The following is a 141,198-nucleotide window of genomic DNA, read 5'->3' on the forward strand; positions in this document are numbered from 1 at the left end:
TACCCAGTAGTCATTCAGGAGCAGGTTGTTCAGTTTCCATGTAGTTGTGTGGTTTTCAGTGAGTTTCTTAATCCTGAGTTCTAATTTGATTTCACTGTGGTCTGAGAGACAGTTTGTTGTGGTCTTTTACATTTGCTGAGGAGTGCTTTACTTCCAACTATGTGGTCAATTTTGGAATAAGTGCAATGTGGTGCTGAGAAGAATGTATATTCTGTTGATTTGAGGTGGAGAGTTCTGTAGATGTCTATTAGGTCTGCTTGGTGCAGAGCTGAGTTCAAGTCCTGGATATCCTTGTTAACCTTCTGTCTCATTGATCTCTCTAATGTTGACAGTGGGGTGTTAAAGTCTCCCATTATTATTGTGTGGGAGTCTAAGTCTCTTTGTAGGTCTCTAAGGACTTGCTTTATGAATCTGGGTGCTCCTGTATTGGGTGCACAAATATTTAGGGTAGTTAGCTCCTCTTGTTGAATTGATCCCTTTACCATTATGTAATGGCCTTCTTTGTCTCTTTTGATCTTTGTTGGTTTAAAGTCTGTTTTATCAGAGACTAGGATTGCAACCTCTGCTTTTTTTTGCTTTCCATTTGCTTGGCAGATCTTCCTCCATCCCTTTATTTTGAGCCTGTGTGTGTCTCTGCATGTGAGATGGGTCTCCTGAATACAGCACACTGATGGGTCTTTACTCTTTATCCAATTTGCTAGTCTGTGTCTTTTAATTGGGCATTTATCCCATTTACATTTAAGGTTAATATTGTTATGTGTGAATTTGATCCTGTCATTATGATGTTAGCTGGTTATTTTGCCCATTAGTTGATGCAGTTTCTTCCTAGCATCAATGGTCTTTACAATTTGTCATGTTTTTGCGGTGGCTGGTACCAGTTGTTCCTTTCCATGTTTAGTGCTTCCTTCAGGAGCTCTTGTAAGGCAGGCCTGGTGGTGACAAAATCTCTCAGCATTTGCTTGTCTGTAAAGGATTTTATTTCTCCTTCACTTATGAAGCTTAGTTTGGCTGGATATGAAATTCTGGGTTGAAAATTCCTTTCTTGAAGAATGTTGAATATTGGCCCCCACTCTCTTCTGGCTTGTAGAGTTTCTGCTGAGAAATCCACTGTTAGTCCGATGGGCTTCCCTTTGTGGGTAACCTGACCTTTCCCTCTGGCTGCCTTTAACATTTTTTCCTTCATTTCAACCTTGGTGAATCTGACAATTCTGTGTCTTGGGGTTGCTCTTCTTGAGGAGTATCTTTGTAGTGTTCTCTGTATTTCCTGAATTTGAATGTTGGCCTGCCTTGCTAGGTTGGAGAAGTTCTCCTGGATAATATCCTGAAGAGTGTTTTCCAACTTGGCTTCATTCTCCCTATCACTTTCAAGTACACCAATCAAACGTAGATTTGGTCTTTTCACATAGTCCCATATTTCTTGGAGGCTTTGTTTGTTTCTTTTTACTCTTTTTTCTCTAAACTTCTCTTCTCACTTTATTTCATTAATTTGATCTTCAATCACTGATACCCTTTCTTCCACTTCATCGAATCAGCTACTGAAGCTTGTGCACACATCACGTAGTTCTCGAGCCATGGTTTTCAGCTCCATCAGGTCATTTAAGGTCTTCTCTACACTGTTTATTCTAGTTAGCCATTCGTCTAATCTTTTTTCAAGGTTTTTAGCTTCCTTGCAATGGGTTCGAACATCCTCCTTTAGCTCAGAGAAGTTTGTCATTACCGACCTTCTGAAGCCTACTTCTGTCAACTCATCAAAGTCATTCTCCGTCCAGCTTTTTTCCATTGCTGGCGAGGAGCTGCAATCCTTTGGAAGAGAAGAGGCACTCTGGTTTTTAGAATTTTCAGCTTTTCTGCTCTGTTTTCTCCCCATCTTTGTGGTTTTATCTACCTTTGGTCTTTGATGTTGGTGACCTATGGATGGGGTTTTGGTGTGGATATCCTTTTTGTAATGTTGATGTTATTCCTTTCTGTTTGTTAGTTGTCCTTCTAACAGTCAGGTCCCTCAGCTGCTGGTCTGTTGGAGTTTGCTGGAGGTCCACTCCAGACCCTGTTTGCCTGGGTATCACCAGCAGAGGCTGCAGAACAGCAAATATTGCAGAACAGCAAATATTGCTGCCTGATCCTTCCTCTGGAAGCTTCATCCCAGAGGAGCACCCGCCTGTATGAGGTGTCAGTCAGCCCCTACTGGGAGGTGCTCCCAGTTAGGCTACACAGGGGTCAGGGACCCACTTGAGGAGGCAGTCTGTCTGTTCACAGAGCTCAAATGCCATGCTGGGAGAACCACTGCTCTTAAGAGCTGTCAGACAGCGACTTTTAAGTCTGCAGAAGTTTCTGCCTACTTTTATTCAGCTATGCCCTGCCCCTAGAGGTAGAGTCAACAGAGGCAGCAGGCTTTGCTGAGCTGCAGTGGACTCCACCCAGTTCAAGCTTCCCTGGCTGCTTTGGTTACCTACTCAAGCCTCAGCAATGGCAGATGCCCCTCCCACTGCCAGGCTGTTGCCTCACACATCAATCTCAGACTGCTGTGCTAGCAGTGAGCAAGGCTCCATGGGCGTGGGACCCTCCGAACCAGGCATGGGATATAATCTCCTGGTGTGCGGTTTACTAAGACCATTGGAAAAGCGCAGTATTTAGGCGGGAGTGTCCTGTTTTTCCAGGTACAGTCTGTCTCGGCTTCCTTTGGCTAGGAAAGGGAAATCCCCCAACCCCTTGTGCTTCCCGTGTGAAGCAATGCCCTGCCCTGCTTTGGCTCGCCCTCCGTGGGCTGCACCCACTGTCCAACCAGTCCCAGTGAGATGAACCAGGTACCTCAGTTGGAAATGCAGAAATCACCCATCTTCTGTGTTGATCATGCTGGGAGCTGCAGACTGGAGCTGTTCCTATTCAGCCATCCACTCATTTTTGTATTTTTAGTAGAGATGGGATTTTGCCATGTTGGCCAGGCTGGTCTCGAACTCCTGACCTCAAGTGATCTGTCTGCCTCAGCCTCCCAAAATGCTGGGATTACAGGCGTGAGCCACCATACCTGGCCAAATTTGTGATTTTTTTTTTTTTTTTTTTTTTTTTTGAGATGGAGTCTTGCTCTGTCACCCAGGCTGGAGTGCAGTGGTGCGATCTTGGCTCACTGCAAGCTCTGCCTCCTGGGTTCACCCCATTCTCCTGCCTCAGCCTCCCAAGTAGCTGGGACTACAGCCCACCACCACGCCCAGCTAATTTTTTGTATTTTTAGTAGAGACAGGGTTTCACTGTGTTAGCCAGGATGGTCTCGATCTCCTGACCTCGTGATCCGCCCACCTCAACCTCCCAAAGTGCTGGGATTACAGGCATAAGCCACCGTGCCTGGCCCAAATTTGTGATTTTTAAGTTAACATTCCTAATAGAGACAGTTTGGATCACCAGGTCAGGAGATTGAAACCATCCTGGCTAACACAGTGAAACCCTGTCTCTATTAAAAAGTACAAAAAATTAGCCAGACATGGTGGCACATGCCTGTAATCCCAACTACTCAGGAGGCTGAAGCAGGAGAATCACTTGAACCTGGAAGGTGGAGGTTGCAGTGAGCAAAGATCGTGCCATTGCACTCCAGCCTGGGTGACAGAGCAAGACTGTCTCAAAAAAACAAAAAGACAGTTCCTCTCCTAAAAGAAATTCAAGGAGCACTGCTAAGTTATTCTATTTTTCACTTCATTTTTATATTAAAAATATATGAAATTTAATATAATATATCTAATAAATACCTATCTCTATATTTATTATTTAGAACCCACAATTCTACCTTGGATAGTCTGTCTTGAGGAAATAATCCTAAATACATAAAAGGCTTTGTACACAAAAATGCTCATTCAGTATTATTTAAACCAACAAAAAAATAGAGATAACCTAAATGTCCAACAACAGAGAAATGTTTAGGTAAATCATGCTGTATCTTTCTGATGGAATATTATGCAGCCATTAAAAATGATGTTTAAAAAGAGTTGGTAATATGATCTGAGAGACCAAAACACACACCCCTTTATCACTAAGACAGAACCTAAGGTTAAGGAAACAAAGGTTAATTACACGGTTCAACGCAGCTGGCATGGCAACTCCCTAAATTCCTGTGGTTACAGGAAAAACCACATTCTGGTTAAACTCTCTTAATAACAGGAGGTATCAGGCAAATGATCAGACCTCTCCTAGCTAATTTACAAGCCAGACCTCTACAACTCTGATTGGACAGAGGACTGGCCTTACATTATTTTCTTTCTTTCTTTCTTTCTTTCTTTCTTTCTTTCTTTCTTTCTTTCTTTCTTTCTTTTTTTTTTTTTTGAGACCGAGTTTCGCTCTTGTTGCCCAGGCTGGAGTGCAATGGCACGATCTCAGCTCACCACAACTTCCGCCTCTGGGGATTCTCCTGCCTCAGCCTCCTGAGTAGCTGGGATTACAGGCATGTGCCACCACGCCCAGCTAATTTTGTATTTTTAGTAGAGATGGGGTTTCTCCATGTTGGTCAGGCTGGTCTCAAACTCCTAACCTCAGGTGATCTGCCTGCCTCAGCCTCCCAAAGTGCTGGGATTACACGTGTGAGCCACCGCGCCCAGCCCTTTTATTTATTTTTTTAACATTTTTTACTTTTTATAATTGAGATGGGAGCTCCCCATGTTGCCCAGGCTTGTCTCGAACTCCTGAGCACAAGCAATCCACCCACCTTGGCCTCCCAAAGTGCTGGGATTACAGGCATGAGCCACTGGCCTACAAACATTCTTTTTTGATAAGCAGCTGCAGACCTTCAACCAGTTTCAGCCAGTTTATAGAGGCTCCACACAAACCGTCTTTGTGTTCTATAATTCACCTTTGATGTAAAGAGCCAAATTCCACCTCATTTTAATGCTAAAACCTGCCCCAAAGTGAACATGGGATGTATGTTACATATATGTTTGCCCATTGTGCATGTACTTGGCTCCCCTCATAAATATGTATAGTTTTTCCCCCAAACCCGCTAAATATGTATGACTATTGTGTAGTACAGACCCTGTGAGGCTTAAAACCCAACCTGCCCTTTCCCTCTTTGAAGAGAATAGAGAGCACCTTTGGTCCATGTCTGAGACTATCTCTTCCTGGTTTGCAAACTGATATCACTTAGTAAAGTTCTCCTATCTACTATTTAACCATCATAGTGGTCTTCTGGACAGTAATAAAGTGGAAAAAATGTTATAATCTGATATTAAGTGGAAAAGGATATGATGATACGTACGGAGTGAAATCACACTTTTTTGAAAACTAAAAATTAGCATGGAAAAAAACTGAAAGGAGCTGGGCATGGTGGCATGTGCCTATAGTACCTGCTACTCAGTAGGCTGAGGCACAAGGATCGCTTGAACCTGGGAGGTGGAGGTTGCAGTGAGCTGAGATTGCTCTGCTGCACTCCAGCCTGGGCGTCAGAGTGAGACCCTGTCTCAAAAAAAAAAAAAAAAAAAAATTCCGGGCTCAGTGGCTCACACCTATAATCCCAGCACTTTGGGAGGCCGAGGCGGGTGGATCACTTAATATCAGGAGTTCGAGACCAGCCTGGTCAACATGGTGAAACCCCATCTCTACTAAAAATACAAAAAAAATTAGCCGGGTGTGGTGGCAGGCACTTGTAGTCCCAGCTACTCAGGAGGCTGAGGCAGGAGAACCGCGTGATCCCGGGAGGTGGAGGTTGCAGTGAGCCAAGATCATGCCACTGCACTCCAGCCTGGACAACAAAGCAAGACTCTGTCTCCAAAAACAAAAACAAACAAACAAAACAAAACAAACAAAAAAACTGAAAGGAAACACACAAAAATCTTACCAGTAACTGTCTTTGGATTGTGGTTCTGCAAGTTATTGTTTTTCTATGTTTTTTTCTGAGCATGCTTTTTTTTTTCCATAATAGAAATATTGTTTTGTTTTCCTCTTATTTTTTTTTATTTTTATTTTTTTTGAGATGGAGTCTCGCTCTGTCGCCCAGACTGGAGTGCAGTGGCGTGATCTAGGCACAATGCAACCTCCACCTCCCGGGTTCAAGCGATTCTCATGCCTCAGCCTCCCAAGTAGCTGGGATTACAGGTGCCCTCCACCACACTGGCTAATTTTTGTATTTTTAGTAGAGACAGGTTTCAACATGTTGACCATGCTAGCCTGGAACTCCTGACCTCAGGTGATCCACTCACCTTGGCCTCCCAAAGTGCTGGTGTAATTACAGGCATGAGCCACCTCGCCTGGCTATTTTCTAAGAACAACAAAAATCTTCTTTATATTAAGAAAAAACATATATCCTCTGATGCTCTTACCCAATAATCTTAGTTCTACCCATTGGAGGTAAACTAAGTCAAAATTATTTTCCATGTAAGAGCTTTTCTGATGTTTGACATTTGACTTCATTCCCCTATATATTTTCTTTCTTTCCTTCCTTCCTTCCTCCCTTCCTTCCTTCCTTCCTTCCTTCCTTCCTTCCTTCCTTCCTCTCTCTCTCTACATCCCTCCTTTCTTTCTCCTCCCTCTTTCTCCCTCTCTCTCTTTCTTTTTGAGACAGGGTCTTGCTCTGTCGCCCAGGTTGGAGTGCAGTGGAGCTATCTCGGCAATCTCTGCTTCCTGGGCTGAAGCGGCAATCTTCCCACCTCAGCCTCCAGAATGGCTGGAACTACAGGCATTTTCTTCCAGCCTCCTGTGCAGCTAGGACATAGTCACATGACCAAGGCACAGCAATCAGATGCATTGAAAGGTGGGAAGATGAAGAACCAGGAAGCAAGCATAATTGATTCAGGTGAGTGGCAGCAGCAGTTCCACCCAATTTCCAGAGACAGCCAGGGCAGCAGTTGTAAGAGCAGCATCCAGCATTTGGTAGGATTAGCCAAGGAAGCAGCAGCTTCTGTACCCAGAGGTGGCAGCTGGAGTGTGTTCACAAGAACACACTGTTGTGTGGCTTGATTTGGGTACGGTTTCTGACTACACAGACTCCAAGACCTCCCAATTATTTAAGGTACTCCCTTATATTCTACTAATAAATTTCTTTTCTGGAAAGTCAGTTAAGTCAGCTTAAATCAGTCAGTTTCTGTTACTTGAATCACAAACCTAGACTAAAATAACTTCCCTGAATCTTCATTTTGACTAGATTTGCCCTGGGGGACAGCTCAGAGTGGGAAAAGTTGATTCCTGCCAAGCATCTACAGCCCGTTCCAGACCAGACAGGGATTTCAGCTACCAAAACCTGCTCTGATGCCTGATTACTGTGTAACTCAACAACTTAAAGCTGAACAACTCACAGTGCAGAGTGGGAAGGCTGGATCGCCTCTGAATTTGATTCTCCATAGCCATTTCAGCCTCTAGCCAGCAGGTGGGGGCCTCCTCAGTCTTCTGAAATCAGCCTGCCAGGCATTGCCCTCTCCTTCCCCTCTCACTGCTGCAGGAACTAGAGAGGCGACTCAGTAGGCACCCCTTGGGCCAGGTGGACCCCGGCAATAGTTGCTAATACGCCTCTTGTACTCCAGCCCCACTTCCCCATCCCTCCTCACATACTAGCCACAGAAAAAGAGAAGACGTGGGACCACAAATGCTGTGCATTCCATGTGGCCCCTAAGGTTTATGAGTATCTGTGAAGGCATCAGAGACAGGACACACTTTCCTTTGTCCAGGGTGATGGAAAGGACACAGGAGTTATTTTCTAACCCTGGAATTAAAAGACTAGAAAATACATTCTCCTTACACATAGAAATGTCCCCCAAGGTTGACGGCTTCTCATGCCAGTCCCATCATGGCTTGCATTCAGGTGTCTGAAGTGATCTTCCTTTCATTACATCACTATATCACGCCTCCACTGTCAATCCATCCCTATGTCCCACCATAGAATATTTAAAAGCCTGGAATGGACCCCATTTACAAGTGAGGAAACTGAGGCTCAGAGTTTGGCTTGCCACCTCAAATCTAAACTCTGCATAGCTTCCAAGAATCTCTATAACCAGGTCTCACTCATGGGTTCTCCATAGCAAAATTGCCCTTCCAATCCTGAGAGAATATATAAGAACCATACAGTCCCTTGCATATTTTTTATTTTATTTTATTTTATTTTATTTTATTTTATTTTATTTATTTTCTTGAGACGGAGTCTCACTCTGTCACCCAGGCTGGAGTGCAGTGGTGCGATCTCGGCTCACTGAAAGCTCTGCCTCCCGAGTTCACGCCATTCTCCTGCCATAGCCTCCCGAGTAGCTGGGACTATAGGAGCCCGCCACCACGCCCGGCTAATTTTTTTGTATTTTTAGTAGAGACGGGGTTTCACTGTGTTAGCCAGGATGGTCTCGATCTCCTGACCTTGTGATCCGCCCACCTCAGCCTCCCAAAGTGCTAGGATTACAGGCGTGAGCCAGCCGCGCCCGGCCGCCCCTTGCATATTTTTTAAGATAGTAATTCCAAGCTTTATCTAAGATGAAGCATTTTTTAGCCAATCAATTTTTTAAATTCTTTTTTTTTTTTTGGAAAGAGTCTCACTCTGTCACCCAAGCTGGAGTGAAGTGGCACTATCATGGCCCACTACAACCTCTGCCTCCTGGACTCAAGCAATCCTCCCACCTCAGCCTCCAGAGTAGTTGGGAATACAGGTGCACACCACCACGCCCAGTCTAATTTTTTTTTTTTTTTTGAGATGGAGTCTCACTCTGTTGCCCAGGCTGGAGTGCAGTGGCGTGATAGCTCACTGCAGCCTCCGCCTCCCAGGTTCAAGCGATTCTCCTGCCTCAGCCTCCCGACTAGCTGGGACTACAGGCACACGCCACCATGCCTGGCTAATTTTTGTATTTTTAGTAGAGACGGGGTTTCACCATGTTGGCCAGGCTAGTCTCGAACTCCTGACCTTGTGATCCACCCATCTTGGCCTTCCAAAGTGCTGGGATTACAGGTATGAGCCACTGCGCCTGGCCCTACCCAGCCTAATTTTTTTTTTTTTTTTTTTTTGAGACAGAGTCTTGCTCTGTCACCCAGGCTGGAGTGCAGTAGCATGATTTCGGCTCACTGCAACCTCTGTCTCCTGGGTTCAAGCAATTCTTCTGCCTCAGCCTCCCGAGTAGCTGGGACTACAGGCATGCACCACCATGCCCAGCTAATTTTTGTATTTTTAGTAGAGACAGGGTTTCATCATGTTGGCCAGGCTGGTCTTGAACTCCTGACCTCATGATCCACCTGCCTTGGCCTCCCAAAATGCGGGGATTATAGGCATGAGGCACCATGCCCAGCCCTGGGCCTTTTTTTTTTTTTTTTTTTTTTTTTTTATAGCTATCTTTTTCCTGCAGTAATTTTTTAAATTTTTAAATTCTTGACATCATAGAACTAAACTGAAATTTATTAACATTCCAGTCTTACATTTCTTATTGACAAACAGAAATAATATTCCTGCGTCAAAAAACTCCAAACAAAGCTAAAACCAGGGAAAAGCTTGTAATACGAAATATGGGTTTCAACATTGACAGCTGAACAGAGAATATTATTTTAAAATTCTTAGCAGATGATAAAGTTGTGTAGAAACTGAATACTTACAAATTATTTACAATGTGGAATCAGGCCGGGTGTGGTGGCTCAACGCCTGTAATCCTAGCACTTTGGGAGGCTGAGGCGGGCACATCACCTGAGGGCAAGAGTTCAAGACCAGCCTGGCAACATGGTGAAATCCCATCTCTACTAATAATCCAAAAAGTTAGCCAGGTGTGGTGGTGCACACCTGTAATCCCAGCTACTCGGGAGGCTGAGGCAGGAGAATTGCTTGAACCTGGGAGGCGGAGGTTGCAGTGAGCCAAGATTGCGCCATTGCACTCCAGCCTGGGCAACAAGAGTGAAACTCTGTCTCAAAAACAAACAAACAAACAACAACGACAAAAAAAAACCTGGAATCACTGACCCTAAAAATTCCACAATTAGATCACAAGAAAACAGCAGAAAGGGGTTATAAGGGAATCTACACTGCTATAGCCATACCCCATTCCCTTCTCAGAGAAAAGCCTGGCATTGATTAGATACCAGGCCTGACTAATACTGGCAGCAGAACTAGTGATAGTAACTTGCCTGACAGAGGAACCTTCTGGATTGGCAATTTTGATCTGGGCCCTGGACCTCTTGCACATTTTTTTCTTTTTTTTTTTTTTAAAAAAAGATGGATTCTCACTCTGTAGTCTTGGCTGAAGTGCAGTGGCGTGACCTCCGCATGCACCACACCTGGGTAATTAAAAAAAATTGTTTTTAAATTTTTTGTAGATATGGGGTCTCACTATGTTGCCGAGGCTGGTCTCCAACTCCTGGCCTCAAGGGATCCTCCCACCTTGGCCTCCCCAGTAGCTGGGACTCTAGGCACATGTCTCCACACCTAATTTTTTTTACTTTTTGTAGAGACATGAGCTCACTATTTTGCCCAGGCTGGCTTTGAACTCCTGGCCTCAAATGATCCTCCCACCTTGGCCCCCCAAAGCGCTGGGATTACAGCCATGAGCCACTGCATCCAGCCACCTTGCACATTTTTAAGATGACATATAGTATTTTTCATCATTAGTTTGAAACATAATAGCTACCGGCCAGGTGCGGTGGCTCATGCTTGTAATCCCAACACTTTGGGAGGCCGAGGTCGGTGGATCACTTAAGCCCAGGAGTTTGAGATTAGCCTGGGCAACATGGTGAAACCTTGTCTCTACAAAAATACAAAAATTAGCCAGTCTCATAACCCAGTCTCAAAATAAATAAATAGATTAAAATTTAAAATAAAATTAAATAAAAAAATTTAAAAAAACAAAAAGCAATAGTTACAGAGGATGCATACAATTTCTGTCTTTTTTTTTTTTTTTTTTTTTGAGACAGGGTCTCACTCTATCACCCAGTCTGGAGTGCAGTGGCAAGATCACAGCTCACTGCAGCCTCAACCCCCTGGGCTCAGGTGATCCTCCCACCTGAGCCTCCCAAGTAGCTGGGACTACAGGTGCCTGCTACCACACCCGGCTAACTTTTTTTGTATTTTTTGTAGAGATGGGTTTTCACCATGTTGCCCAGCCTGGTCTCAAACTCTTGAGCTCAAACAATCCACCCACCTTGGCCTCCCAAAGTGCTAGGATTACAGGTGTGAGCCACCACACCCAGCTGCCTTTATTAAAAAATAAAGGCCATCCCAAATCCCAGCTTCTACCTAAAACTTCCCTTTTCTCTGAATTCCTACAGCACTTAGAGTTTGAGCTTCACTGCTCGTCCTGGAAATCTGCCTCATTATATTAGCAGCTTTGTTTCACGACACTTTAAATAGACTGTAATGAAGTTCCTTGCAATCAGGTTTAGTGTGCTTGCAAAGTCAGGCGCAGTGGCTCACACCTGGAATCCTAGCACTTTGGGAGGCTGAGGCGGGCAGATCACTTGAGGCCAAGATTTTGAGACTAGCTGACCAATGCAGTGAAACCGCGTCTCTACTAAAAGTACAAAACAACAAAAAAATGCCAGATGTGGTGGCACACGCCTGTAATCCCAGCTACTCCAGAGGTCGAGACAGGAGAATCATCTGAACCTGGGAGGTGGAGGTTGCAGTGAACCAAGATCAGGCACGGCGCTCCAGCCTGGAGACTGATGAGGCAGTCTCCAGCCTGGAGACTTGGTTGCAAAAAATCAGATACCACATAAACTCCAGGAAAGCAGGGACTCTGTTTTTGTTCTGTACAATATAGCCAGAAGCTGGCATATAATAAGAGCTTAATAAACATTTGTTGAATGAGGGCAGAGTGCATTGGCTCCTGCCTATAATCCCAGCACTTTGGGAAGCTGAGGCGGGAAAACTGCTTGAGCCCGGGAGTTGGAGGCCAGCCGAGTTTTGTAGAGACCCTTTCTCTTGTAGGGACCTGGAAAACGAATGAACTTGAATTTCAGCTACTCCATAACTTTTTAGCTTTGTGACACCTGAATTATTCACTTCAGAATTTATTCATTCATATATGTATTTGACAAATATTTGTTGCATGCCTTCTAAGAGCCAATCACCATGGCTCTTAGTTCAAGAAGATATGTCCCTGCCCTTGAGGAGCTCAAGCATTTAGTTATGAAGGCTGTTACAAGGATGGGGGAAAGGAAGTCAGTGTGAGGCCTAGAGGGAGCTGCAAGTAGCTCTATAAGGCAGAGGCATAGGAGGCCCTCCTGGGACAGATTGCCATGGGCCTCATCTGCCACATATGGGAATGTGAATTTAAATATCAAAACTCTAGGATACTACCAAGGGACTGGAATTTGGGAAGAGTGAAGGACAGATCTGCATTTTAGAAATCCTATCCAGGTGGCAATGGGGAAAGGGGTTGATAAGGAGACTTGGTTACTGCTCTTATCTAGTTGAGAAGTGACAAGAGCCAGAATAAGGCAGTAGCCATGACAGACATGGCCTCAAAAGTGTGGATCTGAGAGTAACCAAGGAAGTCCAATCAGTTGGACTTGGTGAGATGGGCAAGAGGGAGGAGGAGTTAAAGGTTAACAACCAGGTAGAAAGCACAAAGGCCTCAGCCATGGCAGTAGCCATGGGGATGGAAAAGGAGGGACAGATAGGAGAGTAGGAAGGAGAGTGTCTATTGGATTTGATGATGGGGTTTGGATGAGGGGGCTGAGAGAGAGGACATGAATCTTCCTAAATACCCAGATCTCTGTCTTGGTTAACAAGGTCAGCGAGTCAGAGATGATGGGAAGAGAAACAAATCTGAAAGGCTTTGGGAAAGTTACCAAATCTCCCTGAACCTCAATTCATCCATTTGTAAAATGCCAATGGTGATTTCCAGCTCTAAGAGTTGTCATGAGAATTAAATAACCTGGAAAACTGCAGTAGACACTCAATAAACACTTTTGGCTGATACTAATAATGGTGCTCGCTCATGTGCCAAACACTTAATCCTCATATAACCCTATATGGTAAGTACAGTCATTATCTTTATTTTACCAACCTGGGAACTGAAACGCAGAGATATAAAGAAAATTGACCAAAGTCAATCAGTTAGTAAATAGCAAAGCCAGGTTCAGAACCCAGGCAGTCTAGCTGCAGGGTCTTTCTTAACCACTTTATTATACTTTTACTGCTCTTTGGAACCTATAACTGGGCTTGAGGGAGGAAGGGAGGAAATGGCAGGAGAGATGGACAGACCTGAGCCAATAATTCATTCTAAGAGCAGTTTTTATTTAGAAATGTACTTCCACAACTTGGTGGCCACCTGGGGGCAGGTAGCCCCGGCTTGCTTGTTCACTCTTTCCCAGCCCAGGGACTGGGTCCTTGGGTCTAAAGCACAGGGCCAAGTTCTCAAGGATCAACATCCCAGACAGCCCCCATGGTCTGGGGCTTGGAGCTGGTATGAAGGGTGAACCAGTTTCCATACTGGACTGTTTATGGTTGAAGGGCCTGGGCCCCTGGCACCAGGACCTCAGCTCCCTCTCCTAGTAAGAGCTGGGATCACCCACAGGCCAGCTGTGGCCAGGTCCTGGTGGATATGACATTGGGAAGAACAAGTGGCTAGGAGAGGCTAATTTTCTGGTGCTGGATCCAGTTTATCTTCCTGAGGGGTGGAAGCCGGGGCAGAAGCCTCATCCCCACCATTGAGGGACTTCTGCTGCTCATTGCTGTTGGGCGAAGGGGTCCTGTTGCCCTGGGATCCCCAGCGGGTCAGGCGCTTTAGGGAGGAGTCACGGCGGGCAAGCAGAGGGGGCTGGAAGCCTGTGAAGGAGCTGCTGGTGACCGGACGCTTATCTGGCAGAGAGAAGGCAGGCAAGTAAGGAGAAAGGCATGCAAAGGTGAGAGGAGAGGGGCCTTGCCTCAGCCCTCAGAGGAGAGGGGAGCCTCCTGACTGCCAGTCCTGCCTTTGCTGGCCCTGGGGGATCTGGAGGTATCCCTTTCTCCCTCCTTTCTCCCTCCCAGCTCCAGGGAAAGCTCCAGAGTCTATTCCTTCTCACCTCCAGGCTCAATTGGATGCATGAGCCGGTTCATCTGGACATTCCAGTGTTTCACGTTGGTGCTGGCCTGGCGCAGTTTTCTCTGGGCAGCCTGTGGGGGCAGGGCCAGTGGGGAGTGATCAGAACCATCATCCATGGCATGGAGTCTTGATCTTTTCAGGTTCGCAGCCTGCTTAAAATCTGACCAAGACTACTGATCATCTCCCCAGAGAAAAACCATGTATGCTCATAGAGTTATTAATATATACATGAATAGAGTTTGCCTCCAATTTCATGGGACTCATGGACTTCCAAAAGGTAAAATGTAACCATAATAATAGTTTCCGTTTATTGAGCAGCTAAGATGTGCTAAGCATATTTATTATCTTATTTAACTTCCAGAGCAGAAGTTAACAACAAAAAAGTTCAAAAGAGCTTAAGTGACTTCCCAGGGATACACTTGAGCTCTAAGCCACTGCACTACACCACCTTTCCAGGACCTAATCCAAGAACCTCTGTTCAACATTTCACAGAGCCATTAGCAGTGGTTGTGAGGTGGGGGGGATCATGGAGGAACTTTACCTTTCTATGTTACATATTTCTGTGTTTGAATTTATGGAGATTCAGGCTCCAAGGAGTAGAGCCAAAGTACAAGGATAGCAAGACAGGGGCTTGGAAGGGTAGAAGGAAAAATTTTTGCCCAGGTTAATGATAATGTGAACAAAGATAGCAGCAAATATTTCTTCAGCACTTACTACGTACTAAATATCATGTATCATCTCATTTAATCTTCATAACAACGCTATAACCAGTTTCCTTTCCCAGGTGAGAGACTAACTCCAAGAAGTTTGGGAATTTGTCCAAAGTCACACAGCCAGCAGCTGCTAGGGCCAGGGTTTGAGGGAAGGCAGCCTGGCTCCAGAGCCTGTGTCCTAATGAGCTTATCCTGCCAGCCTCCACCCCATCCCACCCCAGGCCTCACCTCCACATCCTCGTCAGCCCTCTGCCGGTTCTGCCGCACCTCCTCCAGCTGCTGCTGGGCCTGCTGCAGGGAGCGGCTCTGCTGTGCCATCTCCTGCTGCAGCTCTTCCTTCTCCTGCTGCGCCCGTTCGATGTAGCGCTCCTGCTCCTCCTTCAGCTGCATCAACTGCTTCAGCTTCTCTTCCTCCTCTTCCAGCAGTCTGCCGGTTGAGTGTGTACTGTGTAGTCTCTAGTGCCAAGGCACCTTGCAGGTGCGCAGCAAGCAGGAAAACTGGGGTGGGTTCCAGGAGGGGTGGTGAGAGAACCAGAAGAGGTTCCTCAGGCCTACCTGGTCTGAGCGAGTCGCACAGATTCCTCATCTCGCCGAGCTTTCACCTCTAGTTGCAGGGCCTCCTGCAACCGCTGCTGCATCTCCTCCAGCTCCTTGATGCGCTGCCGCTGCCGGGCAGCCTCCTCCTCCTTCAGCTCCATCTCAGCCTGCATGGAGGCCCGGGCCTGTGGAGGGGGGAGGTGGTGGACCAAGAGCCAGGTCAAAAGGGGCACGTGGGGGCGGAGGAGGAGGGGGTGGGCATGTTGCTAAGCTCCCTAGGGGTGAGGGTCTGGGGAACTCCTTCATGTTGGGGTTTCCTGATCTGACCCCTGAGAGCCTGACTGGAACAGATAATGGTCGGTGAACAGATGCCACGTGGGGGAAACGGGCTCAAGTTATTCCCTTCCTAGTACCAACCTTAATCATAATTATATAACACGTAATTAAACAACATTATATAATTAAATAAGATATAAAAATATGGTCATCTCCTTCCTAGCACTAACTTAATAATTATTATATAATATGTTATAATCATGGCTGATGCTAGGAAGGAGGTGACGATAACTACAATTATTACAACAAAAAGTTACTGGACACTACAAGTGTTTCCTCATTTAACCCTCACTGTACCTCTGTGAGCAAAGTTCTATTAGTATTAGTATTTTACTGATAAGGCTCAGTAAAATGAGCTTGCCTGGGATCACGGGGCTCGTAAGAAGCAGAGCTAGGATTGAATCTACGTGTTTCTGACTCCAGATCCAGGTTTCTTAAATCCTAAATCTAATTGCCTCTGCACGCCTAGTCCGCCTCCATACGCGTCCCGCTTGCCTCTCAAACTGGTTTCACTGTAAACTCAGTTCAAGTGTAGTCCAAACTTGGTCCAATCTAATCCCCAATCACACGGTCTTCAACGGCTCCTTCTGCCCAAGCCTCAACCCACAGCCAAGGTCTCCGAACCAGGCCCCATCCATCCATGGGCTCGGATCTCGCCCCACACCGCTTTCTTAGCCCCAGGTTCTGCCCCTGGCGGAAGCCCCATCCCAAATCTCTCTTTCAAACCCGCGGACTCTGTCCCAACAATCCTTCATTCCAAGCTCCACCCTAGTGCGCGCCCCTCAACCCAGGAGCTCCGCCCTCTGCCCAGGCCCCGCCCCCGGCGCTCCGCCCCTGGCCAGCCTCCCACCCCACCGGTCCCGTCCCCGGCGCCGGGAGCTAACCCCACCTGCTCCGCCTCGCGCAGTTGGCCCTCGAGCGCCTGCTGCAGCTCCCGGTGCTGGCTGCGGCGCCGTTCCTCCTCCTCCTGCAGCAGCCGCTCAGCCTGCCGCTGCGCCTCCTGCAGCAGCTCCAGCTCCTGCAGCTTCCGCTCCTTCTCCTCCTGCAGCTGCTGCAGCCGCAGCAGCTCCTCCTCCTTGGCCGCCCGGCGCCGCTCCCGCTGCTCCCGCTGCTCCCGCCGTTTCTGCTTCAGGTCCTTGTGCAGGGACGTCTTCCCCTCGGCCTGCAGCCGGATCGCCATCTGGATGGCTGCCGAAGAGCGGGAGCGGGTCGGTCGGATCCTCGCACACAGCCCGAAAGGGGCCTTAGGAGTTTCCCGAGTCCACTCTCCAACCTCCCGCTGGACAAAGTATTATCACCCCCTTTTCACAGATGAGACGCCTAAGGACCAGCTAGACCCAAGCCACCTAGCGAGCACTCACCAGCTGTCCACTCCTGGCGCTGGCGCGTGTCTGAGGCGCTCATCTCATACGTGCGGGTGGCTGTCTTCACACAGAACATGCAGCGCTTTCCGTCGCGATCTGGCAGCACCTGGGACAGGGTAGGTGGCCGCAGCCAGGCTGGCCTCACCGTCAGGGCCTCACCTCAAGTCGGGGCCACACCTGCCCCAAGGGTGCTCCAGCTCAAGCCCCTAGCCCTCCTGGCTATCTTCCCTGGGGACCCCACTCTGCCAGGAGCCTGCATGGTTTGTATCATAAGTTATGGGGGACTTATGTCCCCACAACTCTGTAGCCTTTGCTCTTTGAAGGCTAGGTGGGTGTGTTTCCATCTTATTATTCCACGGGGTCCAGTACATAATGGCCACTCAGTGTTTATGCAGATCATGCTTGAACACTGCCAGTAACAGGGTCCTCACTATCCATGACAACTCACTTCCACATAGCCCTGCTTGTTGAGTTCATTCATTCGTTCCGCAGATATTTTTGGAGTGCCTACTGAGCACCACTCACTGCTCCTGGAGTTGGGATACTAAGGTGTGCCTAACAGACCAAATCTCTGCCTCCATTAAGTTTACATTCTGTGGAAAATAATAGCTACCACATTCTAGAGTCTGTACTAGTGTTTTATATGCATCATTATCTTCACTCCACCTATACAGCTTTGCCAGGCAGGCATTATTAGCTCCACTTTACAGAGAAAGAAACTGAGGCACTAAGAGCTCCAGGATTGTTCACCTCACACTGTTAGTCTGTTAGTGATGAGGCTTGGACTTCTGCGTAGATCCGTGCTCCTTTCCACAGTAACACTTTATGTGACAAAATTAGACAGATCCTAGGATGGCTATGATAATTTTTTAAAAGGAAAAACAACAACTGTTGGTAAGGAAATGGAGAAATTGGGATCCTCACACACTGCTAGGGATATTATCCAGCCTTAAAAAGGAATGAAAATCTGATATATTTGACAACATAGATGAAGCCTGAAAACATTTCTAAGTGAAAGAAACCAGACACAAAGGGACAAATATTGTATGATTCTATTTATGTAAGATACCTAGAAAAGGCAAATTCATGGAGACAGAAAGCAGAATAGAGGATACTAGGAGCTGGGGTCAGGGAGTATGAGGAGTTATTTCTTGGTGGGTACAAAGTTTCTGTTTGGTGTGATGAAAAGTGTTGGAAATAGATAGTGGTGGTGGTTGTACAATATTGTGAGTATAGATCCTTCACCATGATCAGATGGGATTCATCCCAGGGATGTAAGGATGGTTCAACATGCACAAATCAATATGCATGACACATCATAGTAACAGAACCAAGAGCAAAAACCATATGATCATTGCAACAGACCCTGAAAAAGCTTTCTAAAAAAATTCAACATCGAGTTATGATAAAAGCCCTAAAAAAATTGGGTATAGAAGGAACATACCTTAAAATAATAAAAGCTATCTATGACAAACTCACAGCTAACATTGTAATAAATGGAGAAAAATTGAAAGCCTTTCCTCTAAGATCTGGAACAAGACAAGGATGCCCACTTTTACCACTTTTATTCAATGTAATATTGGGAGTTCTGGCCAGAGCAATTAGGCAAGAGAAGGAAATGAAGGGCATCCAAACTGGAAATGAAGAAGTCAAATTAGCCTTGTTTGCAGATGGCATGGTCTTATACTTAGAAAAATCTAAAGACTCCATGGGGCGTGGTGGCTTACACTTGTAATCCTAACACTTTGGGAAACTGAGGTGGTTGGATTACTTGAGGCCAGGAGTTCGACACCAGCCTGGGCAATACAGTGAGATCCTGTCTCTCTCTTAAAAAAAAAAAAAAAAAAAAAAAGGCCAGGCGCAGTGGCTTATACCTGTAATCCCAGCACTTTGGGAGGCCGAGGTGGGTGGATCATCTGAGGTCAGGAGTTTGAGACCAGCCTGGCCAACATGGTGAAACGCTGTCTCTACTAAAAATACAAAAAAAAAAAAAAAAAATTAGCCGGGTGTGGTGGCGGGTGCCTGTAATCCCAGCTAACTCGGGAGGCTGAGGCAGGAGAATCACTTGAACCCGGGAGGCGGAGGTTGCAGTGAGCTGAGATCGTGCCATTGCACTCCAGCCTGGGTAATAAAAGCAAGACTCCTCCTCCTAAAAAAAAAAAAAAAAAGGGACTCCAACAAAAAACCGTTAGAGTTGATGAATGAATTCAGTAAAGTTGCAGGATAATTCAACATACAAAACCCAGTAGCATTTGTATATGCTAACAGCAAACAATCTGAAAAAGAAGTCAAGCGCAATCCCATTTCCAATAGCTACAAAGAATGTAAAATACCTAAGAATCAATGTAACCAAAGTGAAAGATCTATACAAGAAAAACTATAAAACTGATGAAATGAAGAGGATGCAAAAAATGGAAAGATATCCCATGCTCATGTATTGGAAGAATTAATATTGTTAAAATAACAATATTACCCAAAGCAATTTATAGATTTGGTGCAATCTCTATCAAAATAGATATAGAAAAAAAATCCTAAAATTTATATGGAACTACAAAAGACCTCAAATAGCCAAAGTAAGCCTGAGTAAAAAGAACAAAGCTGGAGGCATCACATTTCCTGACTTCAAAATACACTACAAACTGGCCACAGTGGTACACACCTATAGCCCCAGCTATTCAGGAGGCTGAAGCAGGAGGATCCCATGAGCCCAAGGAGATTGAGGCTGCAGTGACCTATGATCATACCACTGCACTCCAGCCTGGACACCAGAGAAAGACCCTGTCTCTAAAATAAAACAAAAAAACAAAATGTAGTACAAAGCTATAGTAACCAAATCAGCATAGTACTGGCATAAAAAGAGACACAAAGACCAATGGAACAGAATAGATAACCTAGATATAAATCCATACATTTACAGAGAACTCATTTTTGACAAAGGCGCCAAGAACACACAATGGGGAAAGAACAGTACTTTCAATAAATGGTTCTGGGAAAACTAAATAACTATATGCAGACGAATGAAACTAGACCCCTATCTCTCACCATATAAAAAAATCAAACAAAGATGGATTAAATATTTAAACGTAAGACCTGAAACTATGAAACTACTAGAAGAAAACATTGGAGAAATATTCCAGGACATTGGTCTGGGCAAAGAGATTTTTTGTGGAAGATCTCAAAAGCACAGGCAACCAAACCAAAAATAGAAAAATGGGATTATGTCAAGCTAAAAAGCTCCAGGACAGCCATGGAAACAATCAACAAAGTGAAGAGACAACCCACAGAATAGAAGAAAATATTTGCAAACTATCAGTCTGACAAGGGATTAATAACCAGAATATATAAGGAGCTCAAACAACTCTATAACAAAAAACCAAATAACCCAGTTTAAAAATGGGCAAAAGATCTCAATAGATATTTCTCAAAAGAAGACATACAAATGGCCAACAGAGATATGAGAAAATGCTCAATGTCACTAATCATCACAGAAAAGCAAATCAAAATTAAATGAGATATCATTTCACCCCAGTTAAAATGGCTTTTTACAAAAAAAAATAGAGAACATCTTTTTTTTTTTTTTTTTTTTGAGATAGAGTTTCACTCCTATCGCCCAGGCTGAAGTGCAGTGGTGCAATCTTGACTCACTGCAACCTCCATCTCCAGGTTCAAGCGATTCTTCTGCCTCAGCCTCCCGAGTAGCTGGATTACAGGCGCCCACCACGATGCCCGGCTGATTTTTATATTTTTAGTAGAGATGGGGTTTCACCATGTTGGCCAGGCTGGTCCCAAACTCCCAACCTCAGGTAATCCACCTGCCTCGGCCTCCCAAAGTGTTGGGATTATAGGCATGAGCCACTGCGCCTGGCCAAGAATATATTTTCTGTAAAAAGATGCTGGAGAAGATGTGGAGAAAGGGGAACCCTGATAAACTGTTAGTGGGAATGTAAATTAGCACAGCCACTATGGAAAACTGTATGAAGGTTCCTCAAAAACTAAAAATAGAACTAGCATATGATCTAGAAGTTCCACTGCTGGGTATATATCTAAAAGAAAGTAAATCAATATATTGAAGAGATATCTGCCTTCCCATGTTTACTGCAGAGCTATTCATAATGGCCAAAATATGAAATCAACCTAAGTGCCCAGAAGTGGATAAATAGATTAAGAAAATGTGACATATATAATGGAATATTATTCAGCCATAAAAAGAATGAAATCTTGTCATTTGCAGCAACATAGATGGCACCATATGTCATTTTGTTAAGCGAATAAGCCAAGCACAGAAAAACAACTATCGCATGTTCTCACATATATGTGGGAGCTAAAAAAGTGGATCACATGGACATAGAGAGTATATTAGTGGTTACCAGAGGCCAGGAAGTGTGAGGGGAGGATAAAGAGAGGTTGATGAATGGGTATAAACACACAGTTTGATAGGGAAAATAGGACCTAGGATTCAATAGATCAGTAGGGTGGCTACAGTTTACAATAATCTATTGTATATTTCAAAATAGAAGAGAATAATTTGAATGTTTCTAGCATAAAGAAATATTTAAGGTAAAGGATACCCAATGACATGATTTGATTTTTATAAAATATATGAATGTATTAGATTATCACATGTACCCTGAAAATATGTACATGTTATATATCAAAAGAATTTTTTAACTTCATGAATGTATTTAATGCCACTGAACTGTACACTTAAAATAGTTAAAATGGCAAGTTTCATGTCACACACACATATATACATATTATTTAAAATAGTAAAGACGCTTGTGTTTTAAGCCTCTAAAATAGTAATGAACACAAGGGAGGAAACAGAAGGGGAAGACAGAGGAGAGGGGTGTGGAGGGAGAATAGGGAAGTATAGAGTTGCTAAAGGGAATGGAATATGGGTGAAGAAGAAAAACCTTTAAAAGGGATTTTTAGAAAGATTTGCTGTGTAGTATAGATATAAGCCACTTCCTCTGAAATCTTGAGCAAATTCCATGTTATTCACCAATTACTTTGGTGTTTGAGTTGCAGTTTTAGTTTTAAGTGCTGACATGGATGAGAATGGCCTTGAGGCATCCAGACATATTTGGGTCACACTAATCTAAGCAGGAATTTGTGTCACTGTGGCTTTTCTCCATTTGCCCCTCTCCTGACCCCCTTGTCTTCTCATGCCCTGAGGACACTCTGGGCCCTGAGGTGTCTTCCACCCCCATCCTGCCCCTCACCTCCACGCAGCAGTGTGCATCCAGCGGGATAATGCCCCTTTTCTCTTTGCACTCTTCACTCCCAAAGTAGCAGAGGCAGCTGGGCTGCAGCTGGAACCAGCGTTCGGCCCAGTTCCTTCTCAGGTGCCCTCGCTTCCACAGGTAGCCCTGCCAGCCAGAGTTATGTCAGAGGCTTCCCAGGCCCCCCTTCGCCCTGCACCTTGTGCACTTCCCCTAGTTCCCAGCTTGGCTGACCTGCTTCAGGACATCTTGGATGAGCTCCTGGTAGACCTCATGGATGGCCATGCTGAGGGTGTCCCGGCCCACGCCCCGCAGGCAGCGGCCCGAATTGAAGAGCTCCAGGAACTGCCAGACGCTGAGCCCCCCGGTGGTCTGGGCCACCTGGGCCTCCTGGGCCAGAAGCTCCTCCAGCTCACCCAAGCTCACCTCCAAGCTCATGCTGCTGAGTACCTTTTTCAGCAGGTATTCCACCTGGAGCAGGAGAAGGAAGGCCTGGTAGCTGCAGCAGGCGGTGTTGCCAGCACCAACACCAGGGAGTGCTCTATCTGGCTCCCAGAGCCTGGGCAGAGGGAAACAGGGGACACAGCGTTGAGGGGGCCAGAGGACCGAATGCTATGGAGACCAGGGAAAAGACCTGGGAGAGGATCCTGGAGCCCCAACCCCAACTCAGGTTTTCTCTCCCCCTCCACAACCTCCAGTCCCACTCCTTCCTGTCTTAAGGGCAAGGTGAAGGGGACCTGAGATCTGGGGTCCAGGAAGAGGCAATAAATCACAGAAAGTGTCAAGGGAGTGCAAAGGCCCTCTCATCCACTCACTCATTTTGCAGATGACCAAAAAAAAGCCCAAAGGGGGAAGTGACTGGCTCTAAGTCACACAGCAAACTGGGGGCAGCCAGAACCTGATTCTGATCCCCTGAATCCCATTCAGGTCCTTATTCCAAGCCCCAACCCCCAACCCTGGGAATCCTTCCCTTGTGGGAGGGGAAGGGGATCTGGGGTAGGGGTAGGCGTTGGGGAGTGGGGAGTAGAGGTAAGCTGGGCAGGGACAGGAAACCTGTTACAGAGGAACCGGAAGTGGTGGCTGGGGTACATCCTGCTGCAGTTGTTAACTCTGTATGTTGGTCACAGAAGCAAGCAACCTCCTGGCCTCCAAGAGGCCACCTTGCCCTGACTGGCAGGGGTCTAACAAGGGCAGCCAGCCAAGTGTACGTGCAGATGGACACATGTCCCTCACCTGCCCCAGCAGCTTTTTGGGACACTCTGTTTAGGACTTTCTGGGGACTCCTGGGTCTTGTTTGGGCATTTAGTAGAGGGCACTGGTTCAGGGCTCGGGTGGTTCCCTTCATCACCCTTCCCACAAACAGAAGCCAGGACAAATGTGAGTGGAGCTTGACATGCTAGGGCTTCTTGTAAGTACAGAGGCCCCCTCTCCTGTAAACCCCACTCTAAAGACCTAAAGTCACCCAGGCATCTCCACAGCCACCAAGAGGACTAAAGGGTCACAAGGCCAAATGGGCAGGGGAGGGAAGTGAGGATGAGGGATGGTACAGGTGAATGGGAAAATGCCTTCCCTGGCTTCACCCAGGAGTGAGGAGGTAGGGACCAGATTCCTGGCCTTTTCTCCCAGGATGCCCTATCCCTGGGCTTAGCTGAGTCTGTCCTGGCTTTCCAGAAGAAAGGCAGAAAGGGAAAATCTGGAACCAGATTAACCTCCTGACTCAGAAAGGTCTCCCTTTGCCTTGTAAAGCATCCTTCCTGTCCTGGAAGAAGTGGCAAAAGGTAAAGGAAAAAAAAGCACCCTTCCTAGATTGCCAGTAATGCTCAGTAATGTATCTGGCATTTAGACCTCTGTGCAAACAGAATTTGCAGATCATTTTCCTACAGTGAGGACCAGCAGAACCCTCATGAAAGTGTAATTTCAGTTTTCCTGGAAGAAGGCACAATTACTCGGACACAGGCAGTTCCAGGCATCTGGAGACAGCTGGGTGAGGACAGATACCAGCATGGGAAGACAGTGAAGAAAGAAAGGGGATATGGGAAGGTACCAAAGGTGGTTTGGTCTCATTCATGGTTTTGCTTAGGTCTGGTCCCAAGTGATTCGGTCCCTGGGGCTGCCATCACCCTCACCTCATCAGGAACCATGATCAGAGGGTACTTGTCCTCAGACAGGAAGTTGAAGAGGCACCAGAGGCGGAAGGCATCCTGATTGGAGAGCATACTGTTCCCGTTGCTATCTGCCCGATAGTTCTTCTTGGCCGTCAGGGTCCAGCACAGCTCATCAAAGTGCTCTTTAACAAAAGCCCCCTCCTCCACCTGCCACCAGGGCTGCAAATCAGCTGGCTGCATATCCCAGCTCTACCACAACACTAGGCTCCAGCTGGGTTTCTTGGGTTCATCTATGCCCCTGCTCCCCACCTGGCCAAGTCCAGGGCCGTAACTCAAGGGATCCCTGAGCTGATTACCAGGTAACTAGCTGGTTCCAACCACTCCACCCCCGACAACATACCCACACCCACCCAGGCCCCCTGACAATAGAGTAACTCTAGTCTTTCAGCCCAGAGGAGAAAGGAGGAGAAACCCAGCAGGAAGCTAACAGCCAAGAACCTGGAAAGACAGTGACAGATTGGAGGAGTGCGGGGGGTTCAGGGTGACAGTCTGGGAAGGGTGGTTCCCTGGAAGCTGGAGGAGGGCCGGGCAGGGATTCGGTGGAAGGTTATGGGTAGGGTGGGGCCCATCTCATTAGAGATGAGGGACATTGAAGGTGAATTGAGGGGGACAGGTGGCTGGGATGTGAGGGATGTGATGGGACAGCAGGCACGGACAGAGCAGGCAGAAGTAGGAGTTTATGGCAGGCACGAAGAGCTGGAGTGGCAAGGTATTAGGCTGCTGGCCAGGCTGGAGAAGTGGGGAGAGGTTACAGATGCTCCCTACAAGCTGGGCCCCACCTTGTCCAGGATGTACTTGTTGAGGTAGGGCATGTATCCCTGGCTGGACACAGGGCCGTCATCATCATCTCGGAAGTGTTCCTCCAGGGCCACGGGGTCATGGGGGATGTGCAGGACCGTGTACAGGTTGTGGGACAGCACCTGGGATAGAGTAGAGTGGCAGTGTGTCTTTCTGCACCCCAACCAAAACTGGGCCAGAGGGCTGCTCCCCACCTCTCTGCTGGTCCTCACCCCATCCTGGCTGAGTTTACACACACTGTTCAGTTCAGTAATAACTAAAACTTATATACTATGTGCCAAGCACTGAGCTAAAGTACTTTACATGTCATTTGCTTAACCACCATAACAACTACTCATATCCCCATTTTACAGATGAAAACTCCTGCAGTCCTGAGATATTTCTCACCCAAGGTCACAGCTGGCAGAACTGGAATTCAAACCCATGCAGTTATACTCTTAGCCACTTCATTAGGTATTGGTGTCCTCTTTCTACAGACAGGGAGACTGAGGCTCAAGGGATTCAGTAACTTGCCAAAAGACCCACACTGAACAAGAGCTTGGAGTTCAAATCCATCTCCATCAGATTCCAAAGCCCAAGTGCTTCCCACAATGCTGGACAGTTTGCAGGGACTTAGTCTGCCACTCCAGGGCAGAAGCTGCCAATTTATCATGGTTTCCATCAAAGACTCAGTGTCCTGGCTGCAGTGTGCCTATCACCTAAGCGTGTCTGCTCTGGGAGAGGAGAGGGCTCAAAGAAGGGTCATGAAAAATGGTCCGTGACATGGAGAGAGCAAGGCTTAGAAGGGATAGTGGTCATAATGGTTGCAGGGGAAATGTGGGTTTGTTGAACAAATCCATGATATTAGAATAAAGGGGTTGAAATCTGAAATCTGGTGAAAATAAAATCACCTTGGGGTAATTCTATTATAGCATTTGTCACAAGCAGTGTGAATGATTAAAAAGTCACTAGTTACTATTGCACACTTACCATATGCCGGTCACTGTAGGAGGTGGTTAATTAAAACTTTTATTTTATTATTATTATTTTTTGAGACGGAGTCTCACTCTGTCACCCAGGCTGGAGTACAGTGGCATGATCTCGACTCACTACAACCTCCACCTCCTGGGTTCAAGCGATTCCCCTGCCTCAGCATCCTAAGTAGCTGGGATTACAGGCACCCACCATCACATTCAGCTAATTTTTGTATTTTTAGTAGAGACAGGGTTTCACCATGTTGGCCAGGCTGGCCTGGAAGTCCTGACCTCAGGCGATCCGCCCACCTCAGCCTCCCAAAGTGCTGGGATTACAGGTCTGAGGCACCATGCCCGGCCAAAACTTTTTTTTTTTTTGGTAGAGACAGAGGTCTGGATATGTTGCCCAGGCTGGCCTTGAACTGCTGGCCTCAAGTGATCCTCACACCTGGACCTTCCAAAATGCTGGGATTTCAGGCATGAGCCACTACACCCAGTCAAAGCGCTTTTTATACCCCATTTCTAGTCTTCACAAACACCTATATACACAAATATTATTAAGCCTGTTTTTCAGGTGAAGACACAGAGGTTTGGAAATTTTAAGAGTAAATGGCAGAGCTGAGTTTGAAACGAAATGTGCCTGGTTCACAGGTTGCCCTCCTACTAGAATATTGATGTCAAGCCTCCCTCCTCCGTTGGATTGTGAACTCTGGAGACAAGGTCTCTGTTCATCTTTATGTCCCTCAGCATCTATGTCCTCTTCTGTACATCAAGTGCAATCAATACATGCTATATTGAAGGGCTTCTTCCACCACTAGCAGTTCACCTTGGAATCAGTTCCTCGGAGGCAGGAGCAGGCACTGTCTCAGAGATGGTGTGTGTGCCAAGCCTTCATTTTATTCTCTTTTCAGAGAGGCGGGGGAGAAAGTATTGAGACTTTGCCTCAGTGTTCTCCTGGGGCTCCGTTTTCCTTGGCAAACTGGGAAGTGGGAGATCCCAGGAAGGGAGTATTTCCTTTTTTTCCCTCATTTCCCTCTGGGCAGCTATCCCTGGAGTTTTTGGTTATGTGAGCCAATAAATCCCCTCTCCCTTAAGCCATTTGAGTTTGGTTTTATCACTAATTCCAGGAAAGTCTTGCCTAACACATCTGTGGTCATAGGATACCAATCTCCACTCTAAGGGGTGCCACTGGCTCAATGCCTAGCACTTAAAACCCAGGGTGACCCCCTCAAGAGAATAATGCCAACATCCACTGACCAATTCTGAAGTGACAAGTGTTCAAGTTTTATATATTCTCATCTGCTGTCTCTTGGCCCCTTTTGAAACTACCCATGTCCTTATCTTTTTTTTTTTTTTTGAGACGCAGTCTCAATCTGCCGCCCAGGCTAGAGTGCAGTGGCACAGTCTTGGCTCACTGCAACCTCCACCTCCCAGGTTCACGTGATTCTCCTGCCTCAGCCTCCTGAGTAGCTGGGATTACGGACGTGTGCCACCATGCTCAGCTAATTTTTGTATTTTTAGTAGAGACGGAATTTCACTATGTTGGCCAGGCTGGTCTCAAACTCCTGACCTCAGGAGATCTGCCCGCCTCGGCCTCCCAAAGTGCTGGGATTACAAGGCGTGAGCCACTGCACCCGGCCACCCCAGCATTTCTAATCATCCAACCTACAGACACTCATGGGAGAGACACATTACAAGAATGCTCATTAAGCATTGTTTATAATATGAAAAACTGGAGACAAACTGAGGCTCCTCCAGTAGGAAACAGGTATACCACGTCAGGAACCACTGTATGTAGTTGAAAAGATTTCACTTTTCCCACTTGTGTGCTGGTGGGCAAATGTTTAACTCTCCAACACCTTAGTCTCCTCCTCTGTGAGGATAATGATAGGGTCTGCTCCAAAGGCTGTTTTGAGTGAAGACTACCTGGTGCATAGTGCACTGCTTAATAAAAGTTGTGGGTGATCTTTATTATGTTTGTATGAACAGACATCGAAAGATACGCATACTACACTGGCATGTAAAAAAAGCAAGCTACAGAATGAAATGTTTGTCAAATACGCGTGCAAAGATTAGGTCGAATTATATGAAACTAGTATTTTAGTAGGTCAAAACAATCAAGTGTCAGAAATTTCATACAGTTCAACCTGTTTATTTGTATACAGAAAGAATCTAGAAGACTCGCAAGCTGTTAACAGTGATCACCCCTCCAGAGTGAACTTTTATCTTTTTTTTTTTAAGACGGAATTTCGCTCTTGTTGCCCAGGCTGGAGTGCAATGGCATGATCTCAGCTCACCGCAACCTCCGCCTCTCGGGTTCAGGCCATTCTCCAGCCTCAGCCTCCCGAGGAGCTGAGATTACAGGCGCCCACCACCATGCCTGGCTAATTTTTGTACTTTTAGTAGAGATGGGGTTTTGCCATGTTGACCAGGCTGGTCTCAAACTCCTGACCTCAGGTGTTCTGCCCACCTCGGCCTCCCAAAGTGCTGGGGTTACAGGCATGAGCCACCGTGCCCGGCCAACATATTCTTCTTTACTTCAAAAATTTTTTGGGCCAGGTGCAGTGGCTCATGCCTGTAATCCCAGCACTTTGGGAGGCCAAGGCAGGTGGATCACCTGAGGTCAGGAGTTCCAGACCCATCTGGGCAACATGTTGAAACCCCATCTCTACTAAAAATACAAAAAATTGGCCGGGCACGGTGGCTCACGCTTGTAATCACAGCACTTTGGGAGGCCGAGGCGGGCGGATCACGAGGTCAGGAGATCGAGACCACGGTGAAACCCCGTCTCTACTAAAAATACAAAAAATTAGCCGGGCGTGGTGGCGGGCGCCTGTAGTCCCAGCTACTCGGAGAGGCTGAGGCAGGAGAATGGCGTGAACCCGGGAGGCGGAGCTTGCAGTGAGCCGAGATTGCGCCACTGCACTCCAGCCTGGGCGACAGAGCGAGACTCCGCCTCAAAAAAAAAAAAAAAAAAAAAAAAAAAAAAAAAAAAAAAAAAATTTGGCCAGGAGTGGTGGCTCACACCTGTAATCCCAGCACTTTGGGAGGCCCAGGCGGGGGGGATCACTTGAGGTCAGGAGTTCGAGACCAGCCTGGCCAGCAAGGCGAAACCTCATCTCTACTAAAAATACAAAAATTAGCCGGGTGTGATGGCAGGCGGCTGTAATCCCAGTTATAGGGAGGCTGAGGCAGAATAATTGCTTGAACCTGGGAGGTGGAGGTTGCAGTGAGCCAGGAAGGATAGTGCCACTGCACTCCAGCCTGGGTGGCAGAGTGAGACTCTGTCACACACACACATACACACACACACCCTCACAAAAAAAAATTACCACTAACGTGTTTTAATTTTACAATAAATTTATTTTTATTTTTGTTTATTTATTTAGAGACGGGGTCTCGCTCTGTTGCCTAAGCTGGGGTGCAGTGTCACGATTTCTGCTCACTGCAGCTTCCGCCTCCCAGGCTCAAGCCATCCTCCCACTTCAACCTCCTGATTAACTGGGACTACAGGCGTGCATCACCATGCTCAACTAAGTTAAAAATTTTTTTTTGTAATACCAAAATTAACCGGGTGTGGTGGCACACTCCTGTAGTCCCAGCTACTCAGGAGGCTGAGGTGGGAGGATTGCTTGAGCCCAGGAAGTCAAGGCTGCAGTGAGTTGAGATCGTGCCACTGCACTCCAGCCTGAGTGACAGATCCAGACCCTGTCTGAAAAAAAAAACAAAACCTTTTTTTTTCGTAGAGATGAGTTCTCATTATATTGCCCAGGCCATGGTGGCTCATACCTGTAATCCCAACGCTTTAGGAGGCCGAGGCAGGAGAAGCCCTCCTTTAGGAGGCCGAGGCAGGATCCTCAAGCGATCCTCCTGCCTCAGCCTCCTAAAGTGTTGGGATTACAGGTATGAGCTACCACAGCCCAGCCCTGAATTTCTTCTTTGACATTATATTCTTCTGTGTGTGTTCTTTTTTTAAACCAGGAGCATATATTGTCTTTAGGATAAAATTTAAAACAATAGGGATGAAAAAGGGTGCCATTAACCACAGTTATTAATTTGCCCTATTAAGTTGCTCTATAATAATATTCTTTTGCTGTTCACTGTTTGTGTGAGCATTTCTGGGTATTCTACATTCCTTGAGGGCAGCAATGACTCTAATCTCACCTTGACTCCAAAGATAGTATAATGTCCCCCATTCACTGAATGTTTCTGACTGACTCCTAAAGTCTAACTGAAATGCTCCAATGGTTTCCCATAATTTTCAGAGTAAAAGTTTGAGTCCTTCCACAGGCCTCCAGGCCCCATGTGACCTGGCCTGCTGCACCTTCTCTGACCTCATCCCTCTTGTTTACTTGCTTCCAGCCACTCTGCCTCCTTAATGTTCCTCCAGCAGGTCAGGCATATTCTTGCCCAAGGGCCTTTGCACTTACTGTTCCTGCAGCCTGGAATATTTCTCTCCAGGTCACTGCATGGCTCAAATCCTTTCCTCCTCCCTGTTTTCACTTAGATGTCACCTTCTTAGGGAATATATATTCCCTGACCAGGTGGAATATCCTCTGATCACCTTATTTTTTGAGACTGGGTCTTGCTCTGTTGCCCAGGCTGGAGTGTAGTGGCACAATCACAGCTCACTGCAGCCTCAACTGCCCTGGGCTCAGGTGATCTTCTCACCTCAGCCTCCTGAGTAGCTGGAACTGTAGGCGTGCGCCATCACACCCAGCTGATTTTTGTGTGTATGTATGTGTGTGTGTTTTCTTTTTTTTGCGATGGAGTTTTGCTCTTGTGCCCAGGCTGGAGTGCAATGGTGTGATCTCAGTTCACTGCAACCTCTGCCTCCCGGGTTCAAGCGATTCTCCTCCCTCAGCCTCCTGAGTAGCTGGGATTACAGGTGCCCGCCACCAACGTCCAGCTAATTTTTTTATTTTTAGTAGAGACAGAGTTTCAACATGTTGGCCAGGCTGGTCTCAAACTCCTGACTCAGGTGATCCACTCACCTCGGCCTCCCAAAGTACTGGGATTACAGGCAAGAGCCACCGTGCTGGGCCTAATTTTTGTATCTTTTGTAGGGACAGGCTTTCACCATGTTGCCCAGGTTGGTCTTGAATTCCTGGGCCGAAGCAATCCACCTGCCTCAGCCTCCCAAAGTGCTGAGATTACGGGTGTGAGATATCCTGCCCGGCCTGATCATCACCTTATTTAAACCTGTAACCCAATCCTGCCTGACCTCCATGATCCCTACCCGTTTCTGCTTTATTTTCTTCCATGTCATGTATCATCTTTCATCATACTGTACATTTCATTTAGTTTATTATCTGCCTCCTCTGACTAGAATGTCAGCACCATGAGGGTAGAAACGTTTGCGTTTTTTTCACTGTGGTATCACGGGGCCTGGCACCTAATGGATGCTCAATAAGTATCTCTTGAATGAACTTAAACACTTCATGGGAAGAAGCAGACAAAATACAAAAGCCAGACAGAGATTGACTAAATCCCACTGAGCGTATTAACCTTACTGGGCTTCAGTTTTCATCTCTCTGAAAAGAGAGTCCTAGGAGAGGACCTACGAATGCCCTCCCCCTCCCAGGACAGAACCTGCCACATAACAGCACAGTTATTTGAGCTTAGTTCTGTCACCCTGTACTGTCCCTAAGACCTGCACCTCACCTGCACTTTTGCCATTGGATTCTGAAGAACCCAGGGCAGAGACTCTGACCTCCACGAGCTGTCAGATATTAGGACAAGGAAGAATTAAATGCCTAGACACTCAGGGCCCCTCTCCAGAGAGCTGGGCCGACCTCAGACTGTCAGCTTCCTGCTCCTGGGTGCGGTAGGGGTTGGGGGTGGAGAGAGGGTGTGACTAGGGGAGGGGTCATGCTGGGAAGGAAATGGCAGTGACGGAGGAGTTGTAAGCAGGAGCTCACTTGCAGATCTCCATCAATCCTCAGCCCTGGATCAAGGCACTCTCATTATCCTCATTTGACAGATGAGGAAATCAAGGCTCAGAGAGAGGAAGCGTCTTGCCCAAGGTCTGACTCCAAAGCCCTGCTCTTGATCTCTACAGTACACTGGCCCTGGCTGAGCACCACAATCACCCAGGGAGCTGGTGAAACTGAAACATGCCCGCCCAGCCCAGACCTATTGACTCAGAGTTTCCAGGGGTGGGGTCCAGGTGTATTTTTCACAAGCTGCCATTTGGGTTTCCTCAGAGAGGACTCCCACAGTCTCCACAAACCCAGGGAGCCCCTGGCCTCTGAGTTGGCAGTCACTGACCTTTGAGATGCTTCATCTATTCACTCTTTCCTCTGGAGGCATGTAGGGGAGTAGTTCTCCTCTCAGGACTTGGGGGATCCTCTAAAACTCAAGTGTGGGTGTCAGGTCCATGTTGGCAACAGTCAGCAAGAACTGATTCTGTAGTTTCCAGCCTTCAGGATCCCCAGGGTTTGGGAATCCATAAAAGCACCCAGCAATGATTTCAGAAAGAATTCTCTCCTAAATTGATTTTTTTTTTTTTTAAGAAAGAATCTCACTCTATTGCCCAGGCTGGAATGCGGTGGTATAACCATGGCTCACTGCAGCTTGACCTCTCGGGCTCAAGTGATCCTTCCACCTCAGCCTCCAGAGTAGCAGGGACTATAGGCATGCACCATCATGCCTAATTTTTTCATTTTTTGTAGAGTTGTGGTCTTGCTATGTTGCCAGGGCTGGTCTCAAACTCCTGGACTCAACTGATTCTTTTGCCATGGCCTCCCAAAGTGCTGAGATTACAGGTGTGAGCCAACCTTGCCCAGCAAGGTCTTTAAATGAATCTAGGTTCCAAGTGATCCTTTTAAAAGACACAGATCCAGCCAGGTGCGGTAACTCACACCTGTAATCCCAGCACTTTGGGAGGCTAAGGCAGGCGGATCACCTGAGGCCAGGAGTTCAAGACCAGCCTGGCCAACATGGCGAAACCCTGGCTCTACTAAAAATACAAACATTAGCTGGGCGTGGTGGTGGGCACCTGTGATTCCAGCTACTTGGGAGGCTGAGGCAGGAGAATCATTGAACCTGGGAGGTGGAGGTTGTATTCTAGTGGGTTACTAGAAAAGCATAACTATTATCATGGAGGAACACTGGAAATTTTAAAAGGTGGGAATATTTGGATTCACTGTGTCACCTGCTGAGAGCAGGTGTAGGGGTTAGGTGTTGACATCAAAGGAGACAGACGCCTAGTTAAGGGAAAGGAGAGGCTGCATCACAGACCAATTTTACCTACTTGAGGTACAGAATTTATTCTTTAGTTTTGTAGGCTGGCTGGATGGCTTGGTGATCAACCCCCTGGTTTACAGATGAGAAAATGAAGATGGACAGTGACTTGCTTAAAGTCATCGAGATGGGGAGCAGTACGGATCCAAGCCTGTGTGGTTCTGAGTCAAGTGCTCTGCACATCATTAAATCATCCTCACCTCCCTACCCACAAATCCTAGCCTGGGGAGACCAGTAGCACACAGGAGTCAGGACAAAGCTGATGATCCTAGCCAGCAGGTTTTTGGACTGGAGCTGTTCTTAACTTTTCCTCCACTAAGGAGAAGGTGGTTGTCTCTCTCCAGAGGAGGCAAAACCTGAAGCTTATTGATTATCAGTGGGCAAGAATCTCACTCTGGGCTCCAGGACTGCCCTGAATGTCAGCTGGAGGTGCAGGAAACTGGAAGGCCCCCATTTACCCTCCCTCCCTTCCCCCAGCTCCTGCCAGTCAAGGAGGAAGTGGTAGGCCTGGTGCCTCCTAAAGATCCTCATCAAACCAGAGACACACTGCTCCATCTATATACCCCTTCACTCCACTGCCTGATAGTCAGGGGGGAAGGAGGCCAAATTATCAGCTGATCCTCCACTAGTCCTAAAATCAAAACTGCTCCCCTGGGGAAGAGGGTGTGGTCAGTAGGACACACATCATTCCCAGTGGCTCCCCTCTCTACAGCCCTCTGTCAGGATGGCTACCTTCTAAAGGTTTTTAGAGGTGGTTCTGGGAACCTTGCAAAAACTCACAGCCCTCAACTCCTGGGAAGTTTTGTGTTCAACCTAAATCCATCCTGGGCAGGAGTGCCGTTCCTATTGGTTTACTTTCTCTGTTCTCAACCCAACTGGACAAAGCTATTGTACTTTCTACAAGAATTCAAAGACAGGAAGAAATATCTGGTTTTTCCCTCAAGCCTTCTCTTCTCCAGGAGAAACAACCCTACTCCTTGGGCTTTTCTCAGAGGACGTGCTGTTCTTCCTCCTATCCTCTGGCCTCATCATGGGTTTGCCCAGGATAGCCACTGGGAGCCCCTCTACCAACATATTAGGGGAGAAGTGGCAAATGTCATGCACCAACACATCTTGCCCTGCGCTGGTGCAGGTCTCCCGCCAGGTCCCAACCCAGGACCCTAAGGCTAGGGATGGTTTTAGTAACCAGCCCAGTGAGGTGGCTCAAGACTATAATTTCAGCTACTCAGGAGGCAGAAGCCAGAGGATCACTTGAGGCCAGAGGTCTGAAACCAGCCGGGGCAACATAATGAGACTCAGGCTCTAAGAAATACAAAAATAAAAAAATTAGCCAGGCGTGGTGGCACGTGCCTGTAGTCCCAGCTACTCAAGAGGCTGAAGTAGGAATATCGCTTGAACCCAGGAGTTTGAGGCTGTAGTGAGCTATGATTGCACCACTGCACTCCAGCATGAGTAACAGAGCAAGATCTCATCTCTAAAACAAAAACAAAGAACCAGATTGACTCCATGGTCTTTTCCCTCATCCCCAAGTCTTTTCAGGGGAGAGGTGGGCCCTGCTTGTATAACTCTCTTGTCTGCTTCCTCCTTTGCCTTTTGACCACTTCTCTATTACTCCTTTGCTTTGCTGGAATCCCCGCCCCCCGACACTATCACTACTTCCTCTCCTTCCAATATTCACTATTATGGGCTTGAAAGGAGCCCTGCCATTTCTGCCCCACCCCCACTTGGCCCCTGAGACTCCCACTGTTAGCCCAGGTTTCCAGAGTGGACAAGTTTTCTGTCAAGTAGGAGTGAACTCTGTCACTGATCCTGTGTGACCAGCGATGTTGCTGGCAGTAGGTTCAATACGAGCTGTGATGAGGTACAGACAGTGGATAGTTCAAGCATGCAAGCTGTCCATGGAGTATTTCTCCAAAAACATGCAACCTGTGGGGGTGAGGGCGTGGGTATTGGCCCTTTTAGAGGGCAAGACAGAGGCTCAAGCTAGGAGGCTTTACTGGCTGATGGCACCAGGAAAAGAGGAGCCACTTAAAGGCGTACCTTCCATGTGAAGGGCAGAGAGAGCCTGGAGAGGTCTCAGGAGCCACAGGTAATACAGAGGTGGAAAATGTTACCCTGGAAGCAAAAAGCCACGGGGGCTGGTATTGTCTGGCAAGATATTAAAGGGACAGGGTGGGAGGTAGGGGTGGGACACAGAGTTTGCAGAAATGGATTTTGGATGTTCGACTTTTTTCCATTTATGCTGAGGACCCAACCAAATGACATGATCTGAAATATAAGAGATTTAAATAGGATGTAAGGAAGAATCTGCCTGTTAGGAGGTTCTCCCCAGGTGACAAAAGATGGTAGTGGGCTCTCCTTCCTGCGGGAGTGAAATCATCTATTAGATGCTCACAAATCCAGGTAAGGAGTTGTAACATAGCACCAGTTTGGGATATTCAAGTTCCTTGCGTCCAAGTTCAGTAAAGTGGGGGGTTGGAACGGTCATGGGGCACAGTAACTATTCTGTCCCATTCATCTCTCAGGTATCCAGGCACCCTCTACCTCAGTCATTAAGAATGGAGGTTTCCTTGAGACCACTGTCTCCTTTGGAGGATGGGGCAGGGAGACACCAGGAATTCAGTGCCTAGCCACATGCCAGGCACAGAGCCTCACGAGGGGCACTCAAGTACTTGCAGAGTGAATGAACGCACCCCTATGGCAGGTCCTAGAGAGCTGAGGCCTACCTTGCTCCTTTCCCCCAGCATTGGCTGATTCTAGTGGCTGAGGGCCTTGCTTCCTCCCCACTAACTAGGGTAGGGAAGGCAGCACTAATGGAGGACTAGAGGAAGAGAGAGAAAAACTTCTTGGCCTCCCAGAAATTGTCTAGGCCAGATGACTGACTTCAGCATGATCATTGACTGGGATTTTCCTGGGCTTAGATTCCACCCCTTCCCTACCTGAGGTCTCAAGGCCTAAGGTAAGTTTCCCAACCTGATATGTGTGGTGGATAGTGGGGTGAGCTGCGTAGCAGTATAATAGGGTCCTCAGTCCTCACCCACTCTACAGCTCTGTCCCACCTGGGGGGCAGGGTTAGGCAGGCCAGACTGGTTTGGGACTGGGGGCGGCCCCTTTATGCCTCTCTCAGCTCCAGAGGAAATGACTGCCAAGTACTGGCTAACTGTTTCTCTTGAAAGTCAGGAGGAAGCAGCAAGAAAGAGCAGACTGCATGCCCAAGCATGACTCTGTGGAGATGTGTGTGCTCATCACACGGAGTCTGGGATGTGGCCTGGCTCCTGGCCCTCAGAACCCCATAATGGCCCTCAGAACCTCCTGGCCTCCAGTTGTGGGGCCCAGTTCTGCGCAAGGTTTTTGCACACACTTCACTAGGTCTCTGGAGGGTGGGCAGCGGCATCTACCAGGCTATGTTGGCCCAGTTACTCAGGACCAGCCCCCCGACCCCAGGCCCGGGACGCTGGATCGCTGGGTGCCCCTGGAGTGGCAGTGTCCACACCTGGCTCCCAGGCGGCAGGGGCTGATGTGGTGCATCTGCCGTCCTCCCCTGGGCCCCAGGTGCCCCTCACCTTGAGCTGGGACTTGGAGACTTTGCCGCTCTTCTCCACGTCCAGTGCGGTAAAGGCGTACCAGATGGACTTGAGCAGTTCCTTGCGCAGGGCCATGGCTGAGGCGCCCGCCCGGCTGGGGGCGGCTCTGACACCAAGATCCGGTTTCAGGAAATGCAAACGGCTGCAGAGACCGCAGAGGTGCCATGGTGGAGCGAGAGCTCCACCTGCCTGCGCACTCCGTGAGGCTTCGTGCTGGCGAGAACCCTGCCTGTTGCTCTGGCAGTGCTCAGAGGCTCCACTCCCTGCATGGGAACTGAGGACCAACTCTCTGAGAGTGGGAACCCTCGTTCTGTATCCACGTGGCTCCCGGGGCATGTGAGGCCCTTTTAGAAGCCTCCTCAGCCCTGGAGCCTTCTGGAGCCTTCCGGGGCTCCCAGAGGCAGCTTGCTGAGGGAAAAAGCAAGCTCATCCTGATGTTGGAGTCAAACAGATTAAAGGTCCAGTCCTAGTTCCACATAGGAGGCCTTGGGTAAGTTACTTAACCTCCTTGAGCAGTTTCCTTGTTGGTAAAGCAGGAAAAATGCCTCCGTGTTATAAGAATGTCTGAGAATGGACGTAAAGCATATAGCAGGCTCTGGGTAGAGCTTTTGGTGCTACTTAACATTACCATGGTGGTGGGACTCCATCCAAGTGGAGGGAAACAAAGACAACATCACAAAGCTGGAGAGGGAAATGGGCCAGGGCACCTCTCCAGGTCAGGATGTGGCATCTGACTTGCTGGCTCCCTATCCCCTCATCATTGGCTCTAAACGGTACTCAGAGCACTGCCTACGCTAGCCCCAGTGGCCCTGAAGACACTGGAAACTTTCTGAAATACATGCGGGTGAGCCTTGTGGTGCACCTCAACCTTAAGGGTCCCAGCAGCAGCAGGCTTGGGATTCAGGGCCCTCCACATTAGTGCTTCCATTTCTTCAGATCCAGTGTCCAAAAGGACTGGGACACACCCACACCAGGAGTGGTGGTCACAGATGTTGAAGACATCTGCTCAGGCCAATTCTGAGACACCTCCCCCTACCCCCCAATCCAAATAAAAATCCCTCCAAGTAAGGTGTTGGGAATACCTCCTGCCTGGAGGCATGCCCCTGCCCCTCTCTTCCCAAGGAGCTGGTGGCAAGAGTAAATGGGAGCTTCCTAGGCATCCTAGGAGAGGATGCCTGGATCAGAGGAGGGGATTCCAATCCTAGGAGGCAGGAAGGGGTTGGGGCATATCCATCACAGCAGAGAGAGGAAAAGAGGCACCTCCAATCCCTGCAATGTTCCTGTCTAGGCAGAGTTAAACCCAGAGCTTCTTCCCATCAAGTGCCTTCCCTTGTATCCCTTCCTCCCGCCACAGCTGATCTGATCTCACCAACTCACTTTTCAGTGGGGTCTGATTGTGGCTTTGAAATCCCACAGCACAGTTCTAGACACCTAGGTGGGCACCCCCAGAGCTGGGTAATAGAGCCAAGACTTCAGCTCCAGAGGCATCAGACTCTGCTCCTTGAATCTCAGTAACCTTGGCAAAGGTGCCCCCCAGCCTCACTCTAACCTGGGGCTTTGTCCTCTTGGAGAAGCTGACTGTGTGATTTGGGGCTGGCTGGGTTGGAGGGGCTCTGACTACGTTCTACAAGAAAAGGCAGGAAAAGAGTTCCCCCAGCTCAATCACCTGAGGCCCGAGATTCAGCCAGAGCCTGGAAGCAGCGGTCACCCTTGTCCTGTTTGGCTACCCTGGAGCCCACCTGCTCTGCTGTGGGCAAGAAGCCACCAGCAGCTCCTCAAGGCTTTATCTTATACTGGGCTTCCTTCCCACCTGTGTCCCTGGCAGGCCAGCCCCACCACTCTGGCACCAAGGCTGAGTGGAGTTTGTGCCAGGGAGACAGGGCTGAGAGCCTGACTTGACCAACCCTGCCACCCAGGCCTATAGCTGAAAGGATGGAGGGACCCAGGTGGAAATTTGGAACTTTTATTAAATACTCATTCATCCATGTGCCACCACCACCCAGAGCACGAAAAAAATTATCAAAATGGAATTAAAAAAAAACAAAACAAATCAAACCCAATCCCCAGCAGTCTATGTACAGGGCCACTCCCTGCCTCTCTGCCATAGAGAGGTTGGGGGGCAGCTGAGGAGTGGCGGGGGCTGGGCACCTTTTCTCCAGCCACAGGCCCCTGAGGAATTAATTGACTGTGGTGTCAGGAAGTCCCTGGTGCCAAGTAGCCAGGCATCTCAGCTGGCCTCCAGGGCGGTGGTTATTGCTGGGAGGGCAGGACAGGGCCTGCTCCGCTGCTACTGGGCTGAAGAGCTATCTGTGGCTCTCCCCTAGAGGACCAGTCCCCATAGCAGCCCCAATCTCCACCTGAGAAGGGCAGCAGACTGAGGGCCAGAAGGGTGTTCTTTAGGAGGACAGCGGGCACCCTGCTGATTTTGAGAGGAGGGTGCCCTGGTGTAGCCTGGCTTGTCGTCAGCTCCCGAGGATGATGCACTCCCCTGATTCCAGCTGCCTGGCACCCCTCTTGGGCAGGGCCCCCATTCCCTTCAGGTAGGCAGTTTTCTTGCTGTCTTCTCAACCCAGAGACCTATGTGGCCACCTTCCATGTGTCAGCCACAGCCTGGGCCCTTGGGGGCAAGAATGGCCATGCAGCATGGCACTTCCTCCAGCATGGTGTGGGATCCAGCCCTCTTGGACTCAGCAGCCACTCTCCGACACTGTTGTCTCCAGGGTCACGGCCCCTTGCTGCATGGCCGCAGTGGCCACACTGATGGCCTCCTCTAAGGTCTGCTGTTCCTCCAGCTGTGGGGAAGGGCGTGCAGAAGGAAGGAGAGAGTGAGACCCTCCCTGCTAGACTCCAGTGTTAGTAGTATGTGGCCTACTTCTTTTTTTACTCTCCCCCATCTACCCAGTGCCACACGCTGAACACTTAGTAGGACTCCAATAAACATGAAGTTCACGGATGAAGAGTCCTACTAGGCTAGGCACGGCCAGGGGGCCCTGGAATAGCCAGGGTCAGAGAGACCAGCTTGCTCACAGAAGGACTGGCTGAAGAGAACCGTGGTGATCATCTACTTCAGCCTCCTTAATTTCCAGATGAAGAAACAGAGACACAAAGAGATGAAGGGCTTGGACCACAGGTGGACTGCCATCGGAGTTATCCTGAAGGCCAGAAAAGGCTTCAACATTCTGTCTCAGCCAAGAGCGAGCCTGAGACAGATGCATGGATGCAGGAGGAAAGGGATCTGTCCTCTGAAATGGGCTCTTTTTGAGTCAGATGCCCTTCTCTTCAAGATCCTCATCCAATTCCCCTTTATTCCTTGTTGCCTTCTCTGGCCGTGGGATCCCCTTTCCTCCCAGATCTCTACTCACCTGCACTGCAATGTGCGTTCCGTTGGCTGTCGCCAACAGTGCCACCTGTTGATGACAAAGAGATGCTACACTTGAGTCCTCAGCCACCACAGCCCCAGAGGTAATGATTGTGACCTGAAAGACAAAAGGAGGTCTTCCATTCCACCTGCAGTGTACTTTCCCTCCCCACAATCCAAATAAACATCCCTCCAATTAAGGTGCTGGGAACAACCCAGAAGAGAATGGATAAAACCGTATGGGTCAGATTAATTAGCCTGAGGCTCAGAGCTAAGTAAGGCTGGGTTTCCTCCCAACTTAAAGCCCAATTTAATTTAGGGATTTTGAATCACAGAAGGACAGAGCTGTAAAAAATTCCAGAGATATTTTAATCCCCTCATTTGAAAATGGACAGAAGTCCACGGAAAAGTGACTTGCCTAAGGTTGCAAAACAAATCAGGGTTGAACTGAGATTTAGAAAGTGTCTCTTGACCTTCATTCAACTGCTTTTAGACATAAGAGCTGCTCATGGCCCAGGAACTGTGGGGAAGACCCCTTCTTTTGTGGGGAACCTTTGTCCTGGTAAGAAGACTTGACTAGTTTAGACTGCACTTTAATGCCCGCCCCATGGAAAGGAATGACAAAATAAGAAACCCCAAGCAAACCGCCTGGTCATACGGGCTGCGTCTGGGTGCCATCGGCGCTGACCATGGTGACTGTATGTGTGCCAGATGTGGCCAGGTCGGCATCATGACTGGGGATGGTGAGGGTGGTGCTGCCGTGCTGGGTGACCATACTGATGGCACTCCCCAGGGCCTGCAGGTCTTCCGGGGACAGGCTGACCTGCCAACAGGAGGGGGAAGATGAGCTGGCAGTGTCAGTGGAGGGTTGTCTGAAAGTCCCTAAGGAAGATATACCTGCTCTTCCAGACAAGGTCAGCTTATTAGTTTCATGTCACAGTGGTGGAAGGGATGGGTGACAGGCAAACAAAATGGGTCCAAGGTTGCAAAGAGAGGCCACACTAGAAGAATTCTACTGACTACTTCTATTTATCACCACTTTGCTTCTGGGGCCTGTTGTATCCAGCTCAGGGTCGCCACCTGATTGTGTCCTAACAACTCTAGAAAGCATAGGTGTACTTTCTAGCAAGGGTACTGACAAGGGTCAGGTTATGTAGCTGGCTAGTACACTGGTAGGACCAGACCCCAGGCTTTCAGACCCCATACCATGTTCTGGCTGCTATATGAACATGCCTCTCTTGAGAGGGACATCCCATGTCCTGTTCAGATGAACAGGACCTGTCAGCCTCCAAGTAAAGAGAGAAAATACTAACTGTGCTCCAGAAGCCCCAGAGACTGAGCCGGAAGCACAGGAGGAGGAGAGGCTATGCTACAAGATGTGGTCCCCTCAGCCTCAGCCTCTGAGCTCTATAAAACTGAAACAAGAAGCTGGGTGGCAGTGGGGCTGTCAGAACTTCAGGGCTCCGAGAGTCCCCAGAGAGAGTGGAGAGTGCCAGCTAGTGTTGCACCCCCGCCCTCCAGGGCCTGTACCTGCTGGGCACCATCCTGAGTGATCAGAGCCACCTGGGGGGCCCCATCTTCTTCAGTCACCATGGCCACTTGGGCTGGGATGTCATCACCCTCTTCCTTCACCTCCGAAAGGTAAGCTATCCGGGGTCGTTTGGGTGGCGGGCTCTCCTCGGCTGCAGAGGCGGCTGGGAGAGGACAGCCAAGGCTGACACCTGCTACCAGATGCCATGGGGAGGCCTGGCTTGTCCCCACTCTCACCCCCTGCCCACTCCCCTTACCCTCAAGCTGCTGCTGCTCATAGAGGGCCTGCTCGCTCTCCTCCGTGGCCTCCAGCTCGCCGTGGGCACTGCGCTTGTGCATGGCCAAGGTGGAGGTCTGCCGGTAGGTCTTGCCGCAGGTGCTGCAGGTGTAGGGCTTGCAGTGTGTGTGCACCACGTGGTGCTTATATAAGCTCGAGTACTCGGTGAAGCGTTTCCCGCAGCCTGGCACCGTGCAAACGTATGGCTTCTCCCCTGGGGACACTGGGCTGTGAGGGGGGTGGGAACTGGGGCTGGCAAGGGGGAAACTAAGGGGACAGGGGTGAGGGAGAGGGTTGGTGAAGGGAGAGCCAGAGGGAGGGAGAAGGACTGAGACCTGAGACTCTCAATGGACAGGGTTGGGGAAGATGGCCAGTGGAACACAGAGAGGACACGGGTGTTGAACCACTGAATCCAGAGACAAGGCGGAAAGGAAATGGGGGACAGGGCAAGGCTGGGGCTAGTAAAGGGGCTGGTAGGGGGCACTGGAGCTTATAAGGTTGAGGGTGGGAGGTTGAGAGTGGTGAACAGCAGAGGCAAGAGGCAAGGATCAGTTGTGATGAGAAAGAGGGGACACACATGCTGAGAGACAACACAGAAAGCTGGATGAGGGGCACAACACTGGGGAGGGTGAGGATACACAGGAGTCATGGATGGCGGATAAGGTGAGGAGTTGAAGGCTGACAGTTCACTCCGCTTCTTCCCCATCATTCCTGACCCTGGCCTCTTTTCAGGAGTTCAGAGTTGGAGAATTCAGGGTGGGTGTAGAGGGGTGGTAGGGAGCTGAGGGACCCCAGAGAGGACTGGCAATACCTTTCAGATTGGACCTAACTGGAAATGGAGGAACTGCTCACTGCAAGTGGAGTTGTTCTGGGGATACCCCACCCCCAGACCAGCCTGGAATGGCTGGCACAGAAGGGTTCTGGGCTGGGAGTTGGGAATGTCTTAGATGGGAAGCCTACAGTAGAGGGGTTGGGGCCTGAGCGAGGGTAGTCCTCGCATGCCAGCTAGCCCACCTGTGTGGATGCGCACGTGATTCTTATAGTTGGTGGCACTGGTGAAGCCACGGCCACAGTGGGGCTCCGGGCAGGTGTAGGGCCTCTCGCCTGTGTGGGTACGCACGTGTACCTTGCGGATGTTAGACGTGGTGAAGGAGCGGCCACAGCCCTCAAAAGGGCACCGGAACGGGCGTTCACCTATGCAAATGGTGGGATGCGAGGAGGGGTGTGGGAAAGAGGGCCATACCGGAGCAAGCTGGGGATGGCACTGGGCTCCAGGTCTAAGTCTGAAAGGCAAGCTGAATTCCTTTTGCCCAGGGAATGGGGTTGGAGTGGGCAGGGCCCAGCATACCAGTGTGGGTACGGACATGCTTCTGCAGGTCTCCTGAGGTCTTGAAGGCCTTGCTGCACAGCTCCTCTGGGCACTTGTATGGTTTCTCACCAGTGTGGGTACGAACGTGGCTCTTCAGTCCATAGCCTGTCCATATGTGGCAGGGAGGGGGTGAAGTGAGCATCCAGTGGGGTCTCATCCTCCACCATCCACCTCATGCACAGGCTCTCCACCTCCTTTGGCTCAGGAAGCCCATGTCTGCCTCTATCCCACCCCTGCCTGGGCAGGGGCTGGAAAAGCCCACTGTGCCCTGCTTCCCTCTCCAGGGGCAGGCAGTTGGAGCCATACTAGAACATGAGCATGAAAAGAAACTCAGAGAACTCATGGCTAAAGGTCCTAGTTTCACAGAGGGGAAAATAAGCCCAGAGAGATGCAATGGCCCACCCAATAATCCACAGCTGGTTGGCATCAGAGCTGACACAAGAGGCTAGGTCTCTCCACCAACCCTCCAGGCTCCTTCTGCTGGCCTGAACCATGCTGCCTTTCACTCCCGTAACAAGGTTTCCTCCAGAGAGAGCACCCTGCAAGTCAGAGTACTCTGACGGTAGTTTCTCCAGGAAAGCAGCCTGGTGTTGGGTTCCCTTCGGAGAGATCCCAAACAGAACTAGAACCCTCTGCCCTCAACTGGAAGCAGCCCACCAGGCAGGTTACCTGTGGCAAAGGCCTTTCCACAGCTGGGGAAGTCACATCTGTATGGACGGTCACCTGTATGAGCTCGTTCATGCACCTGTGAGGACAAGCAATCACACAATTCAGAGGAGCAAGGGTATGACCTGGGCTCTTTGGTTTTCTTTAGGACCCTGATTCTCTTCCCTCCTGTACCATTCATGTGTGTCAAGCGCTCTGTGCTGGCATTCCTGTGTACCCTCATTTCTTCCCTCCAGCAACTTGAGGGCAGCGACCAATTCCAATCAAAGCAGAAAGGTAGAATTACAGCCTGGAAGGGAAGACTGCAGAGCTGACGGCTGTCTGCCAGCAACCTTACCTTTAAGTGATGAGCGGTGGTGTAGAGACGCCCACAGCCCTTGTAGCCACAGCGGAATGCTCTGTCTCCAACTTGCTGCCCTTTTCCATTATGGGGAATCTGGCTGTCATGAAGAACCTGGGGGAAAAGTCTTGAGATCCCTATATGTATTCTCCCCAGTGAAGAAGGTGGGACACAGGGCCCTGCTTAAGACCCAATAGGCAGGGTTAAACCTGTCAGGGGCCTCTGGGGCAAAAGAACCTAACTAGACAGACAAGGAACAGATGCTGGGGCATGCTACAGAAGAAACAGGGTGGGCATGGGGAGTCACCATCCATCTCTGATGGGATAAAGGGAGACCTACAGGTCATAGTGGCTGTGACAGCTATTGAAGAAAGGCTATCACATAGACAGCTACGTAAGGTGAAAAGGGAGGTTGTCTGAATGGCCATGCTTGAACTGGGCCAAGTACCAGAAACCCTCCTTCTAAGCACACATACCTAGGGGCCTGCAACTCTCAAGACTTCCATCTTCTGATAGGAGGAGTCCCCTTACTCCTGGCACAAAACTAGTGCTTAAAAGTACATAAACAAGGGGGCTTGCTGTGGAGATGAGCTCACCTAGGTTCATCTGATAGGACATGGGGCCCAGAGTGAGGGGGCCATGACCAGAAGCACCCAGGGGAGTGCTGCAGTTTCCACCAGAAATGTCAGCTCTAATGACAGCACCCAGCTGACAAGTCCTCCCCTTTTGTCTCCTCTTCTGGGATATTGCTAAAGCCACCCATCTCACACCAGCCTCTGGATGCAGGGAGCCCTTACTGCTCTTCTGCTTTCCTGGGCAGGGTCCTGGTGGCACTGTCCCTTAGTCTTTCTTTCTAGAATGCTTCAGAATCACACTCTGGTCTTTCCAGGAGCTCCTGAAACTGAACTCTGCAAGTCACAGTGAGCAGGGGACAGAGGGGTGATGCCAAATTCATGGCAAGGTCTGTCTAGTTAGGCTCCAGCTCAGGGGCTCAAGCAGCTGAGAGTTTCATGGACATTTAAACAGCTTCTGGGTAGAGGGTAGGGTCAGAGGTGGCCAGACCTGCTTGGCGGGCTAACTCACACAGGCACTTGGATTTCATTCCATGTCTCACTAGCTCCTGGGGTAATCACGGGAATCAAGGGACATCAGGGATGGAAGTGACCTCTGAGATCATCTGGTCCCATCTCATCATATTAGGAATAAGCTGAGGTCTAGGAGAGGAGGGACTCACCCAAGTTTGGACTAGGTAGCGGTAGAGCAAGCATAGATCTCAGGGCTCATGATTTAAATAAAACCCACTTCTCTTTACATCAACATCGAGTCTCAAATTTGGTCTCTAAAATATACCTCAGGGAACCTGCTGTAAAGTTTTGTGCCTTTTTTTTTTTTTTTTTTTTGATAGGGTCTCCCTCTGTTGCCCAGGCTGGAGTGCAGTGGGACAATCTCAGCTCATTGCAATCACTGCCTCCTGATCCTCCCACATCCGCTTCCCAGTAGCTGGGACCACAGGTACGCACCACCATGCCCAGCTAATTTGTTTTTGTATTTTTTTGTAGAGATGAGGTTTCGCCATGTTGCCCAGACTGGTCTCAGACTCCTGGACTCAAGCGACCCATCTGCCTCAGCCTCCCAAAGTGCTGGGATTACAGGCGTGAGCCTCTGCGCCTGGCCTGTGCTTCATTTTGAAAAGACATGAGGATTTCCTTTTTTCCTCCATCATTCAGCCACACTGGTTTCATTATAAATAAAAAACCTCCCCCATCTTCGGGTAAAACTGCTGGAAGGAAGGAACGTGTAGGAAGCCCTGGCATATCCAGCCTGAGGCTCTGCAGTCATTCCAGGAAGGGAACACGCTGGTTTGGAAAGCTCAGAGATTTCTGTACCCTTTTCCCCACAGGCAGGACCATGGTTTCGGCAGAAAGAACTTGGACTGACTGGTATTTGCAGAGCCAGGACCCTTTTGCTTTCCAGCTGAGCTACTGTGTGGGCCTCATAATCCAGGAATCCCAGCTGTTCTGTTGCACATGCCCTTGTTATAGCCCACTGAGGTTAATTTTCCAAATGACTAAGTGAGTCACAGAGAAGAAATAAATACAATTACCTCAGTGGACTAGAAAGCTAATACAAGTCACTGGCAGGGCTTTCCCAGCTAGTGCAGAGGATTACTACAGCAGCCAAAGTGAAGCTGGGCCTAACTCCCCAGCATAAGGATGCCACTGTTTCTTATGGCAGCTTTCCCTCTGCAGAGACAGCGTAAACAAAAGTGAGCGTAAACAGCTGTCAGCGGCCAGGAAGGCTGTGTTGCACGCCCTAGATAATGATGTGTGACAGGTGAGTTGGGGGAGCTGGGGTGGAGGGGCAAAGGGAATATCCCACATGGTGCCCAAGCACAGGGCTGCCCTTGTCCACTTGAGAGGTGAAGTTCTGGCAGGGCCAAGAGGCAGTGCGCAGGCAAGGCCCCGTTGTCTAGAGTGACAGACCGTGTCAGGCTCTATGTGCTCACCTTGCTGGCATACTGCTCCAGGGCCACCACTGTGTCTGCACTGAAGCCCTCATCATCCTCTGCTGCCAGGTCTTCCAAGCCCACCTCTGTCTGTACGGCCAGGATGGTGCTGTCCGATGGCACAGCCACAGGGTGGTGAATGTAGGCAGTGGAGCCATCTTCCAGCTGGACGGCTTCCAGGGCACTGGGGTCATAGCCTTCTGCAGGGAACACATGGTTAGCCCTGATGCCACACAAGGGGAAGAGATACAGCTGGGACTCTAGCTTTAATGAGAGATACATATACCAAGGAGGGTTTCAGCATCCGATTTCTCATGGCCCTTCACTTTGTGATTCACTCTTGCTGGCCCTCCTTCTGCGGCTGTCTCACCTAAGGATGAGGTCTCCTATGGTACACTAAATGGGAACTCACAAGCTCCTTGAGGACCTGATAGGGGCCCATCATCATTTTGGCTTAGATGACCACAATAGCCTCCTGACCAGTCGCTCCTCACCCCCTCACCGCCTCTAGTTCCCTCCAGGCAGCACATCCAGAGGGATCTTTGCGGGACACAAATAAGAACATGTCACTTAACTGCCTAAACAGTTTAAATGCTTCCCACTGGTCTCAGGATAAAGACCAAAATCCTCACCCTGACACTCAAACCCAGAGTGCACCAGCCTTGTCTTTCTCTCTCCAGTTTCCTCCTGCTTATTCTGCCTTCGCTCCCAGGGCTCTAGCTCCTAGCAGTTCCTGGAATGTGCTGTTCTTTCTTCCTCCCAGCTCTAGGCCTGCACATGCTATTCCTTCTGCCTGAAGTACTGAACCCTCCCTGCCATCCCTCTTCCCCCAGCTAAGTCTACCTCATTCTTTCCCTCTCAGCTCAAGCATCACTTCCTCAGAGAAGCCCTCCCTGAGCATGATCTCTGTTTGTAATGATCAGTTCATCACTGATGGCTTGTTTCATTTCTATTTCCCCCTCTAGACTCTAGGAGAGCAGGGACCGTGTCTGACTTTGTTCTCTCTTGTATACTCCATACCTAACACAATGCCAGGCATGCAACAGTCACTCAACAAACTACCTGCGGAAGGAATAAATTGTTATTCTTCAGCACCTTAGGAGCGTCATTCTAAAATATTAGTTTTTTCTCCTGGTCTTGGATGACATCCTCAGGTCCTATTTAAAGCCCTAAGACTTTGTGGCTGTGCTGGAGCCAAGGCCACCATCAAAGTACATGTGACTGATCTCTAAGGCTCACCTCCCAGTGGTAGACATAGCTGCTCCTGTGGTCTGCACCAGGGAAGGTGGGCAAGGCTGCTAATCCAAATGAGCATGTGTGTACCGTGGAGACGACAGCTCCCATGTCTACACCCCAGTTGTGTGCTATCCCATCCTCCCGTCCTGCCACCCCATCCTCCAGTCCTGCCTCCTATCCTTCCCCTAGTTGTGATGATGGTGACCCTACCTCTGGGTGTGCGGTGTATGTAAGCCATGCTGCCATCTTCCAGCTGCACAGGCTGACCATCCTCAAAGGAGAGAGATTCTGTAACGAGAGCAATGCCTGCCTTTCCCTGGTGCTCAGTGCCATGGAGGGGTCCCTTGGTGGGGGCTGTCAGGCTTCCCTCGACAAGGCATGGTGTGTTAGGGTGCCCTCACCTTTCTGTACCGTCACCTGGTGAATGTATGCGGTGGTCCCATCCTCGAGCTGGATCACCTGCCCTTCAAGAAGCTTCTCTCCTGTTAGAGTGGAAATGGAGAGAAATAGGCCAGGACCAGAAGAGGGCTAAGAAACACCTGCCTGTTTTTAGCTGAGGCTTACTTGAGTCTCTAGGCACGAGCCTGCAAGTCTAAGCATGGGTAACATCTTCCTTGTTCCCTTGCTCTGTCTCCTTGGGCCTGGGCCTTGAGACACTAAGGGTGAAGACACTTGCCTTGCCAGAACCCATCACCTCCCAACAGATTCCCTTCCAGTTACTGACAGGAGGAATAACTTCACTTATTATTCTATCCATGCCCAGCCAAGTGGAAACTTACCTAATAGTAAGTTGCTGAGACTTGAACTAATGGCCCTTAAACCTGGATGGGCCCCAATGGGTCAAAATTCAGATGTAGCTCAAACTAACAAAATCAAAACATATCCCCTCATCCCTCACTATGACAGTGTGCTAAGACCAGGAGCCCCTGTGAAGGCAGGCTATATAGCTTATTGGTTAAAAACAATAAAACTCTGGAACCAGGCCAGGCCTCCAGAGTTTGAATTCCAGCTCCACCTCTTAACAGCTGTGTGACCTTGGACAGCTTATTTAACTAACCTTTGTGCCTCAGTTTCCTTTTCTTAAAATGGGGATTGAAAACTGTGTCTCTTATAGGGTTGCTGTTAGGGTTAAATGAGTTAACGAATATAAAAGACTGGGAAGAGTGCCAGGTACATATGGTCAGCCCTCAATAAATCTTAGCTTTTCTTATAAGCCCAATATGCATTTTAGAAGAAATGGAAAGTAAAAGCAATAGAGAACTATGTGAGCACAACTATTATGCTATTATGTGTCCATGTAGGTCTTATTCCACTGCCACTGTTGAGTAATGATTCCTTCATTTGACCTCTCATATTTTCATTTCAATTTTCTAGTAAAAAATTAGATCACCTAAGGCAACACAACAAGCAGCATAAAAATGAACAAGACTCCAGATTTCCTAAGATATTACTCTTCTTTTACCTTACTGGAAAGCACTTCTAATAAGGCTCTTGAAATTAGAACTAGACGACCCCTCCTTGTGTCCAGTGAGTCTGACAGAGGGGGAAGGAAGAAGAGAAATGAGAAAGGAAAGAAACGGAGATTGAAGAGTTAATGACGGTCAGATTCGGTGGCTCATGCCTATAATCCCAACACTTTGGGAGGCCAAGGCGAGTGGATCGCTTGAGCTCAGGAGTTTGAGACGAGCCTGAGCTATGTGACAAAACCCTGTCTTTACAAAAAACACAAAAATTAGCTGGGTGCAGTGGTGCATGCTCGTGGTCCCAGTTACTCAGGAGGCTGAGGTGGGAGGATTGCTTGAGCCCAGGAGGCAGAGGTTGCAGTGAGCTGTGATTATGCCACTGCAGTCCAGCCTGGGTGACAGAGTAAGACCCCGTCTGAAAAAAAAAAATAAATAAATAAATAAAAAGCTGGGCATGGTGGCTTACATCTGTAATCCCAGCACTTTGGGAGGCCAAGGCGAGCAGATCACCTGAGGTCAAGAGTTCGAGACCAGCCTAACCAACATGGTGAAACCCTGTCTCTACTAAAAATACAAAAAAATTAGCTGGGTGCGGTGGCAGTTGCCTGTCGTCCCAGCTACTCAGGAGGCTGAGGCAGGAGAATCACTTGAACCCGAGAGGCGGAGGTTGTGGTGAGCTGAGATTGTACCACTGCACTCTAGCCTGGGTGACAGAGAGAGGTCCTGTCTCAAAAAAAAAAAAAAAAAAAAAAAAGTTAGGCTGGGTGTAGTGGCTCACACCTATAATCCCAGCACTTTGGGAGGCTGAGACAGGCGGATAACCTGAGGTCGGGACCCCAGCCTAGCCAACATCATGAAACCGTGTCTCTACTAAAAATACAAAAAAATTAACCAGGCATGATGGCACATGCTTATAGTCCCAGCTACTCGGGAGGCTGAGGCAGGAGAATCACTTGAACCTGGGAGGCGAAGGTTGCAGTGAGCCGAGATCACACCACTGCACTCCAGGCTGGGCAACAGGGTGAGACTCCGTCTCAACCAAAAAAAAAAAAGGAAGAAAAAAGAAAAAAAAGTTAATGACAAGTGATTTGTCCTTTCCTTAGAAGATTGAGGTTTAGGAAACTGAGCGCTCAGCTGGGAAAGACAGTTACTTCCAGCCCAAGTCTCTGCGGACATCTCCCCTTTACAGGAATCCCCAAACTTGTTCCCGAACTGAGTCTTCTTGGGGTCAGTAACTAACAGTCCTACAACTAACCAAAGGCAGGTAAGGTGGAGATAAAGGTAAGAAATAGGAAAGGCAGCTGAGATGGAGGGAAGAGGAACCCACTTTCTTCCCTCCCAGACACGGAGGAGTAGGCTACCCTCATTTTAACAATTTATCTGTCCTGGCAAGGGCATCAGTACTTGGGGTTCCGAAAGTATCGGCAAGCTACTGCCAGCAGAGTGGGTACTGCTTCAAGGTAGAAAACAAAATGTTGAGAAGAGTTGTATGTAGATAAAACTTAGCCTACTATTTCCTTAAACAACCAGAGACTACAATGGAGAGAGGCAGTGGGGTGAACAGCTGACTGACAAGGGCCTTGTATCCCATTACAGAGAGGTGACCATACTCCCCAGTTTGCCTGGAACAGTCCTAGTGCATTTATTAATAGCACATTCTTCCACTTTTAAAATGCTGGGTTTGAATAATACATTTTATACTCATCCTAATTAAAGATAAGTCTCTTACAATTTTAGGGCTTCCGGCAGACAGAGACAAAAATGCCTCAGTTAAAAGCTTCAGAGGATAAATCAGAGAAGCCTTTCAGGAAAGTGTGGTTCTGTTCTCTGAAGGAGAGCTCTACCCTGAGCAGAGGGAAAATCTGTTGTGAGTCAGTGTGTGTTCGCACATGTGTGTGTGTAAGTGCACACTGCAACACTACACAGTGGGCAGAGAACAGCCAGGAAGACTGACACAATAAAGAAATACGTAAGAAGGATAGATATAAGGAAAGAGTGGCTCTCTCAGGTCAGGTGTGGTCACTTGCTTTTTATTCATTCGTTTGACCATTAATTCTCAGTGGAAGATTGAGGCACGGGAACTAACTGGGGTCCAAGGAGTAAACACAACCCTAGCTAGAATTCTAAGTTCTTCCATCCCACGGAGACTGCACTGGAGGGGCAAGACCTGGAGTGGGAAGTCTGCAAACAGAGAGTTTCAGTCTTCAAAAATATTCTAGAGAAGTTGCGTTCTCAAGATGATGAAGCCAGCAAGAACCCACATGTTACAGACAGCTCTTGACAAGAAACCTTTCCAGAAGGGACCCCTACACACTGTCATATGGAAAGTGCTTACTGATGAGATTAAGGGGCCTCCTTAGTCATCATCAGGAAACAGACAACTTAAAATGAAATCAATAAACAACTTATCTGTAAACTTAGGAGCAGAAATATATTCCGAGAGTGTGTTGAAATAAAGGAGGGCAATGTTGCAATGACAGTGCTTCATGAGGACAGTGACAATCATGGAGCCCAGAAAACGCCCAGTGAAGAGTAGGAACAAGGCAGTATTTGCCTTGTTCAAGGTGCTGTCCAAGGAGACATGAATGCTATCGGAAGAGTGTCCCTGGCCTGCAGGCCTTGCCCTAAACACTTTATTCTGACTCCACACCTATCGTGATTTTAAGCACCTTCAGTGTGAGGGTAGAATTGCCAGATAAAATACAGGATGCCCAGGTAAATCTGAATTTCAGATAAACAATACGCTTTTTTTTTTTTTAGAACTTAGTATTATTATTTTAGCATTTTATAGTATTTAACACCCCCTACTTTTTTTTTGAGATGGGGTCTTGCTGTTGTCTAGGCTGACCTCAAACTTCCGGCCTCAAGAGGTCCTCCCATCTGAACCTCCTAAGTAGCTGAGACTACAGGTGCATGCCACCAAGCTCAGCTTAATCCCATGTTTATATATGTCTATCCCTTATAAGGGGTAGATGTATGTCCCTAGTATGTAGTATACATACGTCCCTACAACATTTGGGACATATGTATCCTACAAGAGTATTCATTGTTATGTCCAATTCAAATTTAACTATGTGCCCTATATTTTTAATTCTGGCATCCCCTAGTGGGGATTAGGGCATGAGATCTCGGCTTGGGTGTTCCTCTCTGAATCAAGAAGAGTATCTTTTTTTTTTTTTTTAGAGATGGGATCTTGCTCTGTCACCCAGGCTGGTGTGCAGTGGTGCAGTGATAGTTCACTGAACCCTCAAACTCCTGGGTTTCAGTGATCCTTCTGCCTCAGCCTCCTGAATAGCTGGGACTAAAGGTGCATGCCACTGCACCCAGATTATTATTTTTATTATTTTTTTTAGAGACAGAGTCTTGCTATGTTGTCCAGGCTGGTCTCCAACTCCTGGCCTCAAGTGATCTTTCCATCTCAGCCTCCTGAGTGCTGGGATTATAGACATGAGCCACTATGCCTGGCTTAAAAGAGCATCTTGTACATGGCAGATGCTTAGTAGTTTGAATGTTTGAATATACTTGAATTAAGATGATAAACTGCTTCTAGAAAGCACTAAAAACTGTGACAGGGGATTTCTGAAAAGCAGGGAGTCATAACTAACACTGTGTTCATTCCAGAAATATTTATGAACTGCTTATTACATATTAGGAATTCTGTCTTTAGAGAGGTATTGGTTCCTATGACTGGGATTGTCTGACTTGTAGCATTTTATTTTAGAGTTCCCTTTTCATCAAGCACCACAGGAGATTCTAATGCAGAGCAAATTGTGGTGGTGGACAAGGGTAAGCAGGCGGGAGGGCAAGGTGATGGTGGGACTCTTAGAAACGGACACTCCTTTCCAGAGGCTGAGGGACAGGGCAGGATCCTGAGGTCCCCAGAAGTACTCACCTTTGACAGCTTGCTGGACGTAGGCTGTTGTCCCATCACTAAGGGTCACCGTCTGCAGCCCCAAGCTCTCCATGGCAAACTGCTACTCGTGCACTCAGACATGAAGTTGGCTTCTGGCCAGCACCAAGAGCCACAGCTGAGGTCAGAGATTTCCTTCTGGGTCACAAATCTAAGAAAATGAACAGTATCACATTATGAGTTAACCAGCTTTCTCCTATCGCAAAGACACTCAGGGAAGGAGTTAATGAGGCCAGCCAGCCAAGAAGGAAAAAGATGAATTCTTCAAAATAGTGAACAATATTGGTTTTTATGAAAAGGGCTCAAAATATACATTATCTAAGAATTCTATAAGTTAAGCATAGAAGAGAAGCATGCCAATCAAACTGGTCGTAAAGTAAGAAATCACTGATCAAAACCCATTTCTAAACTTTCTCCCCTTAGGAGCCCTGCTGAAGGCAGGCAGTTAACCCCATTGCTGATGGTTCTCTCTGCCTACTCCAACATCTCTCCTGTGCTCGGACCCATCTATCCACTGGGCTTGTTAACCATCCTCAGGGAACATCCCACATGTACCACACATGGAATAAGTCCTCAACAGAACTCATGATGTGTCCCAACCTTCCAGAACTATTGTACTTCCAGTATCGCCTATCCCAGGGATGGTATCGCCTTCCACCCAGAACTGGGTGGAGGAGGGGGATCATGCTTGAGTCCTCCTTTTCCCTTAGAAGTCCAGGTACTTATTTCAGGCACGTATCACCTTTCACCTCCCGACAACTATAAGGAGCCTTCTAACTTATGTCCTCAGATAAACTTTTGTCTGTTTCCAATTCATTTTCTTTTCTTTCCTTTTTTAGAGACAAAGTATCACTCTGTCGCCCAGGCTGGAGTGCAGTGGCTCCATCACAGTTCACTGTAACCTCGAACTCCTGGGCTCAAGTGATCCTCCTGCCTCAGCCTCTTCCAACTCATGTTCTAACATTCATGTTTATGCTGTCAGGGTGAATTTAAAAAAAAAAGCTCTCTTCCCACCATCTTGGAGCCTGTAGAGGCCTGCTGAGAACAGGACTTCTAAAAGGCAAATACGGGTGGGGTGTAGTGGCTCATGCCTGTAATCCCAGTGCTTTGGGAGGCTGAGGCAGGATGATTATTTGAGGCTAGGAGTTCAAGACCAATGTGGGCAACACAGCAACACACTGTCTCTACAAAAAAAAAAAAAAAAAAAAAAAATCAGCCAGGTGTAGTGGCACATGCCTGCAATCTTAGCTACACAAGAGGCTGAGGTGAGAGGATTGCCTGACCCCAGGAGTTTGAAGCTGCAGTGAGCTATGATCATATCACTGAATTCCAGCCTGGGTGACAAAGAGAGACTCTGTCTCAAAAACAATAGTAAGATAAATACATTTGGAAGGCTGTAGTCCAAGGCCATTTTTTGCTAGCTGTAAGTGGGGCCTCCAGAACCAAAGCGAGGACACAGCTCTTATTAAAATTGAAGGTATTGGCCAAGTGCAGTGGCTCACGACTGCAATCCTAACACTTTGGGAGGCAAGGACGGTGGATCACGAGGTCAGGAGATTGAGACCATCCTGGCTAACATGGTGAAACCCCGTCTCTACTAAAAATACAAAAAATTAGCCGGGCGTGGTGGTGGGCACCTGTAGTCCCAGCTGCTCGGGAGGCTGAGGCAGGAGAATGGTGTGAACCTGGGAGGTGGAGCTTGCAGTGAGCCAAGATTGTGCCACTGCACTCCAGCCTGGGCGACAGAGCGAGACTCTGTCTCAAAAAAAAAAAAAAAATTGAAGGTATTTATGCTCGAAATGAAACTGAATTCTATTTAGGCAAGAGATGTACTTATATGTATAAAGCAAAGAACAACACACTGACTGCTGGCAGCAAACAGGAAAACCAGCATAATCTGGGGAAAGGTAAACTCAGGCCCGTGGAAACAGTGGCATGGTTTATGCTAAATTCCCAAGCAATCTTGCTAAGGCTATTGAACACAGAATCTGTGTGATGCTGTGCCCCTCAAGGACTTAAGCTAATGAAAAGTAAATAAATAAAAGTGGATTTATAAGAAAAAAAGAGTATAAATCTAAACATACCACTTCCTTGACTAAAACCCTTCCATAGTTTCCTACAGCTCTTAGAGTCCACCTTGCAGACAAGGCTGGGTTCTGTTATAAACTCCCACAGCCTAGGTACCACCTTTTCCTAGCACTCACACCTCTGGGCTCAACCTACTTCAGTACTTATCACTATCTGTTTAATGTCTGTTGCCTACACAAGGCTTTGGGCTCTAGTCTGGTTTCTGTGTCACAGTGGTTTCTCCAGCACCTCATACTGTGGGCTCTCCACAAATCCTGTGAGTGATTCCCTGGGTCTCTCATGTGCAAGGTGGGAAGCATTGAAGCTTCCTGCTGGCAGGACATCTTCTGTACCCACTGTGGTGTGGAGCCTGCTCTAGCAGTGGACCCCAACACTTGTGAAGCCTGCAGGAAGCCCATGGCCTCTAAACTCAGTGCAGTCGTGAAGACGCTCTTTGACACCTATTCTCAAAATTCTCCTGGACTTGGAATCTGGACTGCCTACTGGATTCTCACGACTTACCAACTGATATCCTCGACTGGTGCTACCCAAACTGTTTTCATGTCAGGGGACCTAGAGAGACAGATATTTGTACATTGCATTGCAGATGCTGCTGCTTAAAGTCAGAAGTTCACATTGCAGATGTCACTGCTTGAAGCCAGAAGCAACCAACTGGGGCTTTGACAGCCCTAAGGGGTGAGCGGATCAATATCTTGGCAAAACTACAGACCATCCGGGAATTCAAGACCAGCCTGACCAACATGGAGAAGCCCCGTCTCTACTAAAAATACAAAATTAGCTGGGCGTGGTGGCACATGCCTATAATCCCAGCTACTTGGGAGGCTGAGGCAGGAGAATCGCATGAACTTGGGAGGCAGAGGTTGTGGTGAGCCGAGATTGTGTCATTGCAGTCCAGCCTGGGCAAAAACAGCAAAACTCCGTCTCAAAAAAAAAGAAAAAAACAAAACAAAAACCGGCTGGGCGTGGTGGCTTACACCTGTAATCCCAGCACTTTGAGAGGTTAAGGCGGGTGGACCACGAGGTCAGGAGATCCAGACCATCCTGGCTAACAGGGTGAAATCCAGTCTCTACTAAAAATATAAAAAATTAGCCAGGCGTGGTGGAGGGTGCCTGTAGTCCCAGCTACTCGGGAGGCTGAGGCAGGAGAATGGCGTAAACCTGGGAGGCGGAGCTTGCAGTGAGCCGAGATTATACCACTGCACTCCAGCCTGGGCGACAGAGTGAGACTCCGTCTCAAAAACAAACAAAAAACCCAAAAAAACCTATAGACCATCTGCGACACGCTGATTGGAATGCTCTACCCCAGGCTTGGCATCTCAACTAGAATTATTCATTCATTCTGTCCATAAACATTTACTAAATGGGCTAAGGCGCAAGGGCAGCAATACTACTATTATATAGTGAACACTACTGTAGAGTTAACCATGTGCTAGGAATGTCACATACATTAACTCATTTAATTCTAACAATCCTATAACCAAATGCTATGATTATCCTCATTTAAAAGTGAGGAACTGGAGGCCCAAGACCAAGTTAAGTAACTTGCTCAAGGTTACACAGCTAACTAGTAAAGGAGGATTTCACCCTAGGCCATTTAATCCAGAGTGTGACCTTAATTACTATGCTGCCAAGCATAGAGGTGAAGCTGGAGGTTTATGAAACTTGAAGCTACTCCAAAATACTTTTTTGGTGTGTGAGCCTTTGCATTTTCCAGGAGAGAGGGAAGCCCAAGGCTGTCATCAAGGTCTGCTAGGGATTAATGGTGAAGAACCACTGGTCAAGGTGGGGATTCTGACATCTAACATCTCTGGTCTATTAGCATCCTTGCCCAGAGCCCTGATAACCTCCACGTGGTCCCTATCTCACAAGAGCTCTGTTCCCGGCCTCTCTTGGTCTGCTCTATGACCCTCAAGTTTCACTCTCTTCATCACATAGATTCTTTGGGTAACCTGCTTTAGTGTAACTGCACTGTGTCAGAAGACACATAAGAGAAACTCAGGTCTAAAAACAAAGCAGGCCGGGCACGGTGGCTCATGCCTGTAATCCCAGCACTTTGGGAGGCCGAAGCGGGTGGATCACTTGAGATCAGGAGTTCAAGACCAGCCTGACCAACATGGTGAAACCCCACCTCTGCTAAAAAAAAAAAAATACAAAAATTAGCCAGGTGTGGTGGCACATGCCTAGCTACTTGGGAAGCTGAGGCAGGAGAATTGCTTGGACCCAGGAGGCGGAGGTTGCAGTGAGCCAAAACTGTATCACTGCACTCTAGCCTGGGCAACAACAGCAAAACTCCGTCTCAAAAAAAAAAAAAAAAAAAAAAAAAAAAACCATAAATAGATAAATAAATAAAAGATATAGGTTGAAAAGGGATTGCAAAATACCCTGAGACTCCCTGGGCACTATGGCTCCTGCAGCTCACCTTTGTCAAATACTCACATGGTTTAATTGAGCACAACTGCACTCCACTGGGACTTTCTAAGGAAAATCAGTGGTGTGGTTAAGAGCACAGGCTCTGAAGTCAGAGGTCTGGGTTTTAATCCAGGCTTAACTTCTCAGAAGCTGTGTAGCCTTGGGCAGGTAAATGAGCCTCTCTGAGCCTCAGATGTCACTTCTGAAAAAATGGAGATAATAGTGGCATTTGCTTCATAGCCTGCTGTAAGGGATTAAATGAGGGCACATATGCCTGTACTGTAGAAATACCAGCTATCAGGAGGAGGGGAAGGAAGAGGAACCTAAAGGGAAATGCTTTTGAAGCAATACGGATTCCTAAAACAGCTAGGACTAGTGGCAACCACCCTGGACTACAGAATTGGCTTCTAATCTCGATTCTATCTCTATGTCTGCCTCCTTATCTGTAAAATGAAATGCTGGCCCAAATTACCCTAAGATCCTTTCTACTGCTCATGCTAATATTTATTTTTATCACATATAAATGTGATTAATATATACCAGCCACTTTTTAAAGCACCTTACCGATATTAACTCTTACTCTTAAAAATAACTGATGGGGAAGTAGGTATATTATACCCATTTTACCGATGAGGCAACTAAGGCTTAGAGGTATAGTACCTTGTCCAAGGTTCCAACGCTACTACGTGTTGAAGCCAGGATTCAAAGCCAGGCTGGCTGGCCCCAGAGCCCATACTTCTCAATGTCTGGCACACTTCTTCCTTCTGCTAATTCACTGTGACCGGCACACTGTCAGCACTCGAAACACTTGAATACGGGTTAACTTCCATCTCACCCACTGTAACTTAAACCCAGTCCTTCTTGGCCTACCCGCAATGGAAAGAGGGAATAGCTGGTAGCCACACTTCCCAAAATAACCCTTCTTAGACTCAAAGAAAACAAATTTCCACTCTTTTTCATGTTCTCGCGTCCAGGCTAAATAACCTCAACTCATTCACGTTTCCTTCCTAAGTCTCATAATACAAACCTTTAAAAGAGGCTACTGTTGTTCCCTGACCTTTCCCAATCTCTGAAGCTGCCTTCCAGAAAAGCCTGACTGCAGAGGGTGAGGAGGAAGCTTTGTGGCTGCCAGGCATCTACCAGTGCCCTGATTGCCATTTTTCTCCCTGTACTTTCAATGATGGTTTACTCTGAATCCTCCTGTGCTGGCACTGAACTAACAACAGTGACATGGGCAGAGCCAAAGAAAGGCTTGTTACTGCTTCAGGATGGCTATGTGTGAGTTCTGCCTGCACTTGACGGTTCAGACTCATTACTCCTGCAGCCCTCCGAGACAGGGCAGAGGGGCAGTGAGGGTGGCTGCTCTGTTTTCTCCTTGTAGGGTATAAGGTTTACTAGCTCTGCAATGACCTGAGCTGGGTATAGGGGAGAGACAGACTGGGAGAGGGGAAGGTGAGAAAAGAGTGAAGACAGAAGGGAGCACTCTTGACTTTCCCAGAACTAGGAGCAAATCCAGTTCTGTTTGCTGCATTTTTTTTTTTTTTTTTGAGATGGAGTCTTGCTCTCACGCCCACACTGGAGTACAATGGCGTGATCTCGGCTCACTGCAACCTCCGCCTCCTGGGTTCAAGTGATTCTCCTGCCTCGCCTCCTGAGCAGCTGGGATTACAGGCATGTACCACCACGCCCGGCTAATTTTTTGTATTTTTAGTAGACACCGGGTTTCACCATGTTGGTCAGGCTGGTCTCGAACTCCTGACCTCTTGATCCACCCACCTTGGCCTCCCAAAATGCTGGGATTACAGGCGTGAGCCACTACACCCGGCCTGCTGCACTTTTAAATAAACAACCCATTACTGGTCCTGATGCAGGAAAACAACCCTTCACTTTTGCAATATATCGATGTGTTTCTTAATCTTAAAACATAAATTGTAATTATTGAGGAGAGATAACATTTAGAAAAACCTTTTATTTATTTAGAGACAGGATCTCATTTTGTTGCCTAGGTTGGCATGCAGTGATCATAGCTCCTGTAAACTCAACCTCCTGGGCTCAAGAGATCCTCCTGCCTTAGCCTCTTGAGTGGCTGGGACTATATGTGTGTGCCACTACTCCCAACTTTTTAGATACTTTGGATCTTTGGGTCTCTCCATGAATCAAGATGTGCTTAAACTGCCTCCTCAAAGGAGAAAAATAAGGGATGTGAAAGATAGGAAACTAAAGAGTAGCCATGGTTTTTGTGTTTCTCCACTTTATCATGGTTGAGACCTACTGTGCTCCACATGCGAGCTGGGCTGTGCTGACTACAGGCACCTGTTCGCTATTCTATTGTCTTCTGCCAACCAGAACTCTGGAGAGTTGGAACAAGGCTTTCTGTACTCTGCCTCAGCCAGCCCAGAGGGCAACTGTATTTAGAAGCCAAAAAAAGAAAACAACAACAAAAACATTTGCCTGAAAAGAATGTTCAATTTTGATTAGAAAAAATAATTATGACTTAATCTTCACTCAGAAACTTCTTCACTTGTAAACACAGAAAACTTCTCATGAGTACAAAGACACATTAGTTTGGGAGGGATGAAGGCTGATGAAGATGAGTGGCAAACAAATCAGAACCAGATTTGGAAAAGTTGCAGTAAAATGATTCAATGTTTATTATAGAAAAATACTTCACTACACGCAGAAAAACCTAGTGAACAGGCCTGGTTCTGTGGGTTTCTAAACACTGACGAAACACAAACAGGAAATTAGTAACAGAACCTTGTATTAACATAACACAAGTTTAAAACAGCTAAACACATCTTTGCATAAAGCATATTGCTTTTTTCTTCAATTTTTTTTCTTCTTTTTAAAAGAAGAAGCGCCATTTAAAAGAAATACCAGCACTTTGGGAGGCTGAGGTGGGAGGATCCCTTGAGCCCAGGAGTTTGAGACCAGCCTGGGCAACATAGTGAGACCCCCATTTCTTTTTTTTTTTTTTTTTTTTTGAGATGGAGTCTCCTGGGTTTAAGCGATTCTCCTGCCTCAGCCTCCTGAGTAGCTGGGATTACAGGTATGCACCACCATGCCCATCTAATTTTTGTATTTTTAGTACAGATGGGGTTTCACCATGTTAGTCAGGCTGGTCTTGAACTCTTGACCTCATGATCTGTCTGCCTTGGCCTCCCAACGTACTGGGATTATAGGTGTGAGCCACTGTGCCTGGCCCTGACTTGGGCTTTAAAAATCAATGTCTGGCCAGGTGCGGTGGCTCACACCTGTAAGTAACCCCAGCACATTGGGAGGCCGAGGCAGGCAGATCATTAGAGGTCAGGAGTTCGAGATCAGCCTGGCCAACATGGTGAAACCCCATCTCTACTAAAAATATGAAAATTAGCCAGGTGTGGTGGTGCACGCCTGCAATCCCAGCTACTCGGGAGGCTGAGGCAAGACAATCGCTTGAACCTGGGAGGCGGAGGTGGCAGTGAGCTGAGATCACACCACTGCACTCCAGAGTGCACTGGGCAACAGAGTGAGACTCATCTTTTTTTTTTTTTTTTTTCTGAGACAGAGTCTCACTCTGTCGCCCAGGCTAGAGTGCAGTGGTGTGAGCTCGGCTCACTGCAACCTCCACTTTCTGGGTTCAAGCAATTCCCCTGCCCCAGCCTCCAGAGTAGCTGGGATTACAGGTGCGTGCCACCAGGCCCAGCTAATGTGTTTGTATTTTTAGTACAGACGGGGTTTCGCCATGTTGGCCTGGCTGGTCTCGAACTCCTGACCTCAGGTGATCCACCTGCCTTAACCTCCCAAAGTGCTGGGATTACAGGCATGAGTCACCATGCCCAGCCGAGACACCATCTTAAAAAAATCAATGTGAGGCTGAGGTCAGGTGCAGACACTGTCTCTACAAAAATAATTGCCAGGCATGGTGGCACATGGCTGTAGTCCCAGCTATTCAGCAGCTGAAGTGGGAGGAACATTCAAGCCCAGGAAGTCGAGGCTGTGGAGAGCCATGATTGTGCCACTGCACTTCAACCTGTGTAACAAAGCAAGACCCTGTCTCAAAAGAAAATGAAAAACATCGATCTACTTCTTTTCTAATTCATGCTGGCATAAACACCAAGGTGGAGAACTGCCTCAAGAAGTTTTCTTCCTTTAACTACCAGAAGTCCAACTACCTCTTGGATATATATATGTGCATATAAATACATACACACATACACACACACACACACACACACACATATATAGAAACATGGTCTTGCTCTGTCACCCATACTACAAGTGCAATGGCATGATCATGGCTCACTGCAACCTTGAACTCCTACACTAAAGTAATCCTCTTGCCTGAGCCTCTCAAGTATCTGGGACTACAGGTGTGCACTACCAAGCCTGGCTAATTTATTTATTTATTTACTTACATCTATCTCTATTTATTTATTTTTGTAGAGATGGGGTCTTGCTATGTTGCCCAGGTTGGTCTTGAACTCCTGGCCTCAAGTGATCGTCTCACCTCAGCCTCCCGAAGTGCTGAGATTAAGTATGAGCCACCTTGCCTGGTGGATATATTTTTAATGCAATATTCTTCAAACTGTTTTTGTTGTTGTTGTTGCTTTGAGAAAGGGTCTCGCTCTGCTGTCCAGGCTGGAGTGCAGTGGCATGATCATAGCCCACTGCAGACTTGATCTCCTGGGCTCAAACGATCCTCCTGCCTCAGCCTCCTGAGTAGGTGGAACTACAGGTGTGTGCCACCATGCCCGGATAATTTTTCTTTTTTTAAATTTTTAAATTTTTGTAGAGATGAGGTCTTATTATGTTGCCCAGGCTGGTCTCGATCTCCCAGGATCAAGTGATCTTCCCACCTTAGCCTCAACATCTTGACTTTGATATCCAAAAACACTTCAAACTTGACATGTTCAAGAGTGAATTCCTTATCTCCTCCTTCTAACAACCTGCCCTCCTTCTAGGCTCCCCAATTTCAGTAGATGGGAATTCTACCATTTTGCTACTCAGGCCAAAAATGTGGGAGCCAGGCAGACCACGAGTTCAGGAGTTTGAGACCAGCCTGGCAAATATGGTGAAATCCCATCTCTACTAAAAATACAAAAATTAGCCAGGCTTGCTGGCATGCACCTGTAGTCCCAGCTACTCAGGGGGCTGAGGCAGAAGAATCGCTTGAACCCAGGAGGTGAAGGTTGCAGTGAGCCGAGATCATGCCACTGCACTCCAGCATGGGCGACAGAGTGAGACTGTCTTGAAAAAAAAAAAATTGTAGCCACCCTCAACTGCTACTTCTTTTATATATCACATCCAGTCCATCAGCAAATCCTGTTGGCTCCTTTCCAAATATATCCAGAAGCCAACCACTTCTCACCTTTCCATTGCTTCACCTTGGGTTCAAGCCACCAACTTCTCTTGCTTAGACTATTGTAGTAGCCTCCTAACCAGTTTCTCTCCTTCCATTTTTGCCCCATTATAGCTTATTCTCAACACAGCAGCCAGAATGACCTTTTCAGTATGTCAGGCCATGTTACTTTTCTGCCTAGAATTCTCTAATGGCTACCATCTCACTCACAACTCACACTAAAAGCCAGTGGCCTGTGTGATCTGCTCCCAATTCACCCCCACTGCAACATCTGCCATTTCTTCTCTCACTAATATACTGCAGCCATATTGGCTGGCTTCCTCATGTTTCTTGAATATATAGGGCACATTCCTGCCTCAGGGCCTTTGTGTTTGCTGTTCTTCCTGACCGGAATAAACTTCCCTAGATGTATGCTTGACTTACCCCCTAACTTCCTTCAGGTCTTTGCTCAAATGTTACCTTTTTAGTGGGACCCTCTTCAAATACCCTATTTAAAATTTTAACACCCAGAATCCTGGCACTTACTTTCTTCTTCTTCTTCTTTTTTTTTTTCTTTTTTGAGACAGAGTCTCGCTCTGTTGCCCAGGCTGGAGTGCAGCAGCATGATCTCGGCTCACTGCAACCTCTGCCTCCTGGGTTGAAGTGATTCTCGTGCCTCAGCCTCCCGAGTAGTTGGGATTACAGGTGCCTGCCATCACGCCTGGCTAATTTTTGTATTTTTAGTAGAGCTGGGGTTTCGCCATGTTGGCCAGGCTGGTCTCAAACTCCTGGCCTCATGTTATCTACCCAACCCGGCCTCCCAAAGTGCTGGGATTATAGGTGTGAGCCACTGCGCCTGGCCTACTCCTGGCACTTTCTATCTCCCTTCTCTGCTTAATTTTCTCAATATATATTTTACTTATTTGTTTATTGTCTGTCTCTACCCTGTCTATTCCTCAAACAGTGAGCTCACTGCTCTATTCCCAGTACCTAGAAAAGTACCTGGCACATAGCAGATATTCACCAAATATTTGGGGGGATGAATGAATCAGTGAATGAATGAATATGTATACCTTTAGGAACTCCCACTAACCTGAAAGCTTTAGGCAAGAAGGGGAAGACCCTAGGTGAGCTCTGGTCTCTCCCCAGCCCTCGGTCCCTCTTTCCTCCTTACTGTCTCACCCTCTTCTCAGGTCCAGCCCTATTCCACCAGAAACCACACCTAAGCTGAGAAGCAGGGCAACAGGTGCTTGATGCCAGGATGTTACAATTCCCAGGCCACCAGGTACAGAATTCTGCAGGGTGCTAATTTTTAAATTTAGCATCCTGATATCTTACAAACAGAAGAGGTCAGAGAAAGGTTAGGACTAAATATACTACTTAACCTAGATAACAGTACTGATTCAGAAACAGTAGCTCATTTGCTCTGAGGTGTTTTCCAAGGAACAGTGCTAAATTTGCACTTGTTCACCTAGCTGCCCCTGCCTTTAAACTTTTTATAATGGATTTCCAACATACACAAAAATGGAAAGAATGGTATAATGAACCTCTTGAACCCATTACCCAACTTCAAAAATTACCAACATTTTGCCTCCTTGGTTTCCTCTGTTCCTTAATCGTCTCTGCAACCCACACTAAATATCTCAAACTACCTGTTTTCTTGAGAACAGATTTATATAAGACAGCCCCTGATGCTGTTACCACTGTATTCGAGCAACTGCGTCAAACAATCTATATTACCAGAAATATAGTAGAAAAAAAAAAAAAGCACTTATACCCATTCCCCCACCCGAGCAATGACTAAAAAAGGAAGTGTCTAAATTCCCGACTGCTTAAATCAAGGGACATGCCCATTATCATGTTTGGAGAACTTTGGGGAGGGGTGTTGTTGTGTCCACAAAATGAATGTAGACATGAACTGCTTTTACTTGTGTATACCTGATGCAGAATTTCTGAGTGAGTTAATTTAATCCAACAGGTATTTACTGACTACCTGCTAAATGTGAGGGATGAGATGAAGATAGAAGATAAAGAAAACCGGCCAGGCACAGGGGCTCACACCTGTAATCCCAGCATTTTGGGAGGCTGAGGCGAGTGGATCACCTGAGGTCAGGAGTTAGAGATCAGTCTGGCCAACATGGTGAATCCCCATCTCTACTAAAAATACAAAAATTAGCTGGGCATGGTTGCAGGTGCCTGTAATACCAGCTACTTGGGAGGCTGAGGTGGGAGAATCACTTGAACTCAGGAGGAGGAGGTTGCAGTGAGCCGAGACTGCACCACTGCACTCCAGCCTGGGTGACAGAGTGAGACTCCATCTCAAAAAGAAAAGAGAAGAAAAGAAAAGCTAGTCTCTGTTCTCACAGAGCTTACAGAGTGGGGGTGAGAAAAGTACACAAATAACTCAAAAACAAGGCAGAATAAGTTCTGTGCCCTAAGTAAACAAATCTAAGGCAAGAGCTCCTTTTTAAAATCCACCCACAGCAGTTGTAGAACCCAGGGTATACCCTTTCCTCAACTCTAGTTTTAGTTTCTGCTGTATTTATTGCTGTACAGCCAATAAGTACATTATAAGAGACCTGGGAATTTGGTGACCCACAGAATAGACTTTTGGATGTGGATCTTTGATGTCACATTTTGCTACTGACTCTCCAGACTTCAGTGGGTGGGGATTATCAAGTTTTCCCAGGGCTTGGAAAACAATGGGGCTAATTCAGTGCCTGCAGAAGCTGACACCCAAAGCGTTCTACCCTGAGGGCATATACAGCAAGCAGCTTCATAACAGGATAGTGGGAGGGTGTCCAGGAGACACAGCTAGACTGATTCTGAAGGACTTCCAAGGGCTCTCTCCCTGCCCTCTAAAAAACCAAGATCCTTTGGTGATCTATTATCAGAAGTCATCAGAAGTTCCCAGAGAAGAGTGTAGTTCTCTGGATAAACCGAAGAGACTGATGAATTTTGGTGGGACAGTGCGGCATATGAAGGAAGCAGAGCTGAAAGCAGCAGGGGCTGCTTTTTTTCCCCCTGCTAGGACCAGAGGGAGGTGGGCACGCCGGGCTCGGGACCTTCCCGGGGCCCTGGAGATAGATGCACAAGAGAGTGGAGGAAGAAAGGAGCAGAGCTGAGATGGAAGGGAGATTTATATTGTAATCAGTTATCAAGATTGGTGAGGTGAGGATAGCTGAGGGGACAAATAAGAGGAAGGCAGGAAGGGGAAGGCCCTGTGGAAGGGTGAAAGACAATCCGGGTTTGAAAAGGTGAGGGAGGAATCTGAGAGGCAGGATCTCACAGGATACTGGGCAGGGGTATGAGAGGAGAGGCCTTAGAATGGGAGGGTGTTTAAGTTATACAGGATTGGTTCATGCTGGGATGGAAGGAGCTGATCCCATTGAAGCTAGTCACATCAAGAGGTCACTAAATGAAGGACAAATTATATGAAGGTTTCAGGTCACAGAATGTGGCTGAGGATGGCAGAAGGTGGGGTGGTGGGAGTAGAACACTGAGACTAAAAATAGGATGAAAGACTACTGGGCTAGAGGGTTTTAGAGCATACAGACATGTGGATTCCTGGGGCTAAGGGACTTAACAAGATGAAAGGATTTGGGGTAAAGTGCCAGTGAGGTGGGAGACACTGTACGGTGAGTGAGTTCACAGGGTAAGGGCTGGGAGCCTCAAAGATTCATAGAACAAGAGATATATGGGCAAAGGATGAAGACAAGTTGACTGTTCTTCATCCTAGGGTTTGAAGACACTACTCCAGTAGGGTTCAAGACACTACTCCAAAATATGGCAACTTGAGAAAATGGCAGTAGGAAGGTCACTCTCACTTTCTCCGAGGCTCTTCTCCCCTGAAGCAGATCACAAAACCTAGGAAGGATTTTTCTGACTTTCCCCTGAAGCAGGTCATAATACCCTCATAGAGAGGTGCCCTCCCTATATTCAGAGGAAAGAAGCACCCTTATCTGTGAAGACACAGGGACACAGAGAAAAGCCTGAACAAACAGGCCTTTCTAAGTTTCTCCCAGTTTATTACTATTTGATATTACCCTTTTTGTATTTTTCCACAACTATCCACTCTTCATCAAATCTAGTATAAAAATACACAAGTTTAATCATTTCTTTGGGTCTTCATTTCCTTATGCAGGCTCCTGTCACATGAAACTTACATTAAATAAATGTATATAATCTTCTCTTATTAAATCTGTTTTGTTATAGGGGCCTAAGCCATGAACCTAAAAAGATATTTTCCCTCCCCTACAAGGCACAGGGGCTTCAGGGGACATGAGATCAAAAGTCATGAACAGTAGGATGAGAAAGTCACCAAGTTACATGGCAAAGGGTAATAGAAACGGGGGTCAGGGCCAGTATCGGTGGCTCACGCCTATAATCTCAACTACTTGAGAGGCTAAGATGGGAGGATCCCTTGAGGCTAGGAGCTCAAGAACAGAAACCTTGGGGATCAAGGAATGAGTTGATGTTGGATTTAGGAATTACTAGAAAATAAGGAACAAGGAGCTGAGGTTGAGTAAGTTTGGGGGAAAGACAGGCAATGGAGTAGGGTTTTGTTTTGTTTTTTTAAACTGTGGGTTCAAATCTTAGCTCTGCTACTTAGCTGTGTGAGTTTCTGGTTCATTTCTCTGAAACCAACCAACCAACCAACCAACCAACCAAAAATATGGGAAGGGAAAATGGTGGATATAATAATAATTAACTCTTGGGGCTGTTGAGAGGTAAATTTAACTTATACATCCAGAGCGTGGCACACAGTAGGTATTCAGCAAGCCAATCGTTAATGAGGTAAAATCAGGGTAAGAACCAGAGAAGTGAGGCTACAGCAGAGATGAGAAGATAGGGATTCCAAGATGTCAGTAGTAGCAATATAATGCAAGCTATGGGCCACATGTTCAGTCTGTTAAATCCCTAGCACTCAGGACAGAGTAAGATCCATAGCAGCTTCTCATTTCTAACAACAGCTTATGCTAAGGGTTCCTATGAGCCAGGCATGGTGCCCGGTGCTTTACATGTGTTATGTCAGGCACTACTATTTTCTCCCTTAGCAGAGGTGGATACTGAAGTTAAGACAGGCTAAATAATATACCAAAAGTCCCATAGCTGAAGGGCCAGAATCAGACTGGAACCTAGGTTTGTTATGAACTCAATGACCCCAAATGAAGCACTCTGCTATACTGCTTTGCAAACATGTTAACTGATGGGGCCTGATCAAGGGAAATGGGTATGCATTATTAAGAGTGAAGAGGGTGATCCGGGAATGAGGGAGTAAGGTTCATGATGCAAGCAGATCCTGGGGTGAGGTTACAAGAGGAAACTTCCAGGGTGGGGTACAAAGATGATTGCAAAAAAATATTATCTTGACTGAGAACTGCATAATTTCACAATTTCACAGATGGAAGGAAACACAAAGATCATCTAACCCAACCTCATCACAGTCATGATGAGAAACTGAGGTCCAGACTAAGGAGGGGGCTTCTCCCAGGTCCCTAAAGCACAGCAGTGACAGAGCTGGGACCACACACTGGATTGACTGGATTCTGGATTGATCCAGAATTCTCTGATGCCTCCAATTATTACTACTTCATATTAATCTCTATATCCTCCTCAGCACCAGAAAGGTGCTGGACGCTTCTAAGTCATGTGCTGATTGACACTGAAGGGCTGGGATCGCAGAGAGAGATGCCAGTGGGGGTGATTTTAGGATAAAGACAGACGTGGAACGAGGGTCATAGGGCTACAGGGTAAAGATACTGAGGGTTGTATACAAAGTGAGTGGGTGGAAAACTATTGGAGTAGGGCTTAGGAGTTGCCAGCAGAGTTTTGAGCGGAGTCACCGAGTTTGTGGGGAACAGAAGGTAGAATCGGAGGGGCCAGGAGGGTTACCCAGGTTTGGGGGTCACTAAGGAGGAGTGTAGGGATCTTAGGGTCATGTGTGTCACCGGATTAAAACTGAGGGAGTCACTGGTTGGTGGGTCTCTGAGAAGTGCTGGGGAAATTCCCGGGTTAGCAGCAAATGAATAATAACCAACGGTTACCTGGTGAGGTCTTGGGGTCAGTGGGTGGGGTGTGGGGTCACAAGGGTGGAGGCGGGCGCCGTCACGGGGTGGGGTTTGGGAGTCACGGGGGAGGAGCCGCAAGGCGGAAAACAGGGGCAGGGACCCTGGGTGGGGGAGGGGGACCGGCCGCGGTCCAGCGGCCAGGCCGCCCTGCTAGGACCAGAGGGAGGTGGGCACGCCGGGCTCGGGACCTTCCCGGGGCCCTGCGCCCGCCCGGCCTCCCGCCCTGGGCATGGTTGGCCCACTCTTCCCGCAGCCACCAACCTGACAGCCCCCGAGGGCGACTCCGCCGACAGACCGCCATGCACCGGGCCCCGCCACCAGCGCCGGCCCCACAACCCGCCTGCGCCATAGCCCGCCCGCCCGCGCGCAGCTTGCCTCGCGCGATATCCAGGTTCCAGGGCCGCCGCACTTTCCTCTCCTCTTGGCGCGCCTCTACCGGGCCCCGGAACCCGTATAGAAAATACCGGGCACGGTCCACCCCGCCCCCCGCTTCGCCGCGGCAGCCATCCAACTTATCCTGGTTCCGGGGCTCCTGGAGCCCAGGCGGCCGGGATCTGAACCGAGCTCCTCGGAGCCCCGCCCCCCACAAGGCCGGGGTGACGCACTGCCCGCGAGGCTGAGCGGCCAGGGAAGGCGTGCTGACGTCACGACGCCCGGGTCAGGGCCTGGGCGCGGCTCGGAGCCGGGTCGTCGCTATAGCAATCGGGAACCGCTACCTGTCCGTTCCAAGGATTCGGTCCACCAGAAGCGTGAGGAGGTGGCGGAGGCCTCGAGGGCTTTGCGCCATCACTTCTGCGGCCTGCGGGCGAGAAGGTGCGCTTCGGGAGTAGCGCGGGAGGACAGGAGGCGCAGGTTGTGAGGGACGCAGGCCCCGGGGCTTCGGTCTCTGTCCTCCGAGCTCAGAGCCGCCAGGCTTCTTCCCGGCCGCGCGCTCGGCACTCACTGTCTTACGGTCCCGAAGCGCTTTAAGGTGCGCAGTTCGCAGGCCTTGCCTACTGATCTCGAGCCACCCCTCGAAGGAAGCAGTTGCAGGTATTAAGAGCGCCTTATTGAAAAGGACGATGTAGAGGGGCGGTTAGGGACTCGCCTCCTCAGGGAGAGCGCCCTGGCGGTCCTCTCAGGTTGTCTCTCATTCCCCGTCAGCTCCACCGTCAGGCTCGAAACCGGCTACTCCCTTTTGTAGGCTTGCTTTGGGGTGAACATAAAAACCAAGCCCATTTACTGTTTCCCTGCTGGGAGGGGCTGCGATTGGGAAATTTTCAGAAACCTGAGGGAAAATTAAAAGGGAGCGAGCTTTCGGTAAAAAATCAAATTAAAAAGGTGGGGCGTTAGAGAAGGAACTGGTAGATTGCCTTTTAGGAGAGGAACTGGGTGCCTTGGAGGAATGAGGTGAGAAACTTTCGCCTCTCTATCTTTTCAGACTTTAACTGGTTTCTTTCGTATTTTCCCCGCCCCGAAAACAATTTAACTTAATAAGAATAATTTTTAAAGGACGTAAACTAGACACAGTTACAAAGTACGGGGTTTGGGGCTTGTGGTAGCTAAAGGTGTCTTTGGGGACATGGGCATCCTTTTCCTCTCCTGCCTGAAGAGCTTAACTAGAAAGCCCCCTTTTCAGTCTTAGACATCCCCTCTTCCTGATCTTATTTGTTCTGGCTGGGACCAGAGTTCAGTTTAGGTAGGCCAGTGAGTGACAATTGATGGTTAGAATCCCTATGGTTAGAATTAATCCCTTCTGTATCTCCCAGTATGGAAATAAACTGCCTGGCCACTATGCTGCCCTCTTTCCATTCCTTTTTGGCGGAAGTTTGACAAGTTATTTCCCATAGAAAATACCTTATAGGCCAGGCGCCGTGGTTTAAACACCTGTAATCCCAGCACTTTGGGAGGCTGAGGCGGGCGGATCACGAGGTCAGGAGTTCGAGACCAGCCTGGCCAACATAGTGAAACCCCCCTCTCTACTAAAAATACAAAAAATTAGCTGGGCGTGGTGGCGAGCGCCTGTAATCCCAACTACTCAGGAGGCTGAGGCAGGAGAATTACTTGAACCCGGGAGGCGGAGGTTGCAGTGAGCCGAGATTGCACCATTGCAGTCCAGCGCGGGCAACAGTGTGACTCCGTCTCAAAAAAAAAAAGAAAAAGAAAATACCTTATAGATACAGAGAGAGGATTAAGTAGCTTCTCTTACAATATGAATTGAGGGTTAGAAATACCGCAGGGAATAGAACTCAGGCTGTACCTGAGTTTGTCCCTCTCCAACCACCCTTTTTCCATAGCTATATATATGTATATATATATGTATCTGTCTTTTCTCACATTCCTTACGGATTGTAATCTGATGGCCAGTCACCTCTGCAATTATACATTTAACAAGAGCTCTGGGAAACAGTGTCTGAATCTGAAGTAATGATCCTAATGGAGGGTAATTTCAGGTCCTCAGGAGAATTGGTGAGGATATTTTGGAGCGCAGTATTGAAGACCATTGCTAGCAGTTTCTGTCCTATCCCTTCCCCTCAACATATAGGCTAGTGATCTTCAGACATTTTTTAGAATGAGCCCATAAAAGAATTTTGAAGAGCTATGTACCTCTTGTTCATTTTTAAGTTGATACCTAAATTTTCCTTCATTAATTTAAATACTTATAGAGGATACAATTTCGAATTTTGACATCTTAAACTAAGACTTACATCATTCTTTTTTTGTTTTTGAGACGGAGTCTCGCTCTGTCAACCAGGCTAGAGTGCTGCAGTGGCGAGATCTCAGCTCACTGCAACTTCCCCTTCCAGGTTCAAGCGATTCTCCTGCCTCAGCCTCCCAAGTAGCTGGTACTACAGGTGTGCACCACCATGCCCGGCTAATTTTTTGTATTTTTAGTAGAAACGGGGTTTCACGGTGTTAGCCAGGATGGTCTCGATCTCCTGACCTCATGATCCACCCGCCTTGGCCTCCCAAAGTGCTGGGATTACAGGCATGAGCCACCGCACTTGGTCTACATCATTCTTAATGTATCCGGCAGGCCAGGCACAGTGGCTCATGCCCAGAGCAAGAGAGAAAGTTAAAATAATGGGCCGGATGCAGTGGCTCAGGCCTGTAATCCCAGCACTTTGGGAGGCCGAGGCAGGCGGATCCCGAGGTCACGAGTTCGAGACCAGCCTGGCCAAGATGGTGAAACCCTGTCTCTACTAAAAATACAAAAATTAGCCGGGCATGGTGGTGCGCGCCTGTAGTCCTAGCTACTCGGGAGGCTGAGGCAGGAGAATCACTTGAACCCGGGAGGCAGAGGTTGCAGTGAGCCGAGATCGTGCCACTGCACTCTAGCCTGGGCGACAGAGTAAGAGTCTGTCTCAAATTAAAAAAAAGTATCCGGTGGATTCCAAGTACCCTAAAAATCTAATGCCTACAATCATCCACTGAAAAATATATGAACAAGCTCTTCAACAGAAATTTTATATGGTTCTCTTTCTCCTTAAACTTCGAATTCCATTCACTTCCTATAATTATTATATAATTTACTAAACTTTTTTTTTACTAAATATTACTAAATACTAAATTTTCCTAAATATTTTTAACATTTTTATGACTTGTGAAACTTGAAAAGTACAATTTTTGTTGAAAATGCATCTGTTAATGAGAAATATGGTATTTCTCCCCAATTAGTTCAGGTATTCATGGATTAATATTACTTAATGGTAGAAGGAGATAAGGTGCAACATCAATCCTTTACCTGTTTTTTATTTTTATAGACATGAGTATTGAGAAACCTTGTTTCCACAATTGGGAAAGGAAGAGATTTGTTACAATGATATTCTTTGAGTCTTTGAACTTCTAAATTATGTGCCAACAATCACAGACCTCTATTAATACTATCAAATAGAGTCTTCTTTTAATTTTGTTAAAAGCAAAGGATTAGAAACCACTGAACTTCCAAAAGGATTTCGTTGTTAGAGTCTCAGTTTTGGTTTTATTAAACATGATTATTAATTATCTTTGACCTTTACACTCAGAGACACTTTGTTAATCAGATATTGATTTCCATACTTCTTTGCCTACACAATATTTTTTGGTAAAATTCTTTGATTATTACATATTTTCAAGATCTTTTTGTTAAACTGAAATGCAGATTCAGCTCATTCACTGTATAGAAAACAACTGCCATTTGTGGAATTGGCAAAGCCAGTTTTCATTTCAAACCAATCAGCCAAATCAGACCTACTTTCTGTTAGAAAAATGTCTGACTTTATTCTTCCATTCAAATAAATGTTAACATTCATTTTGAGGAATATTATAAAAATTATTAGGAAATAAATGATTAACTATAGCTTATAAAATGGACCACTAATAAATCAGTCAAGATTAAAATTATTTAGACCTACTATTAACATAATAAATGGTAAAAGTAAGGTAGTACTGTTTTTCATTATAAAATTAGGAATAATGCTGTATAATGTATAGTTAAATCCATCAGTTTTGAGAAGTCATATAGAAGGCATATATTCCCTTGGTAAATGTGTGTGCCTGCTTTCATCAAACTCTTGTTGTTCAGCTTTTGGGAACAATTAAATGAGAATCATGTCTAAAAATCAGAAATAACTAATAATCTTGTTACACAAATTTTTTTCTTCTGTATTTTTTAGAAAGGAAAGCTGTATTTGCTAAGAAATAATGAATTGAGCAGCTAGCAATTTCACTTTTTACTAGGAGATAGAAAATAATAAACATTTTATATAAGATAAAATAGGAAGACTGATTGCAATGGGAATATTTTGATAGGAAGTGGAAAATAATTGCTCCCTCCCAGCTCCCCAGGTTTTTACACCCTGGACCATGCATCAAGATTCAGTGTAGGGGAGAGATATTCCTTTCTTTTGTAAAGTAGAACAAGGACTATGGTGAAAGTGGGGGCAGTAGTAGAATGGAGAATGTGCATGAATATGTCAGCTGGCTCCCAAACGGATTGGTTTTAGAATTTTTTTTTTTTTTTTGAGACAGAGTCTCGCTCTGTCACCCCAGCTAGTGTGCAGTGGCATGATCTCAGCTCCCTGTAACCTCCACCTCCTGGATTCAAGTGATTCTCCTGCCTCAGCCTCCTGAGTAGCTGCAATTATAGGCACACGCCACCATGCCTGGCTAATTTTTGTATTTTTAGTTGAGATGGGGTTTCACCATGTTGGTCATGCTAGTCTCAAACTCCTGACCTTGTGATCTGCCTGTCTCGGCCTCTCAAAGTGCGGGGTTTACAAGTGTGAGCCACTGTGCCTGGCCTTTTTTTTTTTTTCCAGAGGAAGTTTTGCTCCTGTTGCCCAGGCTGGAGTGCAGTGGCATGACCTCAGCTCACTGCCACCTCCGCCTCCTGGGTTCAAGCGATTCTCATGCCTCAGCCTGCCAAGTAGCTGGGATTACAGGTGCCTGCCACCACGCCCAGCTATTTTTTTTTTTTTTTTCTGAGATGGAGTCTTGCTCTGTTACCCAGGCTGGAGTGCAGTGGCCCAGTTCAGCTCACTGCAACCTCCCCTCCCTGGGTTCAAGAGATTCTCCTGCCTCAGCCTCCCAGGTAGCTGTGATTACAGGTGTGCACCACCACACCCGGTTAATTTTTGTATTTTTAGTAGAGATGGGGTTTCACTATGTTGGCCAGGCTGGTCTCAAACTCTTACCTCAGGTGATCCGCCCACCACAACCTCCCAAAGTGCTGGGATTACAGGTGTGAGCCAGTGCACCTGGCCTGGTTTTAGAAAATATTTTATAGGGAAGTTGAAGATCTGGAAATTTATTCCTTTAAAACTCTCCTCAGACTGATTTGAGGCTATTGCCTGGGTATTCCTTACAGTCTTCATGTACCCTAGGAAAAATCTTCATTTACCCCACTTGGAAGACTTTGGCATATCCAAACTCCAATGTCTCTGACTATCCATTATTTTGAGACACCAAAGCAAATGTCCTAGGAAGTAAGGAGGAAGTCGTGTTGTTCTTGGAATAGAAGTGAGTTATGAGAGAAGTCAAAGAGGATGGCTCCAAGTTGGTATAGTGTGAAGGTCATGGATATGGTCCTTGGCTTTGCAGTTCTAGAAGTGTGATTTTTGGGTCAGTCCACACAAAGGTGTTCATGTTTTGTCACATTAAATCAAACTCATAGGAAGTTAATATACATAATAGCATGCCAGTGCATTCTTTTATACTTATAGCCACCAAGTGAACTGGTTTATCGCTCCTCTTGGGGAAATCTTATCTGGGAAGATCAATTATAATCAGAAAGTTACATGAGGAGCGTGGATCTTGAGCATGGCTATTGTCAATGAGCTGATGAGCAGGTGCTCACTACCTGGCATATAATAGGATCTCAGTAATTATGGAATGAATGTACTTCATCTGTATCTTCATTATAGATGCTAAAGGGTAAGTTTAAGATTCTGATAGGCCACCCCAACATGTTTTTTGATCAGGTAGATTTTTCCTTGTTCCTCAAGTTATACTCTTAAATGGCTATATCATGTAGATATTAAATCCAATAAAATTTCATGTCAGGGAATTATATAATTGCGACAGCGAAGTTTTATCTATCATCTCTGAGCCTAGAAATTGGGACTGTTCATTTATAAAAGAGATTGGAGATTGCTTTCTCGTGCCCTGTAGGAGTAGTGATGGTGGTAGTGACTAAATGATCTGTATTTCACAATACTATATGGTGGCTAAGAGTGTACTGCATACAAAGAATGACACTGGGTGACCCTCAGTGCTGGCACTTTCCTAGAGGTGGGACATCCTGACCAGGGAGGTGCTGAACCACCTGTGGGCTGGCCAGCTGTTGTGGACTGTACTGTGGTGAGGAGGAACAATAAATTTCCCCCACTCCTTAGATCCCCCTCAGGAGATAATACTTGATGCTGCTTTTAAGGACAGACAAAAGACAAGCCTTTTCAAATTTTAAAATCATTAGGGATGAGTTGCCAAAAGATTTGGGTAAGTTTTATTTGGAAGCCAGAAGACATTGTCTCCTCAAGGCTTTTTCTGGCTCTAAGATAAGCTATTGAGATAGAGGGAAAGATGCCGGGCTGAGGAGTTTCATTTAGTATTTTAATAATAATAAAAAAGACATACAAAATCCAAACATTTCTTTTTACAATTCAGATACATATTTTTCCCCAAGTGCAAAATACTCTATGAACTGCATCATTTGCTGTTTATTGTTGATTGTGTAGGAGATGCTTACTAAATTGGCAGCAGTGGAAGGCAGATATAAATACAATATTTTGAGATTTCTTCTGCATTTAACAAAAAGCCTCCCACATGGCGATGATTATTCTGAAACTTGAGTTCAGCTCACACAGAAGAATAAAGTTTTCAGTTTGTTCAAACTGCTACAACCTGTGGTGTCTAAAAAAGCTGATGACAACTGGGGGTTCTGTTCCTTCTAATCATATATTTCCTTGTACAAATAATGGCACAAGGTTAGGGTGTGCTACTTTTGAGACAGGTCAAATGTAAAAATATCCTTGTGTTGTTCGCTCCCACTTTTCTCTTACTGTGCTTAAGAAAGAAACCTGGAGGGTTAACATTTTCTGCTTATGGTCAGTTATACTTTGTCTTGGTACCCCTTGTTTGTGGCTGTAATATTGAGGTTAAGCAGCAAATACAAAAGTTCGAGTGCTCTATAACGTTTTCTGACATTTTGAGATATGACCTCATAATCCATTCCAGAGTCACCTCAAATATGTATATAGAGAACACTTCTCATATATAAAAAGTTTCTCTAGGGCCAAAGACCGGGACTGTGTTACTGAACTTTCAGCAACAAATCTGAGTCTCCACCACCTCAAACTGACCAAATCTTGGGGGCTGTTAAAGCAGTCACAGCTCAGTGCCAGCCTTTGGGGATTTCTAGGCCTGGAGCAGGCAGCTCAGATCCAGGATCTGGTCAGTTTTCTTCTGACTCCAAGAGTTGTCTCAGGTTGTAGGAATAGGCATGGCCTGATAATATAGAAAGAGAGAGGCAGAGAAGTAAAGAGGAACTGCCATGTTGCTGAGGATATAAGTGCCTTTCTGGTATGCATCACTTGGTGCGTGAAGCCCTCCCATTTCCAGGCTCAGAGCAGGTGAGGTTTTGTTTTAAGATGAATGGAAGCCCCACAATACTGTAGCCCCACACCCTACACCCTGCAGAGAGGCCTCTGGGTTGCTTCATGAAGGGTTCCTATTTATACCATCTTTCCATTTCCCTCCAATGGTTAAAAACCTCTTTTCTGTCTGACCTGTAAAGACCTAGAATGTCCCTGAGCGTTGACTCCTCATTCAATCCACTTAACCCCTAGTTTGATGTCCCAGGGCCAGCCTCCTCCATAGATTCAGCAGCAGCTTTGCCTGGGTTCTTAACCCTCCACCTTGGAGGACCTAAATTAAACTTGGTGGACAATAGCAGGTTTTTACCTGCTCACCAAGATCTGCCTTGACATCAATTAAGAAGCCTAGTGGTCTATGCCTTCCATACTGTGGAACTCATTTGCAGGTCTCCTAAGCCATGGAATAAATGGTTGGAGGATGTGTATTTGTATGTATGTATGCATGGTGTGACAGGAAAGGAAGGGAGAAAGGAGAAGCCAGATCCTGAAGGCATAAGTTAAGAAGCATGGTCACCGTTTGGCTTTCCAAGAGATGCAAAACAGCTGGCAGAGAGGAATCAGAAAGTTATCCTAGGCTGGGCGTGGTGGCTCCTGCCTGTAATCCCAGCACTTTGGGAGGCCGAGGCGGGTGGATCACCTGAGGTCAAGAGTTCAACACCAGCCCGGGCAACATGGTGAAACCCCATCTCTACTAAAAATACAAAAATTAGCCGGGCGCAGTGGCGCATGCCTGTAATCCCAGCTACTCGGGAGGCCGAGGCAGAATTGCTTGAGCCTGGGAGGCGAAGGTTGCAGTAGGCCGAGATAGCACCATTACACTCCAGCCTGGGCGACAGAGCGAGACTCCATCTCAAAAAAAAAAAAAAAAAAAAAGAAAGTTATCCTAGCTTCTGGTGGAGAATTAGGATAGTCAAAGTTGATTAAAGCAGTTTTCATGGTGCTTCCTGGGAAGTACAGAGACTCCTACTAAATGACCATTTCCCTTGTTTGGAAGCAGCCATTTTGCATCTTTACAGTGGCCCTCCTTGACCCAGAAAGACAAAGGTAGCCAGACACTGTACCCACAAGGGCCGTGATGTTGGCTAATGGTTGTCAGGGAATCTAGCTGTGTCACTGGCTACCTACTGCTATGGCCGTTTTGGCTGATGAATGCTACTGATGGGAGAGCAGGGGTTCAGACTCCTTTATTTAGTGTTGAGTCTCCTGGGGGAGCAGTAGCCTAGGACAGTCACCTAGAAATGAACCTGAGCTGTTCTGTGAGTTACCAGGAGAGTTAAAAAAAAAAAAAAAGAAATGAACCTGAGGAGTCAGTTGGTAGCCTTTGATTGATTGGGACTACAGCTTTGGGGGAACTAGAGTGAGAAAACAGAAAATAATTTTATAGGCAACAGTTGGATTAAGGGCAGAATGTGTGCAGGCTTTGGGCTTGGGCATGGACTTGATTCTTCTTCCATTTGATTCTTTCTTCCTTCTGAAAAACAGTAGTTGAGGAAGCTAAGCTTGAAGTCAACTTCTAAGGGAAGTGACCAGAGCCAGGCAAATATCTGATGCCTTCTGTCTTATTCTTGGCTCCCACAGCTTTGTTTCTGGCCTTGGGACCCTGAGTCAGCCCATCCCCAGGTGGTATGTCCTGGTCCTCTTCCATGTGTACACCAGGGGATAACAGGATGAAGACAGGGAAAAGATGGAGGTTTTCCCTACTTGGGGAAGAGAATCACTGACCAGTTCCATTGGCCTCTACAATCATGAGGTCCACGCTGACTCCATGGAGAGGCATAGGGATAGCAGGATTGGTTTAGCAAACATAGGTCTCTCTCCTTCCTGCTCCATCAAATCCCCAGAATTATTTTCCTACACATCAGATGCCTCTGCGCAATTACCCTGGATTACCACAGCCAAGGGCTCTAGGTGGCCAGTGGTGGCATAGAGACAGATCAGATGCTCCAGCACTCAAGGTTCATGAGATTCAAAACCAATTTGCTTCCACTCCAAACATACACTCTTTTCTCTTGGGCAGCTATAAATAGGGTTTTGCTAATAGAGGAAAAAGAAACAAAAACAAAAAACAAACCCAGAAAACAAAAACTCCTCTGTCTAGACAACATAGAAAGACTCAAAACGATTGCACTTATTAGGTGTGGACAGGGTGGGCAGGAGGCTCGCCAAGTGCACACACATTCCTTTTGCTGCCCACAGCCTGAGGCCAGAGGTAGGTGGCTCCAGGCTGGCTGCAGAGTGGGGTCCTCTTTGGTGAAGCCCACAAGCCAGCTGGGGCTACAAGGGAAAAACAACTGTAGGGCAAGGCCTAGGCTGGCTTCAGGTCAATAGCCATGTTTCTTTAAGGACAACATGTAGCAAGGGGAGTAGGGCTCCCCCAGGGAGCATCACATGGGGCTGAGGAGGTGGCTGGGCCAGGGAAGACAAGTAAGAAAAGGGATTAGTGTTTGAAGTTGACTTCCAATTGTTCTGTGTCTAGTCCTTTAGATGATACATTTTTTCTTTCTGTTTTGTTTTTTTTGGCAATGCTTTAAAACCTGGTTTCTGTCCTGCAGAGCTACAGTCTTTCTCTCAGGGAGCTACAGCGGGGCATTCAACATGACAATGCCTGCTGCTCTTCCTCATTTAGCCGGTGTCCACTAACTCAGTGTTGTGGGCCATTTGTAAACCCTTATGGAGTAGACCCCAGGCAGACGTGGGGAAAGAAAGAGAGGATCTGTATAGACAAGAAAGCTGGCCATGTGGGAAGTCCAGAGCTCAAACCATGTGCCCCAGAGGACTGGTGCTGGCATTAAGCCTGTAAATCAAAGGCTTCTTTGGCAGGACCCTGGGCTGTTAGAATCACCCTAGGGAGCAGAGCCAGGGGACATTTTGGCTCCTGACTAGCAAGGCACAACCCTATAATGGCAGAAGCCCTTCTTTCCCCTCCCCGTTCCCCACCAGACCCACTTCCTTCATGGGCCTCTAGCACCCTTCCAAGCAGATGGGGTCAGGAATGTGAGCTGGTAAAATGGGCAGTGGAAGGGGCTGTACTGTTTCTTTACATCTCAGGGGGACTACAGCCAGTACTGAATGGCTTTTCTAGGGAGTATGTTAGAAAAGGGGAAACAGTAGAGAGGCAGGCAGAGAGAGACAAGGAAAGGAAACTAGAAAGACAGAAAGGGAGAGTGCCTGGTCTGTGTAGTGATATTTTTTTTTTCCCTCCAAAAAGAGAGGAGAGAGTTCCTTGTCTGAGGGTAGGGGGCTGCCGGCTTTGAGGGCTAAGGAGTCTGGGGGCTTAAAAAATTGGGTCTCTGAGCCTAGGATTACTATTTGTAGGGCCTCAGGAAGCTGGAAACTTTGGAGCGGAGCAGCTTGATGAAGGATTTTGGCAGCATCTCCTTGTGTTTCTCTGTGTACTTGAAGTAGTTCTGGGGGTGGGCTAGCACCTCAAAGAAGGCCTTGATGAGCTTCTTGTCCTGCAAAGGATGGCAGGGAGCAATGTCAGCCTCAGTGTCAGGGGTAGGAAAGAGAAACACCATGACTCAGCAGCCCTTCTTGATGTCTACTAGGCGTCCTACACTGAATATATCCAGAGGGCAACTCTGGATTCCCATTCCTACCATCTGCCCTTATTCTGGAATTCCACAACTGAGTCAATGGCAGCTCCATCCTTCTGTTGCTTAGGCCCCAATCCTTGGAGCCATCCTTGAATCCTCTTTCTTGCCTACAAGTATAGCAAATCCTATTGACTCTACCTTCAAAATATGTCTGGGTCTGACCACTCTCATCATCTTCCCAAGCCACCATTGTCTCTGACTTGGAGTACTGTAGTAGCCTCCTAACTGGTCTCCATGCTTCTACCTTTGTCCCTCCATAGACTCTTCTCCCCACAGCAGGCAGAGTGACTTTTTGTGTTTTTAATTAGTTCATCTTTTTCCTGTTTGAAACTCTTCTCTGGTTTCTTTTATCACTCATAGGCTGAATGTGATCTGTGTCTTGCTTTCCACCTCCACTCTCGCTCCCTCTGCTGAGCCACACTGGCCTTCTCGAGGTTCCTGAACACACTAAATTGCTCCCATGCTCCTTAGCTTGGAATGCTCCTCCCTCATCTTCTAATGGGGAGCCCTTTTACCTCATTTAGGTCTCTTCTCCTTAGAGGCCTTTCCTGACCACCCTGTCTGCAACAGCAGCATGCTATGTGGAGAGCCTACTAGGTGCCAGGCACTGTGCATTAAAACTCAGATCTTCTGGCTTCTAGGCTGGTGCTCCTTCCATGGCGTCAGTGGATTTTTCAAATAAGAAGTAGGGGTTTCAGCCTCTTACCCCACTTTAATCAGAACAGCTGCACTGCTTTATGTGTTGGAATTTCACAGTACATTTGATTTGAAATAAGGGTTCAGATGCTTTTAAAATGTTTGGAAAGTATTGTCAAAAGTATATTCTTTGAAGTCTGCAAGTTCTAGGTGATTTTTGTTGTCAAGGCTTTTATTTTGATGATAATATAAAAATATTTTGCTAATACTAACTTTTTTGCCGTGATAATTTATGAAGGATAATTCTGTGACTATGACTATAGTTTCTTTTTTTTTTTTTTTTTTTTTGAGACTGAGTCTAACTCTTGTTGCCCAGGCTGGAGTGCAATGGCATGATATCAGCTCACTGCAACCTCTGCCTCCCTGGTCCAAGCAATTCTCCTGCCTCAGGGTCCTGAGTAGCTGGGATTGCAGGCGCCCGCCACCACATCCAGCTAATTTTTTGTATTTTTAGTAAAGATGGGGTTTCACTACATTGGCCAGGCTTGTCTGGAACTCCTGACCTCAGGCGATCCACCCGCCTCAGCTCCCCAAAGTGCTGGGATTACAGGCGTGATCCACCATGCCCAGCCAGACTATAGTTTCTTAAGGAAGATTTTCTCAAATTGGGATTCACCGACCCAGGGCATCTAGTCCATTCTTCAATGTTGGAAGTATTTATTTTCCTTGAAAAGAAGTCTGTACATAAATTGATTCTGAGAAAGCTGTGCTAGATCTGCCGCTGCTTTTTTTGTTTGTTTTTTTGAGACAGAGTCTCACTTTTGTCACCCAGGCCAGAGTGCGATGGCGCCATCTCGGCTCACTGCAACCTGCACCTCCTGGGTGCAAGCGATTCTCCTGCCTCAGCCTCCTGAGTAGCTGGGATTATAGGCGCCTGTCACCGCACCCGGCTAATTTTGTATTTTTACAAAATTAAGACGAGGTTTCACCATGTTGGCCAGGCTGGTCTCAAACTCCTGACCTTATGTGATCCACCTGCCTAGGCCTCCCAAAGTGCTGGGATGATAGGTGTGAGCCACCGCGCCCAGCCGATCTGCTGCTGCTTAATGAGGCCTGGGGAGGGAATAGGGGAAGGAAGGGACTTATGCAAATGTATCTTTCTATACTTCATTTTCCCTATGTCTCTTGGAAGAGGTAGGGACATTTCTTCTCCTCACTTTCCCTTTCTCTTCCAAGTTTTCCCCAAGGTGTAATATAGTGTGGGTGATGCTGCAGTCGGATAGGCTTGGGCTCAAATCCCAGCTTTCCCATGGGGCAGGTTCTTTAACTCTCTATGCCCCAGTTTTCCCATCTGTAAAGAGGCAATGGAGAAAGCACCTACCTCATAGAGCTATCGTGTCTATCAAATAAGAATATTCATGTAAGCACTTAGCATATTGCCTACATATTGTTACATGCTCATTAAATGTTAGCTATCATTATTGTTAATATTTATTCACCTTTAAAATCTCCTGGTGGTTTTCAGAGGCATAGAGCCGGCCATCTCGCACAATGTCTTCTACCAGCTGCTCATAGTCCTCTGCAAAGTCAACCAAGGGGAGGGGCTCAGGGGCGGGAGCTCTTCCTGCTCTCCTGGTTCCCTCTCAAAACTTATATACCTCCCCTTCTCACCCACCTCCTTGGCTTACCATCATAGGTAACATAGGGGATCTGGAAGCCACGGGCGCTGTTGGCCTCACTTGTCTTGAAGTTGATCCAGAGCTTCCTGGAACGGGCAGTGAAGGCAATGGGACGCTCGTAGGTCTGGCAGGTCTCATAAGTGGTAATGGAGGATGGGGATGCTGGGAAGGCAAGCAGCAGGTCAGTAGAGCAGCAGGGCAGGCTACCTAAGCCCTCCTAGAACGTGGGCTGTAGAGCTGGTGGTGGGGGTATGGGGCAAGAGAGAGAATCATTCTGACAAAGGCTCCCGCTTCGCATACATACACCCTACCCCACACCCTCTCCCACTGCCCACTGGGCTCATTCCACAATTCCTCCTTGATACCTGGCACTCACATAGTGTAATAAATTTGACATTTAAATGAATGGAATGGCAAAAATGCTGGGATAGGAAAGTGATACATGTAACGCCATTGGAGTTCTAGCCCCACTGCTAGCTTTCTTTCTTTTTTTTTTTTGAGACAGAGTCTCGCTCTGTCACCCAGGCTGGAGTACAGTGGCGCAATCTCGGCTCACTGCAAGCTCCGCCTCCTGGGTTCACGCCATTCTCCTGCCTCAGCCTCTCCGAGTAGCTGGGACTACAGGCGCCCGCCACCACCCCCAGCTAATTTTTTTTTTGTATTTTTAGTAGAGACGGGGTTTCACCGTGGTCTCGATTTCCTGACCTCGTGATCCGCCCGCCTCGGCCTCCCAAAGTGCTGGGATTACAAGTGTGAGCCACCGCGCCCGGCCCCACTGCTAGCTTTCTTAACTCTGTTTTCTACCAAACGTGTTATTGCTGTTTTCCTTTGTTAGCTTCTCCCTTCCTAAAGGCCTCTTACTATTTCACCCTCATAGATCCCTAACTTCACTGCCCAACTTCTTCCTGTATCAGTCTCTCTCTTTGTCTCTCCGCCTTAACCAGATTTGGACTGCCCTTCCCTGGCCCAGCTCTGCAAGCCACCCACAGTTCTTTCTCATGACGAGGACGTCCCCACACTCATCCTCAGATGGCAGGAAGATCTCTGGTACCACGATAAGGATCTTGCGCTTGGGTGGGGGGTTGATGTTCCAGATGCACTCCACACCGGCTGGGTAGTTGCCCGGGTAGTTGGGGGACTCGATATAGCCAGTGAACTCACCCAGCTCCCCACCACACTGACGATCTGCAGCCAAACCCCAGTGGATAAAACAAGAAAGAGAAGGGAAGTCAGTGGGGAAGTGCGCTGGGGGAATTGAAGAGTTCTGAAGTAGAGGTCAGACATTTATAGGAAGCCTGCATCCTAGTTCATCATTATTTTCCAAGCTCTGAGTCCATCTTCCTTCCTGCCCTTTTAGTACCTTCTCTTCTCACTTCACCTGTCTCTGCTTCCTCATTACCTGTCTTCAGGGAGAGGGTGTTACAGGGTCCAGCCGAGCAACTGACCTTGAGATTGAGTGAGTTAGGGAGAGGTGGAAGGTGGAGTTTTCCTGCCCCTCCACCCCCCGGCCCTGTTCCCTGTTGGTTTCACACCCCTCCTTTAGATGTCCACTGCTCCCAGGCCTTTCTCCTCCCTTTTCCACAGCCTGGCTTGCCACGTACTCTTGCATTGGGCCACACTGGTAGAACCATCAAAGTCTGTGCTTGTGTTTCCTGGACAGCGGGTGCAGAAGTTCTGACGGAAATCGGGCTGATAGGAGCCCATGGCACAGCGAATGCAGCGATGGATGCTGGTATTGTAGTAGTGCCCTGGGGAGCACTGGACTGTAGGCAAGGGAGAAGGGCAGGAATCAAGATGGTAGGCAGGTGGGAGTTACAGGGCATGGGATGGACAGGATACATTCATCTTGGAGAATCAGGAGATCAGATACATCAAAGTTTTTTCTAGGGTCTCAACCTTTCCCAGTCATGCCAGAATTTAAGCCCATGGAAAAACAGAGTTTACAGAGTGGTTGGCTACAGTGCCAATCCTTTTCTTTCAGACGCTGAGCACAGTGCCAAACCTATGTAGAAACTCATTTGGGATATGGAGGAGAATATGCCACCAGTTCTCCAAAGTGGAGGGGTAAGTGGGACTGTTAATTATTTCTCAGTTCCCAAGCTTGGGACTAGTGGAGGAGCAGGGTGGGTCCTGGAAGCAGGATGATATGGTTGGTCAAGTAGCTGGGCCCATTACTGGTTTGGAGAAAATGGTGGGTCAGTGTCCACTTTGGGAAATTGGAGAGTTTTTTGGGAGTAGTTGGGGTTGGGGCATCCCCCAGGGAGGTGAGTAGCTTACTCACCTTTGGTGTCACAGTCTTGGAAGGAAATGGCCCCTTCATGCTTGGTGGTGAGGCCCCCACCACAAGGGAAGCATAGGGTCCGTCCTGCTTCAGGTTGGTAGGTGCCACGTGGGCATGGCTGACAGGGCTTGAACCCATCTGCAGAGTGTTGGCCAGGTGGGCACTGACCTGCAATGAATCAAGGGCCCAACTCTGATGGGGATGGTCCTGAGTCATCCCCATGGGGTCACCCGATCTCAGGAGGCAAAGGTATACAAACAAGATGTTGACTAAGAGAGTGGCCTGGAGCCTGGGCCTGCCCTTTAGGAAATCCCATGCCCATGGGCATCCCAGTGCCCACCCTACCCCACTCTATATTGTTTGTTCCCCTGGCACCTGCACATGTGGTGACGTTGGTGGCTCCAAGAGGCCCGTGGGCATCACTCCCAGGGCAAAGGTCGCAGGAGAGCTGCCCTTCTCTCTCCTGGAAGGTGCCCGCTGGGCATGGCACACACTGCTCCGTCTGGCCGTGGTAATACGTTCCCTGCGGGCAGCTGACTGAGGGAGAGTCGGCCGTGCTAGCCACCCACCCCCCATTTCCCACCACCCGGGCCTGGGACTCCCCTTCCCACTCCCCCCGACAACCCCCGATTCAGGGAGAATCTCTGTCAGGGAACAAACACAATCCTACTTGGGGATTGGGGGGATAGGAGGGAACAAACACAATTTGTCAGGGAACAAACACAATCCTACTTGGGGGGATAGGAGGGTCAAAGCCGTGTGCAGGAGGATTGCCGGCCCCACCTGGCATCCTTCTAGATTTCAGCCTGGGACCAAGGAAGGGAGGACAGCGGGCAGGAGCATCCTGGCTGCCTCATAATTTGAGAAATGCAACTGAGGCCACAAAGGGTCCTGCTCTGAGTCAGGCCCAAACTGGGTCTTTCCTACATCCCTGCTCCCCAGTAAGCTCCCTTACCACACTTGGTCCCAGCACGGTGCTGCCCGGGCCTACAGGACTCCATCGGCTCTGCTCGCTCCCCAGCTACCAGGCCCGGCTTGTGGGCCAGCTCATAATCAAGGCCTGCCAGGCGCAGCAAGAAGCGGTCCTGGTTAATGGACTTTCTGAGCATCTTCAGGGATCCTTTCAGCCGCCGTTCCATTCGCTGTCGGAGGCAGGGCAGCCCACAGCTGGCTGGTGGTGGATGGCCGTGTGTATCAGGGAGGAGGAGAAAGAGTTGCTGTGAGCAGGAGGGCAGGGGAGCAAAGCTGGGAGCTAGGAGGGGCATGGTAAGAGGGACTAGCTTTTAGGCTTGGCACCAGGCAGGGTCTGACCCTAGTACAGGCTCCATGCCTGCCTTTCGCTGCTGAGACCTGTGGTTTCCCCACCTCTGCCCTCCCCTTCCAGTCCTCCTCCCAACAGTGTCCCCAGTCCCACCTGTGGTTTCTTCGGCTCTGACCTCTGCCTCCAGTTCCAGGGTGAGCCTTGTGACTTCTTTGCCTGGAGGGGTTCGGGCCCGTCGGCCCTTGCCCTTCCGAGAGGAGTCACACTTAAGGTGGATGAAGGTGACCTGGCATTCAGAGCAGGGGGCACCACCTGGGAGAGAGGCCTTGTCAACCCCAGGGACATCCTCTGGAAAGTTCTCACTCCCAGCCCAGACAGACCTCCCCAGATCTCTGACTGTAACTATCTCTCAATCCTGTTTTAGTCTAGGGTCCTAATTAGTTGGTGGAGGGGAATATTCTGGGACTTCCTTGGGTGCTATGCCTACAGCTGCTTTTTCCTCTGCTCTGCCTAGAGTTCAGGGTGCTGGTGGGTTTTTGGAAGCAGAGGAGCTGAGGGGTAAGGAGGGTTTAATGGCCAGACAGCCAATTGGAATGGGGTCCCCAGTCCAAACCTGGCCCTGTGATTCTGCCAGCCTCCTCTGTTTTGCCTTTGTTTCGCAGGTGCAAACGGCATTTGGCATCCTTGATCTTGAAGGAGGCCCGTTGTTTAATGGACAGCACTGCAGCCTCTAGAGGGATGGTAGAAACTCAGCACAGTGTGGGATGCCCATGGAGGTCAGGGGTGCCGTGGGGGATGTTGAGAAGCTGGGCAATAAGCCAGGGGCTTGGCTGGGGGGGTGAGATTATGAAAGTCAAGGGGATCAGATGTTAGGGCAGAGGGAGTGAGGGAGCAGGGCTGGAGAATTACAGGGCAAAAAAAGAGGATCCAGGAGAAAGGAAGGCCAGGGGATTGGTGAAGAACAAAAATAAGGGATTAATGTAAGAGAGTAGGGTGGGAACAGGGCTTCTGGGCTGGTGCTCACCATGGCAGTGGTTGGAGTTCGTGCTGTTCCCATTGTGGCCAGCTCGGGCTGGAGCAGCCCTGGGGCTGGGGGTCCCACAGCTCACCGTGAAGCCATTCTCAGACTCTGAGAGAATGAGCCTGTCACAGTTCTGACCTGCCTTCCCAACCCCCGCTGGCTGGAGGAATCCAAAGGGGAACAAAGGAGCTGCCTGAACGGCCAGTCCTTCCTCTTTTCTCCTCCAAAGCTCTCCAGCACCCTCCTCCCATGTACCTGGCAAAAATCGGGCCCTGGAGGGACAGGTCAGGGCACAGGTGTCCTTCTTGCCAGACCGGTTGCAGCTGAGCATGGCTTTCGAGGCCCCAGGACTGCCCTGACACTTCAGTGGCTCTAGGAAGGGGAGAGAGGCCTGAGCAAATGAGTACATTCCTTTCCCACCCTCTCCCTCTATTGGGTAATTTGGAGGAATCAGCTACTTGCATAACTATTGTTGTACCCATGGAGACTGACGATGGGATTGTTTACTACAAATTTCATGTCTAACTCAAAATGGCTACATTCTCCACCCTTTCCCACCTCACACCTTTCCCCAACATGATACTCTATGCTTTCCAGAACCCCAACTGCCCTCTGAAACGGCAGTGTCATCTTTGGCCAGCAGAGGGCACTGCCCACCTGTGCAATCTTTGCCATTCCAGTGCAGCCGACCCTGGCCTGCTGGGCAGGTACACTGGTAGCTGCCAGGAGTATTGATGCAGCCAAAGCGGCAACCTCCCCGGTTGATGCTGCATTCATCCACATCTGGGGGAAGGAGTAGGGAGACAGAAAAACAATGATGGAGTTGGAGGAGGAGCCAGAGAGTAGGCAGTGAGTGAGGGCCTTTGGTTAGATTTTCAGGTACCCTGCGTTATGCAAAATGAATAAGTTCGAGAGATCTACTGTACAACAATGTGCCTATAGGTAACATAGGCGTAAATACTGTAGTGTACACTTAAAAACTTAAGAGGGTAGATCTCATGTTAAATATTCTTACAATTGGCCAGGCGCGGTGGCTCACGCTTGTAATCCCAGCACTTTGGGAGGCCGAGGCGGGCGGATCACGAGGTCAGGAGATTGAGACCACGGTGAAACCCCGTCTCTACCAAAAATACAAAAAATTAGCCGGGCGTGGTGGTGGGCACCTGTAGTCCCAGCTACTCGGAGAGGCTGAGGCAGGAGAATGGCGTGAACCCGGGAGGCGGAGCTTGCAGTGGGCCGAGATTGCACCACTGCACTCCAGCCTGGGTGACAGAGCGAGACTCTATCTCAAAAATAAATAAATAAATAAATAAATAAATAAATAAATAAATAAACAAATATTCTTACAATTTAAAAAAGTTAAAAAGGCATTCTAGGCACTGTAAGATGACTACTGGCCTGAGAAGAGCTCAAACCTCCTCCAATTATCTCTGTCCCCAAAGGAATGATCGAGAAGGGGCCAAGCCAACAAGCTTTTTAAAGCCTTCCACTCCTTCCAACCAGTGAGACTGTCATTTGGGAGCTGAGAGTGGGGGTTCAGGGACAGTTATAGGAATGGGAGATAGGAATTTTGGAGGCAGGATGCTGTTTCCCCAGTCTCCCAGTTCTTCAAAAGCTGTCTTAATTCCTCCTGTTTTGTCACAGTGGATGCAGACATGGTGCATGCACCCAGGGATTGCCCATAGCCACAAGCCAACACAGGGACCTGTTCAATTGGAGGGTGAAGAGGTGAGGGGGCCAGGATGGCTGGGGGTGCAAGCTTACTAGCTTACCCCCACAGTGGGTGACACCATACAACAGGTAGCCACGATGGCAGAGACACTGGAAGCTTCCTGGTGTGTTGACACATATGTGGTCACAGGTTCGATCAAAGGAACACTCGTCTATATCTGGAAGAGCAAAGATTCAAGCCACTGAATCTGTCTTGGAGCACTTGACCCTTGCTCAGGTGAAGGACCCAAGTGAGGGGCCTTGGCTTTCCCCCTTGAACTGAAGAGTCCCTATTCATGTCCTAGCTCTAGGACCAGTGATTTAACAGTGCAAATCCATCTTCTCTGCCCCCTCTATTTGGAGTCCTTGGAATCAGGAACTGCAAGATCTGGTGCCTTTAGGTCAGAGCCCACCATGTGTGGTTAGGTACGTCCTACTCTGCCAAGGATATGAATTGGGGTGAAATCCATCCCTCAGTCCTTGCCAAGCTGAGTGCTTTGATATGGAGCTAGTCCGCTGAGGGGAAGGAGTACCATTTGCTAATTTGCAGGATGACACTGCCTATAGAGACTCTGCGTGATATCTATTGAGTTTCTAAGACTTTAGCCCTCTGGCCTCCTTGAAGCTCTCCCACAAGAACCTCTCCTAAGGCTTTCACCTTTGCCTGAGTCTGCTCACCCTGGCAGTTCCTCTCATTGATGAGAAGCTTATAGCCTTTCTTGCAACTGCATTCGAAGCTGCCCACTGTGTTGCGGCAAATGTGGTCACAGCCTCCATTGTTTAAGCGGCACTCATCTATATCTGAAGAAGGAGGACAAAACAGGATAAAAGATACTATCAAAGGCTGAGAACAAACAAGGAGAAAGATCCCTCCCTCACTGACAGAGACATGCAAAAATCAAGGAGTCCTGGGCCTGCCTCTTGATCTCTCTCTCTCTCTGTCTTTCTCTTTCTCTGTCCTGTCTTTCTCTCTCTCTCTCTCTTTCTCTTTCCTGTCTCTGTTTCTTCCCTGTTCAGGGGATCTGTGGCCATTAGTAACACCCTCTCTTCTGGGATTGAGTGTTCTTATAAGGGGACAAATTGGAACCAAAACTAGGAACAGGCCCTCAGGGAATTACCTAGAGGAGGGGCAGGTGGGCATTTGACCTAACAGGCTAGCCCTTAGTCTCCAGCTGATGGCCATTCCCTGAAAGGCTGGTGGGTAGGGTTATCTCTTTCCTGTCCCTCAGGACAGAGGGGGCGTTGGGGGGATGCGGGGCAAGGAGAGGTGGAGGGTCAAAAGGGACTCACTGAAAACGGGCAGCCCTTTAGGGAGGAGGAGGAGCTGGGAAAGAGGCCAGGCAGGGAGGACCTCCAGGAGAGCCAGTGAGGCTGGGTAGCTGATGGGGGAGGGCTGGGGGCCAGGCAGGGGGCTGGACTGGGAGAGATCTGGAGAGACTCAGGCCTGAGGCAGCTTTCAGCACTAGTAAGGGAAAGGGGGGCTGGTGAATGGCTTCCTTCCTGAGGTCAAGTTCTCCAAGCTGGTGGCAGACAGGACCCAGGCTACTCGCCCCTGGTTGGGAGAGGGGGCAGGGAGGGCAGCCTTCCACTTCACTCTTAGCATACCTGTCAACAGTTCTTCCCAGCAGGAAACTTCTCAACTCTGGCTGGCTGACCTGCTGCCCTAGCCTCCCCCCTCCTCTCGCAGCTGTTGAGCCAAAAGACACAAAGAACGAGCCCAGTCCTCCTAGTCCCCACTCCTTCTGACCAGGGGATATAGACCTAATGAATCATCATTTTCAGTATGGCTACCCTTCCTTTTTCCTCCACCCTTTCCCCCCATTCTCCCTCAGACCTGGCTAATTAAAAGGAAGGGAAACAGAATGCATAATGTGGGTAACTATACTGTAATAACAGTTAACACAAAGTGTTTCCATTTGCTAAGCACTGTTCTAAGTACTTTTTATATAATAACTCTTTTAATCACAACACAGTATGAGGTGAGCACTATGGAAAACTGAAGCACAGAGACATTAAGTGACTTGTCCAGGATCACAGAGCTAGTAGGAGACAAGGCTGGGATCTGAACCCAAGTGGCCAGGCTCCAGCTTCAGTCCTCCTAACTAGTATCCTACTCTCCCTTTGACCAGTACAGCCTTTTGAGGGGTAGACATCATTTCCCCAGAGCCCACTGGGAAGGTCTGAGGAATGTGGGGTAAGAAGGTTATGGAACACACCTGTGACCTCATGCACACACAAAGTCAGGGCTCAAATATCCTTCCAGACCCAGGAGCAAATGTGAATCGCATGTCCATTAACTAAGAGGGTTAGAGACCCATGGGGGATAGGAATGAGAGTAGGGAAACAAGGTGGGGTAGGGGAAGGGGGCACTAAGGAACTGGCTGGACTTCTCTGTCCCTTGAACTGAGATGGAACAGGCAGATAGGAGACAACCCTTAGCTATGTCCTGGGTTCTTCATAAGAAAGAGGTTGAGGAGGTGTTGTTCCCTAATAGGCACCCTATCTCTGGTCCCAACCTCAGCCCGTTACCAAAGGTCACTCTGCTTCTGTCCTCTCAAAGTCCTTACCTTTGCACGTCTTCCTATCTGGCTGCAGCATGAAGCCCACAGGGCAGGTGCAGTGGACACCAGTCGCTGCATCATGGCACTTACTGTCACAGCCCCCGTTGTTGACAGCACAGGTCTCTGTTTAGGAGGGAGGTGGGGGATGGTAACGAGGTTACAAGCCTGGAGGAGTCCCAAACTCTGAGGGTAGTGGAGACCACAGAGGCCCGAGGCAAGGCCTCAGCTGCCTCTCTGTGCTTTAGAAGGAGCATTAAGCCGAGGGAGGCTCCCGGCCCCTTTCTTCCCATCACTCCCAACCCCCATCCCCTCACAAGTACAGCCAAGCAGTCCACTTCCCTGCCCCCTACTTGATTGAAACAAGGTGGACAGCAGTGAGGCAGGTACAAGCCAGAGCTGTCAGGCAGGAATGTGCCGAGGGGGTGGAGGAGGTGGGGCGGGGGGCAGTAGGGAGGGATGGGAGCTAAGTGAGGGTGGTTCTGGCCGCCAGGGAACCAGAAGGGACAGATAAGAGTTTCTTCCTCTTTCCACTATGTCTTTGGTCGGTGGGTGGGGATTGTGGTGGGACAATCTTATTGTAAGTGGATTGGAAAGAATGAGCCTGGCCATTCCTAAGGCAACTGAACAATACCCATCAATTTATCTTCCCCTTCCCCGCTGCCTAGCTGTCTTAAGAAAGATCCCACTTCCAGGACCGACTGACTGCTCATCCTTAGAGGAGGTAGCATATACTGGGTTAATCTACCTTCAACTCCTCCCAAACCCTCCTTTTAGTTCTAGATGGAGATAAGCTGGCTGTTTTCTTGTTTTACTTTGCTAATGGGGAGATGTTGTATAGGAGAGGGGAGAAGCAAAAGAAAGAGAAGAATCCAGAGGAGAAGGAAAGGTGTAAAAAGGTTAGTGAAAGAGTTAGAGAACCTCAGAGCTAGATAAGACCTAAATCCTTATTTTGGCTAAGTCTCTTATGCTGCTCCCTCTTAACTGGTAAGTTTTCCCTTTCACTAAAAGGTCAGAGTAGGAGGAGTGTGGATGGGTCACTCTCCCTATTTTCTGAATTCAGAGCAGGAGAAAAACAGGTTTAAATGGTAGCTTGGGAAAGTCAGATGTGTCCAAGGAAAAGCCATTAGTTCAAACAGTGAAGGCCCCTGATACAGAGACTGTGGAGGTGGTGTGGACTGTCCTCTTGGGGTGACTAGAATTCTCCCATTAGAGAGAAAGAATTCCAAGACCTCCACTAGGGAAGATAGAAGAATGGTTCTCAGAATCAAGGGAATTGAATAAGACCAGTACTGGATGTACTGTCATCTTCATGAGTCTCTGATTCCCCACACTCAAGCCCAACTCTTGTCACCAATGAGAACAGGTAGGCCAGGGTTCCAAAAGAAGCCTAACTCCGTGGGTCCCTGGCCATGCCCTGGTCCCTCAAATGCCCATGTGTGGAACAGCCCAACCTGGAGTGGGATATCCTCTGTGCCATTTCCACTTTAGTCTCTCCTGAGGCTCTCCAAGACCATGGGAGGAACCTAGTAGGGAATGCTGAGTTCAGGTTCCAAGCCTAGCCACCCCCTTAAGAGTGCTCTTAGCATAAGAAGAGGTCCACTAAGCCCAGGATCAGGGGGAGGGGCACAGAGATCTTATGCCAAGGCCAGGTAGCTTCTGAAGGATGTAGGATATGGAATAGCAGAGCTGGCACAATGTCTATCCCAGGCTGGACAGAAAGCTGGGCATAGTTGCCCACCTCTGCAGGATGGCATTCTCGAGAGCAGGGTGGGGCAGCAGGACCATATAGTCTCACCCCTTTGCTCTCCAGGTCACAACATTAAAACCACAAGTTACTTTGTGCTTATGCTGTGCCAGGCACTTGCCAGGTAGATGCTCTACATGCACTATCTCAAGCGTTACAACCCTAAGGGAAGACTGTTATTTTATAGAAAAGTAAACTGAGGATCAGAGAGGAAAGTAGCTTGCCTGAGGTCATACAGTTAGAAAGTAGCAGAGCCAGGATTCAAACTCAGGTCTGCCTGAACACACATGCCATGCTCTTAACCATTATGGTGGGAGAGAATGGTGAGTGATGCTGGGACTGTGAACTAATGTGGATAAGAACCCAAGAAAGAAGCCCCAAGGAGGGGATGGCATCTAACCCTATCGCACCCCTATCTCAGGTGGCACAGTGGGCATGATGGGGAAGATGAGGCTGGCTGGGTAGAGGGGGGTGGGGAGCAGATGGCTGGGAGTGGGGTGGGGTGTTAGAAGGTGGGTGTGGGAGGAGACAGCAGAAGAGGAAGGGCAGAAGGAGAGTGACAGGAACAAAGACGAGACCAACATGAAAGCTCCTGGGCCAGCTCTTAGGGACTCAGGTTTCTTGTCATCCAATGGGCCCACTGCCCAGGCTGCCAGGATAGCCCTGCTGGCAAGTTGGGGCCCAGTCAGGCTGGGCCCAGTGGGCATGCAGTTAGTGGGAGCCCCAGCGGGTTAGCCCTTCCCTCAGCAAGCCAGTGAGAGCAAGCGGAGATAGCAGACATATTTACCATTAGAAACGGCTTGAGTGGGGATGTGCTGCTCTAGCCGCCTTTCCCCTGTTTGACATTGTAAAAAAGCTGTTTAGGTGCTGGGCAGAAGCCACTGTGGCCCTCTGGGCCCCGGACCCCTCCCCACCCTCTCCTCCCCATTGCCAGCCCAAACCACTAGCCCCAAATGATGAGCCCTGGGACCCTTATGACAGCTTCACTCCTCATCCTTATCCTGTCTGGTGGTATCCCCAAAGATGCCAAGCTCCCCGCAAGTGACTGAAAAACTGAAAGTCTCAGAAAGGGGCAGCCAACCATGGGCCCAATACCACAGAGCATGCTCAAGCCTAAGCTGGGATGCACCCTCAAGTCTTACTAACCACAAAATCCCAAATCCCAAAGGGTGCCACTGTTTCTGCTAAACTATACTGCCTTCTCAGTCTTTCCACCAAATCTGAATGTCCTGATGGCCCCAGGCAATGATGTTTCTTCTTACCAGGGATGGCCAGAAAAATTAGATATAGGACAAGGTAAAATAAGTTCTATTGGAGAAGAGGAAGAGGAACTAGGAAAGAATATAGCTGTAAACCCCAGAATAGCCTCATTTGCTCTTTTCTGCCTCATGTGGCCATGGCCCAGTGGTGGAGTAGGTCTTGAGTTAGAGAAGAGCCCAAGCTCAATAAGGGTGTTTTCAGAAGCAACCGTGTCTGGAACTTTGAACAGAAATAAATCAGAGAGGGATCAGACCTTCATATCCCTGGCCCCTGACTCATGCATCTTTTCTTTGGGGACTGCAAACAACTTCTTTCAAGAGACTGGGGATGTGTGAATGTGTCCAGGAGGTGGTGGGAGGTTTGGAAAGCAAAATAGTTAGACCTATGAGTAAAAAATGAAAGGAGCTGAAACATACCAGCCCAAAGAAGGCAATGAGAAGAGCCTAAAAATGTTCTGGGGTCTTTGAAGAGTTAATTCAGAGGGAAACGTGGCAGGGGAGATTTTAATTATATAGGGACTTTAGAACTGGATGTGCAAGTCTCTGGAGCAAGTGCCTGAGGGAGCCCTGTAAAAGCATCATCTGCGCTCCAGTTCCTATTCCTGCAGTGAAACGGACAGGTCTCTGGAGAGTCTAGTTCTTCAGTTAATGTCATATCTCTGATATACATAACTTCATACACAGTGACTGGGTTCACACACCCCCATCCTCAGCATGCCGCAGCCCACCAGATGAACAGTCACTCATAAACACTTATGCCCACACAGCAAGCTCATGCCCTGCCTGGCTAAAGACACAGCCTTTCTGTCAGCCAAACCTCTTTCATTTCCCACTTCTCCAAGGGGAAACCTTGTTCCATCATCCTTCTCAGCACTAAAGACCTAAAGGCTAAAGGAATTAGGAATTAACTTTAAGGAATTAAACTCATCTAGGGTACCTGAAAATATGTGAGATAAGGCCTAAGAATTCAGGAAGAGGGATCCGGGTATTAAGAGGGCCTCAAATCAAGGTAAGAGATGGAAGGCTGGAGTTGGTGAGGAAGAAAGAGGGTTGCTGATGGAGCTGAGAGGGAGTACCACTGGCATCTGGAGGAGAGAGAAGGAAATGGGGGGTAGGGTGAGGTGAGTAGAAAGGGGAGTTGCAGGAGGAGAGTGAGGAGAGAAAGAATAAAGAGGAAAAAGATACCTGGAGCCAGGAAACCCCATCTGTCAGTCAGTTCAGGGATGGTTGTTCCAGGAAGGAGCACTCTGTCCCACTCTGTTGCAGAGTGGGGACACTGGGCTTTGATAATTCCTCTCTTATCACACTAGTCAACCAAGGGCCTCTGGTCAGGCCTAAGCAGATGCATTTCCCCAGATCTCTTCCCACTTCTCAACTACAGCCTTGGTCAATAAGCAACTCTGCTAATTATTCCCAGTTTGGCAACACTTTGTCCTGGGATGAAGAGGGTGATGAGGCTCCTGGAACAGGGTGGTAAAACCACTGGGTTGGGGAGGGGAAGAGGGCCGGGGAGCCCTTCAGTCTCTCTTAGAGTTGTCCCTTACTAGACCTGGCATTTTCTGGGTCTTAACTCCCTCACCAGTCCCTCCGTGCCCAGCACCTGGGCCCCATGCACTCCTCTGCTTCCCTGGTTCCCAAGGGGTCCCACCCCCAGCCCCATCTCAGGTGGACTGAGTTCTTCCCTGGCCTCACCCACCGATGCATGTCTTCCCGTCGGTATGGAGCACAAACTTGATATGGCAGCCGCACCGGGGACCCTGCTCTGTGTCATCGCACGTGTGCTGGCAGCCGCCGTTACCATAGTTGCACGTCACTGTGCACAGAGAGGACAGGGCCCTGTCAGCTTGCTCCTCCCTGGGTCCACAGTTTTCCACAATGTGGGTACTGGCCCCCTTGCCTAGTTGCCTCCCCCATACTCCCTTTTCCTCCCAGCCCTGTCCTCATGCTCCTGAAGCCCTATACCCCTCCTCTTTGTTTTCATCCCCGACCCCACTGCCCCACCTGCCATCCCAATTATCTCACATTTACAGTCCCGTTGGTTCTTGGTAAGCTCAAAGCCAGGACGGCATTCACAGGCAATACCCCCCTTGGGTGTCTCCCGGCAAATGTGGGCACAGCCGTGGTTCTTGTTCATGCAATTCATTCCTTCTAAAAGAGAAGAAAGGGGGGTGAATGCTCTGTACCCCTGGATGTCTAGAAGAGAAGAACTACAAGGGGCAACTGGGGACCTAGGGAACTGGGAGAATTCCACTGAGGTTGAATTCAACAAGGGACTGACTCTCCTTGTCCCAGGCCTCCTGTCTTCCCCACAGACCTGGGTGCTCGTGAGCAGAGCTCAGAGCTGTTCTGAACGATGTATTACTAGCTAGCTATTGATACTCATCCCAATGAATGATCACCGTCTCTTTCAAACAACGAAAAAATTGTGTATAATAAGTGTCCAGCACTGTGCTGGAGATGGGGTGGATTTAGGAAGGTCCTAGAAAAATACAAGGTGTGATCACTCCCCTCAAAGAGCTTACAGTCAAACTGGGAAGAAGATCAGTAGCAATCAGATCTACAATGAGAGTGGAGGGTAATTGGTATAGATATTTACTATGCAGTTTTATTCAACAAACATTTATTAAACTCTCACTACATGCAGGGCAGTATGTTAGGTGCTGGGGATACAACAATGAGTTAGACATAGTCCCTGCCCTCAGGGATATCACAGTCTAGTGGGAGTGGGGGGTATGAGTCATAGAAACAGCCAATATAAACCCATTATTCCTGCCTGACCCTCCCATGCCAATCCAAGGAAAAAGGTATGGTGAGGCCCTCTCAGATAGGCAGCAGCTTAGAGAATCTCAGCCACCTACAATTAGGGACAACATCTACCTCAGGTCTGGACACAGAGGATACTCCATAGTAGCCTTAATCCCATATTGACCCCAACCTCAAAGTAATTTCCCCAGATTTTGCCCTAACAGGGTGTCTGTTCCTAGATCCTTTAGGGTGTGATTGAGTTGAAGGACAAGAGAAGGAGGAGCTAGCTGAGTTGAGAACGGAGGGTGAGACTTAGGGGCTGTTGAGGGACAGCTGGGAAGAGAAGCCTGGGGAGTGCAGGGATGGGGCCATCCCAGGTCATGGGCTGACCTTCTGGCCGCTGGATACAGGTATGCTGGTTGTCGCTGAGGAAGAAGCCTTCCCGGCAGTGGCACTCATAGCTGCCCATCATGTTGACGCAGCTCTGCTGACAGCCGCCGTTGCCCTCGGCACACTCGTCCACATCTGTGCAGGATAGATAGTCGGTGGGGCCATGGGGTCCAGGCGGGGTCCAGGCAGGGTCCAGGGTGTATCCCAAGACTTCAGCACCAAAGGCAGTCTTAAGAACTACTACCCCCTAAGCCCAGCCTTAAGCCAGGAAGTCCTCACACCCTTGTCAGCTAATATTCCACTAAGTGTAAAAAGGCTGCCCTGAGGGCAGAGCTGGGAAGCTAAGCAAGTGGGGGAAAAGGGGACCTTTGAACCTCAAATGTCACCTAGGTGAAGCCATGCCTCCCTTTCCCTCAACTGTGTAAACTGGGTATGAGGACAGAGGACACCAGGAAAGAAGCCAGAGCAAGAGGAACAGTGATGAAGGTAAGGATGGAGATTGGTCACATTGGTTGGACAGGTAACTGGGGGTCGCAGCTGGTTGCAACGAGCAGCCAGGGAATGTAGGAACCTGGGAAGTGGCTCTGGGTGCAGGCAGAGCTATGGCCATGGTGCTGAGGTTGGAGGGGCAGGGTGGGGAAAGGCAGCTGAGCCTCAACTCCTTGTGGAGCAGGGACCATTTCTGTGGACAGGCCACCGCCCCGTCCTTCCTCCCCTCCCTCTGTGCCTGGGCTTGCTGCCATATTCCCTAGCCTTTCTCCTATTTTGGTTTAACAAAACAAAGTCTGACAACTTGGCGGGGAGGGATCTGGGGAGAGCTGCCAGGCCACACCCTAGATGGTGGGGGTGGGGGGCAGGGAGAACAGTAGGCTCTCACCCCCAAATCACCACCCCTAGGTTCTAGAGCCAAGCTCACCGTGGGGCCCCCAATTCAACACCTTGACTCCATCTCTATGCTAGCTACTGCCCTCCCAAGTCCATGGCCCTTCTCAGTTTGCCTTGGCCCAGGAGGCATCACGTAGATTGGTTTTCAAATGGAGCAGCTAGAATCTGGGCTCCTGAGGACTTCATCTGCCCCTCTCTTCCCATCCTCTCTGCTGAGATCCTGCAACCTTCTCTTCCCCTTCTGGCCAGGGCAGAGAGGCCCAGATCCAGCTGGCTCCTGCCTGAGAGATACACCTGTTGGAAGAGCTAAGGTGTACTTTCCTGTGCTTTGCTCCTGTCTCTACCCTATCTTTTGCCATTCTCTTGACTTCTCCCCATCCCTGTCTTCCTGCTCTTGCCACATTCTACATGCCATCCTTCTGTCTGCTCCCTTACTATCTAACCTTGTGGCTTTGCTACTCTAGCTAAGCTCTTTCCTCCAATTCTCATTGGGGAAGCTAAGGCCCAGAGCATGGACAACTTTCTCAAAATTCCCCTAAGAGCCAAAGGTAGTATTGAGACTTTGAACCCTAACCCTAGGTAATCTGTGTTCCTTGACCCTTTCTATACCTAATCATTCTCTTGTGCCTCTGGTTGGTTCTCCCCAAAACACTTACAGGGAAATGGGATATGGTGAGAATCAGGGGCCTAGAAAAGTAAAAGGCAGCCAAAGAACTCAAAAGCTTATGTTCATGTCCTGTAGGCAACTCACTGTCCTGGTCTAAGTGCCACAGCTTCCCTTCCCCAAGGAGTTCCATAAGAGGCCCTCAAGGGTGACTGGGCAGATATGAGGCCCTTCCCTGGAAGCTAAAATGGTAGGAGAGGTGACCAGGGCTGGGATTAAGGGCCCAGCAGATATCAGGGTTTGGAGGCCTGGGTTGGGTGTAGAAACCTATAGCCTGGGTCCAGTGATGGGTTATGACTAGGTTTGGAGGCAGCTCTGCAGTAAGGAGGCTCTTCTCAGCCAATAGGACTTCAGAGAATTCATCTGTTTGGTCAATTGGTAGGTGGGGACTAGCCCAGCCTGCTTTTCTGGGCATCATTCCTTTTTTTTCTCTTCCTTTCCTGGTCCTTTATGCTTCTAGTGCCTGTTTTCTGTTGTGGCTTCAGGGTGAAGGAATTTGGGAGAAGGCCCTGGGTTCAAATTTTAAATCCTTTTCTGCTATGAGCTTCAGATTTTCTACTTGGGGAAGAGTCTGACTTGGTCCCAGTAATTTTCCAAAATGACAGAGACCAAAGTTGAGTTCAGTTCCTTAGAGCTTCTCTTATCTCTGATCCAGCTCCTGGGACAAAGGAGATCAGTGAGGAGAGGGTGAGACTGGAGATTGCAGGAAGAACTGGGAGAAAACAAGCCTGTAAGGGTCAGAGGCTCCCTGGGGCATAGGGATGCACTGTCATCATCATCAAAAACATTCTTCCCATTACTGAGCTCCTATCATGTGCTAAGGATTGTACAGGGCTCTTTTCATATGTTGTCTTGTGGTGATCCGCACAGCAGCCTTCAAGTGGGTTATTACCACCCCATTCTATTTTATTGTTATTTTTTGAGATAGGATTGCTTGGTCTGGAGTGCAGTGACACAGTCACAGCTAACTGCAGCCTCGACTTCCTGGGCTCAAGCCAAGGAAGAGCTCCCAAGTAGCTGGGACTACAGGTATGCACCATCACGACTGACTAATTTTTATTATTATTATTTTTTGTAGAGACATGGTCTCACTATGTTGCCCAGGCCTGTCTTGAACTCCTGGGCTCGAGCAGTCCCTCTACCTTGGCCTCCCAAAGTGCTGGGATTATAGGTGTGAGCTACCACACCTGGTCCCACCTCCATTTTAGAGAGGAGAAAGCTGAGATTTCTAGAGATTGGCTGATTTGCCCAAGACCCAAGGCTAGTAAGCAGCAGAACCAAGATATCTGTGTGGAGCCAAATCAGCTTCCTACCATGCCTCACCACTGGCTAAACCCACTATTCCCATCTCCTGGCCCTTGCCCTAGGAGCATTTCATAGCAGCTTCTCCTCTAATGTTTTTCATCCAGCAGGATTTTTCATCCGAAGTGGCCAGTCTCAAAGGGGAGGATGACTTTATTCTCTTGTGAATGTAGCTCTTTTTGATCACTCTCTCCTCCTTCCCTGGGAAATAGGAAATGCTGAAAAGATCTCTTTCTCCACAAGACATCCCTCCACCAAATCCCCACTCCTTTGCTTACCCAAACAGTTGTGTCCATCATGTGCCAGGTGGAATCCATCATAGCAGGTACACCGGTAATTGCCAGGGATGTTGACACAGTCATGCACACAACCTGCATTATCCTCTCGCTCGCACTCATCCACGTCTGTGGGCAAAGAGAAGCTGAGACAGCTGAACCCACCTGTGAACCCACTGTCCACCCCCAGACTCAGCCTTATGGTTGTGTTTACATAGTTATGTTCATAGCCTATAAGCCATTTAGCATTTTTGTGTTTTCATTTAAACCTAAGTCATAAACATTTTCAGGTCTCCATCCAGTCTTTCTAATTACCATTGTACATGGTTGCAGAATATTATTTTTCGATTCTTTTTTCTCTGTTGTTAGAGATTTAGATTTCTTTCATTTATTTTACCATCATAGATAATGCATCAAAGAATATCTTCTCCCACATATTATTTTGTTTCTTTGAATAAGTCCCCAAGAGTAAAATTCCTGGATCAAAGGAAATACCTTTTAAGATTCCTGGTAGGTATTACAAAATTACTTTTCAATTTATAATGCAACTAGGAATTAACAAGTGTACCCTGTCCACTAAAGTCTCACCAACACTGAAGCTCATAAATTTAATATCTCAAGGCTACTTTAATTTGCATTGATTTAATTATGAGGGGAAGATGTGTTTACATTATGCACTTCCTCTGAAGCACACTTTCTGTTCCCATCCATTGTGGATATGGTGTAAGGGTCTAAAGATAAAGGTTCCAATGTCAGGGAACCTCAGGACTTAGTCTTATGATTTTCATGCTCCTACCCCAGCCAGGTTGTGGGCTGTGAACTGTCCCCACCAGGGCCTCTGCTAGCCTGCATGGTGCCTTTGTGCAAATTAGAAAATGGCACCCTCTCTGGGAAGATGCAGTTGCCCCCCTCACCCCCCCCAACCACTTGACCAGTGGAATTTCTAGCCTTAGTGTGATGGAGAGTGGCCAACTGAGGGCGGTGGCGCTGGTTTGCCCTCTTCCACAGGTCCCTCTCCTCCAGGTGCCCTCCCAGCCTCACCTTTGCAGTGTTTGCCATCCCCTGTGTAGCCAGACTTGCAGATGCACTTGTATGACCTCGGGGTGTTCTGGCAGATAGCATCGATGTGGCAGTTGTCAGTCCCCTCCACACACTCATCCACATCTGGCAGGGGCAGAGGGGGCACATGAAAACCTCTGTTGGCACCTCTTAAGGGGTGTTTTGAAGGTGGGCTTCCAAGGGCAGAATCCCCTCTTCTCTAAAACAGAGGCAGTGACCCCTCCAGAAACAGGTGCTGTCTCACATCTCTCTGATTTCAGAGTGGGCAGACACTGATTTCGGGAATTCAGAAAGAACCCCCACTGCCCTCAAAAATACTTAATTCACAGTGACAGCTAAAACTCCACCATTTGAAACACTCCTTTTTTTATTTGAAAACAAAAAACCCTTAGAGTAGGTAGTATACTTAACTTGATTAGGAATAATCAACTTAAAGTGAATGAGTTTACGGAGGAGGCTTAGAGGGAAAGTTAAGGGAAAAGGCATGGGAACAGTGGCCTCTGGGAAGGTGGCAGGGTCCAGCAATCATTGGTAAAGGAGGAAGAAAGGGGGATGGGGCATCTGAGGGATCTTCATCTGTCTCACGATTCTGCCTGAGACCAGGCCTGCTTCCACTTGCCCACCATGGAGCCAAGAAGCTTTAGAGGAAAAATGTTCTATCCTGGATGATTTTCCTCAGCCCCTGTGCTGCCAACAATGGAGACATCCAGAGCTGGCAGAGGTTGGCACCAGCTACCTGAAGCCTAATAAGTGCAGCCCTTCGGGCCCTAATCCCCAGTGTTCCTGTCTCCTGGCCCTTGCTCTAACAATAGGTGCTATACACAGAGCTATACTTGAAGGAAGACGCCACTCATGATCTAGCAAAAAAGAGGATGGTTAAGAAAGGACATAGATGATGCCAGGCGCGGTGGCTCACGCCTGTAATCCTAGCACTTTAGGAGGCCAAGGCGGGTGGATCACGAGGTCAGGAGTTCGAGACCAGCCTGACCAACATGATGAAACCCCATCTCTACTAAAAATACAAAAATTAGCCGGGTGTGGTGATGCGTGTCTGTAATCCCAGCTACTCAGGAGGCTGAGGCAGGAGAATCGCTTGAGGCAGGAGAATCGCTTGAACTAGGGAGGCGGAGGTTGCAGTGAGCTGAGATCGCGCTAATGCACTCTAGCCTGGGTGACAGTGAGACTCCATCTCAAAAAAAAAAAAAAAAAAAAAAAAAGGACATAGAAAAGAGTCTTTGGGCGAAAGAGTCCAACTTCTGAGGCAATATTATGGTGCCCTTAAATCTGAACTGAAATAGAGAAACGTGTTATTCAGTTGAAAACGCCTTATTGAGTGTTTGTGAAAGGCACTATAATGATAGCTGTGGAGGCTGAAAGGTGACTCAGCCCAGCCAAAAGGAGAAACAAAAAACATGGAGCAGAATGTGGTACATGCCCTGAAGACATGAGAGATAAGGTGAGGGGGTCCTCCACCCTGCACATCAGAGTCAACTCTCCTAGGAGATGTCCAAGCCACAACCCCAGAGATTCTGGTCACATAGCCTGGACTGGTGCCGGGCCATCAGTATTTTTCTAAAGCTCTTCCAGTTATTCTAATGTGTAGTCAAGGTTGAGAACCTGTGTTACAGGGCAGATCAGAGGAGAAAGAGATTACTTCCAGCTGTAAACTGAGAAACCCAAAATAGTGTCTTAAGTAGCAGCCTGTAAGTGAGTGAGCACTGAATGGGAGGCATTACTCTCCTGTGATCCCACAACTGAGCACAGAAAGGAGATGAGATTTGACACCAAGACAATTTGATATCCAACTGTGATCTATGGGCCATAGAATTGCCTAGGTTTTATTAAAATGCAGATTCTCAGGACTCATTATAGCCTTTTTTAATCCAAATCCTTAAGTGATTATTTTTACTGAGTGAATGGATGCATGGACCAGTATTCTCTCCAATTTATAGATACCCAGAGTCCTAGCTTGAGACAGTTATCTGTCCTCTGCTTTTATACTCTGAAACTTCCTGGGGCTAAGAAGAGAACTGAAATCCCCAACACCCTGCCTCGAATCTCACAGGTTTCTGTTCAGCTCTGCATTCTACCCTTCAACTCCTCTGCAGCCAACCATACCAGTTGATTCTAAGTGCTGGGAGCCTCTGTCTACACTTACTCTCCACCTTGCTCGGGCTCCATAGTCATGGTGTCTACCTGCTGGCCCATCCTGGGAAGTCATCCCAAAGTGAAAGAATGGAAAAGAGAGGGCATGGAAGACTAGTTCATAGGTAAGGGCAAGAGGGACCTCGCAGATGGTAAGGTGCTCTGTGGAGAATCAGTTTGTCCAACTGATGAACAGAAAACAATACAAAGAAATGTGCTATCACAGAACGATCTTAAGCACTGGAACCAGTCAGTCCCAGATTCAAATCCAGCTCTACGCCTCTCTAGGGATGGTTTTCTTATTCTCCATCTCCTCCCCCTTAAAATGGGGATAATACTTCCTCATGAGAGCCTGAGAGTAATTGATGGGATAATTTGTGTAAATTGGCTAATAAAGTATCTGGTAAACAGTAGGGTCCCAATACAGGAAGCTTGAGATGGTATTAAATCACTGGTCAGGCAATAGATGCTCTAGACAGTATGACAGCCACTAGCCACATGTGGTTATTTAATTTAAAATTCACTTCCTCAGTTGCACTAGCCACAAGCCAAATGCGCAATAGCCACATGTGGCTAGTGGCTACCATGGTGGAAAGCATAGATATGGAACATTTCCAACACCACAGAAATAGCACTGCTATTAGCACACCACAGGATAGCACTGCTCTGGGGTTCTGAATAAGAGATACTCCCTGGGTCCAGCAGCATGGATACTGGTCTGAAACTGCCCCCCTGGCCATATCAGAGGTATGTACCTGTCTCTGAATCAGCTGGTGCTTCACTAGAGACTGTGTCAGACTATATGGGCTCCCAATTCTTCCCTTTGCCTCCCATTCAGTGCTCACCAGTACCAGAGTGGATCTTGATGCTGATCACCACAAACCCAGGCCTCCCAGCAGATTCTTTTTTTTTTTTTTTTTTTTTTTGAGATGAAGTCTCGGTCTGTCACCCAGGCTGGAGTACAGTAGTGGTGTGATCTCGGCTCACTGCAACCTCTGCCGCCCAGGTTCAAGCTATTCTCCTGCCTCAGCCTCCTGAGTATCTGGGATTACAGGCATGTGCCACCACACTTGGCTAATTTTTGTATTTTTAATAGAGACATGGTTTTGCCACATTGGCCAGGCTGGTCTCGAACTCCTGACCTCAAGTGATCTGCCCGCCTTAGCCTCAAGTGCTGGGATTACAGGCGTGAGCCACTACACCTGGCCACAAATTTTTTAGACTCCTCCTACAACCAGACTTCTCCCACCATCTAACTAACCCCTCTCCCTCACCTCCCTGCTCACAATGCTTATCTCTCTCCAGCAAAGAGTCTCTGCTCTGGAAGACATTATCTCTTCCTGTTCCCTCTATAATACCTAACCATCCTATTCCTTTCTATGCATTTGTGTATTTTCATTATTCACACTGCAGATACATTCCTCACTTTTCTCTTCCAGCCACACTATGCTCAGCTTTCCATTCTGGCTCAAATTTTTCTTCCCAAAAGCTCTTCCTTGTAAGCCCCGTTCCTGGTGAGTTCCTGGTCCAAGGGGACTGTTTTCCTCAGTTCATTTACAGCTGTCACTGAATTGCTCTGCTAATACTTTAAAGCGTGTTCAGCTTTCCTCGCTTGGCTGGGTACCTGCTGAGGAAGATGTCCCTTCAATGTTTGGTTGGAGTCTTTTGAAGCAGAACAGACCTAAGACAAAGCTGTGAAAGAGGGCCCCAAATTATACCCAGTATCTCCTCCTTTTACCACTCATTCTTCCAGAGCTCCCTCCTACCATATGTGCCCACCCAGAATTTGTCCTTGCAAGGACCCTTCAATACTCACAGCACAGTCTCATCTTAGCCTGTTCTCTCAGGATGCAGGTGCTTACTAGCTGGAAAACCAGTTGATGCTACTGGGTGTGGACTGGTTTAAACCAGTGGTTTTCAACCCTGGGGCTGCACACTGGAATTCCCTGGGGGCTTTTGAAAAAAATGTGAATGTACAGGTGTCCCCTAGACCAGCTGAATCAGGATCTCCAGGGTGAGGCTGCGGCCACTATCTGTCTTCCTTTCCCAAGGTAATGCAAATAAACTATTTGCCCAAGCTGGGAAGAGACCGGGGCAGCCACATGACAGAGTAGTTAAGAGAGAGGTTCTGGAGCAACATTGTCAGTTCAATTGCTAGCTCTACCTGTGTCTGTGTGGTCCTGGGCCAGCCTCTGAACTTACCTGTTCCCTCCTCTGTATGTGGGAATAATATTCATCATAGTACCTTCCCATGGGGCTTCCAGGAGCATCAGTTGAGTTAATACCCATCAAGTACTTAACACCACAGTGTGGGCATACAGCAAGTGTTCAACAAAGGTTTGCTATTTCTTTTCTTTCTTTTTGAAACACAGACAGGGTCTTGCTCTGCTTGTCCAGGCTGGAATGCAATGGCATGAACATAGCTCACTGCAACCTCGAAATCCTGAGCTCAAGTGATCCTCCCACCTCAGCCTACTGAGTAACTGGGACTATATGCGCATGGCATCATGCTCAGCCAATTTTTAAAAATTCTTTTTAGAGGCAGGGTCTTGCTATGTTGCCCAAGCTGGTCTCGAACTCCTGGATTTGAGTGACCCTCTCATGTCAGCCCCCCAAAGTGCTGGTATTACAGGTGTGAGTCACCATGCCTAGCCAAGGTTTGCTACTATTATTCCTTCTCTCCAACCTTCTCCCTGTATTCTTTCTGAACTCCCTTTCCCTATCAAAGCCCCATTTCAGGCCTGGTGTGGGGAAATGCAGCACCAGGTGAGCATGTGTTGGTGGGGAGGATTTGGGGAGACACATCCCCACTGCTTACTCTACCTGTGCTGGGAACTGCCCAAAGAATGGGGGTGAAGTGGGTGAGAGGCCAGTTGGGAACCCAAAAGCTGTCCTCTACAATTCTTTTTGAAGGCTAGGGAGATCCCACCCCTACTTCAGGCCATGCATTGGAACCAAAGTTGAGGTGGGGGAGAGTGGTGGCTGCACAGATGCCATAGACAAGCCAAGACCTCCCTGCCTTGCCCTGTCCTGGCACGAAGGCACAAGTCTGTAACTACAGCAGCTTTTCCCAGCACCATCTGACATTTCTTCTGAATTTGCTTTAGCGCCTAGCAGAGCACTCCATAAACTCTCCTAAAGTAGGTAGGAAGGGTAGGATGGGGTATGGGATATGAGGGTCAGAGGATCAGACCAGAAAGGGTGGATTATTATAATACAAGTAGTCCTGAGATTCTGAGGATGGGCAGGTGTACCCTAAAAGGGAAGCAGTGGGATTCCCGAGTAAATACTTCATCTACTTCACAAGTTTGCCCAGGCCCAGCTCAGGAACAGTAACAAATGGAAATGAGCAAGGATGCCGGCTGTGGACAAGCTGACCCCCTAGGTGGAGTCCACCCCACCTTCCCATTACCACAGGAGTTATTACCTTACCACCCATAGGGGAGGGGGTAATTGTGGGCAAATTTGATGGGCCCAGTGGGACAGCCAGAAACAGCCTGCCTAGAGCCCTAATGTACCCACCCAGATGGCTGTGACATCCTCAGCCCAGCCAGGCTAGCCCAGGATATATGGTGTGTGTAGAGCACCCTGCTGTTTTCCTCTCTTTGAATGTCGTTGAGGACCCAGTTCAGGTGCCTCTGCTGGGACACTCCCTGTGGCACTACCAGCCTTCTCTGATCTACTCTTTCTCTTTACTCCTAAGACTTACTGTCAGGCTGTCTGGTCACCTGATCAATCCCAGGCTTGTGATACCTCATATGCTACCTTGTACCATTATTTAACTTTTACTTCATGTGTATAATTTTCCTACTGAAGCAGTAAGCTTCTTGAGGCCATGGCTCCTAAAGCTTTGAAACCCAGCAGCAACTGGAATAGAGCTCAGCATTCATTCACTCACTCACTCACTCAATAGTTATTGAGCACCTCTAACATGCGAAGCACGGTGCTAGGTGCTGGGGATTTGGCAGTGAACAAGAGATGAATTCTACATTGAAGGCACTTAGTAAATATTTGTTAAACAGATAGACAAGTGGATGGAGACATGGATGCGTTAGTAGTGAGTGGATGAGGTCTCTATCTGTGGCATCCTTTCTGCTCTATGTTACCTCAGAGAAAAATCTCACTTCTTTACTCTCCGTGATCCCACAACTGTTCTGGGTGGAGGAAGTCCCAGGAAGTTTAGTCTCAAGTGGAGAGTAGGGAGAGAGGAAACTAAACTCAGAGGGGTAGTACCCACTTAAAGGCATCCATATGATGAGTGCCGAGGCCAAAAGAGACTGGGACCAATGAGTCATAGGGTCTCAGGGTCTTCAGACATCATATGGGGCTGCTACAGGGATCTTTTCAGAGCATCCCCTTCAACAGATGTTCCTCAGCCTCCATGCTAGCTAACACTCAATGATGGGGCACCTGAGATAGGCATTCCACTGCTTGCCCCTGGTGAGTTCCCTCATTCTCACCTCCAAGTAACATCCAAAATAAAACCAGCCCAGCCTTGGGCCATGATATCCTAACCCACAGCATGTGCACATGTACCCACATCTGTGCATATCTGCTCTACATCCAGATCAAAATAGCAACCAGGGAGATTGGCAGAGCCTGGAGTACCAGGCTGTCTTTCCAGTTTGGGACTGGCTGAGGCACTGTGACCTCAGCAAGAGCCTGGGCCCATCCTCAGTCTAGAAAAAGCTTATGCAAGGATGAGGGTAGCCTAGAATTCCAAGGAGGAGACAGAGCACTTTCTCCTTTTAAAAACAGTATCCTCTCCTCTCACTCAAGCTGAGCCTGCTCAACTGAACAGCCAGGAAAAGCTGCTGGTGTTTGGTGATTTGAAGGGAAGGGGGTCTGAACCTCAGAAGCTTGTCACTTACTGGGGACCCTGATGAGTTTCTCTCTGTTGTCCTGCCTTATCCCTAATCTAGCTCCCTGATCATTTGAATGTAACCCTAATTGGACAAGAATTTTCTCTCTTTCAGTATGGACAAAATCAACAACCATGAATCAGAGACTTTTAGAGGATGGGTAGTGAAGTAGGGGAAGAACAGAACATTTTAGAGTGAGGAGTAGAGAGGCAGGCAGTGGGCATGAGTAGGTTCTGGTTTTGTGATTAGTAATATCTCTTTAAACTAATTGAAAAAAAACTCATTTCAGATTTGTATAATTTCACTAAGTGTACAGTTTTTTCACACAGGTTGGTTCACATGGTCTTCAAACTGTCCTCTGTCATTGAATAGATGAGGAAACTGAAGCCCAGTGAGGATACCTCAGGAAAGAGCAAATAGCTAGTGTAAAGCCAGGATTCAGGTCTTCAAACTCCCAGTCCAGTGCTAACTACCCACTGTCTTCTCTAAGCACTTGAGGGAGGAATCCATGCCTTAGTCATTATTGTACCTCCCCCAACTCCAACTCAGCACTTAGTTCAGCATGAAGCATGCATCCAGTACATAACCGTGGAGCAGAAGGAGCTGAAATGTGGATGATCCAGGGAGGAAATCAGCAGTGGGAATGCAGATGCTCTGAGGCTTTGGGCATGGGAGCAGCAGAAGAGAGCAAGGCTGAGTAGTGGGCAGGGTGGGTGCAGACACAGTTGCAATAAGGAAAGGGTGGGCGGTGCAACAGTAGGCAGGTGTTGCCTGCCCTTGGATTCACTATGCTGGGGCCAAGCAGCTGGTTAGAAACAAAAACAAACACCAGGGATACAGGTTCCTGCTGTTAACAGCTTCAAACCGCCAGAGGAAAACTCCAAATAAATATAATTAGAAACTTGTAAAAACGTCCTCTCTGTAAACCTGCTCCCCAGGGTCTACCCTTCAAGCACTCCCCTTCCCCACCCTCCCCCCAATGCCCACATATCCTGATACTCCCCCCTCTCAGAGGGATTCCTTAGATGTGTTTCCTTATCCTGGATCTTCCCTCCAGCCCTGCAGCCCCTGCCCAGGTCTTTCCTCAGCTTGTTACCACCAGTGACCAGACCTGAAGAGCCCCTGGTGTAGGGTTCAGAAATCCAAACCCCACAGCTCTCTAGGGCTATGGTTATAACCACAGGGAAAACCAGAGGTAAGGGCAAGGACCACTGTGCCCTATATAGGGGTCATCATCCCATTTGTGCAGCCAAAGCACAGCATCTAACAGCAACTACAAAGCAGTGCTTGATCTGCAGGGGGACATGTCTAGGCTAGGGCAGAATACAGACAGCTAGTCTCAGAGCTAGAAACACGGAATCCTGGGGCCCAGATCCAAGAATATTCAGTTCCCATAACACGGATATTTCAGCTCCACTTCCCAACTTTGTTGGATACACACATACAGAAACACACGTGTTCTTCAGGGGCTATTTCCAGGGATAAATACCCACTTTATGGACACAGTAAGAACTATCAGCTACTTGGGGTTCCAGGAAACTGGGGTGGGGGAAGAAAGGAAGAGTATCCAAGTATCCTGCCTCAGGCAGGCAGAAGTAGACCAGCATCCGGGGAGGAGAGGGCTTGAGATTTGGGTGAGTAACCTGTGGAGGCCTGGCGCCTTCTGCCTTCAGCAGGAAGGATTTCAGTGAGATGTGCAGAATCTCAGGGCTGCAGGGAACCCTACTGATATTTTACAAGTGAGAAGAGGGATTTCAGTGATTTCCTCTGAGGCTCAAATCCTTAGGCTCTGCATTTGTCTAAACCAACTGGCACCATATACCTCTATATCCCTGGTGCCACTTGAGGCTGGCATTGGGTGGGCATGGGAACAGGAGAGTAGCCAGTCCAATGTCAAGTGGCTGGTGGGGGAGGGGAGTCTCTGTCCCCTCTTAGCCCAGGTGACTAGCTCCTGTACCCCCCAAGCATCCCTGGGTTGGCCTTTGTTTCGCTTCTATACCCAAGGCCCAGCAGTCCTTCTGTTTCCAGACTCCAGTCTTCTGAGCCTGAAGAAGCTGTCCCCAGGTCTGGGCCTCTTGCGGGCACTGCCAGCCTCAGAGCAGCTCTGCAGTTTCCAGCCCTGACAGGGACTCTTTCTTATAAGTGGTCATGTGCTAGGGATACGGGATGTCAAAGGAGGCCCACACCCTGACATTTGGGGACCAGAGCTGGGGGAAAGGACTGAGTGGGTTCAGGCAAGCAAGCTCTTCCAGCTCCATCTTCTCAAAAGGTCTGAAGCCCTTCATTCCCTTCCCCTGTCCTCAGTTCAAGGCACTGGACCAAGCCATTCCACTTCTTTACTTCTCCAACTAAAACAAAACGCACATTGCCCCACTTCCTTTTTCCTCTCACCAGAGCACTTCACACACACACACACACACACACACACACCCTGAGTCATGCACACACATTCACACGTGTGTGAATGCACACTTCACATTCCCAAACTCACACCCAGGGCCGGCTCCTTTTACAACAGGTCCCAGCTGCTCACATCTCAAACCGGTTCTCATGCTCTCAGATTCCTAAAGGTTTCAAAAAACAATCTCATTTGAGGGCTGCTGATGACTGTCTTCTTTCTCTGCCTGCAGTAATTCTGGCCTTAGTGTCTTCTAGTCCCCTTTCTCTTATTCCACCCTGCAGAGACTCAAAGAGATGAGAAGGAAGGGGTTGAAAACAGGGAAAAGTCTCTGTACTCTCCCACCCCGAGGCTTTCCCCACCTCTGAGACATGTCATGAGAGAAGAGAGGTCAAAGGGATTCCTGAGGAATTTCTAAGCAGTCCACCCTCTTCTCCACCTTCTGGAAAAATGGGGGTGGGCTTAGAGGGAACTGACTAAAGATCAGGCTCTGAATGGGGACTCTCCCTCTCTCCAGTGTGGCCTGGATGGGGCACAGGCAATAGCCGGCTGTCCACGGGGCCACCCTTACCCGCTGACACGGTTATGGTTTTCATTTCATATTTTGGAGGGAGGGGCTAGTAGGAACAGTCCCCTCACTGTAAGAGCTGGCCACAGGAGCCCAGGGAAGCGGGGAGGAAAGGAAACAGCCACATTAAAGAGGAAGAGAAGGGTGGGGGAAAGAAAGAGACACATACACCCAGACAGAGACCCGGAGAGACACACTGAGACAGAGAGACACTGTCTGCCACCACACGAACGCTCTCAGTCCCAGGGATGGGGTTACTTGGAAATTCTAAATGCATGACTTTATCAAAACTCTATCCCTAACAAGGAGAGAAAACTACCAGGTAAACTAAACGGCCAGGCTGGCTCTCCTGGAGCCAGCCCTGGGGACAAGTTTCCCTGGAGGCCAAGAGACCTTTTCATTCAGCTGTAACCTGAGCCCTATGCGAGGATTAGGTCTTTTTAACCATTGCTGCACACACACCCCCGCCGCGTCCCCCCCACCACCACCAAACACCCACCCCCCCCCACCAAAAGCAAAGCAAATTAATGCTTTTAAGTTAACAATTATCTTGGTTATCCAGTCTGTCTACTTTAAAATACACAGACAAGCACTTGAAAAACACTCAAAACCATGTCCCCTCATGCTCCCTCCCTTCCCAGTCACACAGGCTTACCCACCCACTCTTCCATACAGTTCTCACAGACACTAAAACAGCAGTTTACCTTTAGCAACTACGTCACAAGAAACACAGACATCCAGCTATGTTGCCTGTGGGTAACTGTGGCGAACCTCTCGTGTGCACAGTCGCACACTCACCTTTACACTTAGGGCTCCCCTCCTTGTCTCCCCCTTTCCCCCCTTCCACATGACTTTGGTTTTCCCATTGTGGGAATCACTGATGAAAAGGGACAGAAACCCAGATAACCCCAGAGGTATAGTAACTCTGTGCAAGATACTTGCCAAGGGTATTTGATTTTAAAAACCTGCTAGTGCTTCATACAAAGCATGTGGCATTAAAGGCACACTTTCTGGCACTGCTGATAACTAGGAGATATGTTTGAAGGTAAGTCCTCCCTGATGCTCACAGACTGTCTATGGGTAAGGCTGTAAGGTTGCCCTGCCTGGTCAGTACTAGTTCTTCCTGCAGCATCTGCCTGAAAATTTGTGTCCAGAGACATCCCTGTAACCCAGCAAACCTGCTATTAGGCAACCTCTGGCAGATGGGGTTTGTAGATTTCCTGAAGAGAAGGGTCAGTGAAAGGCTTCCATTCTAGGCCAAGGTTAGGGATCAGAAGAAAAGAAGGAAGATACCAAGCTAACTGCGGTCCAGTCACAGGAAGGGTGGCCTGTGAATGAGATAAGCTGGGGACAAAAACTACTCTCCTATAAGTTCCTTGAGGGCAGGGGCCTCCACTGTGGCAGCATGTTCCTCAGTACCCAGCAGGGAGTCCAATGAAAGTGGAAGCCCTGGAGTACCATGAAGGGATTCTGACTCCGGTTCCTGAATCATGAGCTGATCTCCCATACTTGAGTGCCTTGACTTGATGGCACCTGTCCCTTGGAGGGATCTCCATCTGCTTCTCCTTTGGTCCGCAGCCTCACTAGGCCACTAGAGACACTGGCTCCAACTTGAAAGAGGCCCTTATCTTGTCTCTAGGTTACTTCATGAAGTCTGTTCCTTCCTTCAGACTAAACTCCCTAGCTAATTCCATGTTATGAGTAAGTCAGCACACACTACAAAAGCCAGCTTTGTTTATGAAAACACAAATCCGCAGTGAGGAGAGGGGCTGCTCCCAGGTTGGGGGTGGCAATGGTGATGGGCTGTCTGGAACCAGGACTGGAAAAAAGGCAGTGTGGGGTTGGAAGGTGTGGGGGTAGGGTCCAGTATTTGACAGCTGAGGATCTCTAGTGTTTCAGTTCCGTGAAGGGACAGGTTGGAGGGGGAAGAGGTTAGCTGAAAAGGCAGTGTTTGGGGAGAGGAGGGCGGCATTGATACAGCACCTTCCTCTTCACAGAGCAGGAGCCCATCCAACACAGCAGAGCAGCTTAAGAGCCAAACGCTCAGGCTCTGGGACACAGCGACCTGTGTCGGACACTCAGGCTTCCCCAACTCCCAAGTTCAACTTTCCTTCTGGCCCAGCCACCTCTTCACCCCAGCTGGCTTCAGGAGCCCCTGGGACAATAGGCAGAATCATACTCTCCTGGGCAAAACCTTGCCAGGAGGAATTTTCTTTTTGTCCGTATAAATCTCTTGTCGGTGAGGACACGATGGGGGAGGGGTACAGCAAGAGGTCAAGGGGGAGGAGAAACTGTCCCGAGAGAACTGTGGTACATCAGCCTAGTCTCTGCCTGCACAGCCTTGGGACCTGCTAGGCGATGAGCTGGGGGTCAGGGACGGGGGCGGGAGGCCTCCCTGTCTCTCTTTAATTCCTAGAGGGATCTGTCAGAGCTCCCCGGCCTGGAATTCTACTTTGTTATTTTAATGCAATTCTGACCTGGATTTAAATGGAATTGGAAACCCGAGGCCTTAATAAATAAATATTATGATAAGAAATGAAAGCCATGCAAGACGAAAGAGATTTCCCCCCAAAGAGGCAGAAACGCAACATTCCTGTCGGGAGCCAGTCACAGAAATTTTCTTCTCTTCTTCAGCCCCCTACCATCCGGTGAGAGATGAGTTGATTTTTCCATAAAAGATCCTATTTTTCTTCAACATTTTTCCACTGATAAGGCATCAACTTAGAAATATCTAACTTTGCATGCGGGTTGGGGGTAAGGGAAAGAAATATACGGCACGGCTGAGAAGTTTTCATTATTCCCTCAGTCTCTCCAGGCCACAGCGTAAGTTTCTGGCAATGTTTGAGAGAAGAGAAAATTCTCTCTCAGATTTTGGAGGACAAGAAGTCTTTCGAAGATGCTGGGGGTGGATGAAGTCGGGCAGAATTCTGAGGCGCGTGGTCTCTTCTGCCCACCGCCCCCAAGAGTTTCTCACTCCTCTCTGCCGCCCCCAGCTTGTCCGGCTTTTCGCTCGGGGCGCAGCGCCCAGCGGTCAGGCCCCTGGCCGGGGAGTCCGGGTGCACACAGCCGGGTTCTGACAGCAGCACGCTCCCCAGCACCTGCCCTGCCCCTCGGGAATCGCGCCTAGGCCCTGAGGCCCAGCAGCCGGGACAGCCCCCAGGCCGCGCGCCCCTCCTTCCTTACCTTGCGCTGCTTTGCTGTACTGGGCGGCGCGGGCGTGGACCAGCAGGACAAGCAGGCAGAACCCGGGTACGCGCCCGGAGCCCATGGCTGGAGCTACTGGCGGCCCAGCCGCCGGGGCCGGTCCGCGGCCAGGGGAGGGCGGAAGCCAGCCGGATCCCAGCGCGCAGGAGGGGGAGGGGAGGGGGCGCCCCGCCGGGGCCAGGCCGGGGGCTGCAGTCGCGGGGCGCGGACCGCGGCGCCCTCGGCGCGAGGCTCCCGATGCTACCGGCTCCTCCTGGCCGGACGTCGGGGAGAGCGAGGCGGAGAGTGCGACGAGGCCAGGGGCGACTGACGGAGGGGAACCCCCGCCCTCTCCAAGCCGGCCTCTGCCAGCGGCGGCGGCGGGGCTGCTCCGTGTAATCCCACCCAATTCCCAGCTTCGCCGGGAGAGAGCTGCAGCCGGAGAGCGCGCAGAGCCCAAGCGAAGGACCTGAGAAAGGGGAGGGGAAACGCAGCGCCAGAAACACGCCCTTTCTGCCTCTCTTTCTTCCTCTCTCGGTCTTTCTCCGTCTCTCAGGCTCTTTTTCTTCGCCTTTCTCCTCCTCCTCCTCTTTCTCCTCCTCTCCTCGCTCCTTTTTGCTTTCTTCCTCCTCCCCCTCCTCCTCCTCCTTCTCCTCCTTCTCCTTCTCCACCACCTCCTTTTTCGTGCCCTTTTTTCTTTCAAATGGGGCCTCGGCGCGGCGGCCGCTCCCCCTGCGCGCCCGGGCGCGGTGGCCCCCTCCCCAGGCTGCCGGGCCGCTGCCTGCAGGAATTTACAATCCGGCGCTGGGGGAGCGGGCCCGGTCTCCATGGAGACGGCTTCCCCGGGAGCAGGGAGGTCAGGCGCAGACCGCGCACAATCAATGGATCAATGCAAGCTCCGCTCGGCTCCAGACCAAACAGCACCGGGCTCCGACTCGTCCTCGCTCCCCTAGGAAAGAGTCGGGGAGCGAGGGTGCGTCCCCGCGCTCGCACGCGAGGACGGCCGTGCGGCGCAGGTTTGAACGCACACCTCCACCCGAGACAAAGAGGGTGCGAGGTGTTGGGGAGGCTGGAACAGACGTGGACACACGGACACACGGCACTCGGGCGTGTCCACCGACACAGCCTGACAGGGGACATAGGACCTCGGAACACACCGCCTCCGACATCAGGCCGAGTAACACCCTCTCAACTTTTACACCTACCACACCCTCACCCTCAGGACTCAGTCCCTATTCCTAGATGCGAGTCCACTTTGAGGACCAAAAAGAAAGTAGCCTCCGCCTGCTAAAACTGCCAGCTCCAGGGCAGACTCCCTTGCAGTTAAGGCCTTGGAGGTAAGCCCACTGAACCACCCTACCCAAAGAGACATGGACTCACATACAGACACTCTCATGTGGTCAGCACAGGGGCGAAAGCTACCCCACAGAATTATGTCTATGTGTATAAACACAGAGACATAAAGACAGGTACAAGAGGCTCCTCCAAACCTGCACCCCGCTTCAAGAGGTGGTCCTGACTGGTCCATTCTTAACCCTTCATCCCTCCAACTGAGGGGGAGCAGAGGAAAGAGAAAGGATGTTTTTAAAACAGGGGCAAACTGCAGAAGGAGCAGTGTCTTCCAACCATGGATGCTGCCTCTTGACTGTTCACCCACTCTGTATCTTCTTTCCTTCCATTGTAAGGGAAAGAGGAAAGACCTCTTGAAAGATTGTGAGGACTTTCTTGGAGTGTGAGGCTGTGTTCAGAATGAGACCAGGCCAGGTCCAATTTTCTACAGGGAAGATGCTGCTAGGACCCAGACTAGCCTCACAGAGCCCTCAGCGTACCCAGGAGGAAGAGGCAATGACCAAGATCTCCTCAAAGGTGATTCAGTTCTGAGACCTTCGATATTGGCTGCCCACATCAGCTGGGGCAAGGGGAGGGCTTTGTTGGCAATGGGCCTGTCCGCCAGGAAGAAGAGCTGAGCCCTTCCTTTCCTAGGGATTCAGTGGAAAAGTAGGATGGAAACAGACTCAGACTTCTTATCCTAGGATGAAGATTACTTTTGAACAAGTCATATGCCAATGGGCCTCAGTTTCCTCAGAAAACAAGAGGGTAGTGGATTCACTCAGTGGTGGAAAGGGGGCAGTGCCCCAAGGAAGCCTGGGGGAGGAGGCCTGGAGAACCTTGCATAGCATCAAAGATGACCTTTGGGATGGGAGCACATAGATCATGGGAATAGTGTGGAGGCCACAGAAAGGCTGGGTCAGTTGATTGAGGTCCCTCCCAGCCCTGTCACTCTAAGATGCCCTCCCTCCTTCATTCCACTGGCAAAACCCTCCCCTTGCAGCAGTTTTGCCTGCTGCCACCAATTATGTGTAGGGTTGGAGGACAAGTGTAAACTTGCCATCTTTTTTGCCCCCCAACAAGAGAATGGTTTCAAAAAAAAGAGAAAGAATTGGAGGTTGCCGGACGGTGCCTGTGATCTCCATGTGGGCACAGAGAGAGAGAACTGAGGAGCCCCCCCAAGGCTGGGACGGGAGATGGCATGCTGCCTTGCTTTGCTCTGCCTCTGCCTTCTTTGGACACTAGCGTAGCTCCTCTGGGTTCCTGGGGGGATGGAGGGAGGGCCCCTACATCCTCCTTGAGATGGGCAAGGAGGATTCTGTAGGGGGATTATGGGTTATTTGGGGCCTTCAGTTCAGGGTGATTTCCTGGCCCTCTGAGTACGGATATTGCCCTGGCTTTCAGGGAGGGAGATTTGGTGGGTTCTTCCACCTAAGCCACTATGTCTCTGGAAGGTTGATTTTTTTGCCCCCTAGTTACCTTTTATCTCATCCTACCAGTTTTCCTCTGATGATTTCCTCTTTTTCTCTTGGACCAGATGAGCTACTCCTCCACATCTGGGCAAAAAGAGGCAGTTTCCTGCTCTTCTCTCCTGCTGCCACTCACCCAATCTGATTCCAGAGTACCCTCAGCCCTTCAGAGTATTCTATAGGAGTAGAAGCAGGGCTTATATCACCAGGACACTGTGAATTGAGGTGTTGATCCAATTCACATTGCCTTTTGCCCTGTTCTCTTCTGCAGGGACTCAGTTGGACAGTAACTCAGGAAGATGACAGAGAAGGAATAACAAGATGGCACTTGCAAGTGGTACTACAAAAGCAGCAGCAGCACGTGCCATATCATAACCAGCAGGGGCAAAATGTCCGCACGCACCTCTAAGGTTGCAGTTTGCTTTGGGGCTTTGTTTTCCTTCAGGGATGCTTCTGACATTCGTTTCATTCTACTTGCTCCTGAAAATGTCTGGGGAGAAGACTGGCAGGGGTCAGGGATCCCCTAGTTGATAGATCTTGTTTCAGTCCTGTTTAGGGATCCTTCTGCCAGGGCCCACCAGACTCAGGGGTTTCCCCTCCCCTGCAAGGTCTCCTTCCATGAGCGTTGCTTTTTCTTTCTGCTCCTCAGTTTCCCCATATATAAAATGAGTCCAGTGACCCTACCTTGATGGGCAGTGCCATATAGTCTAATGGAGAGCACATACAAGCTGGAAGTAGACTGCCCTGAGATCATTGTTAGGCCCTACCATTTCCCAGCCATCTATTTTTCTTCGTGAGTTGCTTCACTTTTCTGAGCCTCAGCTTCCTCACCTGGAAAATAGATATGGTTATATGACCTCAAAAGTGTCCGTCCATCAGTGTCTGTGTGGGCTGTAAACAAACCTGCAATTCAAATCTCAGCTCTGGTACTTTCTACCTCTGTGACTTCAGGGAAATTAATCTCAGGGAGTTTCAGTTTTCTCATTTGACATAGGGGATAAAAACCTCATAGGGTTAATGGTGTTAATTAAATGAGATAATACGTGGAAAACACCTGGCACTGGCACATGTAGGCATTCAATAGGTGGAGGCTATTGTTGTTTTTTCCACTACTTCTCAGAAGAACAAAAGCCCAAGTGTTTGGGACCGGGTGCAGTGGCTCACACCTGTAATCCAAGCACTTTGGGAGGCCAAGGTGGGCAGATCACTTGAGGTCAGGAGTTTGAGACCAGCCTGACCAACATGGTGAAACCCTGTCTCTACTAAAAATACAAAAATTAGCCAGGTGTGGTGGTGCACGCCTGTAATCCCGCCCACTTGGGAGGCTGAGTCAGGAGAATCACTTGAACCTGGGAGGTGGAGGTTGCAGTGAGCTGAGATTGTGCCGCTGCTCTGACCTGTGTGACAGAGCTCAAAAAAAAAAAAAAAAAAAAATGCCCAAGTGTTTGATAACAAAGGTATAGTAATGCCTGGTGGAAAGAAGCAGCCTTGTCCCAGATTAGGCTTTGATGCCACTGGGTGTGAGCACAGCCAACTGGGCTAGATTCTCACCACCCCCAACAGGTTCCTGTCTGTCATAGATACCTACTGAGAAGGTTCCAAAAATTCCATGCATTCCAGCACACTGCCCTTGTCAGCAGCACTTACACATATGCAGTTAGAAGAATATTCACTTGCCAGCTAGGTAGCTCTGGAGTCTCTCCATCCCTACTGTCTTGCACCTCCTACTCTGCCTTAAGAAGACATAGACACCCTGAAACACAAATTAGAGCTCATCACTACCATTTACCAAGTGCTTTCTATGTTCCAGACACTGTACCAGGCACTCCATCACGAGCCTATAAGGCAGGAATTGTTATCCCCATTTTATTGGTGGGAAAACTGAGGCTCAGGTAGATTAACTTACCCAGGATGACAGACTTAAGAAAGAACAAAGCCAGGACTTGGGCCCAGGCCTGACTCTGAAGCTTGTATACCTCCTCAGCTGTCTACACTGCCTCCTCTGAATTCACAGAGACTTGATACACTTTTGCCACTCACACCCTAATCATTGGGATCAGGCTGAGGGTCATAGACCAGCACCTTCACATACAGGGCTCTGTACACATATCCTTGCTCTGGAGAGTCGTTAAGCAATAGAACTGCAGAAGACTTTAGCCATCACCTGTCTGGTGATGGGAGGTGACATGGCTTGTCCAGAGTCACACAATATTTAAGAGACAAAGTGGCTGGGTGCAGTGGCTCACGCCTGTAATCCCAGCACTTGGGGAGGCCGAGGTGGGCGGATCACCTGAGGTCAGGAGTTTGACACCAGCTTGACCAACGTGGAGAAACCCCATCTCTACTAAAAATACAAAATTAGCCGGGTGTGGTGGCGCATGCCTGTAATCCCAGCTACTCGGGAGGCTGAGGCAGGAGAATCACTTGAAAGCAGGAGGTTGAGTTTGCAGTGAACTGAGATCGCGCCATTGCATTCTAGCCTGGGTGACAAGAGTGAAACTCTGTCTCAAAAAAAAAAAAAAGGACAAAATAGACACATAAACAAAAATCAGTAATTGACAGATGGAGAGGAGAGGAGAAGAGAACAGTCAGAACAGCAACAAAAAAAATAGAAGGGAGGGAGGGGATCTTACTAGGCTGGTGGACAGGCTGACTCTGTCCTTGCTTTGCACTCCTTCAAGGTAGCTCAGGAGTCATTTTGCCATATAGGCAGAGGCGTGGAAGTAACCCTCTCTCAAAGTCTGTTTCCCAGCTCTGGGATTCTAGGAGTACCTTGTTCCCAGGCCCTTAGTGTTGGCTTTACAGAGAGGTCCACAGGCAGCCCTGCCAGGACATGGGGCAGAGGTAACCCAATCCAAGCTGCCCATACCTGTTCCAGCCTCTCCTCCGGACACTTAGGCCACCTCCAGTTTAGCTCCCTTGGCCCTTCACCCCAGTTTCCTCCCACCCCTCCTCTCTGCCCACATCCACTCCTGAGTTACCTTGCCACCTGCTTCCTCTCCACCTGCGCCCCAGCTGCTTTCACTAAGGAAACAAAAAATCTCTACCCTGCCAACTGGCATCGTCACCGATGTGTGGTTCCAGACCCCTGCACATCACAAGGCAAATCTCCAACCACCCCAGGCCTGCACCCTGTCCACTTCCACACAGCTGCCCTCCCAAACTTGTTTCCCTTCTGCCAACCCCAGCCCCCATACTTCTCCAATCAGCATCCTCAATTCTTGTTTCTCCAAAAAGCCAGGAGCCATCTAACATGAGCCTCCTATCGCCTGCTCCCTTCTCTCTCCACTGCTGGGAGAGGGGTCCATCCTTTTGGCCAAGCCTAATACCATGTGCATGTACCGGGATCTCATCACCTATTGCCACTTCAGGGAGCTCGCTCTGTCAGTTATCCCCTCTTTTGCCTGAATGTCTCACCTCAGCTCCTCCTGTAAACACAATAAGATCTGCAGCATCCTATAGTAGCAACAGAGAAGTAACCCAGACCCTGCTGCCTCTCGTCCTTCCAGGCTCCCAACTTCTCTGCCCAAGGTCTCCATATCACTGCTTCCCATTCATCCCTGGCCCTAACGCATTCTGTCCCAGACTCCCTCTGCCACCCCTCCCCCAAAGTCTCCAGCGACTTCCACGTCTTCATATCCAGGGCTGTTTGCCGGTCCTTATCTAGCTTGACATCTCTACCTCATCCAAAACCTCTGAACATTCTTCTTCCCCTTCTTGGAGTGCTTTCTTCTCCTGCATCTCCTGCTGGCTGCTTTCTCTCTGCTGGCCTCTTACATGCTAGAGAGTTTGGGCTTCTAGCTTGGCTTTTTTCACTTCTCACTCTACATGACCTCCCTAGGGGACTCTCTGAGGGACAGCAAGGGTGATGGAAAGAACATTGGCTTTGTGGTCAGATAGTCCCAAGTTTAAATCCCAGCCACGTCAATGGGTGAGCTTGGGCAAGTTTCTTCACCTCTTTGAGCTTTATCATCCTCATCTGGAAAATAGGGAGGATAAACTTCTGTTACTGATGTTTGGAGGGTTACTGATGATGACTTGTGTGGAAGGTCCCTCAGAAAATAGGTGGACAGCACATAGTGGGGCATTATGGCACCAGGCACCACCAATATGCCAATGACCATCAAAACTATATCCCTAACCCCACTTTTCTCCTAACTGTAATTCCGTATATTCAATTTGCAGATCTATAGCTGTAGCTCCCTTCTCTCCTTCCTATCTAGTCCTATATTTCCACCTACTTATAGATACTTCCGATGGTATTTTTCAAGACCTCAAGCTGAACCTACCCCCAGCTGAACTCATTCCTCACAACATTCTCCCCTGACCTCTCCTCTTCCCGTGATCTCCATCTTGAGGTTAATGGCTCATAACCTACTCAGTGGCCCCATCTGGATTCCTCAGAGTCCTAAGGACAGTCCTCCTCCTGATCCCCCTTGCTGCTGCCACAGTTCAGGTGCTTCCTGTGTCTCCTGTGGGCCACTGCCTGACAGAGCTAAGTTCTAGCTGCTTGGCACAGTGTACGTGGCCTTCTGTGCCAGTCCTGAGCCTTTATTTCCAGTGACATTTCATGCTTGTCTTCTGACTTCACCATCACTACACCCTAGCTACACCATGCCTGGCACGCACCATGTTCTTCCCAGCTGGAGAACTACTGCCCTTTAAAATCTTGTCGTAGCTCATGCCTTTAATCCCAGTATTTTGGGAGGTTGAGGCAGGAGGATGACTTGAGGCCAGAAGTTCAAGACCAACCCAGGCAACCTAATGAAACCCTGTCTCTACAAAAAATTCAAAAATTAGCTGAAGTGGTGATGTACACCTGTAGTCCTAGCTACTCAGAGGCTGAGGTAGGAGGACTGCTTGAGCCCAGGAGTTGGAGGTTCGGTGAGCTGTGATCTCACCACTGCACTCTAGTCTGGGCTACATAATGAGACCCTGTTAAAAACAAAAATAAAAAGATCCAGCTTCCATGATACCTTGGCAGGGAAGTCTTTTTACTGCCCCAGCAGATTTGGAGCTCAGTGGTCCTTGAAACCTATCCCAGTGATGGCCCTGGCTATCGGTAATGGTCTGTTTACCTTCCACTAGTTCTGTCAAACCTTTGAGGGCAAGACCCATTTGGGCCACCTCTGTATTCCCAGCTCTAAGCATATGCCTGGCAGATAGTTGTGTTCAGTGAATATTTATTGAATAGCTGAAAGAATGAAGGAAGGGTGAGCTCACGCAAACCCCAGAGGAGAAGTGAAGCATTCCCTGACCTTGTCTCCCCTGCCTCCCACCTGCCTGAGGATGCTTCAGGTTTCCTGGAGGACCTAGGGCAGCAGAGGGTGTTCAATGGAAGGGCAGTGTGGAAAACCCCACTGAAGAAAGACCATGGACACACAGGGGGCCTAGGAAAGGACTCCTGCTAGAGACTTTCAGGGTCTGGAAGACACAGATGTGTATCTGGAACCTTCCAAGCCAGAGCTCAGGATATCCCCAAAGGTCTGAAGAACTGGGTAATGGCAGCCTAGATAAAGCAGCCAGAGGTAGGAGACTGGGCAAGAAGCAGCCTGAGTGGTCAGAGGTCTGGGGCCAGAACAGATGAAAGGAGTCTATAGGCAGCTCTCATATGAACTCTGGGAAGCAGGTCCAGGAAGGAGAACCCTAGGTGAGGCCACTTGAAAGTCCCTGGGGGATTCTCTGCCACCTCATCAAAGATCTTTCTGACTGCTGCTTAACATTCCATTATTGGAGAATCACTCCTTTGAGCTAAACATTATGTTCTTTGGCCCTAAATACAAATATTCCTGTGAGAGAGGGTGACAGCCTTTGCCAGTTAAAACTTTAGTTATCAGTTGACACCCTAAAAAATGTGTTGTGAGTGTCAGAGGAGCGGGCTGTAGGAACACTCATAAGGAACTTCCTAATTTTGCTAAGAGGTGGCTTGGTTTCCCTCCCCCTACCCTATTCTTTATGGCTATCCTCTCCTAGATCTCCAATGGGTTCCCTCCTCAGAGGAAAAGATGGAGAGGTGGAGAAGGACCACTTCATCTACCAGTACCACTCCTATGGATATCCTGGATTAAGGAAAGGATAGGTGGAAGTATTGGGGCAAAGTTCAATTTATCCATGAACCAACTTCAAGTAGACCATAAAGCAAATTGTTGTAAAACAAAGCTCAGTTACCCAATAGCTTCTATTACGTTTTCATAGAAGGGCTCCTATTGGGCTGAAAATCATTCTAGGAGAAGCTGAAAACCTGCAATAAGGAAGGATCGTCGGAATGTTTGCCAGCTATGTGCTTGTGCTGAGTTTTGATATCCTTACAGAATTTTGCCTCCCTTTTGCGGCAAGAGGCTCTCTTTTCATTATGCCACATCTCCACTTCTGAGCTGACTTGGCAAAGCTGAGGAACATCATAGTCAGGCTGAGATCCTTGGTGGCCTGCTCTGGTCCTGCAAAATCTAGTCTGTAGGAAGTTGCAGTATGTTGAAGAAGAACGGGCTCTTCCCTGGGCCCCTGACCCGGACTCGGCGATGTTCCACCTCTTGATCAGCTTAAGGGCTACTGAGGAGGGAGAGGAGCTCATTCTTTTTTTTTGAGATGGAATTTCACTCTTGTTGTCCAGGCTGGGGTGCAGCGGTGCGATCTCAGCTCACCGCAACCTCCGCCTCCCAGGTTCAAGCGATTCTCCTGCCTCAGCCTCCCAAGTAGCTGGGATTACAGGCATGCGCCACCACACCTGGCTAATTTTGTATTTTTAGTAGAGACGGGGTTTCTCCATGTTAGTCAAGCTGGTCTTGAACTCCCGACCTCAGGTGATCCACCTGCCTCGGCCTCCCAAAGTACGAGGATTACAGGTGTAAGCCACCGCACCCAGCCCGGAAGGAGCTCATTCTAATCCTCTTCTGTCTTTACTGTCTGTCCCCAGTCCCCAGGTCCAGTGCTGCTGGGATTGATTGAGAAATTTGGTGGCTTCTCTTTGGTAGATCCAAGCTGTAGTGCCACCCTTTACCAGTAGGTGCCGCCATCTAACATACCATCCTTCAGCTCTTGGTGAAGTCCTGAAGCCAGACCTCTGGGAGTCTACTCAGGGAACCCACTGCCTCAAACAAATTTGCAAATAAAATTATTGTATTTGAAATAGGCCCGCATTGATGAAGTTAAGATTTGGAACTAATTGTATGTGTATTTCTTTATAACCACAGACTCAATGTTTAATGTTTGACATTTATTGTGCACTTACTATATACCAGGGACTTAAAGGATGTGGGGATTCAAAGATGACATGGTTTCTCCTTTTAAGTTTGTAACTTGGTAAAAGAAATTCACATCTAAATAATTGGAATATAAGGCAGAATGTGGTAAATGTCCAAATATGGAGGTGCCAAGATAAAATTCTAATGAGGGCATAAACAGCACAGATTAATTCCAGCTGGAAGCAGGAGGACGACTCAGTGGAGGAAGAAAGGGTTTTTAAAGCTGACCTCAAAGAATATATAGAATTCTCATACATGGAGTTGGGTGATGAGAGTGAGGGCTTTCCAGGTGGCAGGAACAACGTGAGCAAAGACTTGGAGAGGAGAATGTCTTCAGGGAATTAATAATATGGTTCAATCAGAGACAAGTATTTCAGAGAGTGTGGAGGAAGATCTCAAGGGTGGGATGGGGCTAGACAATGAAGAGCCTGTTTCCGTCAGATGCTAAGCAACTGACAGTGTTGCATAGGCTCCGGGAACCCGGCAACTTTACAGCAAAGTAGCACATGGCGGGCTCGCTTCGTGAATTGGCTTTATGTGTGCTCCAGGATTTCTTCAATGTATTGATTTTTAGTGAATTTATTTCATCATGGATGCAGGAAGAGAAGAGAAAGAAAAACGGGGAAAAGAGGACATAAAAAGAAGTGGGCTGGGCGCGGTGGCTCACGCCTGTAATCCTAGCACTCTGGGAGCCTGAGGCAGGTGGATTACGAGGTCAGGAGATCAAGACCATCCTAACACAGTGAAACCCCATCTCTACTAAAAATACAAAAAAATTATCTGGGTGTGGTGGTGGACGCCTGTAGTCCCAGCTACTCAGGAGGCTGAGGCAGGACAATGGCGTGAACCCAGGAGGTGGAGCTTGCAGTGAGCCGAGATTGCACCACTGCACTCCAGCCTGGGTGACAGAGCAAGACTCCGTTTCAAACAAACAAACAAAAAAGAAGTGGCAGGGAGGGAAATAATGGACAGAAGGAAAAGAGAGATGGAGAAGCAAGAGAGAGAAAGAGAAGGAGGCAGCCCTGGAGGAGGCAAGGCAAACCCTGAATTGTTCAGGGGTCCAGCTCAAGGAGCTACTTGGGCTTTTCCAGGCAAACAACCTCTGGCTTCTTGCTCTGGCCAACCACAGAGGACAATGTGAGGCGAGTTTGTTTGGTGATGTGTTTTCTGCTGGCCCTGTTTGTTTGTTTTTCGTTTTTCTGGTGGACAGATCTGGGGAGAAGGAAGAGGGGGACAGGGTTGTGGCTGGCATTGATAGTGGTCCTTGGGCTGGGCTCTGGCCTGGTGGGATCCTTTAGTGGGGGCTTATGGGCATTGGAGCTGAACTTTTGATGTCCCTGGAAGGGGGCCTTTTTGTAGGTGCCCAGAGCCAGGTGGCCTGCCCAAGCCTGGAGATGGTTTGCCCTGAGCTCTTTGTCTGTGTCTTTCCCCACCCTGGCAAGAAAGAATTAGTCCTTGAGGCCTGGGCTCCTTGCCTGTGTAGCCAGGATGTCATGCTGGGCTGGGGAGCCCATGGGGGTAGCAAGAGCATCTGCTTCCAGATTGGCGCTGGGGAACGCAGGGGGAGTCCACAAGAGCCAGCCTTCTCCCAGCCCCAGTGATGAGTCTGGCTTTCTCTCCGGTCCCACAGCCCTTGGAAGCCAGCCTAACAAGCTCTATTAAAGTTAATGAAACGCAATGATTCCTCTGTTTGCTCGGTTACAACTCATTACGAGTTGCTCTTGCTTGCTCGGCTTTTGCAGAGGAGATTCATTTGAGTAGCCAGTGCTTGGCTTTTGTCCCCCTAATTTTTATTGGCCCATTAACAAGATCAGATACTTTGGCTGACCAGGAATATCTAGTACCCAAGTCCCAGCAAAACCCATTGGGTGGAGTTTCAGGTGACCTTTTGAGTCTAAATTAGCCTAAAAACATGCTGCCGCCCTTCCTCCCTCTGTTGCTTCCCTATATGCAAACTCAGTTTTATATGTAGGTACAGTAGGAGTATGCAGAGATTTCAGAAGTTAGGAGATGCTTTTCCAGCCTCTTTAGAATGTATCTCAACCCACTGATTTAGAGAAGTTCCCTGGTAGGAGCTCCAGCTCGATTTAAGGGCTTTCCTCCCCCATTTAAATGGAAATACACTGAACATTGTTAGTCATCTATACTTTGGTGTGAATTAGTTCATATTGTCACTTTAAGGGGATTTGGGAGTCTCCTAAATTCTATACAAACTTTTGTCCACACTATCCATTCTTCCAAAGAGAGGTTTTCTATAGCTTTCTTCAAAATTTCCATAACCATCCCCCCCCCCCACACACACGTACACACACACACACACACACACACACACACACACACACACACACAAACTCTCTCTCTCTCAAAAGGTTATCAACCTCTGTGTTAGTAGAAGAGTGGGCCGTAACTGGGGCACAGAAGACAAACCCTCCTTCCTTCACCATCTGCTTGGCCAGTCCTGCCTTTAAGGAGGGATCTTCCCCTCCTCCTTGAGTTCCTTATCCACAGACCTCCCATTGTCACCACAGCTCAATCATGTGCTTCCCAAATCTTAAAACCAACCTCAAGTTGGTGGGGAGGAGTCAAAAGGAGAGCCCTTGAACTCTATGTTGATTTACATGCCGAGGCTGTAAATGATAGGTTTACATGCTGGTGTAAATACTCATAAACTCGCAGTAAGTGCAGGGCATCACATGCTTTCAGTGTCCAGATCCTCTGCAGCCCGTACAGGCCTGGCATTCTCAAGGTTAGGGAGGAGAGCGCCGAGTTGGCAGCAGCTAGCATGACAGGGGCTGACTATGACTATGGAGGAAAAGGGCGTGCTTGGAGTTGGTCTCTAAACCCTCATCCTCTCCCATATAGCAGGTGGCTTCTGCACAGTGATACCTTGGCATGACTCCCCCTGCTGCTCAGCCAGCCTGACTGCTCTTTCGGGTTAAAGCATTGTCTCCAGAAGGTCCCTGTTAAAATGCAAAGGGGCTTCTTGCAGGGTGATTTGGGCTGGTTGGCTGACTGGCTGTCACTCAACAGAAAACAGAGACCCCAGATCAGAGAGGTTAAGGTTTGGGAGAAAGGTTCAGGTGGGTCAATACTATAGCTATATGAAGTTGATTTAAATGGCTTTCCAGGTGCTCTCCCTAATTCCACTCTTGGGGACTGAGAATCTGTCCTTCATATGGCAGCCAGAGTCATTTTAAAGCTCGGCCATACAACCTCAACATGATTGACATTTGTTGGGGGTCCATCCTATGCATGGTAGCATATTTAGCAGCATCCTTGGCCTCTACCCACTAGGTGCCAGTAGCACTCCCTCCCCGAGTTGCGACAGCCAAAAATATCTCCAGACATTGACAAATGTCCCCTGGGGGAGGGGAGTGAAATCATACCCCCTATCTCCACTTCCCCCTGCCCCACTGAGAATCTCCATCATAAAGTATAAGTCAGCCCATGTTACTCCCTGATCAAAAATCCTACCATGTCTTCTCATTGTTCTGAGCATGAAATCCACTGTTTGGCCCAGCCTTCAAGGCCTTGTGTAGTCCAGCCTTGCCTCCCTCTCCTGCCCCACCTTGTACCCCTCTGCTGTCATCTACCATCACCCTTTAGCCACATATAACCCTTTTTGACATACCTCAATAAACCAAACTCTTTCTTGGACAGGGTGGAAGATGGAGAGATATGGGCAGATTTAGAGTAAGTTTCAGAGGCCCTAATTTCTTTGGATTTTACTGGGAGGCCTTTTCTTTTCTTTTTTTTGAGATGGAGTTTAACTCTTGTCGCCCAGGCTGGAGTACAATGGCGTGATCTCGGCTCACTGCAACCTCCACCTCCTGGTTTCAAGCAATTCTTCTGACTCAGCCTCCCGAGTAGCTGAGATTACAAGCGCTTGCCACCATGCCCGGCTAATTTTTGTATTTTTTAGTAGAGACGGGGTTTCACCATGTTGGCTGGGCTGGTCTTGAACTCCTGACCTCAGGTAATCCACCCGCCTCGGCCTCCCAAAGTGCTGGGATTACAGGCGTGAGCCACCGTGCCTGGCCTAGGGAGGTCTTTTCATATGAGCTTATGACAACTTGTAAATATTTAACTTACTGAATTATTTACTTTTGTTTTTCCCTTCTCCCCAACTAGAATGTAAGCTCCATTAGAGCAGGGACCATGTCTGGCTTGTTCACTATTGTGTCCTCATCATCTCCTGTACTGCCTGCCACATGGTAGGTCCTCAGTGATTACCTGTGGAATGAATGAATAAGGGTGGCAGGAGTTCAGAGAGGGAGAGGGACTCTTCTGGAAGGTTAAGGGAAGGTTTCCTGGGCATGCTGAGGCTTGAAGCTTGGGTAGGAGGTGGGGAGGGTAATCTGGGACAGAATTTAGGGGATGGCAGAAGCAAGGGCCTAAAGAATTCCACAGTGGCCAAAATATACTGCAATTAACCCAAGTGACATACAGGCAGCACGAACTTGTCATGGGGCAGAAGAACAAGTCTGATGTGAATATGATTCTCAGTCTGAGTGGATCCAAGAGAGTGAAGTAGTTGAGTCACCTAAGTTGTTGAGGAAGTAGGGAGGGAAATCAGTTAGGCTAGAGCCTAGCAAAACCAGGGCCAAACCAGGGAAGGTTTGATTGCTGAGACTGGAGTGTGGAATTGGCTGAGCCACTGAAAGGTGATGATTATTCCTCCCCTGGTATCTGATGTTGGTGACCTTGACTTCTCTGATCCCCTTGGATCCTCAGAACCAGCTCTGTGATCATAAGTGAAGTCAAGGGACTGACCAGACACATGAACCTGGATCTCTGCAAAGAGCCCTGGGACCCAAATGGGAGAGGTCCAGGGCCTGGTTCCATCATCCCTCCCTCTCTTGATGTGTGGCCTTGCTCAAGGCATTGAACTGCAGTGGACCTCCATGTCCTTCTTTTGGAAAACAGAGTTAACAATACCTGCCCCTTCAGAGGAGAAATGAGGTCATGTTTGTGCAGCATAGTGAGCTCACTGGAGACAATGAGTGTATTCTTCTTAACAGTAACAATAATAATCATTACTGCAAATCTAACCAGTAAATATATCTCCTCAAAGCTGGAGTTGGCCCCTCAGTAGGATAGCAATTAAAGTTTTTTAAAAATCTCTAGATGGGGGAATTTTCTGGCTGCATTTTGATCTCTGGGGTTTGCAGAGTCGATATCATTGTGGGAGGGAGAGAGGCCTGCAGCAATCATTCATCTCAATTCTATTCAACTGTACTTTTTGTATCTCCCTTGTCCTTGAGTTCTACCCAATGGGTTTTGCAATTTCTCATCCTCCATTAGTCCTAAGGGAAAGAAGTCCCTAAATTCCGCATCTCCACACTCACCCGCTGTCCCATTCACTGACATAAATAGTGACCTGGCTACTGGAGATCCTGAGCATTCAAGCATTGGCCACAAACTATCCTGCAAAGAAAGTGGTCTGTCTTGAGTACTTGATTCTCTTTCCTGCTCATCCCACTTAGTGGGCCAGTGATTCCCAAACTGAGCTGTGCATTCAAAACCCCCAGGAGTGGGTCCATGGATTATCAGGTGATTCTAATTTAGCCAGCCTAGCACCTGTCTGAATTTGAGAATTGCAAGATTTTCAACCATTAGTTGTTAAATGTGTGTACAAGGAGCAGAGTGATGCTTATACAAAGGCATTGTTGCAGTTTGGGTCAAGCTGGCAAAAGATCGTCTCTCCTGCTACAATCCACAAAATGACAGAAAAACTCTTGAAACAAATAAAATAGTAAATCCAATATCGTGTGATGAAACAGAGAACCATCAGCAGATCAGAAATGTTGAATCTGTGAGAGAGAAAGATAAAGAGCATCAAAGCTATAAAGAAGCCGGGCGCGGTGGCTCATGCCTGTAATCCCAGCACTTTGGGAGGCCGAGGCAGGCAGATCACTTGAGGTCAGGAGTTCAAGACCAGCCTGGCCAACATAGCAAAACCCCGTCTCTACTAAAAATACAAAAAAAATTAGCCAGGCATGGTGGCATGCGCCTATAATCCCAGCTACTCAGGAGGGTGAGGCAGGAGAATCGCTTGAATGTGGGTGGAGGTTGCAGTGAGCCAAGATCGCGCGACTGCACTCCAGCCTGGGTGACAGAGCAAGATTCTGTCTCAGGAGAAAAAAAAAAAAAACTATAAAGAAATAAAACTGAAGGAAACCACAGCTAAAACATGCAGGAGAAGACTGCTATGGAGAAAAGAGTGGTTTGGGGGACTCCAAGCCTGAGTCAACAGACCCAGAGAAACCAGAGGAGGTCCCGGGGGTATTCCTGAGCACCAGTGTCCAACAGCTAGCAGCAGTGGATTTGCCCCAAGGTGCTGGGCTAGAGAGGTAAGCAATACTCCAAGTAGCTACTGACACTCTGGGAGAGGAATAGGGAGCCCTCAGCCAGGAGAAAGGCTGTCAGCAGGCCACTCACCTCTCTCCCACTCCCTGTAGCAGAGACAGGCTACAGTGAACAGAAAGCTGGCAAATTAAGGATGAGCAGAACATCAATAATCACCAAAAATTTAATGAAAAATATAACCATGACAGGCAGTAGCTCCAAGCCAATATTGTCCAATAGAACTTTCTGCAATGATGGAAATGTTCTATATTTGAGCTGTCCAATGTGTAGCCAAATACCACATGTGGCTATTGAGCACTTGAAGTGTGGCATCTGCAACTGAGGAACTGAATTTTTAATTTAGTTTTAATTAAATTTAAGCAGCAAGGCTCTACTGTATTGGATAGCATAGCTCTAAACTTAACATATGGAAGAGTTAATGCCCAAAGTAACAGAGATAATAGAGCAAACAAAAACAGAAATCAGTTTAGTTGATGTATAACTGTTGTCTTCAAGGTATGCAAAATAATATTAAATCCATTTAAAAGAACCAATCAGGAGTCTAAGAAATTTAAAAATTGATCATTGAAATTCAAAACTCAGTAGATGGTCTAGATAGGTTTAATGATCAGGAAGACTGACCTGAGAAAGTCTCCTTAAGCACAGTAAAAAAGATAAAAAGATGGAAACTCTGAGAAAAAAAATTAAGAACCATCTGTGGGATAGGCATTACAGAAAGCTAGAGCTTCAGAGAATAGAAGAGGGAAAATAATTAAAGAACTAACAAAAGAAAATTTCCCAATTGCTGAAGAAAGAAGTTAATCGTTAGCTTGACCTTTCCCAGGGAAAAAGACTCACACCTAGACATATTATAGGAAAACTTCATAACAACAAAAATAAAGAAAAAAAATCCTAGAAGCTTCTGGAGAGAAAAAAAGCAGGTCTTCAATAGAATAATATTAAATTGGCATCAGACTGGATGTTAAAAGACAATGAAATATTATCTTCAAGGCCCTGAAGGGAAATGAAGTATTCAAGTGGGAGGAAAAAATTAAGATATTTTTGTTTTACAAGAAGAAAGTTTGCCACCCTCGTCTTCCTTAAAGAATTTCCAGAGGAGGTGCTTCAATAGAAAAATAGTGAATTCAGGAAAGAGGAAGACGTGGGATGCCGAAACTGTGGTGAACAAAGAAACCAGTAAAACTTTTAGTGAAGTCTGAGTAATTATTGAGGCATAATGTAAACATTTTAAAAACAACAATTTGGAGCAATAATCCACCCAGATGATCTCAACTTGGGAGGTGGCAGGTGGGGGAGGAGGAGGAAAGTTAAATAATGCTATGGGAGAAAAAGTTCCCGATCAGTTCTAGTCATTTATAGAAAACTAGAAGTTAAAGGATTCATCTGCCTCAGAGGGTATGAAAGGAAAAAAAACAAAACAGGATTCAAATTTAAAGGTAATCAGCAGAAGATGGAGAATTGGAAAATCAACTTCCAGATCAATAGAGCAAGTTAAAAAGATGGAGAAGGGGGCAAAGATCACTCTAACAAAAAGCAGGGAAAGAGAGGAAAAAGATAAGAAGAAAACAAGGTAAAGAGGAAGCATAAAATAAAATGACACGATAAGTCTAAAGATATCGTTAATAATACATAAGAAAAGAAAAAATTCCCCATTAAAGGGCAAAATCCTTCTATACATATGATTTTTACAGAGATGTATTGAAACTGACAAGATCATTTTGAATATGAACAGATGGGGGAAATATATCAAGCAAATAATAACAAAAAGAAAGGAAGTATATTAGTATCAGATAAAATGAAATCCAAAGACAAAAAGCATTAAAAGAAACAAAGAAAGGCTGGGCATGGTGGCTCAAGCCTGTAATCCCAGCACTTTGGGAGGCTGGGGTGGGTGGATCACTTGAGGTCAGGAGTTCAAGACCAGCCTGGCCAACGTAGTGAAACCCCATCTCTACTAAAAACACACGCCTGTAGTCCCAGCTACTTGGGAGGCTGAGGTGGAAGGATCACTTGAGCTTGGGAAGCAGAGGTTGCAGTGAGCCGAGATTGCACCACTGCACTCCAGCCAAAAAAAGAAAAAAACAAACAAAGAAGGAGACATATTGGCAAAAATTATAATCTTCCAAACACATACAATTTCCATGATTCTTTAGGCACCTAACAATCCAGCTTCAAAATATATAAAACAAACACTGATACAAACAAAGGAGAAATGAACAAATCTATGGCTATGGATGAAAGCTTTAATAAACCTGTCTCAGAAATCTGTGGATCAAGTAGACAAAAGTCATAATGAAAATAATAGAGGATTTGAGTGACACAATTAATCAACTTTAATAAATGTTATATCCAACAAATTGAGAGACATTTTTTTCAAATACACGTTTAGCATTTGCAAAAAGAAATACTCAAAAAAATTATGAAAACGATATTACATCAGCCATTTTCTCTGTCTACAATACATGAACATAAGAAAATAGCCTCAGGCCGGGCACGGTGGCTCACACCTGTAATCCCAGCACTTTGGGAGGCCGAGGTGGGCGGATCATGAGGTCAGGAGATTGAGACCATCCTGGCTAACACGGTGAAACCGCATCTCTACTAAAAATACAAAAAAATTAGCCAGGCGTGGTGGCGGGCGCCTGTAATCCCAGCTACTCAGGAGGCTAAGGCAGGAGAATGGCATGAACCCAGGTGGCAGAGCTTGCAGTGAGCTGAGATCACGCCACTGCACTCCAGCCTGGGCAACAGAGCAGGACTCCGTAAAAAGAAAAGAAAATAGCCTCAAAATGCTGGGGTGTGATGGCACTCCATATTTACCTGTAAATGTAAACTAATTTACAGGAAATTCCCTGGAACCCAAAGCCTGGCTTATCTCTGCTACAGCTCTGCTCTGGGGTGTACTTATGAGTTTAAGTTTCACAAATGAATGTCACCTTCATGGTATCCCAATAGGGGGAACATTATCTCTGCTCCCAGTAGTACTCAGCTTGGTATTTAAAGCCCAGACCCCACAATCTAACCCCAGTCTTTCCTTTTTCACCTCTCCTCCTTCTCCAACGTGCAAAATGCCATAAACTCTTGCTACACTCACCACCTCTTGGGTATTCGCAGGATATCTGGGAGCCCCTACTCTTGGTCCATGACACTCATCCTGTTGCTTAACTCATGCCCCGTTACTTAACTGTTCCATCTGTGCAAATCTCGCATTCTCAAACAGCAAACTGTGGATCAAGGGTCAAATCTGGCCTGACTCCTGTTTTAATAAATAAAGTTTTATTGGAACACAGTCACATCCATTCACTTCCATAATGCTAATGGCTACTTTCCCCACAGTTGAGTAGTTACAACAAGATGATATGGCCTGTAAAACCCCAAATATATACTATATATGGCACTTTATAGAAAAACTGCTGTGTAGAGATACTTTCTTCTTCTTGTGGTCATCTTACCAAGCTGGGGCACAAGAAGAACCCTTATTGCTCACTACATGATGAATAAAAAATAACCGGTTAAAGGGCCAGGCAAGGTGGCTCACACCTGTAATCCTAGCACTTTGGGAGGCCGAGGTGGGTGGATCGCCGGAGCTCAGGAGTTCAAGACCAGCCTGGGCAACATATGGAAACCCCATCTCTACTAAAATACAAAATATTAGCTGGGTATGGCGGTGTGTGCCTGTAGTCCCAGCTACTGGGGAGGCTGAGGCAGGAGAATTGCTTGAACCCAGGAGGCGGAGGTTGCAGTGAGTCGAGATCATGCTACTGCACTCCAGCCTGGGTAACAGACCAAGACTCCGTCTCAAAAGAAACAAACAAACAAACAAAAACTCATAAAGAATTGCCTGTGCAGGAAATACCAAGGATGCTCTTTGTGCCTCAAGAACACTGTCATGGGGAAAGAGGAGGCAATGTGAGCAGATAGATATCACTTTGCCAAAGTGGCAGGAAAGCAGGCTTTGGAGCTGGCTGACTCAGGTTTGACTTCCAGTGTGGCCACTTTCTAGCTGTATGACTTTAGGCAGATTTTATGCCCTTTCTGAATCCTCTGTAAACTGTGAATGATAAAATCTACCTCTAGGATAGTTCAAGTCTCAAGCAAAATAAGGAACAGAAAACACCTAAATCTAGAAGCCCTAATAAATGGTCATTCTTTTTCATTGTAGACACAGAGTCTGTTCCAGGATTGATCTCCAATTACTCCAGGCCAGTTTCAAATGCCCTCATCCAACACCCACAAGCCATGAGGTTTTTATCTGGGTGGCCCTCCCTGTAGAAGACCACCACTTCTCCACTCCTTTATTTCCATGGCTTCCCATGGCTTCCTTCCTTAGCCTTCCATGTTCCACACTAGTTCTTATCCAGCCCCAACCTCCCTGACTTCTCTATCCCCTCACCACAGCACTTAAACTCTTCCTTACTCTGTTTTTGTTTTTGTTTTACCTTGAGATGGAGTCTTGCTCTGTCACCCAGGGTGGAGTGTGATGGCAAGATCTCGGCTCACTGCAACCTCCGCCTCCTGGGTTCAAGCAATTCTCCTGCCTTAGCCTCCTGAGTAACTGGAATTACAGGCACATGCCACCATGTCCAGCTAATTTTTGTATTTTTAGTAGAGATGGGATTTCACCATGTTGGTCAGGCTAGTCTCGAACTTCTGACCTCATGATCCGCCTGCCTCGGCCTCCCAAAGTGCTGGGATTACAGGCGTGAGCCACTGCACCCAGTCAACTCTTCTTTAAATGTCATTATTGACTTCCTGGAATCATTCTCTGGGTGTTTCCTATGAACCCAGATACCTGCCCACACCGATTTGTCCCCACCAGGGGTCTAGTGAGCACTTGAGGGCTGGTCACTTGATTTGACAACAGTGGGCAGAGGCAGGCACTAGGCAGGCTCAGCCTTGCTCTGGGCTGAATGAGCACGCACCCACTGGGCACAGCATCCTCATTCTAAGCCACCCCGGACAGCTTTACCTGCCTGGTGTCCCAGGGTTTGAAATTTCTGCCACCTACAGAGGGATTGCTTTGTGATTATTTTTATCCTCAAGATATTCCTTTGTTAAAATACAGGTAATTCCTAGAAGGAGGCTACCTGCTTCCAAGTTCTTATCTTGAGTCAGAGCCTGTGGGATCTTAACCCTTCAATGGTCAGCTAATCCCTGGGTTGTTGCAGCCTCAAATGAGATCATATAGCTGAAAACGATTTCAGCATTGTGAAGAGTAATATATAATCAAAGGATTATTCTCAGTCAGTGTTGGAAGGTATTAGCAATTATCTCCCTACTTACTGAAAATGGCATTTGAAACAGGTCCCCAAAGACTGAATCTCTAGTGATTGAATTCCAGACCACAAAGTAAGTCAAAGACATTTATGGTGCCAGGGGCAGGTACTTTTCTACTCAAAGCCTGCTGCCTAGGTGACTGCTGCCTGAATTCTAGGCCAGTTCTGACCACTGGAGTCTTGGAGCAAAGAAGGGGCTGTTCATGTGACTGAGCTGTTGAGTCCAGAGGCATAGAACAAGGAAGAGTCTTGGAAGCCTCTCATTTTACAGATGAGGAAATTGAGGCCCACAGAGAGAAAGTTGCTCACCCATCCAAAGTCAGGGAGCCTAAAGAGAAAATTATGCCTGGGCCAAAATAGCTGGGATGGGACTGGAGGCCAGGAGGGGGCCAAAGACAGGAGGGGACTGACCTTTCTTGGGGGCTGTCCCTATGCACACGCAGCACAGATGGACAGAAGACTCCACTCAGCCTCTCATCCAAACCTCCTCCCCCATTACCCTACCCCCACTTCCCAGTGCAACTAGCCTCTCCTTGCTTGGGGCCACTCTGCCAAGAGGCCTCCCATCCAGGCCCTTGGCCCACAGAGAGAAAGTCTGAAACAATGCCTCTAAACTGAAAACATTTTTGTCTTTCTCCACAGAACAATGGCCATTAACAGGCATGGAACTGGAGCAGAAATGGAATGAACCCTAGGGGCCTGGGAGCCTGGAGGGGTGTAGGAGTGGGGAGGGGATTGGGGTGACAGGCGGCAGAGGAAAGCGCCTGCCCCCACCTCCTCCTATCATCCCCTGTACCCCTGTCCCTAACGAGGTGCTTCTGGCGGCACCTGACTTTTCCACTGCAAACACCACTTGACCCCCGGCCCCTCACACTCTCATAAGGTTCTAAGGGGCTGCACAGGCGCCTCCCACCGCAGCCATGCCCTGGGCACTCACCACACACCAGGAAGGCCAGGACTGCAGCAGGGGGACAACTTAAAACAGCCCCACCAACACCCCACAGTGGGTCTCCCAGTTCCCCGAAAAGGCCTGGATGCCCTGCTGAAGGGTGAGCAGGGCCATATGGGTGACCTGGAGGACCCAATTCCCTGGCCATGGGAACCCCCAGCCTGGGCTCTCTTTGGGGGTAGCTGAGACAACGAGCCCCCACCCAGAGCAGGAGATGACGCATTTTTTCTGTGGCCACAAGCCTCTTTGACGGGTCCGCCCCACTGGGGAGCAACTGAAACCTCATCCCACCCAACGCGGCCTTTGTCTGCACTACATATTTGTCTTATTTGGAAGATTTTTGTGGGTTTTCCTGTCTTTCTCCAGCGCTCACTGCCCTGAGGGGGACGAAGGCCGTGGGGGAGCTGAGGGAAGCGGGTGAGAGGCATTTTTGGGGCGCTGTGCCTGGTGGTCTGCAGCACATTTGGGGGTGGGAGAGAAATCCGCCCCACACACCCTCAGTGCCCCAGTGATGCCTTGGCCCAAGGCCACACTCTGGGCCTTGCCTGTCCTCTGTGGACTCGTGCCCCTCCTGGTCCTCCCAGGGCTGTTTCCTCTCCGTCTTCTCTCAGCCTCCTCAGCTCACTCTCCAGTACTTCTGTTTATTCCTTCATGTTCCATCCTTCCAGCCAGCTTGGCACCTCATCATTTCCTACCTCCCCTGTCGCGAGACCCTCCGCTTTCTTTCTACCTGTCTGAATTCTGAAGACTCTCCCAGGGCTTGTTCCCCCATCTTGCCTCCTCCTGGGAGCCTCCCTGGACTACTCTAGCGCTTGGCAGGATCTCCTCCTTCTGAAATGAAAAAGTATGTGTTTTCTATCCTTTCTGTGATTCTAAACACACCCTGTAGCCCTATACCACCTGCCCAGCTAGATAGAGGCCAGAGGCCATGGCTTTTTTTTTTTTTTTTTTTTTTTTGAGACGGAGTCTCGCTCTGTCGCCCAGGCTGGAGTGCAGTGGCGCAATCTCAGCTCACTGCAAGCTCCGCCTCCCGGGTTCACGCCATTCTCCTGCCTCAGCCTCTCCAAGTAGCTGGGACTACAGGCACCCGCCACCACGCCCGGCTGATTTTTTTGTATTTTTAGTAGAGACGGGGTTTCACCGTGGTCTCGATCTCCTGACCTCGTGATCCACCCGCCTCAGCCTCCCAAAGTGCTGGGATTACAAGCGTGAGCCACCGCGCCCGGCTGAGGCCATGGCTTTTGTGCCTTGGCCTCCAAGTCCCATCCTGCCTTGTACAAAGCAATTGCTCAACTAATATTTGTTGGTTTGGGGCTTCTTAAGGGCTACCCATGAGATTATCAACAAATTAGAGAATTTCAGTGATGGAAGGGACCTAAGAGCTTGAATTCTTGCTAAGAGGTGTCTGGGTTCAGCTTACATGCCTCTAATGACAGGGATCTTACCACTTCCTGGGGCAACCCATTCCCTCACCTGTAACTCTGACCATAAGAAAGTTCTTCCCCACGTTGAGCTAAAACCTGCTACCTTCTGGCTTTCCCCACCCTACTCCCAACTAGTTCACATCAAACTATTCCAGTCCTCTTTCCTCATGACCACCCTTCAGATATTTGAGGGCAGTAATCTCCTACCTCTGCAGTCTTTTCTTTTCCAGGGGGAAACACCTGTAATCCTAACCTTCAGTGCCCCAGTGCTCCTGATGACCATGGACTTTCGGTATTCCCCCCACCCCTGTGCTGGGCCTCTCCCACATCCCTGCTGAACTCATTCTCCTCACAAAATCCCCCTTCTTTTGGGGTTAGGATGGATGTTACAAGCTTTCAAATGGGGCTTGCCTTCATGTAGTGATTTGAGACATCCTAAAAGAAGGAAAACACTCTCTCACGGGGTTTTAAAAAAAATGAGGAGATGAGAGGAGCCCAGCAGCTTCCCTCTCCTCTCCTGAGGTAGCAGAATCCAATAACCAATTTTACCTGCACATGTCAGTGGAGGTAAAATTGCCACACACCTCAAAGATTGTCTTGTGGGTCATTTATGTACATTTTAATATGGCTATTTCAGAGGGACTACCAAATATTTTAAACCAAAGGGGTGACTCATGGTGCATTTCAGGCCAATGAAATATTTTGGGAGAAGCAGGTCTTGTGGTGTCTGGCCTGCCTCTGCCTTGGCTCTCGGGTGATGGAGAGCTTCCTGTCCCAAGTATATTGGCATTAGGACCAGGTACTTCCCAAGAGGCTGCCCCCTCCAGACCCTGGCCCTCATAGCCTGTGCTAATTATTGAAACTTATGCTTTCCTGCATTGTAGAGTTGACTATCTTTCTTATGTATTTTTTCTTATAGCAAATGAAGGACTCCTTGAAAGAAGTGGCAGGGATCTCAGAAATATTCTTATCAATGTTCTGTATCTTGATCATAGTGGTGTTTACACAAGGGTATGCATTTATGGAAACTCATCAGACTGGACACTTTAAGTCTGGGGTACCCAACCCCTAGACCAGTACCTGTCTGTGGCCTGTTAGGGACTGGGCTGCACAGCAGGAGGTGAGCAGCGGGCAGGTGAGCATTACCACCTGTGCTCCACCTCCTGTCAGATCAGTGGCAGCATTAGATTTTCACAGGCACTCAAACCCTATTGTGAACTGCTCATGCAAGGGATCCAGGTTGCATGCTCCTTGGAGAATCTAATGCCTGATGATCTGAGGTGGAACAATTTCATCCTGAAACTACCCTCACCCCATTCCTGGTCCATGGAAAAATTCTCTTCCACAAAACTGGTCCCTGGTGCCAAAAAGGTCGGGGACTGCTGCTTTAAGTGGTT

General features: G+C 48.2%; 3 protein-coding genes and 1 long non-coding RNA gene across 19 annotated transcripts; 1 reads left to right on the forward strand and 3 right to left on the reverse strand.

Annotated features, from left to right (window-relative positions):
- Positions 1–13,138: 13,138 nt before the first annotated feature.
- Positions 13,139–37,180, reverse strand: DEF6 (DEF6 guanine nucleotide exchange factor). 2 transcript variants are annotated; one of them, XM_055264400.2, is made up of 11 exons: positions 36,843–37,156; positions 25,063–25,203; positions 24,245–24,430; positions 22,353–22,589; positions 22,119–22,265; positions 16,894–17,002; positions 16,422–16,720; positions 15,215–15,381; positions 14,888–15,086; positions 13,927–14,017; positions 13,139–13,723 (listed from the first exon to the last, which is right to left on the reverse strand). In XM_055264400.2, exons 1-11 carry the CDS (start codon positions 36,936–36,938, stop codon positions 13,500–13,502), a joined length of 1,896 nt encoding a protein of 631 aa, XP_055120375.1. In that variant the 5' UTR covers positions 36,939–37,156; the 3' UTR covers positions 13,139–13,499. The 2 variants fall into 2 exon arrangements, with proteins under 2 accessions (XP_055120375.1, XP_063488231.1); XM_063632161.1 differs by lacking the exon at positions 24,245–24,430 and having other exon boundaries at positions 36,843–37,180.
- Positions 37,181–38,812: 1,632 nt separating this feature from the next.
- ZNF76 (zinc finger protein 76) lies at positions 38,813–71,525 on the reverse strand. Of its 9 annotated transcripts, none has more exons than XM_055264401.2 (14): positions 69,782–71,525; positions 53,501–53,669; positions 48,547–48,627; positions 48,356–48,433; positions 46,910–47,109; positions 44,401–44,517; positions 44,067–44,142; positions 43,377–43,502; positions 43,043–43,222; positions 42,009–42,242; positions 41,752–41,915; positions 40,880–41,044; positions 40,226–40,339; positions 38,813–39,655 (listed from the first exon to the last, which is right to left on the reverse strand). In XM_055264401.2, the coding sequence occupies exons 2-14, from the start codon at positions 53,571–53,573 to the stop codon at positions 39,551–39,553; spliced, it is 1,713 nt and encodes a 570-aa protein (XP_055120376.2). In that variant the 5' UTR covers positions 53,574–53,669; positions 69,782–71,525; the 3' UTR covers positions 38,813–39,550. The 9 variants fall into 9 exon arrangements, with proteins under 9 accessions (XP_055120376.2, XP_055120377.2, XP_063488232.1 ...); XM_055264402.2 differs by having other exon boundaries at positions 69,668–71,525; XM_063632162.1 differs by lacking the exon at positions 44,401–44,517.
- LOC129473689 (uncharacterized) lies at positions 70,077–101,567 on the forward strand. Of its 3 annotated transcripts, XR_008654338.2 has the most exons (4): positions 70,077–70,219; positions 85,413–85,495; positions 87,636–87,749; positions 89,639–89,784. It is a non-coding gene; the product is annotated as an uncharacterized lncRNA (long non-coding RNA). The 3 variants fall into 3 exon arrangements; XR_010119039.1 differs by lacking the exons at positions 87,636–87,749; positions 89,639–89,784 and adding an exon at positions 98,794–101,567; XR_010119038.1 differs by lacking the exon at positions 87,636–87,749.
- SCUBE3 (signal peptide, CUB domain and EGF like domain containing 3) lies at positions 74,838–116,297 on the reverse strand. Of its 5 annotated transcripts, none has more exons than XM_063632158.1 (23): positions 115,745–116,297; positions 102,571–102,693; positions 101,533–101,658; positions 98,404–98,538; positions 97,291–97,416; positions 96,965–97,081; positions 94,797–94,844; positions 92,272–92,388; positions 90,383–90,505; positions 89,767–89,883; positions 88,652–88,777; positions 88,250–88,366; positions 87,998–88,102; positions 87,587–87,703; positions 87,127–87,285; positions 86,668–86,883; positions 86,088–86,249; positions 85,713–85,880; positions 85,033–85,194; positions 84,419–84,616; positions 83,441–83,593; positions 83,252–83,331; positions 74,838–80,975 (listed from the first exon to the last, which is right to left on the reverse strand). In XM_063632158.1, the coding sequence occupies exons 1-23, from the start codon at positions 115,827–115,829 to the stop codon at positions 80,826–80,828; spliced, it is 3,030 nt and encodes a 1,009-aa protein (XP_063488228.1). In that variant the 5' UTR covers positions 115,830–116,297; the 3' UTR covers positions 74,838–80,825. The 5 variants fall into 5 exon arrangements, with proteins under 5 accessions (XP_063488228.1, XP_063488229.1, XP_055120374.1 ...); XM_063632159.1 differs by lacking the exon at positions 115,745–116,297 and adding an exon at positions 106,550–106,590; XM_055264399.2 differs by lacking the exon at positions 94,797–94,844 and having other exon boundaries at positions 97,291–97,413.
- Between the last annotated feature and the right edge of the window lie 24,901 nt (positions 116,298–141,198).

Source organism: Symphalangus syndactylus, chromosome 23, assembly GCF_028878055.3.
Source record: "Symphalangus syndactylus isolate Jambi chromosome 23, NHGRI_mSymSyn1-v2.1_pri, whole genome shotgun sequence".
Taxonomy (NCBI): domain Eukaryota; kingdom Metazoa; phylum Chordata; class Mammalia; order Primates; family Hylobatidae; genus Symphalangus; species Symphalangus syndactylus.

What these genes read in the sequence shown, in the direction of transcription:
- SCUBE3 (XM_063632158.1), bottom strand. Translation starts at nt 115,829, where the DNA reads ATGGGCTCCGGGCGCGTACCCGGGTTCTGCCTGCTTGTCCTGCTGGTC. An exon ending in GAACTCCAACCACTGCCATG is followed by an intron (nt 87,704 to 87,997) that starts GTGAGCACCAGC and finishes CCATCCCTCTAG; the next exon opens with AGGCTGCAGTGCTGTCCATT. An exon ending in CCTCGTCATGAGAAAGAACT is followed by an intron (nt 83,594 to 84,418) that starts GTGGGTGGCTTG and finishes TTGCCTTCCCAG; the next exon opens with CATCCCCATCCTCCATTACC.
- ZNF76 (XM_055264401.2), bottom strand. Translation starts at nt 53,573, where the DNA reads ATGGAGAGCTTGGGGCTGCAGACGGTGACCCTTAGTGATGGGACAACA. An exon ending in CCAGGTGACGGTACAGAAAG is followed by an intron (nt 48,434 to 48,546) that starts GTGAGGGCACCC and finishes CTCTCGTTACAG; the next exon opens with AATCTCTCTCCTTTGAGGAT. An exon ending in TGGAAAGGCCTTTGCCACAG is followed by an intron (nt 43,503 to 44,066) that starts GTAACCTGCCTG and finishes ACATATGGACAG; the next exon opens with GCTATGGACTGAAGAGCCAC.
- DEF6 (XM_055264400.2), bottom strand. Translation starts at nt 36,938, where the DNA reads ATGGCCCTGCGCAAGGAACTGCTCAAGTCCATCTGGTACGCCTTTACC. An exon ending in TCCAAGATGTCCTGAAGCAG is followed by an intron (nt 22,266 to 22,352) that starts GTCAGCCAAGCT and finishes TCTGGCTGGCAG; the next exon opens with GGCTACCTGTGGAAGCGAGG. An exon ending in GGGCTGACGAGGATGTGGAG is followed by an intron (nt 14,018 to 14,887) that starts GTGAGGCCTGGG and finishes CTGCCCCCACAG; the next exon opens with GCTGCCCAGAGAAAACTGCG.